Source organism: Camarhynchus parvulus, chromosome 1A, assembly GCF_901933205.1.
Source record: "Camarhynchus parvulus chromosome 1A, STF_HiC, whole genome shotgun sequence".
Lineage (NCBI taxonomy): Eukaryota > Metazoa > Chordata > Aves > Passeriformes > Thraupidae > Camarhynchus > Camarhynchus parvulus.
The window spans coordinates 8,848,500-8,992,678 of NC_044586.1; the positions used below are offsets into that span (position 1 = coordinate 8,848,500).

The following is a 144,179-nucleotide window of genomic DNA, read 5'->3' on the forward strand; positions in this document are numbered from 1 at the left end:
AAAACCCAACAAGTAGACAAAAAATCCCAGCCAGAGATAGAGGCCTGTGTTACAAAGATCTAAATTGTGTGGAAGAGATGTTGAAATGGATTTTTGGACAAACTAAATATAATCATACACAAAAAAACCCTTAATATTTGAATCCTTTTTTGGAACAGTTCTAGTATGGTAGGCACACTTTACTCTTGTGCTCCTGGTATATAAATTAAGGATAGAAGATAAAAAATTAATGCAGCTTCAGTGGAAAATCAAAAGAAAAGTGCTTTCATTTTTCTCATCTACAAAATTCTGACATGGAAAAAAAAAGTAAAAGAAATCTGGTATTGGTCATAAAAAGATTAACTAAAATCAGGAATAATAATAATAATAATAATAGTAACAAGGAATACATTTACTTCTACTAAACTTCAAAATGGAGAAAAAAAGCTAATTAGAGGATTCCACATTTTGAGGGGACACTTTTCTTTTGATAAGAAGAAAAGTGTAAAGTTATGTGTACTAAATAATAATATTCAAAACCCAAAAGACACAGCTGTGCTTTAAAGACAGAGTGAAATTGTAATTATCTAATTTGGCTTGGTAAGAGCTACGTTTTCTTGGCTTTTTGCCCAGAATACATTTATCCCTTCTTCAAAAAACAGTATAGCAAATTCTAAAACAGTAAAGGAACATGCTACAGAGATGCAATACAAGAACACGTTGATGATAAATGTAACATACTTATGGATTTCTGCCTTCAGTGATCCAAATTGACATTAATCTGTACAAAGAGAATAATATCTTGATAGTAAAAAAAGGTGAAATCTTCAATTTATTGACAAAACAGGAGCAGGCACCCCAGGCCTCAGAGTAGGTTTGAACACCACCCTGGAAAGAACCTCCTGAAATCCTGAGAATCTAAACGTTCACTTTTAGCACTACAGAAACCAACCAAATAACTACTGAATAAAACTTTAAAAAACCTATTGAATGCACCAACATTAATATAGAATATTGAGAAGATGTTTTCAGGGTGACTTTTTCCCCTTTACATCCAAGAAGAAATTCTACCATCTGACTGACTGATATAATGGTCTTTAGCTGGGATAACACTGCAGTAGAGGATTAACTAATGGAGAAAACAAGCCCTCAATTGCTGCTTTTGTCTGTTGATTATGAATGTTTCAGAAACTTCTATCAAACTGTAAAATTTTATAATGCTCAGCACACAGGCACAAGCTTTTTTTCCCCATGGTGTATCTTAGAAGAAGACTGATAAAGTCGTGTGCAATTTACCCCTCCAAAAAATCATGTCCTATAGCTACCTTCAAGAACACTACAGTCAGGTATAATGGGACACAAAACCTACACCATAATATCTCTTCATTTCAGTAATATTTTGGTGAGGCCCTGGCACAGGTTGCCCAGAGAAGCTCTGGCTGTCCTGTCCCTGGAAATGTCCAAGGCCAGGTTGGACAGGGCTTGGAGCAGTCTGGGGTAGTGGAAAGGTGTCCCTTCCCATTTGGAAGCCAAACCAGTCTTTAATTCTGTGATTTTATGTTTCTTCATGTAGCATGGAACAGGAAACTGTGGCAAGGTAGTGCTCCAGTGGCATAATGTTAAATCTTTTTCATTCTCTGACTTTTAATGTACTGTTCATTAAGTATCTTTCTACTGATACTTCTTCTACTGATACTGACACAGTTCTGTTCACAAAAGAGGTTTGTAGTGAAATTAACGAATTGTTTTCCCAGTTCATCGCAATGTGTCATTCACAGCTCAGCTGCCTGCCCTTACTTTGGCCTCTTTATGCCACGTCCTCTCATAGAATGGCACAAAGGCTTATCTCCTCCTGCCCAGCCTAGGGCTGGCATGATCCTCACTGTCCTGTCAGTTCCTGATTCATTTCCATGCTTCTCAGCACAAGAAAGACAAGGAGAAGGGCCACAAAGGTGATGAGTGATGAGCAGGTCTCTGGTGAGGAGAGACTGTGGGAGCTGGGGCTGTTTATTCTGGAGAAGAGAGGACTGAGAGGGGACCTCATTAACGCAGATAAGTATCTCAAAGGAGTGCCAAGAGCAGGGACCAAACTCTTTGCAGTAGTACCCACTGACTGTATGAGGAGCAAAGTCCATAAACTAAAACACGAGAAGTTTAATTATAATATGATGAAGAACTTCTTCCCATTGAGGGTGGCAGAGCACTGGGACAGCTGCCCAGGGAGGGTGTGGATACTCCCACTCTGGAGACATTCCAAACCCACCTCTGTGCCACCTGCTCTGCGTGACCCTGTCCTGGCACAGAGGTTGGACTGGATGATCTCCAGATGTTCCTTCCAACCCTCAGGGTCCTGTGATTCTGGGACGACGCTGAAGAGACACCGCTGACGCTCTGCCACTCACCGAACCTACGGTCGGGCTGGGTGAGCAAACACGGACCGGGACCCAAAGGGCAAGGGGCAGAGGCTCCATCGAGGGCCGGGGGTGATGGCGTGGGCGATTAGAGCCGTGATTCCAGCCAGCTGTGATTCCAGCCGTGCTTGTAGCGCTGCCCGGCAGGATCACTGAGCGGCGGGGGCGGCCCCGAGCCCGGCCGGGATGAGCAGCAGCGCCCGGCGCTGCGGGGGCTGTTCCCGACTTCAGGAGCTCCCAAAACACAAACAGAGCAGTCTAGAGAGTTTACAGAATGAATACTGTTTATTCTCCAAAGGGCGCACAGTGGGGCTTTCCACAAACCACGCTCAGGTGGTAATAACTCACAATCTTTTGTAAAGCAAAACTCACATGGATCCGCCTATCTAATCCACGCTCTCCGCCTACCTAATGCATATTTATCCGGTGATGCAATCTTACGCAATGCTACAAACACAAGGTTGTTTCCTTCATTAAGCAACTCGTATTGTAGAAGTTATCTGACGCCATCAGTTGCGTTTACACAAGGTGAGACAGCCCAGCCTGGGGACAGACAATTCAGCTCGGAGGCATCCAGGTGACCTCGGCCGCGGGGAGCGGGGGGGGCGGCCGGATCCACATCCGGGTGAGGCCGCGCCGGCGGCGAGCGGGGACGGGCCGGGGCAGGCCGGCAGGAGCGGGGGCTGGTCCCGGCTGGGAACGAGCCCTGCCAGCCCGGATCACAGCCCTGCCAGCCCCGGTCACAGCCCTGCCAGCCCGGGTCACAGCCAGGAGCTGCGCTGGCCGAGCGGGCGGCAGAGCCCGGCCGCAGCGTGGCTGCAGGGATGGGCCCTTTGAGGTCCGGCTCACACCTGCCGCCATTCTCCTGCCTCCAGCTGCTTGCAGCTTCATCTGTTTCCTCCTGCCTCTACCTGCTTCCATCTGTCTTCACGTGGCCTCACCTGTCTCCTCCTGCCAGCACTTGCCTTCTCCTGCCCTTTCCTGCCTTTTCCTGCTTGCACCTGCCTTCACTTTCCTTCATTTGCCCCCTCACCTGCCTGCCCTGTCGAGCCCTCTCTGTGCCGCAGCACTGGCACCCGTGTGTGGCGCTGGTGATGCCCTTAATGATGGGGCATGTGAAAAACGCCAATCACTTGTTTTTAAAATTTCAAAAGTTTAATAGTAATAAAATGGTTATAAAAATAGTAATACAATTAGAGTAATAATAATTTGGACAACTTGAATTAGGACAATGTGAGACAATAGAGACAAAAGAGTTACGGACGCCTGGGTACCTTTTTCTGGGCAGCACAAGCCCGAAAAAGGACACCCGTTAACAAAGGATTAACCCTTAAAAACAATAGCCTGTTGCATATTCATACATTTCATATATGATGCATAAATTCTATTCAAATACAGGTTTCTGTCTGGTTGATAACTTCTTCCTCTGAATCCTAACAGCACCTTCAAGGCAGGATGAAGTTCGTTTCTTCTGATAAGAGGGCAATAAATTCTTTTTCTCTGAAAGATTTAGGTGTCCTGTGGCTGCTAGCTCGCTGTGAGTCCTTTCTTTAAAAAAAGTATTCTTCATAGCATAGTTTCTATTTTAACATTTTTTATAACCTAAAACTATATTTAACACAGTACTTAAGAGAAGTAATACAGCATTACTTTCTAACATAACACGTACAATATTGATTTTAATATTTGCTAAAAGCCAGTTATAAAATACATGCATTTTTCACAGGGCATAAGGATCGCTACAAAAGGGGATTTTAGAATTAGTTCAGAGGAGTAGCAGGGGCCTGCCTTCCTTCCCTGCATTTTCTTTCTCTGCACCAGAAAATTGGTGTCCTTGTCAACCCTTGGAGTAGTTCTCTAGCCCAGAGGTTTGGAAATCCTGGCTATGAGTTCTTTGTTCATCTGCTTCCAAGGCCAAGCTGCACATGGCCAAGTTTTCAAACATTGTCCAGAATCTTTCAGTTGTGAAATATCCTGTGTGATTTTTCAGAGGGGCGTGGGCGCCTAGTATCTGTTACTGTAAATGGAGTTAGGTGTTGAAGTATTCCTGAAAACCTCTCAGAATCTTCAGGCATCTAAACCGCTTTCTGTAAATTTGGTCTTTAAATATTTTAGGAGTTTTGAGGCTTCTGATCTGTGTAACAGGGTTTATTGTGTCCTCTTGATACCTCAGTGCCTGAGCCCACCCTTCTGCTCTGGGATATTGTCAATGCTGAGCTCTGCCTGCAGCTTTGGTTCTTGTCAGTAGACTCTAGTTTATTTCATAAGCAGTTTTTCTTTTCTCTCCTAGCAATTCTTTTTGCCAGTCAATTGCACACTGTGAATGCATCTTTTGTCACCTTGCTGCAGCGTTTTAGTGGATTTACGGGTAGTGTTTGTCACAGTGCTTGAACACCTGTTTCAGTAGACCTGCTTAGTAGTTTTTGTTCTCAGCACTTCCTGGCTGTTTGCCTTTCTGTTCTTCAGATTTTGCTCTTCCACATATATTTTTTGAATATATGACCATGGTCTGAGCGCCTCCACATCCATGGCTTGACTGCCTAAAGTAAATATTGATGCAAGTGTTGGAATTACTTCCTTGTTTTTCCTTCAAGGGCTATCAGTTTCTCACTCCCTAATACTGGAAGCAGACTGCTGACTATCCTCAAACACAGACTGCAGGGCAGAGAGTGTCTGTTGAGTGCAGTGGTGACCCTCATGCTGGTAGGATCTGAAAGAAGAAAATCACAGTAGCGTTCAAACAGCAGGTGATGCTTGGAAGCTCAATGAAGGGTAGATAATCCCAGAGCCTTTTTTCAGAGCCTCTTAAAGAGATTGTTAATCGTATTTTGAAAGCAAGACAATTAAAAACAGGAGATAAGTTTATGTGCTCTGTGCCTCAAGGTGTCTGTGTGAATTGTTCCACCAGTAACACTTTCTGCTGTTTTTCTGGGACACTGAAGCTGAGATGGTGTTTTAGCTCAGCTGAGGGGGTGGGTGGGTCATGTGCACACCAGATTGAGGCAATTGGCATTGAAATAGGGTCTGTTGCCTTTGGATTTGTTCTCATCCAAATCTTTATCTGACCATTGTTATAATTAAGTTTAAGGCTTCCTACCAGTTTGATTCTACCTGGAGTGGTTGAAAACTGAGCATACCAGATGACACATTTGCTTCTGTCATGTTCACTCAGAAACCTCCATGAGGATTTGGAGACAAAGTGATCAGACTGTGCCTCACTAGAACTCCCAGTGCAGTTTTAGTCCTTTTGCAATTGATTAGGAGTTCCTTGACTGTTTTCTGCATGTCTTTGAAGACAACCATGGGCTGTTGGGGCAGCTCCTTCACATTTCTTTCCAAGGGACACAGCTACTGCCAGAGCTTGGTGAAGAGTATCTGCTGTCTAGGTACTGTTAGCTGCTTCTGTGGTGTCAGGCTGATGACAACCACACAGATTTAGAGATGCCAAAATGCAGTTATGCTATGAAGCATATTTCTGCTCCAGAGGAACAGTTGGATTGCAATCTTAAGGGCAATAACTCCCCAAATCTTTACAGAACTGCTGAGACAGATACCTAAGCGTGGTGTCTCTCTGAGGGCTTGGCTGGAAACCCAGCTTCCAGGAAAGCTTGCAACACCAAATGGGAAAAGATTTGTGGTATGATGGAAACACACTTTCTGTGAGTCCTTAAATGTAAAGTTCACGGTGCCTTCCTGCCCATGTTCAGGTACTTGAGGTTTGGTTTGTGTGTGCAGGGCCCCATATCCTCATGTGTGGTGGAATCTGCTGCTGTCCATCTGTGCAGTGCTTCATGCTCAAGTGCCCTTACAGGGAAGTTCTTTTTGCTCAATGAGATCTAATTTGGGTATAATAATGAAAGACAAAAATTCTTGTTAAACCAATCTTGATGCTCAGAACTTTTGCAGCTGGGTTTTGTTTGTTTGCTTGCTTGCTTTTTGTGTAGGGTTTTCCCCTGAGTACACTCCAAGTCTCAGGCTACAGACTCTAAATTTTAAGTCATGTGGACTAAATCTACTTTTAAGTGCAGTGTAAGTGGCAGATCATCTGAAAAGTGTTTCAAGGTGACTTTCAGGCACCGTATTTTAACATCTGTTACATTTCATTACTTTGTTACTTTGATATATGTAAATGTAAGAATACATCAGAAGTTCAAAATGCAGGACTTGTTTTTCTTTTTTCTACCTCATACTTCTGAAGACTTAAGACTTATGTGGAAATAACCTCTGCTGGTGTTAGTAAAAATAAATACCTTAAATTTGAAGGTTGGATTTATCTTTTCTGATAAGGCTTCTTGCAACCCTAATCTTCCCTCATTACTTTGTATCCTTTAAGCAAAGGTATCTGCTCTCTAGACCTGAGTCTTCAGAAGTAGTAATATTTTTGCACATAAAAATCAAGTGCTTTGTAATTTTCTTAATGTGGAATTATATTATCTAAACTTTCTTGGTATACAGTAGGATCTATATTACTTTATCCTGAAGTGTTGGGATTGACCAGTGTGAAGAATTTTGCTTTTCTGACATGGCAGGCTTTTTTTCCTTCTCATTGTTCAGTTGGCAGATTTATTTTAGGTGTGACTGAAATGAATTCTGGGGGTTCTGTCCACTCTTTTAATTAAACCATTAAAAATGTAAATTCCATTATAGGGAGTGGTTGGAGAAACAGAATTTTGTACCCATAAATTTCTTTCTAAGTAATCACAGAGGACTTTCTGAATTAAGAAAAAAGTGAATTAAGTTTTTTTACTTGCACATACAAGTTGCAATGGATGTTCCTCAAGTGGTTTTCAGGGATGTAATTTTTATAGGGTTTTTCTGCAGTTTCCCATCAGATTTATTTTTTCCCATCACATCTGTGTCTGCCTTAAGTTTGTTGGTGTTCATGAGGCTGAAATTTCCTGTGATCACCTTGTTACAGACACTGCCGAGTAAACGTTCCCATCCTTTGAATCACAGCTAGAGGCATGGGCATAATATTTATAAAGTTATTTTGGATCCTCAGAAAGAGAAATAGCTATCATACCTATGTAATGCCCATCAGAGAAAAGCAGGTTTTTGTATTTGTCATCGGAATGATAAAAATTCATTCATTTGTATGTCTTTCAGAGAAGAATTGGAAATGGATTTAGCTTAAAAATATGTCTTGTGTTATATTTGCAAAAGTCCTAAGTTTTAGTTTTAAGAAAATCAAGCATGTGTAAACTATAGAGCTAATGTAGTACAAAAAAACCCCAAACAAACAAAAAACAAACAAACAAAACCAAAGAAACAAACAAAACCAAAAAAACCAAACCTAAAATCTCAGGCAGTTTGTAGAACTCTGAGGTCTTTAAAAACCTTCCACTCAGTGAAAATGATACAGGGCTAAATCCTGATTTTTAGGGCTCCCATGAACAACTGAGGTAAGTTTTAGAATGTAGAGTTTTCACCTATTCAGTATTTTCCTTGATTAAAGAATCAAATTTGAACCTCTTTATCTGATAACATAGGGCATAATAATACTCAAATATTACATAGGCAAATATTCACTTGCAGTGAAACATAAGTCAGGTTCAGACCCATTCAGACCCGTTCTTCCATAGACTCCAGGAATATTCCTCTCCTTTTAGTGCAGTCCTGGAAAAGATGGCAAATTTTTGTGCGTGTACACAAATTGATTTTAGGCGCCTGTGCAACAGTAATGGCTGGGGCTGTTTGTTTCCTTTGAGAAAAAGTAATTAAAATATTTAATGCTGATAGCAGAGGTGGTTCCAAATTGAGACTCTGGCTTCTCTTCGTCTTTCCTCTGGCTGTAGCAGATCAATCAAAGCAATCTCTGCTGGAGGGTAGGTTGCTTGCAGGAATACAGTTGGAATCTGGCACTAAGGGCCGACAGTATTTAAAACTTGGTATCTTTGGAATGAAGCATTTAGGGTGTGCAAGCACATTTTGAAGTGCAAAACATCCTAACTCATTCCAGTGTGAAAACTAGTAATTTCAAGGCTGTAGCCTAGGATCTGTTACTAGAGCTGTTGCTTTTCCTTCAACAAAGGACTTAAAAAGGGATTTAATGTGTGTTACTTATAGAAAAGCTCACAGGGCCATTGCTATCAGTGTTTGAGTGTGCTGGCTGATTGGGTTTTGTTTCTGTACATACTGGAGAATTGCACTCTGGTATGAACCATGGCATTCATGAGAGCTCTCAGCACAGCCACACCAAAGCACTGCGTCTCTTGATTGGAGTAGAAGATGAAAAATTCACAAATGGCAATCATCTCTTTCAAGTGACTGCGAGTGTGTATGAAAATGGAGTGGAAATTCCATACTTCAGTATGGATATGATAGAAGGCATGTCCTGTGAGGAGCAGCCAAGGACTTTGGGTCTGTCCAGTTTGGAGAGAGGGAGGCTGAGGAGTGCCCTCCATGAGGGTGGCCAGGCAGGGCAGAGGCTCCCAGGTCGGTGCCCCAGGCGTGTCCATGTCTCGGAGGCACTTGGACAATGCCCTTCCTAATGTGCTCTGACTCTTGGTGAGGGCTCAGGCTGTTGGACCACATGGTTGTTGTAGGTCTGTTGTAGCTGGAACTATTCTGTTCTGTGAACACTCTGGGGAGGGGATGCAGCTGTGGGAGAGGATATTGAATAAATATGAGCTGAAAGGGGTGACAGATGCTTGCCCTAAGCTGTGGACATTTCAAGAAAATCACTGCTGTAGACATCCTTGCTGGTGCACATGTGCTGGGCACATCAGCTGGAGGCAGAAGAAATCTGGAAGAAAGTGAACAGGTTTAGAGGTGCTTCATCAGTTAATAACCATGCTCACAAAAAGAGAATATAATCTCCTGCAGCAAAACAGGAGCTAACCTAGTCGTGGAAGTAGTTTAACGTTTAAAAACCCAGCTGAACAAACCCCCCTTCGTCTGGGAAGCAGAAACTAACAATCCATTACATCAATTCATAAGCAATTTGATCTCAATATACAAGATTATGAAAGGATTCTTTGTAGTAGCCTTATAAGCCTTAAAATTAGAAGCTCATAAGTAATTTTGTTGTCTCCATTGCAGGTGTTTATATTCAAGTGAAATGATTCCACATAAAATTTAAATATTAGCAATACAAAACTTCCAAAGGTTTAGAAATTATTTTGTTATCTAAACTTCCGTTAGATTGTAAACAAATAAATGTACTAAATATTATGAGTTCATTCTTTGTTTCCTTAATGTTTATTTTGTGTCTCCTTAAGGTTTGTGAATAAAGTCAATGCAGGTAAAAGCTATCCAATATTCTGTGTATTGTTGTGAAAACTTTGTCTTGTAGTTTTTTATTCCTAAATACTTTGCCAGAACCCACTGCTAGAATTTTTTTATCTTGAGGTGGGTTTACAGAAAGATGGAATTGCTTTAATTTGAATTTGTTTTAATATCCTTTTATATTAAATACCTATGTTTTCTCCTGTTTATTGCAGAACACCGTGATGTTTGGGATTTTTTAAAAATTTCTGAGGAAGAGAGGCCTACAGTCAAGTTCTTTGTGCTAGGCTTACTTTTTTCAAGATTTTAACAACACATTACTGTGTTACCGTTCTTGAGCTTAGTGTGTGTGTATAGAGAGAAATAAAGTGGAAATCCTGTCTCTGAGGATTGGAATTTAGTGTAGATTTAGATGGAAACCAAAATATTTTAGCATGCATTTGCCAGTTAAGCTTTTAAAAGGACTTTCCGTGGGGTGCAGCTTCTGAAATAGTGTGAGTTGCTGAAGAGGTTTCCACATGATGCACATGCCACAGTCAGCTTGCTTTTTTAGTTCACAAACTGCCACAGTGAAAAATCAGTATCTTGGCCTGATCCACTACAGACTGAAGAAAAGTTGTACTGAGTTTGAAATCATGGAATTGTTAAGGTTGGAAAAGACCTTCAAGATGGTTGGGTCCAACTGCCAAGTTCACCACTAACCTGTGTCCCCAGGTGCCACATCCACATCTTTCAAATGCCTCCATGGCTGGTGGCTCCACCACTGCCCTGGGCAGCGTTTTCCAATGCTTGACCACCTTTTGTGGAAGGTTTTTTCCCCCAGTATCCCATCTTAACATCTCCTGGCGCAGCTTGAGGCTCTTTCCCCTTTTCCTGTCCCTTGTTCCCTGGGAGCAGAGCCTGACCCCCATCTGGCTGCACTCTCCTGAGTTGTGGAGAGCTAGAATGTCCCCCCCAAGCATCCTTTTCTCCATTCCCAGCTCCCTCAGCCACTCTGTTCACAATTCTCTGGCCCTGTTCTCCCAGCCTTTTATTTTACCCAGCAAAGAGTGCACAAGTTCAAGCCAGGAGCAGCCAGTTTCTCCACGTGAAGACATTGGAAAAAGATAAGTTCTACTAAAGTCCAGGTAAAAAAATTCAAAGCCTTTCCCTCATCCAAAACGTGGGTTACCTTGTCACAGGAGATCAGGTCAGATCCTCCTTCCCTCTCTGTTTGTCTGTTTGTAGGTGGGAGGATTACTTCCTAATGTCCAACCAACTGGGACCTGCCTAAATAGCCAGGACTGCTGGTGCACGGTTGGAAGTGGCTCTGTGGCTCTCTCAGCAGCTTGCTCAGCACCCTCAGGTGGATCCCAGCCAGCCCTGTGGATCTGTGTGTGTGTGAGAGGCACAGCAGCATCATTTTCTGGAATGTGGGGGTTCATTCTGCTCCCTCTCCCTCTCTTGCAGCTCAGGGCTGGCTGCCCTGGGGACACCTGGTCTTGCTACAGAAGACTGAGGCCAAGACAGCACTAAGTACCTCAGCCTTTTCCTCGTTCTTTCTCACTATTATTTTCCACTGCATCCAGTGAGGGTGGAGATTCAGCCCTCCTTTTCTTGTTGTTGTATTTATAAAATCCTTTTTGTATTGTCTTTTATGGTGGTAGCAGGAGGTTTAATTGGCCTATGTCTCCATCCTGGTTGGGTGGGCTGTAACACACTCCCACTGGGATTTCTGCCTCAGTCACATTTCCCATGATTTTTACCCAAAATTTCTGCCCCCTTTCCCCTTTTTTCTTTTTTTTCTTTTCCTCTGGACAAGTTCCTGCACATTTGTTTAGCGCTGATGGACAGTAGCATTGTAAACTGACTCTGGAAGGGGCATCAGAAACTGAGAACTTTAAAACCACTTTTGTCTAATCCACTTGAAAATTATTCTTACAGAAATTTAGGGTTAATTACAGTGTGATGAATGATAAAATGAGATCCTGATACTCCAAGACCAGATGAAATTTATTAGTAGGAGCTAAAAAATAGGTTCTGCTTTAGGACTTTCATAAATACTTTTTCTAATTAAAGAGAGCTCAAAAAGTGTGTGATACAGCTATTTAACTTCCATCAATATTGAATGTACCTGGGATTTAGTTAAATTATCCTTACAAATGCACTTATGAACTGCCTTTAATGTTTATAAAGAGGCCTGACTTGCCCTCTTGTTGGGGTTGAAACAACAATATTGGTTTAAGAATCTTTAAGTGGAGAAGAGACAAGAACTAATATGCTTGAAAATTTCAAATACTGAATGAAATTATACTTATGTTTGGAAGCTATTTCATTTAAATTGACTGTGTGCCCTGAAGACTATGCATAGATCCTTTTGTTTCACTATCTGAAAATAAGTGTGTTCTTTGTCTTTCTCTTTATATAAATATATATATATATATATATATTATATACACAGATATATATATATATACACATATATACCTATATCTAGGTACACACACCTGTTTTTCCCCAGTGGTATTTTCATGGTTGAGCAAAGTTAGTAGTTGTTTCTTTGGGTTTTGTTTTGTATTTGTTTATTTTTCTTTTTTTATTATAGCAAGCTGAAATAGTGTAGTGTAAATCCCTAGTACTTTCAGAGCATACCTTTAGAAGTTAACCACCTTTGGAATTCGTTTATGGGGGACCAAGATTATACTGTTAAAAAATGAACTTATCAGTAAAAGGTTTCAAAATGTTTTTACAAGACACTGGCTTTCTAAATTGCCTTGATGTATTCCAGAGTGTGTTAAGGAAAAATGGAAGAGGTTAATTTATTGAGTTATTGTGATGTGAACTTTAATAAAGACATGTTTTTAGTGAAACAGATGAATACTGAGTTGCAAGAGTACTCAAAAATAGTTACAAAAATGTAAATCACTTTTTACAAGTTACGAACTAGATGTAGTATATGTAAAACACACTCGGAAATGAAGTAACTCTCCTTCTAACATACTTGAATTTAAAAAAAAAAAAAAAAAGGAAAAAAGTTAACAAGATTGGTGCAAAAACAGAATACATTTGATTTTAAATGGTTGTCTTCCAGTAACATCTATGCTAAAATGTTTCCAATTTCCTCATGGTGTAAAATACACCATAATCTGATTAGAGTCTCTAGGTAATAAATAAGGGTTTTGTGGAGGTTTTTAAAAATTTTTTTTTATGTTACATTTTATGTCAACATTGAATCCCATGAAAAATTTTTGTATTTAAAAAAATATGTGTATTTAACCTACATGACTCTACATGACTGCAGAACATGTGAAGTTGGTAAAGCTAACAAAGGATGGAACACTGACAGTGTCTTTGGTACAGCAGGGGCTAATGATTAGGTTTTGCTTATTAATCCAGTCCAGGTTCCTCCAGAAGGTTTGAATTATAAACCCACACACCAAATAAAAAAGAGAGGGAAGGCTGAAAGGAGACCAGCAGTCTCAGAGCTGAGTTTAGTTCTAGTCTTAGGCAGACTAGAACTGGTAGGCTCCTGGTCAGAATTCTGGTGCCAGCCAGCCAGGCTCCCTCTTGAGCAGCTGCTCTCATGGAATGCACTGGGTTTGAGTTTCTTAAAATTATTTTGGCATTTAAAAGGATTTTTCTCTTTGTTCCTATTTAGTGAAATGCTTTACAATATTAATCTTCTGTGTAAGTTGTGCAATATTTGTCCTGGAGATAGTAGTCATTTGATGATAGGAATAACCTATTAATTGTGAGAGATAGTTGTGAGTTTTTCAGTTGATTTTTTTTACAATCATATATTTTAGAAGATGGCTGGATTAGCTTGACGTTGGCCATTCACATACATTTCTTTGTCAAAGCCTCTACAGAAAATTATAGTTATCACCTGAAACTTTAAGTTGCTAAATGTGGTTTTTTTTTTAATTACTATTGAGTGTAAGTGTAGGGCATTAATGGTTATTGTTGTGATATTCAAGTTTTTTCTTGCTGACTTTAGTCAAGCAGAACTTGTTTTCATTGGGAATTTTGCTGACTGAAGACTATGTAATTGCTCAGTAATTAACATAGTTAAAAGATATCACTCTACATGTAGTGTGTAGTTTGCACTTTGGAACCCAAACGTTCTGTAGGGTTTCTCAGCATTGCCAGAAGGGATACTTTTGCATAGTAATTTGAATAAATTTCTGTAGTTCTCTTTAAATAGTGCTGGTATCAAAAGCTATTAGGCTCTGTGAATATATAAGGCCCTTGTTACCTTAAATAATTCCATGAATTCTCAAGTATATTATTTCTAATTTCACTATGTGCTTGTATAAATAACTGTCCACTACAACTTGTTACTGTTTTGTTCTTGCACATGTATTCTACATGCCTGGAACTTTTATACTTTAGGATGAATATCTGTTAGGCATGCATTTACTTCCAGTTTAGCAAAAGTCTTAGAGGGCTTACAAAATTGTGGTTTAAAATAAATTAGCTGGGAGAACCAATTGTTCAATTGGTTTCTTTTAAACCGGGAAGATGTGGAGCATTTGGGAAAATCAAGTTAATCTGCTTAACATGTGAACAAAAGTCATCAAGTCTTCTTTTTAAGTATTAATAAAGGGAGCAAAAGGTGCAGTGATGATACATTCTTCTTTCTGTGTGGGAGGGAGAGTAATATCTGGCCTTTATCTGCTTCTAACAGTATATCTAGAGTTTGCAAATAAAGGACTAAAAGGGGTTTTTAAATGACCAGTTGTGTTGTATTTCAGTTTTTGCATTAAACTTCCATAAAATCTGAATTTCTAATTGGTGATTGGGATGAAATGAATATTATTAGCGTTATTTAAGGTTTTCTTTTTCAAGACCAGCAACTGAGTGATATAAAATCAGAAGGACTTGAAATTCTGAGACATAATGTCATGTCAGAGAAATAGATTAGTATTTTTTTTCTTGCCTGAAATGAGTACCTTTCCCTGTGAGAGGTGCTGTACTTTCAGGGTTTGGAGGAAGCTGAAGGGAATTGTTTTATTAATTGGAAAAGTGAGTCTTCCAGTCCATTAGGAGACATAGAGGAATGAAAAAAGAATGCTGTGTATTTCTACTTAGGACAATCCTATCTTAAATAATGTATTTAGTTAGTATAATCCTATCTTACCATGTGCTGCTGATTTTGTGGGATTTTTTGGTTCTTTGGGTTCTTTTGGTTTGGTTTTGTTTTTTTTTTTATGTATCAATGGTCATATGTCAGCTTTTCTGACAGAAGATTAGAATGATAACCTGTATGCGCTGACATTGCACAGATTTTGTGATCTGTCTATATGTAGGTTAAAGAGTATCTTTTTTCATAATATTTAACTATCAGTTGTACTGATTATCCTTTATATTTAGACCTTTACTATCTTGTTTTACTTTTAATTAAGAGAAAAAAAGCCTTGTTTTTAAGTGCATAACAAAATGATCTACAGAATTTTTAAAGGTTTTTTTTTTTTTTACTTTAAAGATTCTTCTTCTCATGAAGGAGTGTTAGTTTTTAGAATAAGTGATTCACTCAGCACCAGATTTTCCTAGGCAGTGCATCATGCCAAAACCTGGTATTACCCTGAGTTTGGTTTTGTTTAGTTGTTTTTTTCTACTTTTTATTTTCCTGTGAAGCATATATTCCTTTTTAATGTGAAAGGTCTTGAGCACTCTTTTCATAACATTAATGACATTTATTAGTGCAAGTTACCACACATCCATATAAGCATGCATTCAAAGACCTAGATTTTTGTTTGACATGTTGTTATATTAAATTGTGTTGCTGTGATGCTCTTACTGTTACTAAGATTGTGTCAAACCTTCTATTTTCACATACCTGTTCTGTGACAAAGTTCCCTTGAGGCATAACTTGGTGCCTTTTACTCTTGGAAAGCTTCTCCATTGTGCAGGCACTTCTTTTTAAGTTCTGTTGAAGCACACTACTGTGATTTGCAGGTAAAAATGATTGATTGCATTTGCTAATGCTGCTTATTAACAGTAACATGGAGAAGCATGAGAATTTCAGTTGTCAGTCTGAGTTCTTGAAGCTCAATAATATTTTGTGTGGGAATGCATTTGAAACATGTGACCCTTTCTTTTTGCTTTTAAACCCTCCATTTCTTAAGTTTATCAGACATGAACTGTAGAAGAAAGGCCATGGTTTGTTCTGGCATTCCCAAACTCTTAACAGGAGGTGTTTCTGTACTCTCTATTTGCTTCTAAGTAAAAAGATTGTGTTCCCAAATCACAGTAGAAAAATCAAGCATATAGTTGGAGTGACTGGTTGCATGAAATTCTTGGAACTGATATCAGCTCTTCTCTTGAGAGGGAAGCCCTGAATTGCAAAGCACTGTGTCTGTTCAAAGGCTGAGAGGAAGATAAAGGCTGAGACTACTGAACCTGGCTCAGAGAGCCATTGATTCATTATGAAGTGTTAGACTTTTCTTTTTGGGAAAAAGAGTTGTTATTTGTAATTGTCTTGCCATGTTCATGATGAAATTGTACCATTTAACGATCCCTAGGAAAGGTTTTGAATAAATTAATGAATTTACAAAGTAATTTATTACTTCCAAAGAAGAAGCATCCCCATGCAGTTTTGCTTTCTTGTCAGGATATTTTTTCCTTAATGCCAAAAATTCACCCAGCCTTTTTTAGGAAACAGTTCTGTTGAGTACAAAGATTTATGTAAGACATTTTTTCTTTGAACTCATGATGAAAATATTTCTTAGAAACATAAAATCATAGAATGGTTTGGGTTGGAAGTGATGTCAAAGCTCATTCATTTCCAACCCCTGCCTTGGGTAGGGCTACCTTCCACTATCCCAGGTTGCTCAGAGCCCCATCCAACCTGGCCTTGGGCACTTCCAGGGATGGGGCAGCCACAGCTTCTCTGGGCACCCTGTGCCAGGGCCTCAGCACCCTCACAGGGAAGAATTTTTTCCTGATATCCCGTCTAAACCTTCTCTCTGTCAGTGTGAAGCCATTTGCCTTTGTCCTGTCACTCGAGGCCCTTGTCAATAGTCTGTCTCCACCTTCCCTGTGGGCTCCCTGCTGTAGGAGGAATAAAAGGCTTTCACTCCTTTTATTCCTCCTACAGCTTTGAAGATTCTAGGGCTACTCTTTCCCTTTCATGCTCCTCTCTTGAGGTTGGTTCTTCTGTTATCAGCAAACCCAGTCATAAACGGTCTTGGACAGATGTTGGTAGTTATGAGTAGAGTTCAGCTGAAGAACAATGTCAAAAGTGGATTCACTTTTTCTTTTAATGGTACTGTTGTGGATTAAACTGAATACATTGCAACATAGACCATCTACGGAAGGTAGATGGAAGTTTTCTAAGCGAAACCACTGTATAAGGCAGATCTGGTTAGAACAGGTGGGTCAGGGCCATGTCCAGTCAAATTCTTTGTGATTATCCTCAGGAATAATTCTTTGTGGTAGGGTAATTCTTCAGGGTAATTCCTTGTGATTGTCCTCAGGTCCAACATGTTTGTGGGCAGCCTGTTGCAATATCTGGTCACAATTTTCACTGTTCCAACTTCTTTCCTAAGGGTTTTGTCCTAATCCCAGTGCAGCTCTGAGAACAGCCTGGCTCTGTCTTTTAGAGGTCTGTGTTCAATATATGGGTTCCAGTAAAATTAGAATACTTTAAGTAAGAGAGTTTTTAGTCTACCATGGTCACTTTTTCTCAAGCATTTGTGGGACTCATGGTGTCTGATCTTTGTGACCTAATTAGCACATGACAAGTCAGGCTTTTCTCACCTTTCTCTTTGTTGTTGTTGTTGTTGTTGTTGTTGTTGTAGAATACAAACTAAATTCCAGACCTTCTGATTATCATCAGTCTGAATCAGGTTTCAGAGATTATTGTTCTGGACTTGATGTTGATTAATTATACATATTGCCTGGCTGTACTTAACACAAATGTTTAATTCCAGTTTAATTCAAGCTGTTTTCTGAGATTTTTTTGGAGGTGGGTGGGGAGAAGGCTTGGCTAAAGGAAAGGGATTTCCTCCAAAGCACAGTATGTTTGAATTATATCCACTTTGCCAGAATTCTCACAGAAGTTTATGTGCATTTTGTAAAAATGTGTGGCTTTTGAAGTAAAAGGATATTTGTGATAGGGAAAGCTTAGAGATGGCCAATAGCGAAATGTGAAAAATGGTTAACTGTGGGATTTCTTATTTTTATAAAGCAAAAAGTAGCATTTCCATGTTCTGGTCACAAGAAACCAATTACAGAGAAGACTGAAGATCTAAGAAGGTGAAGACTGAAGCTCTAACCCTTGAGTTCCTGAAATTGTTAGAATTAAGTCTTGGGAAAGATAGGTTCTGCAGGTTTAAAAAAGCCAAAAGCTATACGCTGAAGAATAGTGCCCTCAAATTCTAAACCACAAATTTTTGTGGAATTGATTCTGTAGATCATCTTAATAGCCGTTTTTGTGGAGTTTCTGAGGTTTTTTTCTGATACAAATTCAGCATCTTGAAGATGAGAATATTATTTCTAATGATTATTCAAGTTTCTTTAATAAAAGCTATATGAAGCTAAGGTGTTTATTTATACAATGTGGTTCTTTTTCCTTCTAAAAAGGCTTTTAACATTGGGAAAGGCAGTTATGGAAGTCTTATAAATTGTGTAAGATGGCCTTGCTACATGAAGCTGATACAAATGCTACAGCTTTTTCTGTACCTGTTTTGTTACTTGTAGCATTGGCATGTGAAAGTAGAGTTATTTCAAAATTATTGGTGATGCTAGGTGTGGAACATCACATCATAGGATATGGAATCTTACATGCTTTTTGCAAGATCTTTCACTTCAGGGGATCTCCTGACAAAAGGACTATGTGGTAAAAAAACTTCCTTCCTTCCTTCCTTCCTTCCTTCCTTCCTTCCTTCCTTCCTTCCTTCCTTCCTTCCTTCCTTCCTTCCTTCCTTCCTTCCTTCCTTCCTTCCTTCCTTCCTTCCTTCCTTCCTTCCTTCCTTCCTTCCTTCCTTCCTTCCTTCCTTCCTTCCTTCCTTCCTTCCTTCCTTCCTTCCTTCCTTCCTTCCTTCCTTCCTTCCTTCCTTCCTTCCTTCCTTCCTTCCTTCCTTCCTTCCTTCCTTCCTTCCTTCCTTCCTTCCTTCCTTCCTTCCTTCCTTCCTTCCTTCCTTCCTTCCTTCCTTCCTTCCTTCCTTCCTTCCTTCCTTCCACTTCCTTCCTTCCGCCACTTCCTTCCTTCCTTCCCACTTCCTTCCTTCCTTCCTCCACTTCCTTCCTTCCTTCCTTCCTTCCTTCCACTTCCTTCCTTCCTTCCTTCCTTCCTTCCTTCCTTCCGTCACTTCCTTCCTTCCTTCCTTCCTTCCTTCCTTCCTTCCTTCCTTCCTTCCTTCCTTCCTTCCTTCCTTCCTTCCTTCCTTCCTTCCTTCCTTCCTTCCTTCCTTCCTTCCTTCCTTCCTTCCTTCCTTCCTTCCTTCCTTCCTTCCTTCCTTCCTTCCTTCCTTCCTTCCTTCCTTCCTTCCTTCCTTCCTTCCTTCCGCCACTTCCTTCCGCCACTTCCTTCCTTCCTTCCTTCCGCCACTTCCTTCCGCCACTTCCTTCCTTCCTTCCTTCCTTCCACTTCCTTCCTTCCTTCCTTCCGCCACTTCCTTCCTTCCTTCCTTCCTTCCTTCCTTCCTTCCTTCCTTCCTTCCTTCCTTCCTTCCTTCCTTCCCTCCCTCCTTCCCCTCCCTCCCTCCCTCCCTCCTTCCTTCCTTCCTTCCTTCCTTCCTTCCTTCCTTCCTTCCTTCCTCCTTCCTTCCTTCCTTCCTTCCTTCCTTCCTTCCTTCCTTCCTTCCTTCCTTCCTTCCTTCCTTCCTTCCTTCCTTCCTTCCTTCCTTCCTTCCTTCCTTCCTTCCTTCCTTCCTTCCTTCCTTCCTTCCTTCCTTCCTTCCTTCCTTCCTTCCTTCCTTCCTTCCTTCCTTCCTTCCTTCCTTCCTTCCTTCCTTCCTTCCTTCCTTCCTTCCTTCCTTCCTTCCTTCCTTCCTTCCTTCCTTCCCTCCCTCCCTCCCTCCCTCCCTCCCTCCTTCCTTCCTTCCCTCCTTCCTTCCTTCCTTCCTTCCTTCCTTCCTTCCTTCCTTCCTTCCTTCCTTCCTTCCTTCCTTCCTTCCTTCCTTCCTTCCTTCCTTCCTTCCTTCCTTCCTTCCTTCCTTCCTTCCTTCCTTCCTTCGATGGAAGAATTTTAGGTACTGTCATTTAATTTATAAATTCTCTTTTGTCTAAATTGATCCTTGACTTTTATTGCCTCATTCCTTAATGCACTGTTCTCATCTCTAAGCATTGAAACCTTCTGGAAACTCCTCAGAATAAATGGATCAATGGGTAGACCTGAAAGGTGAATAGGAAGAGAAAATTCTCTGGGTGTTTTCTCCAGTGCTTGACAGCTGCTGCTTCTTAGACCAAAGTCTCAGTCCTTGCAGATATTCTGAACTTGACTCTGTGTGGCTTTAGGCAGTGCCAGAGCTGGCCTTGCTTTCAGGTTGGGTTTCATCAGTTGTCCTGAGAGGCTTTGCAAACTAAATTGTGATTACTTTAATGTTGAGCTGCTTTATTTGGGCTGTGAAAGAAAATTCATTGCAATGGGCCAGGCTTTAATTTTTTCTTAAAAATACCATAAATTATATATTACATATATTAAAATTTGAATGGAATTAATTGTAATATAAGCAACTACTACTGCAAAATAGGTGGGTGTGCAGCTGCTGGCTTTTTTTTGTTTTTGGTTTTTTTTCTATTAGAAGAGTTTTAACATTACTTAATGTACTAAGTGTTTATTGAGTCAGGACTGGAAGTGAACTCAGAGAATAATTTAGGCTAGAAAAGACCTCTAGGATCATGGAGTCCAACCATTAACCTCCCACTGCCAAGTGCACCCCTGAACCACATCCCCAAGTGCCACATCTACATGTCTTTTAAACACCTCCAGGGACTGTGATTTAACCACAGCCCTGGACAGCCTGTTCCAATGCTTGACAACATTTTTGGTGAAGAAATTTTCCCTGATACCCAATCTAAACCTCCACTGGCACAACTTGAGGTCGTCTCCTCTTCTCCTATCACTTTCTACACCCTCCTTTAAGGGAGTGGTAAGGACTGATAATATTCCCTTGAGGCTCTTTTTCTCCAGGTTACATGAACCAGCCTCAGTTCCCAGGGAAAAACTGCTGTTACACATTCTGTGTTGTCTTCTTTTTCCCCATAACCTTGAGTTATTCCATGTGTGGGTGGGCAGGCTCCTGTCAACACCCTGTTAAAATGAAGGTGCTAACAGCCCTGTCACTGTGCCTTTCACTCTGGGAGGTGACCAGCACTCTGCTTCCTGGCAGGGCAAGTTTCCCACATGTCCCTTTTTTATGATGGGATCCACCCTGGAACATGATGGAGAACACTGGTGTTTTGGTGTTGCCTGGTTTTCACTGTCTTACAATGGGGGAGGACACACGGCATGCAGAATTGTTAGGGTGGTTTTTCCTCTGTAGGAAATTTTACAAATGCTCTAAATGTATTTTAGTTTCTATTATGCTTTGTATTAACATTCTGCTCTTTCTTGAGCTAGGTATCCTTTGGGATATGTGTATTCCGTAATTAAATTTTACCAATTAACGGCTTAGTAGCTATTATAAGTTCTTAAGATGCCAAATGCTTATCCTGCAGCTGTAATTGGTATAGAGCAGGAGGAAAGCCTGTATCAGCCAGGTAAAAAGAAGGAAGTTTGTTCCTGAATTTTAAAATTTGTAGGTGGTACTTGGAGTTCTGGTGAAAGCCATGGTGAAGAGTGCATGTGAGTTAGTTAGATCTTGGTGATACAGAAATTTATCATCTGCCCTGCTCTTTATCACAAAGGTATTGCCACTGTACATGCTTTCTAATATGTCTTTTTAGTTTTGTTTTATTGGGTCTTTTTTTTGTTCTCTTTTTGTTTTCTTTTTTTTCTTTTTTTTTTTTTTTTTTTTTACATCTCATACTTTTCCTGAGTAGACTTTTTGGAACCTGCAGTTTCAAAGATTTATTCTTTAAGTGCTGTGGTCTATGTTATGTCCAGTCAAGGGACAGCTAATAACTGTCCTGGACTGAACACATTGGATGAGGCATTTGGGAGACATAAGAATGAAAATAAAACTGATAGGTTGTCACAGATAGGGAGTTACCCTGGGGTTTGCCAGAAATACAAATGCAGCAGCCCCACCCTCAGGCAGCTCCACACACACCATTCTGACAAAACAAAGAGCAGTATATTCTGTCAGTTGTTCCATTAAAATGTACAAAATTCGACCTCAAACTCAAACTTCCAGGCCAGGTTATACAGAAGTCACTTGATTGTACCTGGCAGAATCAGATCTCTACCACCTAGACAAATTTAGATTATCAAGACTTGAGTAATTTGAATTCTCACTAACCAGAGGTGGATGTGAGTGAGAAATTCTTCTTAATTCACCATTTGGACTTTCCACCACTTTTGCCTTTTGGATATGAAGAATACCAGAATTTCTGGTGGGATTACATGTTCTTTCTCCCCCTAACTGTTGGAATGGGAAAGAGGGGCTTTTCTTTTCCCGGCTTACATTTTTCTGCCTTATTTCTTGGGAATGGTTCTTGTTCTTCCTGTGTGTAAAAACATGCTTTTGGTGTGTCTGTTAGGTAAGCACATTTCACAAAGTTCTCATTACCTATTATAAGCTGCTGGCCAGGCTTTGGTGACTGGATTTGGCACAGGAAATCTTGTGAGCTTCTCAGGGATGCACATCAATCTGAATAAATCCATCACGCAGCCTTACCAGCCACGCAGGAGAAAGCCTTGAGCAACCTCCTCTGAAGTGCAGTGTTGACCCCGCTTTGAGCAGGAGCTTGGGTTGGATGACCTGCTGGTCTGAATTTTGGCAGAATTCACTGTTCCATTTGGTGGATTCAAACTGGTTGATAAAACCTTCTCAAAATTCAGTGGCTTGCATATTCGTTGTCCATGGAAAGTTTCCTTCCTTTCACGGCATGTGACTGGAGAGCTTCTCAAGCCTTTTAGGACATGACTGTCTGAGAACTGCAATGTTTTGGAAATGACCTGGTCTGGATGACCTACTGTGTCTTTTCCAACCATAATTTCTATGACTCTGTAATTTTGAGGTTGACTTCTTGTTGCCCAATTTTACAGTTACTTAATCCCAGTATCGGGCATATTTCAAGAGACCACATTTAGTCATGGTAAGACTGTGTGGGTTGTTTTGTCTTTTTCTGTTATTTTCCAAATCCTGGAGATTGTCAGCACTTAATGTATTCTTTCCTATTCTGGTACCACAAATAATTTCCTACCCAGTGAGGAAAGAAAAGTCTGATTCCCCATTTTGGAATAAATGGTTGATTTAAAGGACTTGCTCCCAGATTTTTTGCAGTTCTAAGGAGAGGTGTTAGGCTACTTCTGTTATTTATTTGTACCAGAAATGCATTTCCATCATGAGAACAAGGGACAGAATTGAGAAATTTTGTATTTGGTCAAATTTTCAGAATTGTTATCAATCAAATTTATAATGCATTATTAATACATTTTTAGAGCTAAATGCACATGTACTTTGAGGACTGTGAATGTCTCCTGTTCCTTTTTCTAAACATTTCCTATAACATTGATGTGGCCCTTTTCACTGCAGAAGGCTCCCTTTTTGTGCAAGAAGAGATCATATTTTGGGAAATGCATTGCCTAATAAGAACTCTTGCACCAGCACTCTCTGAAGAGTACCTCAGCCTTTGAGTTTTTGAAGTGCTTTATATCAGCATCCCTCAGGATTTATTCCCTGCTTTCTATCCTAATCCACTGCCTGCATATTTATGACACATGTTGAGTTTGCCAGTTTCTGGTATTTTTCGATTTTTTTTTTGTCCACAGCAATCAAAGCATGGAAACAAATCAGGATTTCCTTTTAAAACAGAGGTACATGTACATGTATGAATATACATTATACACACCCAAAGAGCAAACAGACCTAGAATTCTCTCACCTGGGGGAGAATCACTTTGCCTGGAATTCCTGTGGGGTTTCTGAAGAACTGGAAATTGGAGGATTAGCATCTAGGTGTGAAAACACCATTGGTACTACAGAGACTTGCTGGGGGTTTGTTTATCTTTTGTTCCATTGGAGTGATATGTGGAATAATTCATAAATTAATCACGCTGTTACAGCCACGAAAAGTCTGTGTTTAAAACTTGTGGGGTAAAGGTAATCTTAGGTCAGAGTAGTCCTGGGATTGTTACCAGGCTTAAAAAACTGTATATGAAATGCAGTAAAAAAGATGATGGATTCAATAACAGGTTGCTCTCCAGTTTTTCTCTGCCCTACATTCCTTTTCTCTATCAAAAGTTCCGTTTTATTTATGCATAGTTTCTTATAAATGTTCTTGAAGGAGAAATGGAAATCCTCACATGTTTTCCTTACAGGGCCTTCTGTCTTTACTGCCTCAGGTCAGTGTTGTATTTGAAGAGAAATCAAAGTAGTTAATCACTTCTTAGAACATGATTTTACATATTTTCTATTTTTGTTTGCCTTTTATTTTTTTAAGAGACTCTCCATTTTAGCATGCCTTTCCAGAATTGCTTTAATTCTTGTTGAACTCCTCTGAACTTGTTCCAGTTTGTGTTTTTTAAAATACAGTGCTGAGTGTAATTTCCCTGGTTGAGACAGAGCCAGTTCTGAGATGATGGGAATAATGTCTCATGCACTTTGTGGAGAAAATCTGCTTTGAAGGAACTTTGTGTAGAGCCTGCAAGACCTGTTGATGTGATACAGAATGTATCACAGATAAAATAGATAGAATACCTGTTTGTCTTTCTAAAGGCTCACTTTCTCCAGCTGGCTGCTCTTCCTGGTGCCTGAACACTGGGTTGTGCAGTGATTGTGTCAATCACCAGTCTGGTTTGGGTTGTTTTTCCCAGGATGTGGCATGAATACAGTGACATTCTCAGTCTGTGCTGTCTCCATCTGCAGTCCTGTGCTGTCCACACGATCTCCATCCATCATTTGTGCACACACGTGCTGCATTCTTGAGCTCTGTGTTAAAGCTCTGGATGTTGATAGACTGCATGAATGTTTGAGCAATTAACCTTAACACTGATTGGAAAAATACTCAATTACCTTCTTTTTCTCTTGGAAAATGAGCCAGCACAAAACCCAACTGACACAAAGCCAACAAAACACCTCCTAGTTCCTAGAAAGATACTTGGTTCTATACCACATGAGACTATTGAATAATACTTCAATTTAGACAAATATTTCTAGTTGCACTGTGATAGTGATGATTTATCATTGAATCACAGAGTGGTTTGAGTTGGAAGGGACCTTAAAGATCACCCAGTCCCATGGCAAGGGCACCTTCACCAGAACAGGTTGCTCCAAGCCCCATCCAGTTTGTCCTTGGGCACTTCCAGGGATGGGGCAGCCACAGCTTCTGTGGGCAGCTCTGCCAGGGCCTTCCCATCATCACAGGGAAGAATTTCTTCCTGACATCCAATCTGAACCTACTCTCTTGTAAACAGTGCCTTTCCATCTTTTCTGCAGAAATGAAAGTTTATCCAGCCTATAGACTGTTTTAACTGAAGTCATTTAGCTTTATAAACATTTTAACTTCCTATAAAAGACCATATAGGTTTTTTGGATCATCCTTCATTTACCTCTCAGAATTACAGATGTATATATATATTTTATTAATACATAATACCTTTCTTTCAACAGCTTTGTATATCTTGAGTTAGTTTCATTAGCTGAGTAACTTAGCCTGCTTTTTTTAAAAAGGAACTGCAATTTAACTATAAATATATCCAAATGCCACAGAATTCAGGGCTGCAAGTCAAAAATGCTGATCAGTTTGTAAAATCTTAATCAGTCCCTCCATGAAACCTAGGGACGGACCTCTGTGGTAGCAGAAAAATTTCCAGAAATTCACCACAGCCTTTTTCCAAGCTGCAGTTTGTTCTGATGTTGCCAGACAGCTAAGAAGATATGGGAAAAGCAGGAAATCTTTTTGGATTTAATCACAGTGCTGATTTGGAAAAGCAACTTAGCAATGGAAAATATTTTTTATGCTTTAAATCATAAACACAAAACTATACGAGGTCCGTGGTAGATCACGACTGCATTAAGACAGATTGTTTTCCTTATGAGTAAAGATAACCCTGCAATTTGGAATCTGGTGGTCAGAAATCCTATTTCCTAGACATATTTATGTATTTATTTGTTTATTTTGTATATATATATATATCCAGACTAGATTATTTGATGGTTCTAGTAACGTTTGTTGAGGTACTGGCGACCTGTTTGCTATACCTGAAATATTTAGGTATAACATTTAGGTGACATCTTCCTATTTTCCTCTATGAGGAAGCTTTTCCTGCATTTTTGCTTTCAAAAGATGTTAGACTATGTTGATGGGCAGTGCTTATGTTTTCCCCTGAAGTTATTCAAGTTCTGTTGTAAAACACCCAGTGCTTTGTATTTAACTCGATCAATAAAAAAGCGCTTCTTAAGTGAGATCTTGCAGTTCTTGGCCTTGCATCCTCTCTGTGAGAAAGTTCTTATTTAGGCCCCTTGATCTGTTTTAGGACTCGCGAATGATGGAGACTTCAGGTGGGCTGTGGAGATGAGACTGGAGGGAAGGACTGAGTGCTCATTTCTGAGCAAGCGGGGGATGAGGTTATGAAAATGTTTTAAAATCAAGATTTCTTTTGTGTTCTAGTGCCTGCTGAAAGATGGATGATGATGACTTTGGAGGATTTGAGGTATGCTGTTTGGATAACTTTGCTTTGAAATTTAACAATTTTCAACTATTTTATGGACATTTATAGCATTTTGTAAAATATGTAACAGGTTCTTCTTGTTTCTAGGCAGCAGAGAGTTATGAGTTTGGAAATGGTGAAAAGCAGACCACATCTCCTGCTATTGCTTGGGCAGCATTTCCTACAGGTATTGACAGAATTACTGTAAAAAATCTTAATATTCTATTCCCGTCCTTATGTACTCACTGTAAAAATCAGGGGTTAGAAGGGTGTATACAATAAAATAATGGACAATAAAAGAATAGCCAGCAGTCAAAACTTGAGCATAAGAATGTTCCTGAGCAATATTTTGGGAAGGTGCACTTCTCAAAGTTAAACTTTATCGAGGAATGAAAGAGAAATTCAGTTTATCCAGTAGAAAAGAAATGAAAGATCTTCATTCAAAGGATATTCTTTTCTATTGAGTGTGGAAGATCTGTTGCAAATTGTGGGAAAACAGAAATTAAAAATGAGATTGTGATGAAGTCTTTTACTTGCTTTGGGGAAGAGAATGATCGTTTTTACTTGAGCCATTTATATAGTTGAAAAATATATTACATATTCTTTATCTCAAGCAGAAGCAGAAACATTAGGGAACTGTTGTATTAATTTATACAAGTGCCTGGTGCCTGTCTGCATTTTAGGAAATTGATAAAAGTTTAGTGATAAATGTATATTATCAGTAGAACAAAAAATATTATGGAGGTCTTACTGATTTTGTTGTGGTCTAGATTTCAACCTTTTCACAAAACAAAACAGCACTTTTGGTGCACCAGGAACAAATGACCAACAACTCACATTGTATTGTTATGAAGAATAAATGATACAAAATAAGGCAGGGATTTTTCTTAACATGAGCTCTCTATAAATCATGTTCTTAAAATGTTTTTATTAATTTATTTCTGGCTTTTATCTCTTTCAGAATAATTAGTTTTATTTGTCATTGAAACAGAGGAAAACAAATACTAAGGAAACAATATTTTTCCAAATAACTTTACTATTCATCTTGTCATTTTGACTGATATTTAAAATTACTGCTGAAATTCAGTAGCATGTTTTAATGTGTTTAATAAATTAAATCCAATAGAGCTGTACAGTGTCTGTCAGTGAAGTCCAATTCAAATCCTGTAAAGTGTGTAGAATTGAAATGATTTGTACGTAACACAGAAGTTTTTTGTATGATTTTAAGTGACTCAGAAGTCCTAGGATAAGTTATACCAAGGTATTTTAAGCATTTCAAAATGAAAAGAAAACTCCTGTATTCTGGATATTTTGTTACTGTAAAATCTTTATGTGACTTTTTCATGCAAGTATTGCTGTGAATAGATTAGTTTATTGCAATAGGCAAGGCTTTAATTGTATTGGCCAAGTGCTTCTTGGGCATTGACTGTTAGGTGGATGTTTTTAGTAACAGAAATAACTGAATTGTCTGCTCAATGTTATCTATATATAAACATGTTCCTGTCTTACCCTAGAAATTTCTTAGTAAGCCTTGCTGAAAAATTCAAATGTATTATGGTGCTATTGGGGTGATTTTGATAAATTTGGGGGGTGATAACATTGCATACACCCAAGATTTGATAAACTTTCCAGAGGAGGAGTTACTCATCTTGTGAATTTCCTACATCTGCTGTTTGGAAGTTATAAAACGAAACACTGAAGCTTGTGTCTGTATTTTTCAGTGTGCAGGCAGAATTCAGAAATTATTTCTAAGGCCTCAATGGTGACGTCATTGCAATTTTGCCCTCGAAATTGTTCTTGGGCTTCTTACTATTTTTTGGTAGTATGGACCACATGGCTGTAGATTTAAAATGTTAGTATAGTAGATGTAATTACTTTTCTTCTAGAATAATTTGGCTTTGGAGGAATAAAATGCGGGGAAGAGCTTTGTGCTGTGAGTTACCAGAAATCATCTTGAGGGTGCATCAGAGTGGTTTTTCCTACTGTGGACACAAAACCAGTTTTAAACTCAAACTTTCTACCTGGATGTTACTTTTAATGAAAATGTTCAGGGATTGAATTTTCAGTGTATGCAATATAACTGAAAGTGTCCTTGAATTGTAATATCAAGAAAGGGGAGTTGAGGAAGGAAATTTAATTTTGTTTCTGGTTTTTTAAATTTATTTTTATTTTTAACAGCTGAAACCTGCATGTAGGCGAACTGTGCTACAAGTAGTTTGTAACATTCTACAAAAATATCTCAAATAATTTTTATATGGTCTTTTCTCAGAGCCCTGCTGTCATATTACTTCTTAATTGCTAGATATTAGTAACATCCAATTAGTAAGTATTACCCATGTGATACATTTGATATTTGATGTCTTCATTCTGAAGCTCAGTACGAAGGATAAGACTCAATTGGAATGTTGATTTAACAGTTCATCTTCATCCATTTGGTTTTGTTTTCAGAATTTCTGATCCTCCAGGGAATTTTAGTAATTGTTTAAGCTTCATTACCAGCATAAAGACACAGAATTTTCCTTGCATTAGCAAGATTGCAGGCTGTCCCTGATCTCTGCTGCTATTAACAAACTGCATGGTTCTGGCAGTTCTTACTTACAAACTTCTGACAGAATATTCTTAATATTGGGAAGCCTGGTCTTCAGAAATTATTAGATACTTTTAAAGTAGAATTCTGGCAATGAATTATATCTGCATCTTCTTTCAGCCTTTTTAGGTGTATGACTTTTGGTATACCTGTGACTGAGTGAATGCTTCTTTTCTCTATAGTGCTGCAGCTCTGATCATTGAACAATAAATTTATTTGAAAATTCATCAGACTTAGCCTGTTGAAGTCAGGTCAAGTAGTTCCAACAGAGGCAAGTTTTTGTTTCAGGGGTTGTGAAACTGTTCCATTATGGTAACTAAAGGCATGGTAAGCAGGAATGATTTAGGATTTCCCTTATAAGCGAATTTTGAGCTGAATTAAATGCAATTTCACCAGTATATACACAAGAGGAATGAATTAAGAAAGCTTGAATTACAGACATGGCACATGTAGTTCTAGGAATGTCTAATTTATGAATCTTTAGCATTGCTGAAAAGTGAAAAGAAGGTTTTGTAAAAAAAGATGTTTGAATGATACCTTGGAGAGTTGCCACCTTTTCTTGTCTTCTGCAAGGTCATGTGTTTAGTTGAAAGCTTTAAACCAAAATGTTCAGAAGTGCTCACCAGTGGTTGCTCCTCATTTCCTAGGTTTCATTTTGACAACTTAAGGAGTGGGGATTTTGTTTCTGGTTTGGTTTTTTCTCCCCTTCAAGATGTGAGGCATTCATTACTATAATTAAACTACTGAAAGCTCCACCTGATTGTAGAAGATTCCGCATAAAACTCTACTACCTGAAAAATGAAGTTTTATCTCTAGGATTGGACACCACAAAATATGTGAATACCTAAAGCTCTAATCTCAGCAAGTCTACTCTCCTCATGGGTGCCCAGTCTCCGTGGCTGTTTTTACTTTTCTGATAAATTATTTATATGTGAACTATGCCTGTGCTATGGTAATCTTCACCAAAGGTTGAGCACTCTCATCACAAGGATCACGGTCAGAAATTGGCTGGTACATTATTTTAGCTGTTTTTCCATCAGATGGGAATGGATTTTAAACTGAGACTCAGGCCATTAAGTGATAGCATAAAGCTGAGACTTTAAGGTTTGTTTAGATGCAAAAAGATCATCTTCTATGTCATTTCACTGCCACTTGAACTAACAGAGTAGGTAATTGTTATTGGAAGCTGCCTTTAAAAGGAGACATTTGGAATGGGAAGGGAATTTTATCTTTAGGTACTTAAAAGAAAGCAAAAAAAGTTCAGTTTCCAATTCTGGAGAAGAGTTAACTATTAAACGCAGTTACCTAAACTGGTTCCTGTTCTGTTTGCTGAAATAGTCTCTGGAATTGACCGTGTCAAAGTTTGCAGGACTTTGCTGTTAAATTAAAAATGTGTGCAAAACTTTCTATTTTTCTTTCTTTTTATTTAGTTTTTAGTTTATGTCTTTTTTAAAACCAAGATTTTCTGTTGTGCTGGGTTGGTAATGCTGATCCACTGCTGAAGGTTTTTATGGCATAACTGTAATTTAGTATAGAAGAGCTCTCAGTCCAGAGTTGATTCCACTTCAAGTTTATTAGCTAGAGAGTTATGTACTTTGTTGTCTTTTTGTCTCTTAAAAATATAAAGCTATTTTATTGTGTGTCTTGGCAAACTGTTTGTATGTGGCTTCTAAGACAGTAGTGGATTTTTTTAACTTAAAAATGTATATAACTTGGGAAATTATGAGTATAGTTTTCCTATTGACTGAAACTGATTACAGATCATGCTGAAGCTGTAAGGCTGTGTGAATCAAAAGACACAGAGTTAAAACTGATCCTTTTGAGAGCTGTTGTCTTGTAAAACCTCTGTGTAAATTAAAAGTCTAAATTTATTGTGACTGATTTTGGTTGTCCTTAAGTCAATACTACTGAAAAACACAGGCACTTTCAGTGGAATTACTTTTCAGTGCAATTGAATTATAAGAGGTACAGAAGCTTACGTTGGTATGACTAGACTTGGGTTTTTCAAGGAATTAGCTCCAAACAAAGCTTATTTTTGGATGTTTCTCCATATTGTGTGTGTTTTCTGTTTCTAGTACCTGAAGTCCATAGATCTCGTGATGTTCTCCTGGAGCACTCTGTGCCTTCTTCCTGCCTGCTTCCTTCTGACCCTTTCATTTTATCAAGTGATAATGTGGCAACAGTTATTCAAACAGGCAAGGGTGTGATAAATCCAGCTGTTCCTGAAGAACAGGTAAATTTTTAATCTTCAGTGTGAGAACTAAATGTGTTAAATATCACTGCTGCATCTTTTCTGTGCACATTTAGGTTGAAATGCTTTTTAAGAGCGAAAGGTCCTTGGGTTTCTGTGGTGCAGACTTTGAAGTAAAATTATTTTTAGATTGTTTATGAAACCTGTAACTGATAGGAACCATACTACTTTGATCTGAACTGAGAAAAGAGATAACAGTATTGGAGTTACTAAATGTTAAAGGCATGGTGTTGGGCATGCATGAAGGAAATTTCAGTAGAAAGGTTCTCTCAAATGAACTGGCTACTGTTAAAGCTTGTCATACTTCTATGTTTTCTCAACTAGGTTTTTAGGATTTTCAAGGATGGGGCTCTGAGCAACCTGGTCTAGTGAAAGGCATCCCATCCCTGCCCATGCCAGGCACTGGAACAAGATGATCTTCAAGGTCCCTTCTAATCCAAACCATTCTATGATTAAAGAATTAATGTTTAATCATTACCTCATTATAATTATATTAATTTTAGGGGGGTTAAATTGCTTTACTATGTTTCTTCTCCATTACTTTTAAAGTTGATTTTTCTTTTGGTGGTCTAGTTGTGGGTTCTTAATCTCTCAGGTACATGCAATGCTGCTGAGAACTGAGCTTTGTTTTTTTCTGGGATGTGAAAATGTTTCGTTTTTAACTAAACAACTAGGTGAGCAAGGAAGGAGAAAGCCTTTCTGCCTGGAAATCATCATAAGAATTCTAATAGAATCACAAGAGCTGCTGCAGATGAGACTTAAATAGATTAACCCTTATGAGTTTTTTACTGCCATTAATTGCAGTGACCCCCATTTGGACATGTTAATTCACTGTAAACTTCCTTGTTTCAGGATGTGAGGTAGTACATACTTCAATTAGAAAAGGCTCTTGCCTCACTGTGAAGCAATCAGTGTTTTAGGCTATTTGTCAGTCCTCCTGTTTTTGGCACTTCCTTGGTTTTTCTTCTTCAGGTACACTTATCAAGTCTTAAGGCTGCTCCTGGTGAAAGCTGAATTTCATTATTAAGTCATATTTTCATTTTCTGATCATTTAAATGCATTCCTTTAGAGCTATTTAAACAAAATTTACAAAATACAGGTTTTGGTTTAACTGAGCCTTATCTTTCCCCTTTGAGGGGCATCTGTACGTTCACACTTCTAGAAAGACTGTGGCACAAATTGTGAATTAATTAATTAATAAGTTACCATTTTGTTTTTGTACCCAGGCTAATGTACTGTGGAAAGCCTATAAAAAGTGAAGAAGAGATGTGCCCAGATGCAAATGATATCAAAGAAATGTATAAATCCAAAAGTTATGGGTTTTTTTCCTTGAGAGGAAGGAGTGTTTGTTTTCTTTTTTGACTGATGCCAGCCACGGTAATTTTCTGTGTTGAAGGCTCTTCATCTGGCTCTTTGACAAAGTTTTGATAAATAAATTTCTTTTACTGGAAGCATGATCAAAAAGTGATTTTCTTCAGACACCACAGATCCTGCCTTTTAAAATTTTGGCTAACAGTGAATAACCTTCAACCTTTCTTGTCTGAGCTAGGCCAGCAATTTTAGCTTTTGTGTTCTCTGGAAAGAGCACTTGGGTCATTCCAGAACACTAAGGCTTAGGGGTATTTTTTAAAACTATAAAGTCATTTAGTTAGGTAATCTTACAGAAAAATAAAAAATACACTTTGTTACTTCAGACTAAGTGTGTGTGCAAATTCTAGTTGTAGTTCATGTTTTAGTTTTTCATATCTTGTTCTGTTCAGCTACTGGGAGACCCATCATTCTATAAATTCTCTGTAATGCAGGAAATAGTCCAAATTAAAAAAACTTTGTTAGCAAGTCCTGCTGAAGGGAGTTGAGAGCAGGTCCTTTAACATTATTTTGAGATGGAGATGACTTTGCACTAAGGAGTAAACAAAAGGAAAATGGTGGGCAGAAAACGAAAATAAAATATTCTTATACCTATTAGAGGGTGGTGTTAGTAGAACTGTATTCTTTTATAATTCTATCTCCAGAGCCTCTTGAGGTTTCAGGTCAAAAAATCCTTCCCTGCTACAGGTTCCATACTCACAGTTTTTGGTGGTGCCAGACTCTAATCTTGAGTAATACTCAGAAATTGAATTGGCACATGTGGCTTCTCTTTGCTGCTTACAGGAGAATTCAGAGCACAAACTACAATTTTCTCTCTGTTTTGTCTGCTGTATTTTATATATTCATGTGCAGTCAAGACCTTAGCTTTGTTTGTTACTTTATTTGAATAATTTGAGAGATATTTATGGGAAAGACCATGTGTTATCTAAATGTATGTTTGAAATAAAAGGTGCTAGGGGGTGGATGAGGTCAGATCAGTCAAACAGCTCTTTAATAAAGACACTGAGATGTTCCTTTCACCACCCAAATCTCAAGCATGCTTGGCTTTCAGGTTGTTGAAAAAATGGCGGCTGAATTAATGTACCAGTTTTTTCCTTGGAGTTCTTTTGTGGCAAAAAGAACAAGTTTTTGCTCCTTCTTTTTTTAAAGGGGAGAAATAAAGCTTTGAATTTTGTTTTCTATACCACAAAATGTTTTAGGCATCTTAAACAACTTTATTTTTCTGAAAGTGTGGGCTTACCATCAGTGCTTCACCTGTTTTCTGTACTTCCACAGTTTACTGAAACAGCAGTCACTAAATATTTAGAAATGTCTGGATTACTTTTATTCTGTTAGTCTAGCCTAAGGATGAGATATTTATTTTAGCAAAAATCCTTTGTATTCCCTCTCTGTGACCACTGATTGCAGTGTGCACTTGGTACAAACGTGGAATGACTAATCCAAGGAGAGTTTGTTTCCCTGAGGCATTGAGAGAGATGATTCAGTTCCACTTTTCTCCTCTGAACTAGGCTGAAGCACATATTCCAGTTGCCTCTTCAAATGCAATTGAAGACAAGACTTTAGCTGATGTTGAGACAAAGAGAACAAATGAACCCAAGAGCTGCCTTCAACAAGCTGTTGCAAACCTTGAAATCAAGCTCTGCAGTGCTGAAGAAGAAAAACTAAAAATCAAAAAGGTATGAATAGTCATTTTGAAGGAAAACATTTGGCATTTATATAGGAATTAAGTATAGGTGGAGCTGGCAGAAGTTTAAAATTCATTTGAAATTCATTTTTTTCATAGAAATTAGCCAAATTCCAGAGAAACTGGTGAAATTTAGAATCATAGACTTCCAAGACTTCTAAGACTATCAAGTTCAACCTGTGCCAGATCCCCACCTTGTCACCAGCACAGAGCACCGAGTGCCACATCCAGGCATTCCCTGGACACTTCCAGGGGTGGGGACTCCACCACCTCCCTGGGCATCCCCTGCCAGTACCTTTCTCGTTTTCCACGGAAAATTCTTCTTGATGTCCAACCTGAACCTCCCGTGGCACAGCTTGAGGCCATTTCATCTTGTCTTGTCCCTTTTTCCTGGGAGCAGAGCCTGACCCCCACCTGGCTACAGGGGATAAGGTCCCCTTGAGTCTTTGTTTTTCCTCAGCCTCTTCTCATCAGATTTGTGCTCCAAACCCTTCCTCATCTTCATTGTCCTTTTCTGGATGCTCTCTAGAGACTAGCCAGAACTGGGCACACCACTCAATTTAGCTGAAATACTTTTTTTTTAGGTCTGGTGTCTATTTTAGCCGAGTTTTTGTAAACTGTCAGGAAAAAAATACTTTTTTTAGCCTAACTGATAAAAAAAAGGGACAAAAAAAAGAAGATAAAAGCTTTCTCAGCATGAGCTTTGTTTTGAGGTTTTTTTGGGGTGGGAGTTCTGGTAGCTAAATTCTTCATATTCCTTCTGACCTGAATACAACATGAGCACCGAGCAGGGCTGTGCCTGCAGTTACACATCAGAGTTAGCAAAAGGTCACTGAGGCATGGGAGAGTGAGTTTAACTTCTGTTATTCTTAATACTGTTTCTTGGGAGGCCTCAAGCTGTGCTGGGGAAGGAGAAATCAGCTTTTTGGAAAGGAAAATGAGGGTGAATAACTGGAGCCAAGCGTGAGGAAGTCTGCAGTGGGCTGGTTTTGCTAAGTGGGTGAAGGAAAGGTTGAAGGGAAGCAGGAATACAGACTGGAAGAGGAGACTGGTTAAGAGAGAGGCTTTAGATTGGTGCTCCACTGTTTCTGTCTCACCAGTGAAGTCTCTCAAACTGTTTTGACTATTTTGTCCAAAAGCAGGGTTGAACTAAGAAGAGCTGCTCTTTCTGTCCTCCTCATGACCCTCCCAGTCGTGCCTTTGTTTGAATAGCTGTGCAGTGACCTGGCAGGTCATTTGTTTCTATACTGGCTTCCTGCATGGCTTGGAGAAATAATTGCTCCTGAGCAACTGAAAGGGTGCCAGCAGCTTATGTAGAACAGCAATGGCTGCATTAAGGAAAAAAAAAAAATCTTTAGCTCTTTGTACACCAAATAATTTTGTCAGTGGTGTTATTCTCCTTCCTCTCTATAGGTTCATGTTGGGCGGGCTTCCAGAGTGGCTCTCTGCAAGATCCCAGAATATTTTAAGATTTTATTAATTTTGGAGATGTAGATAGAGATCATTGCATACATGCTTAAATGTCATAGGATTCCTGCCCTTTTAGTGAAAACATTTTCTGACAGTACATTTAATATGCTGCTTTTCAAGTGCAGAAAGGCAGAGCAAGATCCTAAAAATACGAAAATAATTGAAACAGAATAGAATAGTTCCAGTTGGAAGGGACCTGTAACAACAGGTCCTGCTGCCTGAACCCTTCAGGGTTCAGAAGAAGTTAGAGGATGTTATTAAGGGCACCTTGGCCACTTCACATAGGTCATTCCTTATACATGAGACATGCCTTGGGTTTTAAATACCTCACACTTGAAAATACTGTGCCAATTTAAACACTGCAGTCAGAATTTTCTTGCACAACCCTTTATCTCTGTGATAATTATTAGAGCAAATATCACAGTTATCAGAAATTAAATTAGTTTGAATGGTTTCATGAACCTGTATTTTCACAATTTGCAAATGTTTGTAATTTCAAGTGTTTTATCTTACAAACTTTACAGGAATTGGAATATTTGCTGGAAAAACATAGTGCGCTAGAAATGGATTTTTTGAAGGAAAAAAAAGAAAAAGCACTTCCACATCAAGATCATTACAAGACACTCCAGGTAATTTCTTTCTTGTAGTATCTTTGTTTTTCAGGAGGGTTTTTTATAGAGTATATTTATGTCCAGCAAATATTCTTTTCGCCATCTGTGGGCCTGCTCCAATGCATTTTGAATTTAAAGAATTTCTAAGGTTTTTAGATCAGAACCTGATTTTTTACATTAGCAGGAATGTAAGTTTAATATCCCACATGCATAACTACATTTTTGTAACTCAGAACACTCTTCCTTGTTAGGAACCTATTTCATAAAACAGGTGAAAAGGAAACCACTTTGCTGTGTTGTGTTGTGTAGTGTTGTGTTGTGTTTAACAGCATGACTTAGCATGTTCTAGAGTGCTATGGCCAGCTCTTTGTGCTGTTTTACCTAACTTCACTGTGGAATAATTCATGTTGCACAATAAAAATCTGCTATGTGCGATTAGATGATCGACAGTGGAATTAGAATTGTTTCCATTGTAAAAGTTAACATCTTCCATTAAATACATGTGTAAAGTTTCACATTCCAGACAAAATTTTCATTGAAGTTTTCAGTCATCTTCCAGTGTTAGAGCAAAGCAAACTGTTTTCAGGATTTTAGAAGCTTGTGTCTGTAACTCAGCTTCACTTAATTTTTTTGCTGCTGTGGATGGTCTTAATTAGCTACTGCATTGTTTCTCATTTTTTATTTAAAGGGCTGCTGTAGTAATTTGTTTTGAATTCCTTATAGGAGTACCTTCTGGAATTTATAGTAATATAATAATCTAATACTGTTTTTTTTTCCTTTTTTGTGTGTAACACTTTACTCAATGAAAGAAATGTTGCTTAACCATGATATAAAAGGAAGTTTAACTTAAAACCCTCATGATTTATGGAGTACCACAGTGGTTAAAGTTATTGGTTATCCTAAACAATAGAATGGGTCACTAATCTAATTTTTTTTGCATCTTTTCCTATTGGTTTCTGCCTCAGTCAAGGGTGATGGTTATGTTACCACAGTTTTGTTCTCACAAAATTGCATCAATTAAATATGTTTTAGGTTTTTTTTATATAGAAAAAAATAACTTTGAAAGACAAGACAGGAACATAAGAATATTTTCTCTAAGCTGGGTTACCATTCTAATGAAGCAAGTTTTGTTCTGGACTAGTCACAAACTTTCTTCATCATAGGTGTGCAAAAAAGCCCTAAACTGAATTTGGTAGTTCTGAAAAATTGAAGAATTGAAGGCTAGTGATAATCACTATTCCTAAGCATGGGAGGCAGACTTCCAAATCTTTGCTGTAGTGTTAACATTTAACCAATGAATGACAATAGAGTTATCATACCACATTTATCATTGTATAAAACCAAAAAGTAAAAAGTTCTGTGTTTCATCTAAATAAAATTAGCTTTGAAAATATCAAGATTGAACAGACCATGTAGTATTTTCACATTCTTAACATTATTTCCATATGTAACTGCAACAACCAGAGACAGTAAAGGGGCAGCAGTGGGTTCATAAACAGAATAAATAAATTGCTATTAACTGGTATTATAGAGTTGCTTGGATATTTAATGCAATGGTCTCTTTGAGATGTTGAATTCATATTAGCTAATAAAATTAGAGTTATGATTCCCACATTCCTGCTTCAGTGTTTGTACTATTTAAGAGGCAGAACAACATAGCATATTTCTAACTTCTTTACTTGCAAATTTGAACTGAGTTCATATTGCTGTGGGAAGTGTAATTTTAGGGCTTTTGACTTGTGTGCAGTGTTGCAACCATAAAGTTGCAGTCTTCGCCTTATAATTCCTTGCTTATTTTAGGCGGCAGAGAAACAGGTGCAAATGTATGTCTGATTTTTATATTTTCTTGGTTGGTAGGTCAGTTTTGTATTTCTCCCTTTTTTTGATAAGAGTTTATATATTCATCTCAACTTTTAACTTCAGCTCTTCCTTAGGTGTGAGTTGCTACATATTTTTAAGCAATTTGGGGCTAGTAAGTCATACAAGGTTTTGGAGGTAATGCGGATTTAGTGGTCACTTAATCTTAGAAATCTAAAATTTTGCTGTAGCCGCATTACAATAAATTATAGAGATAAGCAAAGGCTGCATTTTAAAACTACCAAACTCCAATTTGCAATACAGTGAAAACTATCAATAGCAAAATTAACATTCCTGTTCAGTAGGTGATGTTCTCTTGTTCACAAATCACTGAGGGAGCACTTAATTTGAGAAGGGAAAGTAGTGCCTGGTTTCCACTGCTCTGCCCAGGAACTTAATTTTTGGGACAGATTGTTTAGCTGATAAGGCCCCTGATGTTTGGTCTGTCTACAGACAACTGGTTTTGATGATTCACTGAGAACTGGATCATACTTTTCACTGCTATTTGTTTGATTTACCACACACTCACATTTGAAGTGCTGCATTGCTACTGGAAAATTCTCGTTGCGGTTTTACACATTTTTTCCCATCATCATCCCTTTCTGGAAATTAAGTAGGCTGTTTTTCTAAAGAACAATATAGTTGCTGTGGTGTGACCTTTCTTTTTGAAATAAACTTCTTTTTTATCTTTTGACAACAGACTTCTGTTCTTCCAACTTATTAAACCTGTAGTTGTTATGAAAACATCAACAGTGTTCTTTTCTTTTGGAAACCATTGTTTCTGTTCCATCTTTCTTTAGGGAACATCTTAGACATTTTTATTCTAAAAGGGATTTTAATATGCTTATTTTATGTAGCAGTATTACTGTTATTGCAAAGAATCGTGATTGGAAATGAATTGGTTGCCAGTGACTTCACTTTATGTAACATTTTTGTGTGTAAGAAAGCAGGTCAGATAGACTCCTTGTATGAGTGATTTTTTAGAAGGGCAGGAGAGGAAGATTATCCCAAGGAAAACATTGACAGAATAGTACAGAATGATCCAAAGGAGGTTCACTAGGTCATGCAGTAACACCTAGGTGGGATTAAAGGTAGCAATAACCTAAGTTCAATCATTGCAGGTGTTAGGTGTTGTTTCATTTATGTATTTCTGTGGCTGTTGATGTTTTGGGAGATTTTTCATTTGAGTACCTGTACAAATGTCACATTTAAATTATACAGCTTCAAATTATGAGGAACAGTCTTTAAACACAGTTATACAAAGATAGAAAATGGTAGACGTGAGATTTTGGGCCAGTTTGTTCCCTCTTAACTCTGAAGGATGACTTTATTTTTATTTTGATTAATTAATATTTGTTGTTTTGGAGGTTTTTATATATTAGACCCATATATCACACAAATTCACATGAACCAGGATGCATATTTGATGGTGTCTGTCTCCTTGTTTTTGAAGTTAGTGCTTCCACTTCCCTTTTATGTTAGAGTTTAGTGATGTTCACCCATGCAGGCCTCCTGCTGCCTGTGCTTGACTTCTAGCTTGTCCCTATGGACCATTCTAGGGTTTGGAGGAGATAATCCCTGAGCAGGAACCAGCTCCTTTGGAGCTTTCTCTTTAGGGTGGTGTCCCATGTCCCAGACAGATCCCAAAGAGGCCAAAGCCTTCTTCCCTCCAGTCCAGTGTTGTGATCCATGAACTCACCATCTGCAGTCAGGGCAGATCTTCACATCCTCAGAGTCCTCCCATGTTTTTAAGGCTCAGGTCAAGCAGAGTGCCTCGTGGATTGTTCCTCAGCTGCCTGTGTTCCAGGGTTTGTTATCTGCGTGCCCCAGGATTGCTGCCTTGTCCCACTGGCAGATTCTGGGGTTGTAAAAATGCGAGTGGTAGAATGGTAGGTGTTGCTGCCTATTTCTTGTCCCCAGCAAACCTCTCCTGGTGAAAAACAAGCTGAGTTAACATTCAGGCAATGCAGTCAGACCTCCACTCAATGCTCACTGCTGCTGGATCAGCCATAGAGGCAAGAAAGGCTCTTTTGCAAGGTTTTATTCCAGCAGGGTCTCATGCAGCTGAAGGCAAACCCGGGGAGAAAGAGGAGGAACCACGTGGAGCAGGCAGCTGAAGAAGGGGAAGGAATGTGTATTTGTTTTGGTTTAGGGCAAATTTGGGAGACAACAGCCGGTGGCTTAGGGTCACTGATTTAGCTACAGCCTGGCTAGCTGGGTTGTTGGCTGCAGCCTGAGTGAGTGGGGTAGCTGCTAATTTATCACCCTGCCCCCTGCCTCTATCTGCCGCCCACAAGTCTTAAAGGTGCAAAACTTATTATTCAGCATAAACAGAACAGATGACTGGGGATAAAACCATCATATAGTTAACTTAGGACAGGGTGGGAGGCAGAGCTAAGGGCTGGGCAGAGGGGACTGGCCTCCAGGGGAAGGGGAGCAGCCACCAGGGATGCTAAGCCAGTGAGGAGACAGGGAAAGGAGAAACTAGGGGAAGTTGTGACACAGAAGTCCATTGGGGAGTCTGTTTTTCCCCCCAGGAGGGCTAACTCTATGGTGAGTAGTTACTGCTACTTCCAGGGCTGAGGGCTTGGGAATTGGCCAAGGCAGGAGAGTTCATGGGATGCTACAGGGTTGGACACATTCCTTGTGAGGAATCACATGAGGCTCCCTCCTGTTGTCTGGAGAAGGTCTCACCTGCCCTCATCCTTCTGGAGACTGTCTGGCACAGCAATTCCCACTTCGCTGGCCCTGCCTGCTAATCCTCACCCCCAAATCCTTCACTGATCCCCTAAACCAAGACAGAGCTCCACACATTGCAGCTCCTCCCTTGCACACCCTGTCATCGCCTTCCTGGCCTTTCCTTCCAGGAGAGTGCATTTATGGTTCTGGAAAAGGTGTTCTGCAGGAGGCTGGAAACAGGTCTTGGAGGTAGGTGGTTTTTATGGCTGGAGTACTAGAAAATGTATGTTTTCTTACAAAACTAATATATGACTTACATCCTGTTAAACACTATCTTCTAAGAAAATATTTAGGTTGGTTTTAGGTGCAGACATAGAGGAGACAGAATGTTTATAACAAAAAAAAGAAGGTGTGAAAAAAAAGTTTATGTACTGTACCTGCAAACAAATTTATAAATGAGATTCCAGGAAATTTCATGGGTCACAGCAGGGTTTAAAATTATGGAATATGGAAAAAAGGGGGAATTTCAGAAAAGACACTTTAACAGATAGCAGTGCATCTTTTTGCTGAACTGCTAAAGGTATTTATGGATATGGCAACAATCCCTTGCCCACCTCTTTTTCAAGTGAGTGCCAGATACCTCACGTTTATTTATTCACCTTTAATTTTTTTTAATGTTACTCTCTGTACTCTTCTTTCAGACACTCATTTTTATTCAAAGTCTTTATTTATTAATAATTTCAGAGCTGTTTACATTTTGGCCTGTTTCACCCCTGCCTTCACTGCCCCCCTCTCTCCTCCCAGTTTTGATGTCTTTTTTCCTCTAAATTATTTTTCCATTCATGTGGAAAAATAACTTTTTATTTGTATTACAGAAAGATTCTGCTCTTTTGCCATATGTTTTCCTTTTAAACTTCAATTCTTTTATAAATTGTTTTGTTGTCTTGTTTCTGGATTATGAATTAGAAGAGTGGATGTAAGACTAAGCGCTCTAATTTTGTTTTAAATATATAACTCTCTTATGCTGTTGTACTGTTATTTAACAGCTTTGAGATGCCCAACTTGCCTTATAATCTGATATTCAGTCATAGGGCATGACAAGCATTTTTTTACACTTATATGCTTCCTTTTCCTCCCTGATTTTAAAAGTAATCAAAAAAATTGTGCTTAAATAATGTTCATTTTCTTAGTGTGCAAGTAGGTGCTGGCAAAACAGGTTTTTTTTTAAACCAAGTTTTGTGTCCTGATTGCTTTGTATGTGTCCTGATCTGCTTTTTGCCAGTGCATCCTGGATTTGAGTGCATTTACTGATTTATGTTCAGTGTGTTAAAGTCTGTGACAGCTGCTGCACATCTTCATTTGCATATTCCCACAGAGAGTTCATTCAGAGGGATTAATCTTTTACTTTTTCTCCTACTTGATATGGAAATTCTACTTAAGAAGGTTGTGAAATACCCAGATATATTTAACACTGTTTGGTTGGGGTTCTTTACCACCAGTCTTGTCTCATCAAGATTTTTCTTTTGTAATAGGAGTAGTATCTTGTTGGATTTTTGAGGGAATAATGAAAATCTGCAAAATTTATCTAAAAAGAAACCTGTCTAGAAAGGAATTTGGGTAGCTGTATTGCTAAGACAATACTCAAGGCCAGTTATTTGTTACATGAATAAAATTTAATAGAGATGGAAAAAGTTTAAAGGTGTAGCAGGTTAATGAGCTATAAAATGTTCAGCAATCTGCAGCCTCTCATAGCTTATTAATGAACTGTGAACCAGACAAGCTGATTTAGCAGTTAAAGGGAAGTGTTGCAATGCTTGCAGGACGGTTACCTGTTTCTTGGTGTGAACCTCCTTAAAAAATGTGGGAAATTGTGCCAAAGCATCTCCATGTCTCTGGGTCCACTCCAGTCCTGTTTGTGTTCAGTGTGAGGCATCTGAGACAGGTTAATTATTGTGACTACCTGAGCACAACTCACAAAATAGTAAATCCTAGCCAATGTTAGCCAGAATTACTCAATGTTTTAAAAGAATTTGTACTTCCTGTTTATACACGTGGAGGCATAAGGTGCACAGTAAATGTCAAGATGATGTTTTGGGGAGAAATTTGAAGGATTATCCCTTCATTGTCCTTTACCTGTTAAATCATCTTATTTGGTTTATAAATCATTAATAAACTATGAATGACTGCAGAATGCAGCTTAATACATTACTGAAACTTCTATTGCTAAATTAGCCTGGTACACCTTTAAATTTACTTTTTCAATCTCTATTAAATTTTATTCATCTATAATATACACTTGGTGTTGAAACACAGTTTACTTGTGTTTCTAAACCCAGCTGAAATGTATAATTTGCCATGTATAAAGCAAATTTATTTGTATAAATGTGTTCTAATCTAACTAATTCACACGCTGGAAGTTATAGCCAAGAAACTCATGTGATTTACATATCAAAGTTGAATTTATTCATCCCTTCTAAGTTCCCTTGGAAACTTCCTTCTTAATTATGGCTATACATTTTTTTTATTTGAGTGAACTGCCGAAATGTTAATATGTAGGCAAAGTGTCAACAAATAACTGCTATTTTAAACTACTACTAAAGGTATGTAGCGGGTCACTTGTATATAATTCCTGATATTGAGAAAGCAGTTCCAGAGATAAAGTATTGGTTACTTTATTGTTGCTGCTCTTAAATAAATAAATAACATTTTGCTGCTGAGACTTGCATAAGGTTTTTTTCCTCACTAAAGACTTAAAAGGTCCAGAAGGGCATGTGACATTTAAAATAATCATGTACTTAAACTACTGAGAACTTTTTTACTATTCTTGGCAAAACTTTTATCACTGAAAGAAAGCTGATATTAATGAAAACCAGAACATATGTTTTTAAACCTGGAGGATATTGAGATAAAACAGATTTCCCCAGTTCTTTGCAATTCCTTAAAAATAAACCTACCTTACTTGAAGGTATTTTTAAACACAATGCAGTGTTTTGGTTATGGATATGCATTACAAATTAAACCATTCTCAGGCACATAATTGGTTAGGATGATCAGCATTAATTTCCAGAAGTGAGTACCATAATGACAAAATGAAATTATGAAAATGAAGGTCTGAATAATGCTTAAAAAATAATCTAAGGTATTGCAATGAAGGACTGAGAGAAATTCTGAATTTTGTCAGTTATTATATTTTTTAAATATATTTTAAGAGTATTTTCAGCCGGTAAGTCTGTGCTTAATGTACTTGCTGTTTATGTAGGGAGAATGTAAAGTTTCTGTGCTAGGTTTTCAGAGGGCTGAGTTTGTCTGGCTTTCGAGATAAGTAAGAAGTGAGTGTGTCATTGAAAAGCAAATTTCCATTGACTTGCCAAGTCTTGATGACTTCAGGGAAGCTCAGAAGGAAAACACCTATTGAGCTCATAAGCAATGAAGAATGTAAAATGTCCTGAAGCTCCCTTATATTCAAACTTCATAACTGGAAAGGTACTTTTTATGCTTGAAGAGCCTTCTTGTTAGTGATAAGCAGAAGAAGAGATCCATTTCCATCTTTTTAAGCTAAAACCTAATTCCAGACAATGTGCGATGCCTGCTTTTGTGAAAATACTTTGTGAAATACTTTTGTGAAGTGCTTTGTTTAAAAGAGTAAATAAAACAAAGAAAAAAAAACAAAAACAGAGAAGAGTCAGTAGAGGGAACAATTCTGGATTTTCATATGGAGTGTGATTACATCTGGCCCTTGGGAGTTCCATTACCTGCACAGAATCCCCAGTGGGAAAACAGCTGCATTCAGCTGGGCTGCTGGGGAGTTCCCTGAGTCCCTGGGACTTGGACTCACTGCTTATAAAGACACATTTCAACTCTGTGTCACTCTAACACGTTCAGTGGTGTTTTAAGATAGATTAGTCTTAAGATATCCTATGCTGTTATTTTCTATAAATGTGGTGACAGTTGTCAGCTGAGGAAAATTATTCAGGGCTTTATGGAATTCAGCCAGAAATGCAGTGGACATCTCCCATGCCAGAAGAAAGGGGATATTGTAGCTAACAAAGACTACAGGAATAGTTTAAAAAGATCTCATATTTCGCATAATATTTTCATTAGAGAGTTCTCTCATGAATGGGGGTCTAGTGGCACTTGCCATCCTGTTTATATCATATTTGTCTGTCTTTACTTTCACATTTTTGAGAAATGATTATTTGTTAAACAAAAACAGCAGCTCTTTGAAGCATTTTGCAACTCTTGTGACAATATTTTATCAACTTTCAGCACAGTCCCATTCTGTCACCAATTAAATTACCTTATCCAGTACCAATCACTGACATGGCTGATGAATCTTCCATTGCACAACAGAAACACAGTAGTATTTTCTAAGGAAGAATAAAATTTTTATAAATTTTTATTATATTTTGTATTTTTAACTGGTGCTGCATTACTTTACATTTTTAAATGTGGCCCCAGTCCTTTAAATACCTTTACATATGCTTAATAAATCTGCATACATCCAGTTGAGAAGGCTGTATTACAGCAGGATTTGCTTTCCCTTTTTGCAAACACTTTTAGCCAAGAGCCTTACTGTAAGCAATGTTTGTGCCCCTCTGAAGAGGGGAGCTGCTCAGAACAAGAACGTGTCTTAATCGTGATTTTTCTCATCTGGGTAAGCCAATTTGTGGGAGGTCTGACGTAGTGTAAAATACCAAGAAGTTTCGAACCAAGCTAAAACACAGCTCAAGATTTCTATCAAATTCAGTCCTAATGCTACAGCCTTTTTAAAATGTATGTACATTTTAATTTCTCATGTACAACAAAGGAAGAGTGAGCTTGTTTTTGCCTCTTTGCCAGTTGGCTTGGAGAAAGGAATGGAGGGACTTCGAAAGGGGCAGCGTTTTTATGGTCTGGGTTTGTAGAGTTAGAGGAAACAATATTTGTGTCCAAATTAGAATCCCTCTGCTTCTCCCTCTTGTTCTTTCAGCAGCAACAGAGTTCTCATTGGGGAGGGAAAGTTTTGGCTGCTGTGGGATATTTGGGGGGGTTTTTTGGTTTTGGGGTTTTTTTAAGGGGGGAAAGGGGGAGATTGCCTTTTTGTTCTTAACTGCAGCATATTGAATAGATTAAAGAGGGAGCTGTGGAATTACTGTCATTCAAAATAAAAAATTCAAATATGAGAATCGTGGTTTTAACATCGTTGGAGGGAAAGAGAGTGAGGGGTGGAAGAAACTGAGGGGTGTTCTAGAAACAGGGGAAAGGCAACAGGGAAAAGATCTGGAGAGTGAATGACTGTCCAATACAGTAATGGGAAAGTCAGTCCCTGCCTCATATTTATGCACTTATCAAAGAATATTTCTTTCAGTTTTGTTTGTGTTAATATCATCACGATGAAGAAGTAAATGAAGTGTATAAAAATGTCAATAACCTTGAGTTATATTACTCTTAGACTATATTTTGAAAAGCACAGGTATATGTCTATTTTTTTAAATTCCACTGTACCTTTAGAATTCTGAATATTTATCTGTATGAATCCATTTGCTTTTTGTGGTCAATAGTAATGCATATTAAAATTGATTAGTTGACATAGCTTAATGATCTGTAATTTTTAAAATTTAATAGGTCTGTGTTTTTAAAACACAGTTTAATTAAAAAAAACCCCAAACACCAAAAACCAATTAAAACCCAACATAGCTTTTAGGTACCTCTAAGAAACTTAATGTGGCGTCGATCACTGCTGACTCTTTCCGAATGTTCCATCTGATGTTTTCTGGCTTAATTTACAAAATAAAAATTGATTCTGACTTTGGTTTAGTGATTTTAGTGAGACTGCTTTGCTTTGAGGAAGAGATTAGGTTAAATTTATCTTTTTTTTAAGAGATTGATTAGATTTACTACCCACCCCACATCCTCAGACATAACTTTTCTCCTCTGAAGTAACTGGTTTTGTGGTTAGTTCAGTACCGTCAGCGTTTCACAGTAATTAAAATTGAGACATTAATAAATGTATGGTATAGTTTTCGCCTGGGGTTGGTTGCTCTTTAGATGCCCAGGTTTATATCTAGGCTCCAAAGTATAAGGGGGTTTTGTGGGAGATGTTGGGGTGTTGTTTGTTTGTTTGTTTGTTACAAATCCTTTAGAATTGGGACTTCATTGATGTCAGGCAATTTGATGATGTCAGGATGTTGTCATCATCTTTACTAATCAAGCCCAAGTTCTTTAACACATTCTTGAAGATTAAATACTGTCATCTTGGTTTGTCCATCTTATGTGTTGCTTGTAAAAGAGCAAAGCAAGGCTTTCTTTCTCTTCCCACGTGTGAATTTGGCATCTATTTGTAAGTGGGGGTTTAATCACCTCAGAGGTGGGAGGTGGTGAAAGAAATAACCCAAAACAGGCTCTCAAACTTCAAGCAGCACAATTGACTGGATTCCGGGGACCCATGCCAAACGTACACACACAAATACACGGTGTCTGTGAAGCAAGCAGAACCTGAGCTTCACCAGCTCAGCAAAAGGGAATGGGAGAGAAGACGTATTGTTTGTAAAAACGAGCAGCTTCAGCCCACAGAGCTCAGGAGTGATGAGAGAGTTGGCTGTGAGAGAGTTCTGCATCCACTCAGAGACTGGAGAAGCTGCTGGTTGTTGGAAAGAGACAGGAAGGATGATGGATGGATGGATCCAGGCCTCTTTGGGAATATCATGGTGTAGGTGCTCTTGGCAGCCATTCCCAGGCACATGAACAAGGTGATTGGAAACCGCCAACATGGATTTACCAAAAGACAAATTATGCCTGATTGCCTTCTGTGAAGAAACTCCTAGATTTTGGATGAGAGGATTGAGGTTTACACGGACTCAGTCTGGAGAAGAGAAGGCTTAGAGGAAACCCAATAGCAGACAGTCAATACCTACAAAGTTGTCAGAAATATGGAGCCAGGCACGTTCTGCAGATGTGTGTTGGAGGAAATTGTGATAGATTGAAGCATGGGAAGTTGCAACTTGTTATAAGGAAAAAAGTATTTTATGATGAAGATAAGTATTAGGATGTCTTAGCCAGTGATGTTGTGAAATCCCCATCTTCCTAGTTTTTCAAGATCTCACTGGACAGGGATCTGAACAATCTGGTTTGAATTCAGTGTTGATCTTGCTTTCAGCAGGAGGTTAAGCTAAGTGACCTCCAGAGGTTCCTTCCAACCTGAATGATTGTGTGAGTTTGTGATTTAATACTTTGCTCACAAACTGAGAAAAATAAATAGCCTACTCCCAGTCACTAAAGTTATAAGTCCAGTCCAGGGGATATTCCCCAGGCTGAATTATTTGGAATATTTTACTCCAATCTGGCCTACCTCATTGCCAATTAAGGGAGGGTCAGGAATGCCTGAACCAAAAATCTGATTAATGCAGTATTTGAAATGGTAAACTAGTCAAAATATCAGTTACTGTAAACTTAAATAATTGTTGTATGGAATATAACATTTTTGGTGGTTTTCAGTGTATCTGCCATGTAAGAATAGGAGCTTGTACTATGAAACCTATCCATGTTCAGTGTGAGGTTTTACAGGAAGCAAAATAGAGTTGTTCAGCTGCATTACAAGTTCCCTAAGATACACTGGAAGTGTTCTTGTAAAATCTCTGTATCTGTGATTTGGATACCTTTTTCTAGACTGTGGGAGATCCTTCCTTCCAGCTGAAATTTTTCTGAGGTTAGGCAAAAATCCCTTTCTTGCAGAATTCATACCAGTATCTTAAAATAAGTGAGCAGTAGTTCGTTTTCCCCTTTTCTTTATGTATTTCTTTGTTTTCTCTGGTAAAGGTGTAACTTCTCTTTGGATTTTTTTTCCCACCTTCATGCTAAGACTATTTTTTACTTTTTCAGGAAGTACAACAAACAACCAACAAGTTAATCTTGAAGTTTACAGCTTGATAGCAATTCTTGAAGTTTACAGCTTGACAACAATTCTCTGATGGAGGAATTTTGGGAGTTCAGTTGCAGATGATATTTGCATTCTGGTTTGGACAATATGGTCTAATTGACAAGCATCTGATTTTATTTCATATTCATCCTTTCTCTAAAACAGCACAGTCAAGAGAAGCTTTTCATGCAGATCTTCAGCTAAGAAACAATTTGTCATCTTCAGTGCCTGTATTTCTTGGTATTTGCTTTATCCCAAACTCTTTGATTTGATGCTCTATTTCCCAAGCTGATGGTTATTTTATTTTTTGATCTAAATTCTTGTCAATTTTCTTATGAAACAAATACAGCAAGTTGACACAAAAATGGATACTTGTGTCTCTGGTTGTCCAGTGAATTCTCTGAGTTTTGTTCAACTTGCACATCATCACTTGTCTTCTGGAAAGCAACAAACAAAAATGTGTTTGTAGCCCGGAAGGAGCATGGCAACAATTTGTGTTGACGGTGCTTTGCTTGCACTTTGATGGGAAAATAGCTGTGGATCAGCTAGTTTTCATATAGCATGTCTGCTTTGGAATGCTTTTAGTGTTCCAAAATATATTTTCAAATCAGAAAAGTAATTAAGATTAAAAGAAAAGTACATCACCATTGTTTGCTCCCAGAGCTTTAATTAAAGAGGCAGACAAAGAAAATAGTTCACATACTGAAAATGAAAAGGAAATTCAAATGTAAAGATGTAACTTACCTTTCTACTGATTTTGTGCTAAGTATGATTGTTTATGTTATAATGAAACTTATTTTCTATACTTCAAAAACAAGGAAGAAAACAATTAGGTTTTTTATTACATTGGAAAAATTTCAAAGATATGGCGATCTTACAGCTTGACATAAAATTATTAGAGTATTTATTTATAATGATGCTAGAGTTAGTTTTTTATATCTTCTAAAAGTAAATCTTGGAAAGTTTTTATTCCTGCTGAAGTGAAATTTATTCCTGCATGCTTTTGAAGCTACTTGACTGAGTGTCAAGTTTCTTTGTAGTTGTTTTGGGTTTTTAAACATCCATGAAAAGACTGAAGGTATCCTCTAGGAATGTGCTGTGAACATCATTATGTGTTATGAATAGTACAGCTCTATGAAAATTCAATGTACATTCTTTCAATTAGTTATATTCCTAAAGCATATGTTAGTTACTTCTCAAAGGTTAACAGAGCTGCAGATGGAACTGTTACCAATTTTTGGTGCATAAGGTATCTCTAGTTAAAGTTTTGTCGATATAAATTGTGGGTTTGATTACTATTAGTTTTGACATTTGACATTTCATATGTTTGAAACTGGTAATAAAAGATTGTATCCAGAATAAATATTGGGAAACAACATGTGTACTGCAGTGGGTTGTATGCAGTGGGTCCTTTGGAAGGGCTCACCTGTGATAAATATGCAGCACTCCACTGTTTGTGCTTTTTGTGGAAGAGTTTTGAGAAAAACCAAATAGCCTCAGAATTCATACTCAGTATATTTGGACATCGTGAAAACAATTACAGAGTCAGCTAAGTTGGCAAAGACCTTGGAGATCATCAAGTCCAGCCTGTGACCTAACAGCACCTTATCAACTAAACTGAGTGCCACATCCAGTCTTCCTTCAAACACCTCCAGGGACAGTGATTCCACCACCTCCCTGGACAGCCCATTCCAGAGCCTGACTCTGCTCTTTTTCTATCATCCCTTCAGGTATTTATATACATTGGTAAAACCCCCCTGAGCCTTCTCCAGACTTAAATCTTGGCTCTCTCAGTCGCTCTTTATGTGAAGGATGATCCAGACCCATCATCATCTTTGTGTCCCTTTGCTGGTCTCTCTCCAGTATGCCCATGTAGTTTTTTCTACTGGAGAGCCCAGAGCTGGACACAGGAATGGCCCTAACAGTTCTGAGTGGAGGGGTGGGATCACCTCTTGTGACCTGGGACAATGTTTAGCCTAATGCAGTCCAGGATTGATGGCCTCATGTTCAGCTTCTTGTCCCCTGGGACACCTTTGGGGTGTGGCAGTTCAGCCAGTTTTCAATCCACTTCTCTTTCAGCTTCTCCTGACCACACTTCGGCAGCTTCTCCATGAGGATTTTAGAGAAGTGTCAAAAGCCAGCAGTAACTAAAATACCCATGAGTCATGGATACTTTTTCCAGCACAAATCCAAAATGTAACCCCCTCCTGTGAAAAACTTCCCTCTGTCACAGGAAAAACTGGCACAACTACCTTCCCAGGGCCTGAGTTGGGACTGCCTAGTCTGTAGCTCCTTGTGGTTTCTTATAATTTCTTGAAGGCAGGGATGACATTATCCAGTTCTCAGACACTTCTCCAGTCATTGTGATCAGCCCACAGGCATTGAGTGGAGCCTCACAATTACATCTGCCAGCTCCCTCAGTACTTGTGGGGTCATCCTGTCAGGCATCACAGACTTAATTATGTCCTACTTGCTTAAGTATTTCCTAACATGATCCTCTTTCCCTAAGCTGCCCTTTTTCCAGCCCCTTGCAATGTTCAGGACAGTCTCCTGTCTATAGAAAGAAGAAAAACTCTCCCTAGTGTAGTTTTTTCATACATATCTATCTGCATCATGAAAGATGCAGTAAAGAAATACTGATATACTGATATACTACAGTAAAGAAATACTGATATATTATGATCAGTAATTAATTATAGTTATTTAGTTATAATTAAAATGATAATATTATAATACAGTAAATAAATACAGATAGATTTTTAAATACATGCACTACGTAAAGTTGTGTTGGGTGTTACAACTGGCTTCAGTATGAGTAGCCATTGATGACAGCTGGCAACCTTTTCCAAATTAATATTTTGTTCTTTATGGACAATGGTGGAATTTAATTTGATCTGAACACTGATGCTTTTGAGACAAAAGACATAAAAATATCCTAATGAAGCTCAGAATTCCTTTTATGCTTACTGTGTTGTTTAGTGGAAATGTTCTCTTCTTGTCAGCATCCCTGGCATTGCTGTCCTGTTCACTCCTCGTTCCTTTCTTCCTCTTGCTATCCTGTCCCACCATTTAGATTATGTGGGGAAGTAGGAAAGTATCCAGAACATAAGTTGCCCTTGCACATTTGTAGCTTCATCCCAAAGAACTATTTGTATAATATTTTAAGAACCTCAAGGCAGCCAGAGAAGGCTTCCTGGGCCAAGTGTAAGTGCTTGATATTGATATTTACCATATCATGCAGTTTTGGTAGTAAAATGTGCTTTCATACTAACAACACTTTAGCTTTAGCACTTCTTTTTATGGTTTAATGTCCTCTTCAGTGGAGGGTCTCTGTATGCACATCCTGTAGGGAAGAAGAAAGAGCAGATATAAACTATAATTGTTCTTCACAAAATATTGATGTCTTAAATGTGATCCTTGTTATACCCCTCAAATACTCAGAGAGTGGTGTGGGAGCTGTAATTATGTTTCCGTGTGGGGCATGTGCAGGCTCTTCCATACTATTTCCTTTGCATAGTTTTTCACATTTAATCAGTCACAATATTCCCAGCAGGCTGCTCTGTTCACGCTCACTCAACTCTGGCTCAACTCATTTCTAACTCAGCAGGAAATGTCCTCACCACCACGATGTTAGGCAGTTGCTTGTGAAAGTTTATTTGCTACCTCACTTCATTTTTCACCTCAGAGTCTTCCATTGTTATGCTTCAGGTACAAATTGTGTTTACTTGTATGAAATAAATCAGTGTCTCCTTGCTTCCTGCGGTGAGCTTAAGGTTGTGCATAATGTGGGGGTTTTGGTTATCTTGGGATATCTGAAATCTTTCTCTCCTTCCTAAATTTTTCCTTATGTTTAGGTTCTTAACTGCATCTTTCACTAGGATGTTGATGATAGGACCAATGTGGAAATACTTGCTTTGCTAGAGACCTGGAGATGCTCCCTTGTCTCAGTTCTGGAGAGCTCACTTTCTTATTTCACATGAACAGAAATAGTGACCAATCTCTATTTTATACACAATAGCACACTCTAGTGTGTATATTAATTAGCCATTATGGACTGATTCTCATCATGTTTACCTCAATTTCTCATTGATTCTCATCATGTTTACCTCAATTTCTCCTTTGCATTTAGTATTACTATGATTTTTTCTCTGTACTTGGGTGAACTGAAGGAAATATTTATATCTTCAAATAAGAACTTAACAGAATCATTATGATGCTAAATGTTATTTGTAATGTTTTTAAATGATGATCTTAAAGAAGAGTTGATTTTATGGAGACAAAAATCTCGGTGCAATGGACTCCACTATGATGACTTTTAATGATGTAATTGTGTAAAGCAAAGCTGCCTAAGATGGATTTGAAGTTTGTCTTCCACTTAGTTACCTGCAGGGAGCTGCAGCTTTCCTTCTTGCACGAGTACAGAAATGAGGAGGGGAGAGAGTGCATTACTTTGTGAGATACTGGCTCAGCCTGGCAGCCACCCCTGAGGGTATCACAGCCTGACAGAGGGCAGGCAGTCAGCAGCAGCCCAGACACCTGCCCTGAACATTCCCTGCAGGAATAGGAGGCTCTTTACAGGTGTTACAGGAATGCCTTGGTGTCAACACTTCAACTTGTGTTACCAGCTCACATTTAGGACATGACCTTGAACAAGTCACTGGTTCTAAAAACTTGAGGAATTGATTGTAAGGGGACAAATGTCTTTTTTTGTTCTGTGTTTTGCTTTGCCTGGTATTGTGAGTGCAATACCTGTACGTGTGCTTTCTAGCAGAATGGGATATCTTACTTCCTCAGTCAAAACAATTGGGGTTTTTAACCTGCATAATATCAGAATTTCAATGATTTGTGTTGTCAGTGATACATTATTGCATCACAGTGGGATTAAAATGATGTAACCACATGTTGTGTGTTGTTGTCTGATGTAGTATTTAATGTGAACAGCAAAATATTTCCATCTTTAATTCTTCTACTTAGCAGTTGTTCTTGCTGGGCTTCACAAAAGCCCACAGTTTTATTAAAGAAAATCCAAATGTCTCATTAGATTTGGGCCAGAGGTAAGAGGATTGTGTAACTGTAGTTTCCTAGTTTTTGCTAAGAATGACCCTTTCAGGAGAAAGGAATTGAGTGACAGAGCAGAAATCTTTAGTTAAATACAGTTACAGTCCAATTAATTAATTTTTATTGGTCTTACATACTTTGTTAGAAACTAGGTTTTTCTTATTCCAAACACACCAGTCTTAGGAAGCATAGAATTGTATTTATTAATTTCAACTTTTTTATGACCCAAAAAGCAAAAAATTATATAGTGTAAGTTGTGTATGGTTTTGTCCTGTGATCACTGCAAAGTAACATTTGTGATTAATGTGTTTCTGCTTTCTGCACCAAGAAAATCCAATCATTTAAATCCAAGGTGATTTAAAGCAACTGCATCTTGCCATATGAGCTGATACAAGAACAGACTCTAAAGCAAAGAACAAGGAGGGAGGGAATGTTTTTCATCTTCTTACTAATTGGTGATTGGAAAAAGTGGTGCTGCTCATTGATAAGGGGGAAATGCTGGTGAAAATGAGGTGTTCACATTGCAGCCTTAGCAAACTATTGGGTAAAGGAAAAAATGCTAGGATGTTTCTCTCCAGGTTCCTTTTACATAACTGTGCAGAAAATAAAAGGTGAACAATGTAGCTTCTTTTGAAAAATCTATTTAGGATTTCTTTTGCAAGAAGACTTTCCCAGGAATCTTGAGAATAAAACAAATGATAAAAGAGGAGCCATATAATAAGTAGGAGAAAATGTGCATTTCTGAGGAAACTCAATTTGATACTACTTAATCTCAACATTTTTATTGGTAGAGGCAGTAAATAACATTTATGAAGAAGGTGATTTGGAAGTCCTGCCATCCACAGATATACCAAAAAACAAAGAAAGTTCTGGAAAAAAAAACCCCAAAACTTGGAGAACCGTTTAGAACCATCTGTGGTCTATAAAGTAAAATTAAGAAATAAAAATAAGTTTAATACTGGAACCTACTGGAATTTAGCATATATATATATACACACACATATATAGTCATATACATTATATATATAATATCTAAAGGATCAAGCTGTGTGCATTTCATCGTGAAAATGCCAAAACAGGAAAATAATTGGTATTTATTTATTTATTTATTTATTTATTTATTTATTCTCCTGAATTAAAATAGTTATGTCATGTGCCTAATGTTTTCTGTATTTTTGTGCAGGAAAAGCATAAGCAGGAATTAGAAGACATGAGAAAAGCTGGACATGAAGCCTTAACTATTATTGTTGAAGAATTCAAGGTAAATGAGTTGCCAAGCTAACACAATTTCCAAATGGTGTTATTGTAGTAGTGAACAGGATGACTGCCTGCAGTGCACAGTTATTAGTATTTCTTGTGCTGATTGCTCGACCTCTCTCACTGTCTTTTCTGTTGCTTTCAATTTAGATTGTTTGGTCTGAAATTTTGCATGGCATGTTTTCCCAGTCTGCACTTTGGAAAACTTCTGATAGAGTTGGTTAGCCATTTTCAGTAAGGAAACTTAAAACCAGAACAAACCCCAAATTCTCAGGCAGTTGTGGTAAACTTTGGGGTTGGATTGTTTATCACAAATCCACGTTTTGGACCTCTTCAGTCTCCAGAGCTGCACTTGCAGGAAGGCAGCATCACAAAGCAGTTCAGCAGGTTTTGATCCACACAGCACTAAGGGAGGGAGTTATGGATGAAATCAAGCTGAATCTGTAGTTCTTCTCTCATGTTGTTTTAGTTCCTGACAGCTTGTAAAATGAAAGAACTGGATGTTGCCATGGAGCATAAATCTGTGTCTTTTGTTTTGTTATGGAAACTATTGGGTAGGAAACTCACAAAGGACAAAAGCTGAATCAAGTTAGGAGGAGAAGGTAAAGCTAAGAATTCTAATTAGACTTAAAACTGGTAATAGGAAACAGAAATTAAGGCTGGTTTTGAAAATGAAAAGGGAAACTTAAGACCTGGTAGGCAACTGTGAGCTGAGAACACAAATTTGACAATGTAGTTAGTGAAGGGGAATTTCAGATTTTAGCTATTTGGTAGCAGTAATCTGTAACCAAAGAATGATCTGGCATGGAGGGCAGGAAGATGTAGTGGTGGGCTTGGCAGTGCTGGGTTAGGGATTGGACTTGGTGATTTTAGCAATCATTTCCAATATTATTGATTTTATGATAATAAGAAAGCCTTTAGATAATCTTCCTAGTGTTAGTAGTGTTCTAACTAATATTGAAATTGACTCTCTGTACAAATATGTCTGTCTCCATCAATATGACTTATACTAATTTCATTCTGAACCTATCCAAAAAAAGGTTTCAAAAGTTTCCATTCCTGAGAGAACAAAAACATGGCCACTGGTGGTGTCCCACTTCTCCATGCCTCCCTCATTTCACTTCTGGGGGAGATTTTGGCTCCTCTTTCCTTAATTCTTTGAGGACCCCTTTGCCTTAGAAGTTCTCAAAAGGGAATTTTATTTGGAGGGTGCACCTTTGGATGTGCCACTGAACATCTTCAATTGCAGCTTTTCTAGTTTCTGTTTTGTTCTAGATACATGTAAAATGTCTGTCTGTTCCTGTGTGGACTTATATTTGAAAAAGCTTGTGAGCTTTTGGTAATTGCTGCACTTAAGTTTCCTTCTTTTTAGTTCTGAAAATATAGGCAAATTGTGAAATCCAACAATTTTATGGTATTGAATGAAAGTTTTGAATGTTTTCGAGGTGTAATTTTTCACCATTTTAATGGATTTGTGTGTGAACTAAAGGAGAGCTCTGCATGGGTTATATTGGCCCTTTAAAAGAATAATTTCTTCCTGTGTAGTTGGGTAAAGGGATACATTTATGTGCCATAATAATTTTTGAAAGCTGTTTTACCAGTCAGCAGCAGCTGGGTAGATCTGACATGCCCTCTGGAAAATAAGATTTATGTTTATCAGTTTCAGTGATTTGGCACAAAATATTCGGGAGTTAATTGAACCCTGTGTTTCTAAACACTGTTTATATTTAGTGTATTATTTCTCATAGAATGTTTATATTCAAGTTACATAAAGTCACTCTTTAATACCATGGAACCATGACATGAATATGCCTCATACAAGCCTTCCTGTTGCCTCCTGTGGTTAGTTGAACACTCTGATAAGAAATAATATCAGATATGCCAAGCTCTGAGTAAATTACTGCAATCAGCCCTGTCTGCAAACATGAGGTGACTTATTCATCAGGGTTTTTAAAAAAACCCAAGCATTTTTTGGTTGGTTGTTTAATACCTTTCTTGTAATCCTTTGCCATGTACTTTAAATAAAAAAGTAACACTGTATCATCAGTGGAGACAAAATCTGTAGTTGTGTTTGAGAACATTATCTCATGGATTCTTTTAAAATGTTAATTCAATGTTAACATTTCAATATGAAACAGGGCTAAGATTTATTTTTTCTTAAGTAAGCAAGTCAAATGTGGTTTTATAATTATAAAAGTAGTATCTTGCATTCTTGGGGCTTTTTAACTGCTCAGATCCTTAGGAGTTTATTCTGTTTTTCAGATATGGTGGCAATTAGACAACCAAAAAAGGGTTCCTAATGTAGCATTTTTTTAGGAATGTAAATTAAATATGATTACTCCTTTTAGTGTAAGACAGAATTGTGAGATTCATTAACTCTTTTAATTTACTCATGATTAACCAGACTTAATTTTGTGCTGAAATATGTCTTCTTTAGAATTTAGACTGTGTTACTCTAATACATATTGTTTATATGCAGAAGTAACTTCCATTTTCAGTAGGTTTTTTGTAAGTACTATCTAAGTAATCCCCATGTTACCTTTAGTGTGGAAATTCACCTAAACAAGTCTATGGGTCATTTAAAAAGGCATGAGAAGGAAAATCGTGTTTGTGATGAAAACAGGCTTATTTTGCATTCCTGGGGATTTAATAAGGTGAACTGAGGGGGTATTCCAATCAGGGGATTGCTCAGGCCCTAATTAGGTTGTGTTGCAGTCAGGAGTGTTGGAATTCTGATTACTCCTCTCTGAAACCAATTATAATTCTGTGCTGCTCCAAGCAGAGCCACAGCACAACTTACAATGCCCAACATGGCTTGTTTAAGGATAGCTTGTGAAAATATTGTTTATCACAATATATATGTGAAAACATGAGCAGTTCATCCTTAGCCCCAGGAAATAATCCCCAGAATGCCTCAAACCCCAGATCCTGTAACTCTGGTATTGAAACCTTGAGTGGAACAGCAGTGGAAGAAAGTTGACTGACTTGTCTTTTCTGTGTTCCTGGCATAGGTAAGTGTTATTGTTGGTGGATTTGTGAACGTGCCTTCCTTTTGGTTTACAAAGGAAAAGAGAGTTGCCATTTTGTAGCTTCTGTGTCCAATGCTGCCAAGCTGGTAACCAGAAAAACAGAGTTTTCTTTCATTCAGAGCTAAGTCCACTCCTTCCAGATGTCCTGCTGCAGACCTCTGTTGTTGTTGATGTATCTTCCTGTACTTCCAAATGGCTTACACTTCCTTCTAGTCCCTTTCCTGTATTTTGGGGACTTATTTGTTGTGAAAGGGACAGTATTTCTCCACATGGGTCTTTCACTAGTGTGGTGTCCCTGGGCAGACCAGGTACTCAAGTGTGAGGACAAACCCCCTCAATTCCTACTCCTGACTGGTCCTTAATATGGCAGCAGTGCTGAAAATGCAACTTACACAAGAAGCCAAATATTGAATGACCTATTTTCAATTTTCAAGGACCTGGATATACCAAAGCCCTTAGAATTAAACTCAGTTATCTTTGGAATGTTCGCTTGTTGAATGTGTTTGGAAATCCATTAATAGAGACCATTAGATGCTTTGTAGAACAAACCCTCAAAAGCCTTGGCCATTGTTAAGCATCTCACGTTCTAATCTTCCTTACAACAAATAAACCATCCACAACACAGTCACGAAATTTGTATTAAAAACCACAGGAAAGCAAATTAAAAATTAACTCAGTGTTCTGTGTAGGCCAAGTTTCCCCTTCTCATGTTTACCTAATTTTGTTTAATTTCAGTCTTTCATGTCATTGTTGTTTTAAACTTTTATCCCTGGTAATTAACCACGGTAAAGAAAAGTAAATGTAGATCTTGGAAGTTTTGCTTGTGGGATCACATCACATCTGAAGATATTTACCACAAGCAACATAAGAATTTCTCCTGTGCTCGTTTAGTCAAGCTTTTGTTCCAAAATTGTCACAGTTCTGTAAATAGATGAGTTAATAGTTTTAATCTGTTTTATTTCTCATCCTTTGAACTATCCTCTAATGTAAGCTTTAAAGAATATGAGGTTACAGGCAGGTGTATTTATTGGATGGGATTATTTCCTTAGATTATTTTATGCAATTAATAGTTTTCTGAAAGACAACCTGCATGAATCAGATGTGTGTTCCCTTTATAGAAATGAACTTCAAGGTGCAAAGTTCTTCCCAGCCCTTGCTGCAGTAGGAGTTTTGTCCACCAGTTTTCAGTTTAAGGTGATGGGTTTTTTTCAGATTTTCAGAATGTAAGAACAGAGAGATTTTCCAAGCGTGGAGTATGTGGGGGCCATCAGATTTTCTTTCAAAAATATTTGTGCCAATAATACACCTCTGAACTGAAAGGCTACCCTCTAATAAACAAAGGAAATTTTAAAGGATTTCATTACAAAAGAAGTTAATCTAGAATCAGGATATCTTTTTTTAGACATAGTTTATCCCTAGTGAGGGAAAGCTCTGAAATGTGGCCAGTTCTCAGCTCTTTTAAACATCAGCTTAGCTTATTAAGTTTCCAAGTTGACATCCTGGCTCAGAAAGGCCTGACACATGAATAAAAGGACAAATCCAAAATTGTTGCAAGGGCTTGTATTTCACTTCCAACTTCTATGCTTGTTCATGTGCAAGTCACACTAGAATTCAAGTGAGCCTAGAATATAAAACAACATTGTTTTTTCTCATGGAGAGTATTTTCTCATTTTTCTATGGTGGCTGGAAAAGGAGAGATTCCTTGGGATTTTAGAGTATGAGTACTTCTGTACAACAGTGATGCTACCATGGAAGTCTCTCTACAGAATTCCAGTAAAAGCAAGGTGCAATCAAGTCTCATACTTTCAGATATCTGGCTAGCAAAAATATTTTATCATTGATTAAATGACCTTTACATTTTGAAAGCAATTATAAAAATTGCAAGGAATCTGTCCCTCCCCTTCTAGTAAGGATGAATTCTATATGTGCTGACTATAGAATAATAAATAGAATGTTAAATATTATAAAAATTTGAAGGTTAATAGAAGATTAGGAGTGAGTTTGCAGTTTGTTTCTGGCAGGAGTCTGTGAGAACATTGTTTTGTGGAAAATAAATCCTTTGCCCTCACATACCAATAAAACTGAGCTATCTAGATAAACCCAGCATAGTATTCAAACTAAGTTGGTGATCCTTACTGGTATGGATCAACACAGTTTCAACCACAAGCAGTTGAATATGCTTGTGGACACTCAACAAATATCCACAAATATTCAACAAATAAAAAATTAAATTTTTTATATCGCTGCAAAAAATACTTCTTCTAAATAGTTTTATTTGTATAATCTCTGTTTTAGCTAATGCCTGAATTAAAACCCAACTAGTCAAATACTGCATTTTATTGAGTTAATGCATCTTTTCCACAGGTTAGGAAAGAATTTGCATTGTGTCCTCTGCTCTGTTTTATCATTCAGCAATTGGTTAATTGTATTTCACCCTTAAATTAAGTAGCAGCAAGTTATTAATGGTGGAGACAGGATGCTGAATTAGATGAATCATTGTCTAATGCTATAAAGCATAAAAATTCCAAAGTACTTTTGCTGTATTTAATGCAATTTGCATGTTTGAAGCAGTGTGGTAACTTCCCATTAGTAACTTTTATTTTTAAAGATGACTTGTTTTGGTCATCCTGACTCTGCAATTTTGAAGTAAAGAAGTGGTTTTATGTACTGACTTCCATTTAGCTAGTTAAACAAGCCAATGATGCTTGAGCAGGGTATTCTTTTGGGTTGACTTTGGCTTTTGATACAGAGCTTTTAAGGAACATTCTAAAACATAACCCAGCAACGTGTACAACATTATTTGTATTTCATAGTGATGTTACATGTGAGTAGGTTTAACATTTTCACACAATGCTGTATGTCTGGGAAGCGTGTGTTTTGCATGGTCAGAATTGCTTTTAATTTTTTTTTCCAAAAGAGATAGGAGAGGATAATGACCTTAGCTTTGTTTTTCCTGTTGCCTTTATTCTGACTAGCTTTTTCCTGTAGTAAAAAGAGCTGAAAGAAAGGGGTTTGGTAATTTGTTACTCTTAGGGAATTCGGGAAGAACTGGGATAATGGTCCTATTTTGGCTATTTAATTCAAGAGGGTTTCTCATAAATTCTAGCTTCTGGCCTTACAATAAATTCTGCCTGGGCAAGTAGCTGTGGTTTCTATTGCCAGTGGAATGAACACATTATGCACTAGGGCTGTGCAAGTAGGTTTGTATTAAAAATAGGCTGGGATGTCCACTTTTGGCAAAACTGTAGTTAATAGTGTGTCTGCACTTTTGCCTTTTTACGTATGAGGAGAAATTTTAGAGATTATCTGGTACTCAGTACATAACACACTGGAAATACGGGATGAAGTGATGTTATCATTTGGGTGTTTAAACTTCTTATATTGGGCACAGTGCAGTTTTTCAGTTGCTGGTGTGTGTGCAGGAATGCTGTTCTCCAGGATTCCCACCACGCAGGTGGTGTGCTGTCAGTTCCAGGACTAAATACTCTGACCAGTGATCATGGATCTTACGACATTTGAATTTACTTTCAGCTCAAGGTCTTCTAAAATTATTTCAATGTATGAAACTTAAAGCTAAGGTTTGTTCTTTACCTGAGCTCAAACAAGGGGTTCAGACTAATTTGCTTATTTTACCTAATTTAATTTTAGAATGTTTTGTTCAGTCATTTAGATGTGTGAAGATTTTTATAATGGTTTGAGGAAATAATGTTTTTTCTGTGATTTTTATAATGCATCACATATCAAACTAAAATGAAGGCTATAGAGAATTTAAGAACTTAACTATTTGTTCTGTCAGAAGCCACCATGACATTTTGGTATTGAAGAAAAAGCAGTATCAATTCTCTGACAGTTTTTTTTTGGATTAGTAGAGAGGTCAGAAAGTGGGGAAGAAGCCAAGGTTGAGTGGGTCTCTGGGCTACCTGATCTGGTGGAAGGTGTCCCTGCCTATTGCAGGGAGTTGGAGCTACGTGATCTTTAAAGTCCCTCCCAACCCTTAAAATCCTGTGATCCTGTGATTCTGTGATGATCCTTCCCAACCAGTGTCTAGGAAGTTCATTGCACAATATATAGAAAGAAAAATTAATTAACAGGAACACTCATATTGAAATCCTACCCTTGACTTCATGCAACAGGTGCCATTGGCTACATTCTGCTATAACCTTACTTGAAATGATTCCATTAAAAGGAAACTGTTTCTAGAATGCCAACTTGGTATTGGGTCACTGGCTGTAGATTTATGGAATGTCAGCCCAGCAGCATAATTAATAACTCCTCCCTAACTAATTAAGGAAGAAAGTGGTGTTTCAGCAGTGATAAGAGTATTTGCCAAGGATAGCAATTAATCAAAAGACTTCTAATGTCATTGTTGTTGTAATTATAAGATTAGAGATACTGATCATCAAGCAGCCAAATGTGTGTTTCAGTTTAGAAAATGATCTAATTAGTAAATGACTTTTTTTTTAACTATTAAATTTGTGTAGTTGATTATCTTGAAATTTGCCAGATATTTGGGTGGGTATCACACATCTGTGTGTATTTCCTACTGAGAAACCTATAGTATTGTGCTATATAGGGAGATTTTTCTCTCTTTCACTTGGCCAACTAGTGGAACAGTCAGATACAGCATCAACCCTGTAGTACTATTTAAACTGTGTTAATAGTGAGTATGACAGAAAAGGAAGTTTTTTGTTTCTAAATGTGGAATTTTATGTATTTTCCAAAGAAAAATAGTAATAATAGGTTAATTTAAAAATTTTAACAGCCTCTACATGCCATCCAATGAATAATATTTATTTCATTGGAAACTGAAAGTTCTTTATACCATTTTAATAGGATTTCAGCAGTTGCCAGTGAAGGCTGCACAGCAAAGTGCATAAGGTGACTCAACCCTTGGCATGTGCAAGATCTGTCTGAGAAATGCCATGGCAGTCTGATGACCGTTCTCTAACTGTGTTCCCTAAGAACAGAATTATTTTGTTTTCTTTTGTACTGGTTACATGAAACATTCCTTGCTACAATAATTTAGGCAAAAGAAAGAACCCCAAGGTCCAGGCTTAATTTTTGCCAGTGATATGTGGCTATTCTGATTCAGGCAGAGTATAAAGATTCATGTACAGAGGTTACACTTCTTTGAGAGTTCAGTTTTTCTGAGTGCTCAAATTTCTATGAATGAAAGAATTTAATTTAGTAAGAGATAAATTGGCTTTTTTGAAAGTAAACTTACAGTTTGCTAAATACCTTGCAAACACCAGTAAATGTATTCTTATACTTTGATTAAGCACAAATTTTAACATTTTTAAACACCGAGCTTGTGCTGAGAACTGCTACCATGGTACAACATTACTGAAGAACAGAGATTTTAGCATAAGAGGATAGTTAGAGAAAAATTTGGAAAGGTAATTGAAAAATTGTCAGAAGATTTTATCTTTTTTATACATTCTTGGGGTTTTTTTTAAGTATTCAAAATTTTATTTGATGTGTATTTTATGTTCCATGAAGGAAATGTATCTCTAAAATAAAGACTGTTTGAAAGATGGGGATTTTTTTCTTTGTCTGCATTTGGGCCAAAGGTCTGTTTTCTGTAAAAGTCATGTCTGTTTTAACTTACGCAGTCATTTTGACTACTTCAGTATATTGATTACTAGTTAAGAATAGTTTGGTACCCTGCGTATAAATAGCCCGATGAATATTTGGAAAGTGGCCAAAAGACTTTATACTACCAGGGAAAGAGTCTTAAATCACATGAGCCAGGTAAATGTTTAGGGAAACCTGAGCGTGATTCTCCAAATGATAATTTGGTTTCTTCATGTATTTTTGTTTCTATTGGTGCATTCATATGGTGGAGGTTTTGCAGGACTCAGCCGCGCGTGTGTGGGTTCAGGTGTGTGCACAAACACGTGCTCGCACACTCACAGCTCCTGCTCCCATCAGCTGCTTCTTACTGCCTTGGTGCTTTGACTTTCCACACTTCGACTTCCACTGCTTCGCATTCAAGTGTGAACATCCTGGGGGGGCATTCTTTCATGTTTTATGTTACTCAGAATTTCCATCTGCTTCTACTTGACTTGTGGTTGTGAAGATCATGCTTGGCCCATGGGATCTTACACAGTGCCGAGAGGATGTGGAGTTTTGTCAGCCAGGGAAATATGTCTGGCTTTTTCTTTTTTTTCTTTTTTTTTTTTTTTTCTTCTCTTCAGCAGCTTTCATATGCTCCTCTTCTTGTGTGGTCCCACTAAACTGAGTATATTTAACAGAAATACTCTCCCTCTCTCTCTCTATCTTCTGTGTGCTGCTGTCTTTTAGGCAGACTGTATAAGAAATCTGAGATACAAAAAATGTTAGTCATGACTAAAAACAAGGTAGTGTTACACAGAAGGATACTTTAATCATTGCACATTCCAAATTTATAACAGCATTCCACATTCTGGTTGTCGATGAGTTTTAGTGGATCTGCAGTTACCAATAAACATCCCAGTTATATCTTTGTTGAGTATTTTGTGCCTTTTTTTTTGCAGGCACTGCTACAATCTACAGTTCAGCAGCAAGAAGCAGCTATTGAAAAGCAGTATATACTAACCATTGAAAAGCATTCTCACAAATGTCAAGAGCTCCTTGATGCTCAGGTATGGAGGTGCACATGCAAGAATTTCCATGATTTTCTTCTAGTGTCAACTCTTTCCTGTTTGAAAAAAAATATTAACACGTATGATTCCCAAAAAATTGATCCGTCCCTCACCTTGTTTCCTCAGCATGCCACTAAACACAAGCATTTAAAAATGCTCTATAAATAGAGACTCTTCATCTGTTGGGATCAAAAATGTTCTATAGCACTGGAGCCTGCTTGGAACAGATTCAAGGAGAGTGTAGCACTGAGAAAAAGTCTCAGAGCAACTTAATACTTCTTAACAGCTGCCATTTTATGTGGTCTTGGAAAAACCATTCAATTATTTTTCATTTATGTAGATAAATGAAGGATTTGATTGTGTGGGATTTGCATGAATTTTTGATGCAAATTTTGAGATGGTTCTTAGATGGTAGACAAAAACATATGTTGTCCACACCTACTTTTATTTAATAGAAATCTTACCTAAAAATATAAAGCTATGAGAAGTTATATAATATCCAGAAATATATATATGCATTAATGCCCTAAATTGGCTCATTTAGCATGACTTGAGTAAGAGCACACTGCACAGCAAGTATTTGAGATCAGAGCAATTAGAGATGAGTCTCTGAACAATGTCGACCTGGTTGGTTATCAATAAGATCTTGGTTTGACTGAAGTGCAGGTCTTGAATCAAAATAATAATGACCATGAGCATGGAAGTTTAAAAACCAAGAAGTCAATTTGTTAGTAGCCCCCTGGAGTCGTTTATATTGCAACAAAGTTACCTTTAAGTACTGTTAGCAACAATTCTGCAAAAAATACCAAGGATAATTTTTTTAAAATTTTCTTGGAGTATCTTAGTCCTGAATACATCACAAGTCCTTTTGAAGGACTCCACTATTTCCAGAAGTGTTTTATGACCATTTGACTGTTCTAACCTTATCAATTAACACCTAGTGCAAATGTATGTTAAATATATAAACATTTGTGTAAACAGTATGAAGGAAAGATTTCATAATGTGGAGAAATTGTTTGTATCATGAGTGAGGCTATTGCACAGAATTGCAGTTATTTAATGCTTGCTATAACGCTCTAAGAACAAGTAAAAATGAATTTTTTAAAAAAATGTTTTGTGTTTTTGAAATGAACACATCGTTTGCTAACTTGATATCACTTTCTGAATGTTAAAAAGGAATGAACCTCATGAAATACAGAAAATTTCACAGGAAGATTTTTTGAGATTGTTACAGACTGAACAATAACTTGCCCCTGTGATCAGTCAGATTTGCATCAAAACCCCAAAAATGCGACAGAAGTGTGGAAACATGTTGAAGAGGTTTAGATTTACCTGGGGAGAACCCAACAGTGTAAAAAGCTGGTTTTGGTCATAGGGCAGGGAGTGGTTATGACAAAACACAGTGCCCAGTTCACATCATGTCTGCATTTAACACCCCTTTGGATCCCAGAAAAAGTGTAAATTTTGTTCACTAACTTCCAAGTCATTTCTCATTCAATACAATCGAGGTTTTTCGCCTCTCATTGTAATGTAACACTGGGATTTTGAAGCCTAATCCAATAGACAAGTGTGGGTGCTTGTGGTTGAGCCATCAGGTTTAATTAAATATGATTTATACTGGCAGATTTTATGCGCTCATAAAACTCCATTGAAAGATCTGAGAAATGGGTGGTATGTTTTTTTATTCTTTTTGAACACATCTATTCTTAAATGTATGTTTTAATGTTTATTTTCACACTCCTTTTTCTTCAAATGATTTTGTTATGTGCTAACATAACAAAAGTTGAGTTTGATGAAATTACTGCTGATATTTATACACAGACTTCATTGCTGTTTTATGTTATGGGATTGTGCATGCATAGCCACCTTTACAGGGTGATCTATGAGTGTTTGTATCACTGTAAAGAATTTTTTTGATGCAGCAGTAATCACATAGTGCAAGTATACACTCAACACAAAAATTGCTTTCTTTTTTTGTTCCCTTCTAATATTTGTGCCTTACAAGCAATATTTTGCCTTCAAAGTTTTAAGCCTGTGTAAAACTGTCAAACCACATAGTTTTTTGTGCTCATTTGCCATTCCTTTTAAATTTTCTGCTGTTTTATTTCTACTTCCACACAAACAAGATTATCTCATGATAACTCCTTTGTCATGCCTTCTACTTACTCTCATTTCCCCCCTAAATTCCCATGCCCCTCCCTCACAAAAGTCTCTTTGAGATGGAAGAAAGGCTGTTTTTCTCCGTTTGTCTTTAACCTTTTGTTAAAGTTTATTGAAATTTCTGATTTTGAGGCTTAATTATATCAGGTGGAGTTGCAGATTTAAATCCTGTCCAGAGAGGTGCTGTCCTGCTGGTAATGTTCAATGTACAAGGTTGTGTTTTCTGGGATGGGGAAAGAAGTGAAAGACCTCATTGCATGGGCCCATCCCAGTTTCCAACTGGAAAAATACCTGCAGTTGATATTTGATCATTATGTGTCAGGCTTGTCAGCAAACTGGCTCTCTGTAGGTAGCATCCTGGATGATTACCTATGCTATGCTTGTCAGTTTTACTTTTCCAGAGTTTGACGATATCAGAAAATACCATATCCGTTCTTTACAAGTTGGAAAACCACAAATTTCATCCTCATCTTTTTCTGACTGAAACCTTTGATGCCTTCTGGAAATGAACATCAGCTGTGATCTTGTGGTTTTACTCATGTGCTGTGTGAAAACACATGGTGAAAAACATAACCAACAAATTTTTGACTAGATTTTTTTTTAAATACTCAGAAACTTGCCATACTATTCAATCAAAGCAGATGGTGTTAAAATGTGTCTATAGCGAGGTACATTTTTTTATTCTTCTTAAAACAGTCAGTGATCTGTGTATCAAAATAAAATCTTAAATACCTACAGCAGTTATTTTTCATGATGATTTTATGTGTCTGAAACATCTCATAATTTTAAATGCAGCAGCATTTAAGACAACTAGAGTTATCCCCATGTCTTTAATGCCTTTTCCAATGCTTTATCATGATATTGGCTGTCCTTTTTATGATAAATAGTAGTTCAAAATCTCTTGCATGAAATGTTTTGTCTCTTTGAGACTCGCTCAGAGAAGTACTGGTTTATCTTTAATATGAAAATGACTGCTGAAAAGTCAGAATAAAAATTCCACTGGCTGGAGCTCATCTTTTAAAGTGTATGATGCTTTCAGGAGCAACCTGTGGACAAGCAGGAAACTGGTGTGACAATAGCCACAAACTGCTGGAATGTGATGGGTATCTTACCTTCTCTAGTGTTTGGATAATTCATTTTGATGTGTTTTGCATAACCTTTTGTGAAAAGTACCACTGTGTCTCCCAACAACTCCTAGAATGTAGAATGTAGGGAGTACAATTCTTTTACAGCAATTGTTTGTATGCCAGGGAAAATGGTTGCTTCCATTGGAAACTCAGTTTCACAGGAGATATAATTTTCTTTGATTCCAAATAATTGCTTTTATAACTACTCAAAATGTGCCTCATGTTTCTCTAATAGTGCTTATTTTATGAACTTTGATTATGTTTTTCTTGTCTTGAAAGAGGCTTTGTGTTTTTCCCATCTGATGGTAGTAATTGTGAATTTTTTTTTAATGCCTGATCTGGAAGGGGCCATATGCAAACTAGATTCTGAGAGTCTTGTGCATATTTGCATTTTTAGGAGACATTGGCCAAATTTTTGCAGTGAGAGTAGTAATGCTAAAGACTTGCAGACTGAAAATACTAACACTGCGGTGGGCATAACCTTTCTAGTTCAATAATTCCAACTATGATAGGTTTGGAAATTATTTAGAGTATTTACCATGTCCCCTTCTTTGAGCATTTCCTCTCAATTCCCAGAAATCTTGTCATTTGCTGCTGTAGAAATATTTGTTTATTCATTCCCTTCAAAACCAAGTACTTCCAATCAGTCCTTCCTGTTACGTTTTCATGTAATTCACCTTCACATAATTCATCTAGTTGTGTGTTTTCAGGCCTGCTGCTCTTTTGCCAAGAGTGAAGTTACACTTTCTCAGAACTTAAAGGAGCAAAAAACAAGGATTGATTAAAATCCTGTGGCAAATTTGAGAAATGTATTCCAGAATTCCTGATACCTCCTTGATTTCCAACTATATAGAGAGAATCAAAATGAAAAGATCGAGAGTCAGCTTTTCCTGTGCTGGGATGACTTTTTGTTTGTTTCCTTGCTTGTTTTTTCCTAATTCTGAATGTTTTTCAGGATTTCTCCTGCTTGAGCAGGGAAGTGGGACCAGATGACCCACTGTGCTCCCTTCCAGCTTGACCCATTCTGAGATTCTGTCCTTCCATAAAAACAAAAAACAAACTGGTAACAGGCAGAACTGTTTGGTAGCTTTTTTTAAAATATACACCCTTACCAGAGTTTACTGACCCAAATTCAATATACCCACTCTCACCTGCTAGTTGGAGGTTGATTTTGCAGTCCCTTTGCACTGTTAATTCAGCCAGGATACTTTTAGAGTCTCCACCAAAAATCTTATTTGGAAATTATATTTGCTTCCTTAAATTTATCAAGTGGCACTTGAAAGTAGCTCTTTAGAGTGATTTTTTTTCTTTCTTTCTTCCTCTCTTTTGCTTATATAACTTGTTGTCTTCAAACATTCACTACTTGTTAGGAATTTACACCCTCAACTCTTGTTGATACTCTGAACAGCTAAGCAATACAGAATGATTTTTCTCCTCAGTAATTTTTCTGTCAGCTGTAGTTGAAAAAAAAATTTGGTTTGTTCTTTTTTGCTGTCTTTCATTATTGAATATTTCGCTGTTTACATTGGTCATATTTTAGGAGTTCATTTCCTTTATTTCGTACTGATAAATGGAGCAATTTGTGGAGAGCTCATATGGGAAATGAATTAGATCACAAAATTGAAGAAGTCATTGATACTTTTTTATTATTGTCACATTTTTATGAAGTTGCTTATCTCTGTATCCCCAGGAGCTTGAAGTGTGTTGGGTTTTTAATGATCTCTATTACTATGTATGCTTTCCAAGAAAAGTATTTTCATTATTAGATGTCTTTACATATCTTCCTATGTTATTTATAAAAACTATGAAGTACTTATGCAGCAAAATGTTTTAAACCTAATTTCATCCTCTGATGTGGCTCAAATGATACAGTTTGTGCACTCACTGTATACTGCTGAGGGGAACCCTGAGTAGAAGCCTATCTTAGTTATTTTATTACCTCTATTACACTTTTTCTTTATATTTACATGGTTTTAGCTTTTCTCACATAATGATGTTTTGCTGTTTCCTGAGCTGTCTCTTGGAAAAGCTCTGCTGCTTTGGTAGACACTTGGACCTCAAACTGGCAAAAAGAGACAGTTCAACCATGCAGTAATAAGTTATAATTTGAGGAAGTGGAAATATGTACCAGATGTTGGAATTCTGCAGACAGATTTTCCACCTTGCACTGCCAAACGCTTGAGATGCCACAGATAGTGAGGACAGTGTAAGAAACCAGTTACAATTACCAGTCCTTGTCATTTGACTTAGGCAGAGCTTAGCAGTGCTGAAGAAAAGGTGCAGTGTAGAAGAAAATGCTGTTAAATGTAGACAGCCTTGTTTAAAGGAGCAGAAAACCATTACTAGTATTTTAATAAGGTTGCCTTTTTCCTCAGGATAATATTTTGAATAGGGTGTAGAAATGGGAATATTTTGATAACATTACAAAATAATGATGTGTTTTTGGTTACATCACCTTCCTCTCACATAGATAATAATGTTTCCCATGACCTGTGTTATTTCTTCCTACTGTTAGATCCTTTCATGAGAGACAGAAATCAAAGTAGAACTTAGTGAGTTAAGGTTTCTTTTAAAATAGGTGAACAGATTTGAAGTGTTGAATTCTTAAAAAGCCTCATCCAGTGTTTTATTTTCCGTGCTGGTGAATGAAGTGCTGAAGCATTTACTAAATATTCCTGAAAATAATTTTCCCCAAGTCTTAAGGGAGGAGGATGGTTCTATGTCCATATATTATGAAGGTACAAAAAAGCCCCAGTATTGCAGGTGACATTATTTTGTTTTTCTCTATTAAACAATTAACTACAATGCAGTTTCATTAGATAAAAAAATGCAGTAGATACTTGTTAAAAGGTCTTTCACTGAGGGTGAATTAGACATATGAATGCCTCAAACTGGTTTTGGTAATGATGGCATTAAAATAACTTTCCAAGTGTCATTTCTTTAGTGTATGACAATTGTTTCCTCAGGGGAAAGATCAAAGATCTGTGGAAGGGCGAAACACCAATAACTTGTTATAGTGATACACCAATTAATGCAAGGATTCTTTTTCCTGTTTAGTTTTAGGATGGTCATATTGACTTTGGTTGCTCTGTGATGTTCTTTGCTGTTTTATTTGTGGATTATTATGTAACTGTCTACTTTTACATAAGCTATGAATAGCAGCTGACAAAATTAATTAATCCCCGCAAAATTTGGTGATTCTTGCATAATGATTTAGTGAATATTAAGAAGGAACCCATCTGCAGAAACATAAATTGGATGTCCATTACTATAGCAAAAAACCCCATTTTTATTTATGGATTAAATCCTGAACACATTTAATTTTAAATGAAACAGTACAGGACTCAGAAAGAAACTATTTTTTTAAAAAGCACTCCAGTTCATGCAAAACATCGATTTTTTTTTTTTACTTTAAATTTTGAGTTTATGATTAATAGCAATATGCAAGGAATTATGCACTAAGTTAGAATTAGTTATTGATAGCTTTAATGCATCATTTTAGCTGTAAAGGAGCTTATCTCATGGATTATTTCATTCACCCCATAAGTTAGTGTAATATATTCTGTGTAATCCTTCAAATTATGCTTACCTGGAAGAAAAATTTCATGATTCTTCAGAAATAAATTTAATATATAAAAATAACAAAAAAGACAGACTAGTTGCTATTGTGATTAAATCTGTTTACAATGTCTTCTCTGACTCACATTCCAGGAAAAAAAAAGAAAGCTTTTTTTGATTTCTCTTTTACAGGAATCAAGAAAAACCACAGGACCTCTGTATTTATATTTGAATCTACATCAAACGATTTTCATTTGGAACCATTGCCTAGAGAACTTCTTGCAGGGAGGAAAACATTATAACCTATTTTTGAATGCCTTTTGTTTTAAGCTGATTTTCACAAGACTCTTCTTGACCCTCTCATGCTACTTTCCAGAGGGTAGGGTAGAAATACTAGTATTGCTCTCCACTGTGGAATACCACGTCTTAGAAAAGTTTGGGGGTTTTCTTCTATTTTTTTTTTTGGAAATCTTTTTCCTGGGTTTTACTGGGCCATCATGTCGTGAGACAATTTGCTCTTCAGAATTTTTACAACTCAGAATTTTGCACTTTTATCCCTAAACTCCCTGTCTAAGGAATAAAAGAAGGTAAACTATAGCTCTGTTGGAAAGAAGTGAGAGTGCTGGGCAATGGAAACCAGGTAAAGTGATGGATTGAAGAGCTGAATTATTTGTTGTACCTCAGCTGAAGGTTTTTTACATCTCTCTGGGTATATCTATGTAGTGTTCAATTCTCTGCTGTGCTTTATAGATAACACACACAGTGTGAGTGTGCAGCCTAGGAAACTTTGAAAACTGGGTGAAAACTTCCCTGGTGCACCGAAGTGCAGCTTTCACTGACACTTATTTTTGTCTCTCACTGATTCATGCACCATATTTCCAATTCTGTAGCCATCACTTTTTATAAGTTTCCATCTTTGCTCTTCATTCCAGAAACTCAGTAAGGTATATTTGTTTATTAACAGTTGGATTCAAAGTTCCAACATCTTAGATTGGTTTTTTACCTTTTTTCTGCTTCTGAGGTTGTTGATTATTAAAAGAAACCATCACCTCAACTTCTGCTTAAACACTTCATGGACCTTTGCAGGGGTTAATTGCTTTTTTCCAAATTTAAGGCTTCCTTTGTAAATCACCATTCTAACTTTCACAGGAAACCTGGAAGACACTTGGTTACTTTTCACAGGACTATTAAGGTCTGATGAACTCATTATCGTACTTACAGGAGACAGATCACTCTGCCTTGAAAGCTTTTATTAGGTTTACTGTTTGAAGCATGGGCAGTGTGCTCTTGACAGGTACAATTACCAGGAGAAAGTGGCCTCTCCATTGCTTGGGAATTAAGAGTTCAGGGTATAAATAGCTCAGAGTGGTACCTGAAGTCTCAAAGCTCTTCCATTTTTCCTTTTTATTCTAAGAGAGAGAGGAATGTGTTGATAATTCTTACCTGTGGAAACTGCAAATACTGAATGTGATTCATTCAACTCCCACCCTTTTTCTGGCTTTAATTCCTGGTGACAAAGGGAGGGTTTGTGAGATAAAGCTGCTTAGCTGTAGCCATTTTACTCAAGAGATCTTTAATTCTGCAGTGGTCTATTGTTCAGAGGCCTTTACCATAGCAGAAAAAGAATCTACAAGCCAAATAAATGAACCTAAAACTTCTTGTAATCTCCTGTTAACACTAAAAATACAAGGACACTTGAAAGCTCTCAAATGTGGAAGTGCTGAAGTGAAACTTACCTTCTGTTTGTTTTTAACCTTCAACCCTCTTTAATAAATTTGTCTGAAAGACCAACTGAGGAAGCACTGATTGTATGTTAAGTTCACTGTGAGCATTTAGTACCAGACTCCAAAGTCATTCTGCATGTCTAGAAATTCAATGTACCAAATGCTTCTCTATAATAATTTCTACTTAAAAGGGTCTATGGATTATTTTAAAATCTGAAATACAAACCTAGCTGCCCAAACTAAAGAATAGTTCCAAAAGGCTTAGAATAGCTTGTGATGCAGATGCATTGAAACTAACAGCTTGGAAGTCTTTTGATACAATTGTTAATAACTTTCTTTGAATTACTGCCTTTTTTGTTTTGTTTGTTTGTTTGTTTTTTTGCCAAAGTCTGTCTGAACACTGTCATTATACAAAAAGAGCTAAAACCTTTTTGTTGACACAAGCCTTTACTATCCATAACTTCCAAGATTTCCTGCTCAAGTGATATGCATAACCAAGATCCCTGAATATGCCTTTGAAAGATCTGTGCTTCTGAAATAAGGAATTCAGATGCATTTGGGTACATTTCTATCTAGAAAATGGATTAATAGTACCACCAATAATTCCACATCATTTAATAAGCACATCTTTCCAGGACATTCCGTGCCTCTGTATGAGGACTAACACTGCTGTGGGGCATAGTACTGTGGAGAAAACCAAGACATTCTTTATTAGTAATTGTATTGCATATTAATTACATGCAGAATGGAAGCTTTCATGTGGTACCCATGCTAATTATGTCGTATGGGTTTTCTGTACTTAAGATCTGTTTGAGGGAGAAGCAGTTCACATAATATTTTATTCTGTTTTTTCCATTTCCATTTCCATTTTTTTTTCCATATAATTTATGTAATGCAATAGCTTAAGGTATGTTTCTCTCTGAAAAACAAGAGTGACAAAATATAGATTCTGAAGCCAAATAAACAGTTCTCCAAGGTATTTCTCTGGGAGTAATACAGGAGAATTTGCTTTACTGGGTTGTATGGACAGCTGTTGCAACATTTGTGATGATAAATGATCTTTTGGAAGTTCAGATATGAAGGTAATCATCTATGGGAGGATTATTCCACATGAATAAGCATTTATATTACAACAGGAAAGGACATACCTAGCTATTCACAAGAGACTTACAGTATTGAAATTATAAATTCTGCATTTCCATGAGAAGTAGTGATACTATTCTATGTAAAATAAGTTGTATTGAATTATGACAGAAGTTATTAGCTTCTATTTTGAAAGCTAATAGGGTTTGTATTTAGGGGTTTTATTTGTAAGGACATTTAGAAAGCATTCTAAATGCCCTTACAAATACTTGCCTCTGGTATCTTGAAAAGTATGAACTAACACGTTTTTATAAACAGATTCAATTCTTCATGAAGTTCTTGCTGAATTTCTGTGAATTCCATAAAACTCCAAATGCAACACTTTATAGATTTTCTAGTCTACCAAGGAAATAGGAGAGCCTAGCTTAAAGTAATCACACTTTAGTCACAGCAGCCTTCAGGCTTTTGGAATTGTTGACTTACTAGGCAACCTTTTTGTAGTTAGTTTTGGTTGTGGTATCTGTGATATTTATATTTATCCTGCAAAAAATTGCAGGATTGCAGGTTCCTGACAGGTTAATGAGAAGTTAACTCTGCATGGAGGTTTAGATTATGTGAAGCACTCTGGTCATCAAACTGTTTCATCATCGGGGGGGCTGACACTGATTTTCTCCACTGGCCATGTCTACATGTTCTATACTGTATTTATGCAAATATCTGCATTCCTGGGCTTCCAGGATGGGCTTCAATGCCTTTTCATACATACATGGAAAACAAAATTTTAAAACTCTTCTGGAGTTTAGACGCTGAAAATTTTGGTCCCATTGAGAATGGTGTGAAATACATCTGGTATTATATACAGCTGGTCTGTTGTGGCAACTTGAAATGTGGATACAAGTAACCCAGAAATCTGGTGGATTCATATAAAACCTGGAAATCAGATGGTCAGAGTCAAGCTGGAATTCACTGCCTGCCAGGTGTAAACTAGAAAGTCTCATCTCACTGAACAAACTGACTTTTATTGCAAATTTTATTGCAGATGTTTTCAAGATAGAGGTGGTTTTCTCTAAGGAACTCTCCTTAGAATCTCCTGTGCCAATTCTCAACAAGCAAAATAAAGATTCAGTATTTTGCTTGGCATGATTATTGAGCTTGGATTTGTGGCATATGTCTGCAAAAATATTTGCATATTTTTGTTTTATATTGTGTCATTGTGAAATAACATATTTGTAACCTGTGCAGTTAGTCAAGTGAGGAGTCATGGAGGGCATTTAACTAATAAATACCATTTATTGTTTCATCTTTGCATTACTGGGAAAATGTAATTTCTGTAAATGCCCTGATAGTTAAAGCTGATGTCTAAAAACACAAGAAAAGTGAGTTACACATCATTAAGTATAAACATGATGTGACTTTTGCTACTCCTTCCACAGGTGTTTTCCATTAGAATATGTCTACCACATTCAGACTTATTTTAAGTAAATTCACAAGGAAATGCCTCTTTATGTGTTTCTCCTGGAAGGGCAGATAGGTGTTTTGCTTTATAGAGCAGTCTAAAAGTTTTCTATTCTTCAAATGAAAAAATATTTTTCAGAGCATAGTATTGCAGTTTGGTAATGTATTTCTAGCTGCCATTAGAGACACTTGAAATTAAAACATAATAAAATTTGTGAAACAGAAATTACAGTTTCTTAGAAAGAAGGGGGCATTTTCCTGCTTAACTGTATGTGTAAAACATTTTTGTTTGCTATATACACTTATACTAATAAAAAACTCCCCTGTAACTTTCCTCTTGGTGATCTTGTAAAATGTTATTGCATTGATACTGTACTTTCAGGTTATAATAGATCATCTCTTACATAACTTCTAAAAAATTGTAATGACTTGCTAGCAATTATATCATGACAAATATGTAGCATCAATAATTTCCAGCAATAATTTTTGGTTTTGGGAAACAGCTTAGCTCTTAGAGACAAAACCCACATCCTGCAAATTCTTTACTTGATACAGAGAAAAAAAATTGATGTGATTATCAACAGTTCTATGTCTGCATATAGAATATGTGGTCACTTCAGAGTTCATTTTCTGCCTGAAAAAAATGTTTAGGATGACAAAAAAAATGACAAAAAAGCAGAATTCTCATTTGTTCACGTTTCCTGGCTCTCCAGGGTTATGATATCACAAATGGTTGAAAGAAATGCATTTGCCTTCTCCTCTCTGTACATACAACTGAGGTAGTGCAAGACTAAATTAAATTCTGCAACTGTTTAAATGAAATAAAGTGTGATGCTGCTTAAACCATCTTTATCAATTGTGTAAGTGTTGCTTTTAGATAGTGATTCATTTTTCTACTTCTTTCACAATACTTTTTAGACTGAAAGGAAATATTAATTATTCAGGAAACTAAATATTTTTTACCATTGGAATTTTTCCATGACATGAAATCAGTTAAAGGAGTGCTGTGAATGTAATTTAACTGAATCTACATTTGAAGTAATTTTGTCAGTAACTGACAAGTCTGAGTGTCTTGGATGAATTATTTTTGTCTGTTTTACTCACTGGCCATATTTAGTAAAATATGAATGTTTTCTCCCTTTAGCACCAGCGACTTCTTGACATTTTGGAAGCAGAAAAGGAGGTGTTATCAAAAAAGATAGAAGAAGCTATGGTGCAGCAGTCACAAAAGCACAAGGTACTGCTTTTGTTTACCAAAAAATAAGAGACCAGCATCATGGAGTTCATTGGGAATGATCCTGTCACAGTTGCTGACAGGAAGAGGAAGCTTTCTTAAGCACTTTGACTGTTTGAAATTATCTTTAGCCACTCCTTTATTGTCTATTGCAGTTTAATTTTTCATAACTTTTGCAGGAAGTGCTGGACAAGTGTTTGGATGAAGAAAGACAGAGAAGCAAGGAGGCTCTGGCAGCTGCTGCAAAGGTATCTCTCATCAGTTAATGGACATGCCATGTGGATTCCATGTGTGTCATTAGAAATGCCAAGCTCAGACACTCACTTTTGTTTCATAACTACATTTGTCAAGCTCTGTGTTCTCATCTGTGCTTAGAAGAAGCTGGTTCCACTGAAGATGAACATGTCTGCTATATCCCATGCCTTGATGCAGAGATGCAACTCTTCTCTTGGACAATAGCCTCTGAATTGTTTTTAACAAGAAGTCACAAAATTGCAGTTCAGTTGCTGCTGTTACCTAAATATTTGTTTTTGTGGTCCTTTGACATCAGTGCATCTTGATTTGAAGAGTTAGGTCTCGGGGTCAACTGATGATCTTAATTAAACAATCGTGTTATTTTACTTTCATTGAATATGGTCATCTTCAATGAGGAGAGAACTATTATTAAAGTCATATACAAACAGGGATAGTTTAACAGGTTTTTAATTATTTTATATAAGCTGATGTTTGGCTAAAAGTGACTATTCAGTTTTGAAATATGCTTTCTCCTGTCTATTTCATCATTAAGTGCATTGGTGTTAGGACAATAATTTTGTAAATTTTAAGCTGGAATTAATTTCTAATACTGGAGCAGAATCCAGTACAATAGTTTGGTTGCATGTAATGATGTGGGAAAGCTAGTTGTGTGTATTACCTGGAACAGTTCATCAGGCTATATTATAATTTTCTGTATGTCTTTCTTGTGTAGTATATGAACACTGGCTGAGCACCTCACTGAATACCATTCAGTAGTACCACAAACATTTCTTATGTGGTTGATATCTACAGGAAAATCTGTGTATAATTAAACATCCCAATTTGATTGTTGTATTTTTATATCTAAGTAGAAAATCAACTCCCAATGAATTGAAAGAAACAGCTTTAGTTGGAAGTGTAGGTATCTCATGAATACAGTATTTTTAAGCTGAGGGATTTGTGATTAAGTTTTGTTAGCCCATGTTTGCTTATTTTGAATTTCAGTTTGTCATTTTTTATTTGTAGATATTATGCAGTGGTTATATTGCTGATAAATATATTAGTGTGGCTACGCATGTGTGCAGCTGTTGGCTTCAAATTCTCAGTGATTTCAGATAATGGTTGAATATAATGACTGGGGAGAAAACAGTATAAAATTCTGTAACCACACAAGTCATTGCCCAGAGGTAATACCTGCTTGGTAGCACTGTAAGATAAATTGAACCTCATAGTCCAGAAGTGAAAATGTTCACATCCCGTATCTTGTGAAGATGATAAATAGGAGTCCTTCAGGTTGTGTGTGTTGCTCATCTAATTGTGCCTGGTCTGTTTCAAAGGCTGAAAAAGAAGTAGTGCAGGAAGCTGTTCTGAAAGCAGTAGAGGAGGAGAGGAGAAATATGGAGAAGATTCATGCAGAAGAGAGAAAACTGTGGGAAGCAGAACGTGATAGTCACAGAGAGAAGATTGCCCAGGCTGTTTCAGAAGCCATGCAAGAGCAAAGAAAGCAGAATCAGGTTAGTATGTTTCACCCTTCCATGCACCTGCTTTGTGTGTTTTTGGTTTTACTTTTGTATGTCTTCTGTTGTTGTGGTAGATTTTCCTGTGACATCTGTCACTGAGTTGATATTTGCAATGCACAGCAAGCAGCTCATGTTCACCTAGGCTGTGTGTATGGAGAGAGGCTGGCACATACAGAACAAAGTTCCTGTGACCTTTAAAGCTACATATATTGAAATGATGTAAATCATGCCTGGTTTTGTTCCTCTGACTTCAAAAGGAGCCCAGGATGAGCAGCTCAGAGAGTGCCATTTATGCTGTAAACAGTTCAGATGACTTCCATACCTGTGGGAGACTAAAGATGTTACATTTGTTCTTTATAGAACAGGTATAAAATAAAGAGAGAATAATAAAAACTGGAAACATAAACCAGTAATGAACCAGAAATCTAATCATTGGAGAGGTGCTTCTATAACAATAAATGTATGTCACTTAACACAAATGGAGAGAGACATTCCCAACAGTGCTTTTAACATTCCTACAAATTGCAAATTAAATATGTTAAAATTGCAAGTAAATTAACTCTTCCAAAAGTTGCATTTTGTGGTCTGTGATGCTGGAAATATTTGGAGGGGCAGCCTATGAATTCACTGATTTCTTGATATTTGAATGTTATAGTCTTCAGAAATTTAAGGAGTATTTATTTCATTGATGTGTTGTAATTTGATATTGCTGTATTTTTTTATGTGCTGCATAAGGGAAAAAAGTAAGAATTTGAAGTAAAATAAAAGTACTCTTCGGAAACAGTCACCATTTCCCTCTCCAGCCTTGAACAAAATTAATAACCTCATATACCAAATCAGCTAAAAAAAAAAAAGTTTTGATGCTGTACCATTATCGTACTCTGTATTGCCTAAATTCCTAATGTAAAGAGAATGATTTTATTTTTTGTATCTTCTTTACTTCTTTCAAACGTGAAGCTTCAAATGGTGAAATGTAACTTTTCAAGACTTTCAGCGAGCCTTGAGGCAGTCAAACTCTTCTTCAGAACAGAAGGACTAACAGCTGAGTTCAAAGCTGAATTCAAGCTGAGAACAATTGCTTGGGCTTTAGTTAGATACAAACCATTCAGACTGTCCAGAAGGAGAACTGGTGCCAGTGGTGTAGAGTCTGTCCCTGGAAAGGAGAGTGGTAAAGTGTTCATTTACTGGAGTAAAGACAGCAATGCTTGGTATTAAAAGAAATGGAATGAATGGTAGCTTGTGGAACATGAAGAGATTGGGAGGAGGAGGACTATGGTAACGAAGAAGGACTATGGTAACGAAGTTTGGGAAGGGTTTTGATGGATTCTGAGGATTTTGGGTGGAAGATTCCCATGGCTGGGTGCTGGAGTTCAGCCAGGGTTCTGTGTTCATGGATTTGGGGGCACTGGGTGTCCTGGTGTGGGAGAGATGTGGGCTGAGCTGGGCCAGTGACTTGAGGCAGGTTTGCCCTCACTCTGCAGGGTGCTGCAGACTCTCTCATGGTTGATGTTGCCTTTGAAGTTGCCACAAGACAGGATGACATTAGAAGTAGTTTAATTTGGATGGATATATTCTTTGATAAAGTCCTAAATCCACTGCCATGTCTGCATTTCCCTGAGGAAGCAATTCAGGCCTCTCCAAGGGACAGGTTTTTTCACTCAAACTCCTTTTAGATCAAGTAGTTCCTAGTGTGGAAGTACCTAGTGATGTACTTGTTGGGATGGTGAGCAGCACTGAGGTGTTGGACGCCCTTGAGATTAATTCTCTTGTAAATATCCTTTAGTAGTGTCATTAGTTAATTCCACTTCTTTTAATACCAAACAGCTCTGACAACTTTCGTTGTAACAGGAATAATCTCTCTTATCTGGTTATAACATGATTATTTCACTTTCATGTCTGGTTCATTTTTCAAATACCTGATCTATTTTTAAGTAATGAAAAATGCAGATTTTTCTTGAGATTTCCAAAGTTCTATCACATATATCTATAGATATATGAAGTTACACTCGTTAATCTCTAATTAATGAGTACAAATTCCCTGGGGAGGATGGACTTTCATGGAGAAATTGGTTTCTTGGAGAAATTTTCCCTTCTTCCTATGCCAAGAACTTGTATATGTCCTTTAGGCTGTTGCAATTATAAGCATACACAATGTACAGAAATTTTCTGTCAGCAAAAGTTCTGCAGAGCTGATGTGCCAAATGATAACTTATATGTGGTGTCAGATACAGCTTTGGTTTAACAATGAAAAACACTTGAGCCTACAAGGCACTTAGTGTGTGGGCAGTAGTTTTTTCTGTGTAGAGCCTTCCACACAGAGTTGTTTTTTATTTATGTTTTGTTTTCTGTAAGATTTGTCTTACAAAACCTATAACTGCAGTCTTGACTCTCTTGTGGTTATTGGTTAGGCTATATATTAAGTCAGCTCTGTAAAGGCCAAAATGCAAACACAGAGTCTAACATTTTAGACAATGAAATATAAAAAATCCTAGAATAAAATTTTATTTTGCTGTAAATTATTTGAAAGAGATTTGCTGTATTGATTTGAACTAAAAAAGAAATTCAGCATAGTGTTAAAGGAAAGGAGTTTTCCTTCACTGATGCAGTAAAAATCTGTGAAATTGGAAGATCACAAAGGGTCAGTTTGGTCTTCTGCAAATAGGTGAGGCAGAATGGCTTGCAAAGTGCCCACAAATAACTCTAGGAATAATTAGTGGAAACATTCAAAAACATTGAATATTTTGTTATTTTCTTCAAGATGCAAACCCATAGAGAAAAAGTCATTTTCATCTGCATGGTGCAAGAGTTTATAAAAGTATGTATTTTTAAAAACTGTAGCACCACTGGGTATCTGTAAAACATTTAGATTATGAAGGTGAGGGAAAATAAATTTCCATGTAAAAGTGGAATAAATTTGTTGGCTTCTCCTTTACCCTCTAGACCAGAGAAACATGATTAGGAGTTTTGATTCGTTGGTTTAAAAGAGTAATTTGCCATCCATTAATTTTCTTTATTAAAATAAAATACGTTGGTTTTTTCCACCAGTTTTTAAACACATGCATTAGAAGTTATATGACTATATATAAGAAAGCAAATGGAAAAAACCATTAAAGTGTGGGTTGTTTACACTTCATTGGTTAGGCAGTTTTAGCAGAAAAGAACAATAAAGGTTTGAAGATCACACTTGTGCTGAATTAGGCAGTGAAATTTTCCTTTATCACTTAAATAATTTGTTTAAAAGAAGAAAAGATGGGTGTTTTAGACTTTTTTGGGGGTGTTGTTGCAGAGTGGCCAGGAAGGAAACCCAAAGGGGATCCAAATCTGGAAGGTTTATGCAGATGCCTTCTACTTGTGAGAAATTCATGCTTGACAAAACTTTGTCCTAAAAAAAAGGTTTGTCCTTGGTCAAATTGTTGTCAAGCCTGCAGATAAGGAAATACTACTTCCATTTAAAATTTATTATACTAATTTAACATTGCCAGAGAAAAATCAGGAGACTTAGAGACAGTTTAATAAATAGATCATATTTAAAATCAAATATTTTGTTGCCAAATATGAAACAGCCGAGTAAAGATAAACTTAGAGTGAAAGTAGGAACTAAAACATACTGAGTTAATATTTCAACTTGATGGAGCAACCTTGACATACCACCTTCTTTGCTTTTTCTTTAAGAAATTAAAGGATTACAGTAACATCAATATTGTTTTGGGGTTTTTTTTTATGAACGTTTTTAATGAAAACTTTGGCTGTTCCAATGACTTGGGGTCTTTACTTAGAGACATGGTATTTGTACTTACAGTGAAGGTATTATTTTTTTAAGCCTTAGAACTCTAAAGGGATAAATGAGATATTTTACATCACCAGGGAAATGGAAAAATGTTTTTTAGAGCATGCTTTTAAGGTTGTGAAGTAGTAAAAGTCCAGATGACATCCATTTCAGTTGAGACTGGCGGCATCTTCAGATTTTATAATTGTGTTTTTCAGGTGCTTCATGATTTTATAATAAGAGTTTTTTGTAGTTTTTTGGTTGTTACTTTTTTACTTTAGAAGAGCATTCTCAGTTTGGGGGAAGAGCAGGCTTGCATTTAAAATCAGGAAGAACAAGCTCTCCTTGAAAAGAACTAGTAGCCTTTTGATTAAAGATAATGTTCATTTGCACAGGAACCTCGTGATCCTCTTTCAACACATTGAAAAGTCATCATTGATTGGGAACTCATCTGTTTAACAGACTAGATGTAGCTTGGCATGTCTCCAGTATTTTCTTTTCTATTTTTTCTGGTGTTTTTTACAGTGGCATTTTCCCTGCAAGGAGAGTTTAATGTCTGGTAGTTGTCAGTGTTGAGAGTGGTGAAATGCCTCCACTAGAAATTTTTCTTTCTAGAACACCTATTTAAGTAAAAAGTGAGCATCCTCTAGATAAGGAGAAAATATAAGAGGTTGTTTGGCTGAGGCAGAAGGTTTTTACCCCAGAATCCAAAACTGCAGTGAAGCCCCTGGGGTACAACTCTAAACACAAAAAACAATGGGCAATTCTCTCTATCCTTCTTTACATTTATTTTTACTCATTGAAAAAACTGAAGTCCAAAAATTCTTTGGGGATATAGGATGGTGATATTCATACAATTCTGAATAAAGGCTGCTGTGTTAAGTTAATAATTAATGGGCAATGAAGAGTAGCTCCCAGAGCTATAATGCACAGAGCTCTCTGCATGGCAGTTGTTATCATTTTACAGAGCCAAACACTCAGCTACACAAAGGAGGTGAAATCCATGGCGGTGTGGAAGAGAATTAACAAAAGAAACTGAAGAGAATTTATGCACCACTGTTTTTGTTTTAAAATAACTTCATTAAAAGTAAAAGGAAAGCCAGCAGCTGCAGGGTGAGCCCTGGAAATTTAAGTCCATCTCATAGCTTGAAATAAATAATTCTGCTAAGGCATTTGAAGCAAAAAATCACCTTTTGTCATTTCCTGAAGGCTTAAATTTAAAATACTGTATATATTCTAGTGTAGTTTACCCTAATTCTCCAGGGGAAAAGAGCCTGAGTTCATCTCTGCCATAATCCACACAGCAGACCCATTAGAGACTCAAGTGCTCAAGTGTTCTGAAAGCTGAAAATATTTAGGAAAGAAAAGAAAAAAAAAAACCCTTTAATTTATTAAAAGAACTAACATAAACTCTGCTTCCTCTTGGACATGAGGAAAAGCAGTAAGGCAAAATTATCTTACCAATGGGAAAGTGTTTCAGGAAAACTGAGGCTGTGGTGTCTCATTCAGCCAAGCCACAACTGAGATATACTGAGATATACAAAGAAAAAATATTTTTGCAAGAGAAGCTAACTGAAACACTTAGGAAAAAAAAAAAAAGAAAAAAAGGAACTTTTCAGTGGTCTTTGCTGAGTAAGTCTTTAAGAATTAAAGACAATTGAGTATGTTCACATTTCTGAAGGTTCATGTTGTGGTGTTCTTTGCAGAGCAATAAATTTGTAATCTATGGTCTTAGAAAGCATTAATACAATTTTACTGGCAAACATCTAGATAGTTGAACAAGAATTTATTATTATTTAAATGGTTTTTAATGAATTTATGGATTTATGAATATCAGCATATGCCATTGCTTAGAAGGTATAATAAAAATGTATGGATCACCTAAATCCTAAGGAATGAGTGGCTCCTCACCTTCTACATTATCAAAACTTTTTTTGGTTCTCATCTACTTGAGGGAGTGCTTTTGCTGGTATTTAGGCAAGCCTGAAGGAACTTGGTATTGAAATTCTCAAAGATTTCCGTACCCAGTGATGTGTAAGGGAATAAAATATTTCTAATAAAAAACTTGAAGCTATTGCCCTTGTTCCTAAGGATCTGGCTTTTGTTTCTTTTCTACAAGTACTAAAACTAGCTGTTAAATTCTTGTTGAAAATTACTGTTTGTGTAAATATTTTTCCCCACTGCCCTGTATTTGAAAAGGTTGTAAGGACTAAGAAGGAAAAAAGGTTTTCTAAAAGGTTATTTCCCACTCTAGCTTTCAGTCAGATTTATTAGCTATTAGATGGCCCTTTCTTAGCCCTGCAATCTGTAAAAAACCAATTCACTTTTTCTCATGCATCAAATGAGCAGGTATTGAAGGAATTTTTTGGTGGACATTTTAAGGGGAAAAGAGGAAATATATATGGGATTATACATCTGTCTTGTCTTTTCATTGTCCCATAAATTTGTCCTTTGCAAGATTGCCTCTTTGTTCATATCAAATTTGGAAGCCTAACTGACTTTGTCCTCCATTGGCCCCTTGTGAGCTATTTCTGTATACAATGAAAACCCTGATAAATCTCTGTGATGTCTCTTTATAAATGCACCACTATCACTCTAAGGTTTCTTAGTCTTTCTTTTTTCCTTTCCCACTTCCCAAATATTTTTTGCAACCTCAAGACCAACCCTGTTGCTTGTTGCTCTGAACTGTATAATGGTTTTCTTTCAGATCTAATTGTAAATATAATTTTCTGTTTACAGCATGCATTTGGCATCTTATCTGTAAGAGATAAAATATCATATCTAAAAAGAAAGGTACAATCTTCAAACAAGGTTCACTGTTCAAAGCTCCCACTTTTATTTTTATTAATGCATTTTTTCCTCTCCTTTGTATATACTGCTATAATTACTGTTGCAACTTTCCAGCCCTTTACTCCATCACACTTTCTCTGTTAAACAGGCTATAAACTGCTTTTTTGCCTCTGTTTCAGGGTTTGCTGTTGTCTCTTTTTCCTCTTTAATCACTCTGTTTATAGTATTTGTTACCAGAAGATCAACTTTTACCTATATTGGCATTGCTTGCCCTTCTTCTATGATTTTTTTTTTTTACTAGGGAGGGCTTTAACATGATGCAATAATAATTTAACTTCCTTGAAGTTTAATTTCTTTATCCTCAAAGCTCTTTGTGTTTATGATATACAGAGCTTTGAGTGCATTGTCAGTTAAGGGAATACAAACTATTACGTTTATCAATCTCTCTTTGTCCACTTGTTATTTTTTTCATCTTTTACACGGGTTGCAGAGTCCTGTGAAGGAGTCAGAATCTGAAATATTCCCTCTATTCTGTTTCTGAAGTACTTAGCAAAGTGGCATATTTTTTAATGTAATTTCAGAAACAACTTTTTATGACCCCATAGGATTTTGATTGGGTGGGTCAGTGCTAATCTTTGGAAGACAAAATGGTTTTTCAGTAACAGGCTTGGACTGTGGTAACACTGCTCTTTATGTTCAGTATTTTGTGGACTCCTACAAGAACTTGTTGGGGTTTTTTCCTCTATATCCCAATTCCTAACTGAATAGTCTATTGATAACATGGTATCACACAACGTGCTGGAGAAGAACTTGCTCTTCAAACGACCTCTTCTCCTATTCCTCTTGCCTTTATTGCTCAGCTTTCAGTGGGAGTGTGTGTTTACATTTCTCTCAAGAAGGTAGCAAACCATTTATTTCAGTTTTCCTTTCTTCTTGTTTTTCCACCATCTTGCAGAAACATTAATGTGGCCAGTGTTTGTAGAGACACATTAGAAGAAAATTCTGTGTAATCTTGAATGTGTGAGGAAGGACACAGCTCAGTGGGGCTGAGTGGAAAGAGATCCCTGCCATTCGATGAGTTTATTTTTAATACGCTTGCAAAGTCTGGAAAAGGAATAGTTCACAGCACAGAGACCTTAACCATGTCTGAGTTCAGAAGTAGATTGTAGTAGTTTGTAACCACAGACATTATAATTTGAGGGTTACTATTTTCTGAAAAACCACTTACATTGCAGTCTGTGGTTGCATTTCCTAGATAAAGTTTAGTGCTGCCACCTGATCCTTGTGTGGAAACAAAAGAATTTTCCTATAAAATTGCAAAGCAACATATGGCTTGTTTTATTTTTTAAATACTGTCGGGAGTTCTCTGGTGTATCAAGTACACTGCTTTTTCTTTCTGTCTTCACACAGATTTATATGTTGTGATTGTGTGGTTGTCATTTCTAATACATGGTTGGCTGTGATTTGTCAATTGAGTATTTGAATATCTGTATTTTATTTTTGATTAGGTATTCTTAATCTTCTAACTGGTGTCATGTCAAGCATATGTATAGAGGGTCACGTAACGAAGCCAACTTTGTGACTATAATTTAGTACTCCAGCCATTGATCAAATATGTAAAAAAAATAAAGGGAGGAGAGAGAGGAATTGCACCTCAAGTGCCATTTTGGGGAGTGTTCTTCCTTACCTTCTTACAGGAAACTGTGTTTTTCCATTTTCTTGAGTCTATTAAAACAGCACTAAGAGGCTCAAATAACGCTCTACCCTTTCTAGTTAGAGATGAAATAAGGGCCAATTCTTACCTTTGTAACCAAAATCTAAGTTAGGATAGAATCTAAAGGTAGATATAGCATTAGAGGAAAGAGTAAAGAGATGAAGGAAAAGTAGGCACATGCTGAGAGAATGTACCTGCAGCTAAGGCTTTGTTCAACAGTAATAGGTAATAGCTGGATTTAAATACCTTTATATTAGTTGATCATTTACTCTAATGACAGAAATAGAGCAAAGACAGATAATGACTGAGTACCTAGAGGAGAACACTTAGTGGAAGGTTGTATAAAAGAAGTGAGGATTCTCATCACAGAAGGAAAAACTAATATCAATGATTAAAATCAAAAGGATGTGACTGAGTTGACTAGGGAACTATTGTGCAGTGTTTGCTCTTTGAAGACTTCTGAACCGAGTGAAAGGGATGAAAGAGTTTTCTTTCCATTTATTGATATCACAGCAAAGCTGTCTTTTGATAGTCACAAAAGAGTGTCATTGTTTCACAGGACTCTATGTTTGTCCATTTTGAACTGCAGGTATGGGACAGTGCAAACCACATCAGGAGTTCAGGAGCATTGTCAGAGGTTTTAGGGTTATGTTTTTTAAGACATAACCTGTGAAGAAAGCTGTGTGTTTTATGGAACTGTTTCATTTCTCCTGAATCCAGTCAGCAGGGTGACATTTCAGCTCAGATGAGAAACAGATATTGAGATCTCAGAGAAACAGATCTGTATGATTCATCCTGTGAATAATCACAGAAAAATCCCAACAAATCAAAAGTGTTGTGGACAGCTGCCAGCAGTCTGGTGAATCCAAACGTTGGGATGAAGCCCCCTAAAGCAGGAGTCTTTTTGTGCAGTCACATGAGATTGGCCTGTCCTGTCTGGTGGCCACAGGATCTCTCTGGTGACAGTCGCTGTTTTTTTTCAGGTGGTAACAGGAGGTGATCAGTGTCTGAAACAGAGAATTGTTTATAAATTGGGAAAATGCATCAGCACTTAATTTGGTTAAGGAGAGTGTGGTAGATGAATCACAGAATCACTTAGGCCGGAAAAGACCCTTAAGATCATTTGAGTCCCTCTGTTAACCTCGCACTGCCAAGGCCACCACTAACTCATGTCCCCAAGTGCCACACCTACACATTTTTCAAATTCTTCCAGGGAAGAATGGTGTTTTAACCACAGCCCTGGGGACTTGTGCCAATACCAGTAGAAATGAAAAAGAATTCTTTCCAATTTTACTTTTTCTGTTTTAATATCAGTGTAATGAACTAGGGTTCCATAAGGGTATTGCTAGTGGTTTCTGTTTTCTTGTATTTTATTAATAGACTTATAGAATTTAATTATGTTTTTATTTGGACTTCATAGTCCAAATATTTATTTGGACTATGTAGTGTTTCAAGTATCATATTAAGGATACTTAACATACTTCAATTGATTGCAAGTATTTTATGGGTGTAAAATTTTCTCGATATTAAGATGCAGCAGTTTATCAGTTCTGTAATTTGCTTTGAAGAATTTAATGGGATAGGTTATGGGATTTTTTCCCATTCTAACACAAGACAGTATTTTTGGGACCTTTTGACAAATTAAACTGTCATGAGAATATAATTAAAAGAACAGCATATTTGTGTAATATGTAATTTTCTGCTACTTTTTCTGTTAGTCTTGCCAGAGTTTTGTAGAGAAAGAAACCTTTTTCTCAGGATTTTTCTTTGGTAAACTGAATTAAAATTAAAAAAAAATCATAATCACTTTTCACAACTGATTTTCATGTGTACTGCATTCCAGAACAGTGAGGACTACATAGTTACACATTTTAAATTTGGGGGTTTTAGACTTTTTCTGCTATAAAAATAGCAAAAGTGTAGTTTTGCAGAAACTATTCCATTTTGGCTGAAATAGAACAAACAACTAAAGGTAAGAAATAGAGCCTTCTTTTTCAGTTGAATAACTTCCACTGAAGGGACTTTAAAAAAAAAATTAGTTTGATCCAATTCAATGGATTATTCATTTTGTACACTAATAGCTTATTGTAAAATGCCACTCTTAAATATACAGATGAATTATGCAACTTCATAAATATCTTGTATTTCCAAAACCTGAGGACTCCACCTGTCCTCCAGCCAACCTTCCCCACTCCCCCAAATCCAAGTTGTAAATATGCATCATAAAATGTCTGTATTGCTCTGCAGTCAAGCAAGCCTGTAAACAAATCTGTGGGTAGTGCCATGTTATGTCTAACCAGTGAAGAGTAATAAGGAATCCATTTATATTTACCTTTGATTTTCTAAAAGTTTTGATTAAAAAAAAAATCATAAATCATGTATATGAATAAATACACTAGAAGTCATGTTGCGTTCCTGGTTGAACCACTGATGTTTTTTCCATTTCCTGCTGAATTCTTCAGGTGCACCGCTAGTGCTTCTGTTTCTTCCAAATTGGAATGTCTAGAACAAAGGCATAGGAATTGCCAATTTCTCCCTGATTTCTGAGGCACTCTCCATCATCCTCTTGATCTCCCTGAAAAATCATTTAAGATCATGTGATTACTTTTACCAGGTGCCTTTTTTTTGCTTTCTGAAAATGTTACATTTTCAGGATTTATAGGAATCTGAGTCTTGTCATTTTGTTCTCCTGAATCTTGGAAACAGAACACTTGGATTAATAACGTCACTGCTTATTCCATGAGCGGCTTTGGGAAGCTGGGACTTCTGTTTTGGGACAGTTTTGTGACTTTAGCTGAGCAATTTGTTTCCTTAAACAAATACTGCATGTGATAGGGATGTTTTAAGAAGGGGTTCTTGGCTTTCTCTGCTGTAATGCATTTGATGTAGGGTAATGCTAATTTAAGGAGTGGGGAGTTGGGTATCTTTTGCTGCTTTTTACTGCTGGGTACAGATTGTCCCTGGCAATTCCTGAAGTTTGGAAGCAAATTAAAGATTTTGATAAGTTTTTGTATGAGTTTAGACAAAGCTTTGATAATTTCTATCACAGGTTAGAAACCGACTTCGGTGTTGTGGCAGTGGCTCAAAACTGCACCAGGGGAGGCTCAGACTGGACATTGTGAAGCTCTTCTTTAGGAGAGGGTGGTCAGACACTGGGAGAGGCTTCCAGAAAGCTGGTCATGCCCCAGGACTGTCAGTGTTTCCGAGGCTTTTGTATTTCTATTAATATAGCTTTAAAGTGGTTATTTTTCTTTTTTTTCTCTCTCTTATTTACCCTTTAGTACTGAATTTATCGATTTTTATAAATACATGTAGGATAACTATAACTGGGAAAAGAGCGTAGAGGCAATAAAAATTTAGCAGGAGGAAAAGCGATGGATGAACTTTTATCACATTTGTGGCTTTTATTTTTTTTTCATATACACTTACATGCTTTTTCTTTTGGAAAGGAAATTGTCAAGGAAGCATTAATGGAGGAGCAGAAACGAAGTGAAAAGGCAATTGAAGAAGCAGTAAAAAGGACAACAGAGGAACTGATGGAATATATGAAAGAGCAGAGGAGGGTGAGTTACCAGTGGATGATGGGTTTCATCATGAACTGAGAAGTTGATAAAATTTGCTAAACCTCAGACCTCTCTTAAAATTCACAGGAAAACAGAATCAGGAGTTGGGTCTTCAGATCTTTCACTCATCTTTTGCAAACAATTTGTTATTATGATACCTTTCTTCATATGTATTTGCAGACTTTTAAGTCCATCACAAGCTGAAGAGCAGACATTGCTATTTTATGTTCACAAATGAACTTTATTATGCAGTTTTTATGCACACAAAGGCCATTAATTTTTTCCTCTCAACCCATATGATCTGAGAACCTGAAAATATATTGGTATTCTATTAAGTGTGATTTATAGTCAGTGCATTGGTCTTGTTGTGAAATGTTGCAATGTCCTGAAAGTTGTTTTCAGATGTTCTATTCATGCTATATCCTGGCAGTTTAATGCTTGTGTATAAACAGAAAAATGTAGCTCAAGGGACTTTGATTTGCTTTCAGTAGGAGGATAAAAAAATAACACACTTCTCCCCTTTGAAGCTCTTTATAAAAACATAAGCAAAAAATAATTTTTAAAAACCTCTTTCATATGGCAGTAGCAGCCTGAGATCAAATTTCAGTATTCTCAATAAACAAAATCACTCAGATTGAGTCTAATGGGGAATGCTGTCCTGAGAAGGAAGTAGAAATAATGAGTTTGGCCTCTGCTTCTATATTCTCTGCTTTTATAGGTTAAATAATACTATGGGAAATAGGATTTACCTTCAGAAGTTTCACTCTGCTACTAGTTAGGATTGCTGTTGGGTGAGTTCCTTCCATTATGCTGTGTGTGGAGACATTTCCTTTTAGCAGGATTTGTTTGATTTGGAAAGACAATTTAAGCAGAATCCAGTGCAAAACATGATCCATAAGGATGTTGGAGCATATCTGAAGTCAGTTGTTTATGAAGGATAAGCTGTGGGGAAGGTGATAGTAGGTCTGCTATTAAAGTAAACTTATCATAACTTATCATAAGTGTCATAAATGAGTGGGTCAGTAAGGCCTCCAGTGCAGATATACATGAAAATATCACCTTCACAGAAACAAAATCTTTGATTTATATGGTAGAGCATAAATTTCTTTCATTTCATAGAGCATATTCAAATTTTTCAGCCAACCTTTTTCTCTTTCTGATCAGTTGACACATATCCATTCATTTTTAAAAAATCATACATAAGGAGAACTAAATTTTTCTGACATAAGATTTATAAAGACTGCCTGTATTCAGGTTGGAAGTGAAAGACTTGTTTAACTCCAAATCATGTAGCATCATAGCTTTTATGTAATTACATAAGAGGCAGAGGAAATGGTCAAAACTCATACACCTGTAAGAGGATAAATATACTTTATGGACTGTGCTAAGAAGTAGCAGCTTATGTAAGAAATTCCTGGAAAGAGCTCAGGGAAAATGCCTTGTCTAGGATGTGGAGAGATTTTTTGGGTTTTTTTAATTGACAGGGGCATCCCAGGTACAAACTTGCAAAGGTAGTGGGCACTCTGTGTCATGATTGTTTTGAAAATCTGTTTGTAGAGCCCTTCAAACCATAGGCACAGCAGTATTTGTACTTGGTTACCAGGGGATTAATTTGGATTAGTAGAAAGTTGCTTAACAAAAAGCAACAATAGCATCATACTAAAATGCTGACAAGAATAAATGTAACTTCCTCTGTATTGAAGGCAAAAAAAATCACCAAAACTAGGGGAGAATTTGTTGGCATGTCTTTCCACCTTCAAAAAAGAACAATAAAGCTAAAAACAAAAAGGAAAAAAAAAAGAAAAAACCCACCTGTGATTGAAACAGGTATTTTCATACAATAAATGATGATGTGGCATGCATTGTAATTATGCCATATGAACTCACCCAGGTTTTTATAGATATATTGCACTATGTTGGCAGCAGTTCTAATTATATGCTGTAGTCTTAGTTTTATGTTCTCTGTTCTATAATAAATGAAGATTTTTATAGTAGAAAAATGTGGGGGTTTTTTTAATGTTGCCACAGCTAACACCTTAAGAATGGGGATATCTAAGATGTGAAGGAAATTTCAGTCAGGAATTGAAGTCTTTGTTATGTCATGATTATCTCATAGCCACCACCATTCCAAAGCAGGTGTCAAAGCTGAACTGGAGTCAGGCTGTCCTGTCTGTTCAAGACATTTTTCATAGCTACCAAACTTGTAGAGATTTATTTCGACATTTTAACACCTTGAGTCAAATTCAAATGCACATGTTAGCCAGAATTGTATTCCCAGCAAAGGTCCATCCACACTATGTCCAGAAAGTTATCTTTATTAACTGCCTGAGGGTATATTTGACTGTGTAGTCTTGCTTTGCCTTCATCTGCAATAAATATCGGGAAGGCAAAACAATGCTTCAACTTATTGCTGGTGGGGTGGACACTGAGGGGACAGAGGTGAAGGGTAGCACACAGATAAAAAGGCACTTGTCTTGGTTTAGGAAGACAGGTGTCTGCTAAGGAAGGCAGGAGCCTCTCCTCAAATGAAAAATGTAAACCCCCTCCCTCCTAATTGTTATAAACTTTAAATTAAGGGTCTCTCAGGCGAAAATATGGGAGCAGAAATAACAGTTCTTTATTAGGGAAGAAAATGAAAAGATAAAATAAACAATGCAGTAAACTAAAACAACACTGACAGAGTCAGAACACAACCTGCCAGCCTGTTGGTCAGGGTGCTGGTAGCAGTCCAATTGGAATTGTGGCTGCAGCCCTCCTGGAGCGTCAGGTGTGGTTCTGTTGGGGCAGGGATCCTGTAGAAAGGTGTAATCTTCCTCTGAAGATCCAGTGGAAAAGGAGGCAGCTATTCCTCTGGGAAATCCAGTGGAAAACTCTGCTGGTGTTCTAGAATCTTCAGACTATATCCAGGTAGGAATGTTTGGCTCCTCCCCCTGGGCGGAGCATCTCCCCATGGGATGCTGTAATTCTTATCAGTGACATTCAATAGCCTGTTATCAGCAGGTGTTTCCTCGGAGGGAGGAGTGGTTGTGGAAGAGATAAGGAAAACTGCCCAATTAACAGAGGACAACTGCCATACAGATAGCAAATAGAACAATTTGCTTGGCAATCCAGGACAGCACTCAAGTGGGCCTAAGTGGCAAGCCACTTCCTTCACTTCTGTCATACAAATAAATGTTATTTTTGGTTTGGATTCAGTGCATATCATGTGCCATAGAGCTCTGTCTGACACAGATGTAGAGGGAAGCAAAATTTTTCAGTTTGGTTAGAATTGAGTGAAGAAGCACTTGTCCTTGAGTATCCAAAGTCCATCTGTTTTGATGTAAGCTCAAGCTTCACAGACCTATTTATCAGTATTGTCTTTTGTTGCCTGATGTTCACCATGCTGTAACCTCTGGCTCTGCATTGTGGTTTCTGATCACCCAAGTGCTCTGGAAGCACCCAGCCCTGTGAGGAGCCCCAGCACATTAATTGCCGCAAGATGCACTAATTGGCACATTCCAGCCCCTCAGGCTGTGCCTTAGCGAGTGCAGGATGTGTTTGCCAGCTTTTTGCATTAATTGTTAACTATTAATCCTTAAAAAAACCCCAGAGCTGAGCTACCTCATATAAGGAAATACCTCCACAAGCATTCGGTATAAAAACAAACACTAGAATTTTTAAAGGATAATAGTTTTATTTTGCTCAAACATCTTGCTGATGTGGTGGAATATATCTACATGTCTGTACATATACAGGCTCTCAAGTTTAGGTGTGTATAGCCATGTTTGTGTTTGTTACCTGGGCATCAGAGCAAGGAGTAGAGCCTAATGTCCTGTAAATTCTGGTTTAGGATTAGAGCTCCCAAACCCTGATCCCTGGGCTACACAACAGAAGCATAGCAGTGCCCTTCCCTGACCTGTACAACTGCATTGCTTCTGCAATATTTTTGGTTAAAATCTGATTAACGGGTACATGCTGCTCTGTTAGGAGTAAAATGACAGGCTGGGCCTATCCCTGCTCCACTTTTTATGGATTTCACATGGGGCTTTGGCCCATTTACTAAAACAGTTTGCTTCAGTTGGCTGATGCTGAAGTAAGTGGATATAAACAAAGCTTTTTCCCAAATTGCAATTTGTAAGAGCTCCAAGGAGCTTTCACATTTGTTGTTTGCAGTTCCAAGGTCGACTTAAATTTTGGAGGTGTGTTGCAAGCATTCCAGATATGTGAGCAAAGGAGAAGAGTGATAATTCCCTGTGTAAAGTGGGGTCCAGATCACAGCTTTTCCCTCGGCCTCTGGTTGCACTTTGTCTCCTCTCCCTGGTCCAGGATGTGAAGGAGGTGCTGCCTGCACCTGATGGCCCAGGGAGATGAAGAGTGAAAGACAAGAATTGCTTTAAGGTTGTAAGGTGAATTTTCAGAATCCACTGGTCTGAAAGAAGCCAAGCCAGCTGACTTAAGAGAGTAATGCTTCCTCTCTGAACTGAAAATAAGCTTGAAAATAAATATTAAAATAGCAGATAAGCAGTATCTGAATAGAATAATATCAGTATTGCAGTATATTAATGTCCCTGCTTCTTAATCTTATTTTGAAATTGTGTGCTGGCCTTTTATTTGCGTTCATGCTGTGAACCTACAGATGTGGTGCAGTTTTCTGTAACTCCTACTGTTCCATGAAGACAAGTCCTGAAATATATTTACATTTTATATGATTGGCTGAGATTATTTTTTTAAATTGATTTGCAGATAAGAAGTAAAAGACACAAACTTTATACATTTTTTTTTAAATAACGTAATGAAAATATTGGAAGCTTTGTAATACTGACTTAAGCAAATATTTCTGTTTGTCAGGGGGCATCTACACAGACCAGAATGTCACCCAGAGAATTCTGGTGGAGCTTTATATTTCCAGGTGTCTCAAAAATTCTTATGATCAAGGCAATTGATTGATCACTACTGTACTTCAAACTAAGATCTGCATCCAATTATTTGTTGTTAGAAAGGTCAGGAAATTCTGTGCTCTGCTTCTTATTTTTCCATGCTTGGACAGTGTTCTGGCTTCTTGAACATAATCTGCAAATGTTAAAAACTTTCAACAAAACCTTTTATTAAAAACTAAGCCTTGTTAATTCTAAAATCACACAAATGTTAGGAAGCCTTGTAGAATATTATAACAGAATCCTTACAAAAGTATTCTGTTATAATATTCAGGTATTTTGCCTGTGGTACAGGTTGCAAGTTGTTTGTAAATGTCATAGTTCAGTAATTTACTGCCTATTCACTCCAATTGAATGCTTAAAAATATTAATTCAATATGTTTTATTTATTTATTATGTATTTATAGCAGACAAAAAAAGTGATCTAGTATTATTGTGCCTAATTATTTTTTGTGACTATTAGCTGTATAGAGATAAAAAATAATTCTTGAAGTTGGGAGAGTAAGTTACAAGAGGAAAATTTTCTACCAAATAAATCTTGCGCTGAATAGGTTATTTAAAGAACTTCTCTAAATCACAAAGATTCACTTCATGAGGTGAGTAGCTAGCCAACAAGCAAATTTTAATTTTTTCCTATTTACATTGACATTCATCTCCCCTCAGGAAAATCTACTGCTTGTTTTCTGACAGCAAAGCTGAGGACATTAATCAGTCACCTTTTGTCTGCTAATTGTACACAGCTCTTGCTGGCTTTAAAGGACATATTTTGGCCTGTCAGGAAAAAACTACGTGTTGGGGCTTGAGTAATCACTGGAATGACAGATCTGTTTTTAATGCAGCCCCTGTTTCCCTGAAGGTCAGACACTTGCCATAAATGCACTCCCATCCTGATTTAAGGGTCGGATTCTGAGAGCAGGGATGTCACCATTATAACAAAACTCTCTGTACTGCTGTGTGCTCCCATATGATTTGTGCAGCTGTGCCTCATAACCTTTAGAAGAAAACAGAGCTAAACATTTTTCTGACTAATGTTTACCAAAATACTGCGGAATTGAGAATAGCCAAAGAGATACTTTTGGGGGTTTTGTGTTTAATAGATAATTTTTTCTGATACTACAGAAAATCAGGGCCTATTTCAACCACAGAATTTATATTTAAGAATCACTGGCAAGATGATATAAGCCGTGTCTGTCTCACAGGAAAGCAAAAAAAAAATCCAACAAGTTTCTCTTCTGATTTTTCATAGAAGAATTACCCCTTTAGTTTGGTAATAATACAGGTGCTTTTATAAAACAGAATTCCAGGCTCATCCCAGGGATGTGTGGGATGTGCCAGGACAGGCAGCTTGGCTCTTTGCCACATAACCAGAAGAACCAGGGTTATTTTTGCTCTTTTCTGAAAAAGACTTGGAATATTTGGAAAATACTGTTTTACCCTGATAAAACACCTTTATAGAAGGTCAGCTCATTCCAGGCAAGAGCAAGCCATACCTTTCCCCACTTTCAGTGGGATTATTCTGCAGTGCAACAAGTATTTACCCCTTGAAAGGGGAACTGTGCATTTCACTCTGTGCACAGATGCAGTGTAGTCACAATGCTTTTGAAGGGAAGAAAAATAGTGATCAAGTTATGTCCAAGACAGAAGGACATCTCTGACATAATCTGACAGTAAATCAGATTAAAACTGCTCATTTCCTCCATGCTTATCCTTGTTTTTCAGTGTTATTTCTAATGCCATACTGTTTTTATGGAGTGTATTTTGTATGCTTGTTTTGTCTGAAAGAAACAAGTCAACATTTGTTTCCACCTTTTGAGTAGGCTTCTAACTGATACACTGACTTTTGGGGTTGGTTATGGTACAAAATCCCATTTCAGGGGTTTTTTAAATGACATGTGCTATGTTTCATAACTAAATAGATTCATACAGATCTGACTTATCATGAATGCACTTTTAGAACTTCTTGGGGGTTTTATGTTTGATTTTGTCATTTAGCAGCAAAGCCTATATAAATCTATTGTGAAAGCACCTTTACCAGTACAGATTGTGGAAGGTGATCTATTTTACAATTACTATAACCCCTGTTATCTATGTCGGGTTTTTTTTCCTTAAAATGTGAAGTATTTTCTGTGCAATTTCCTCATTCTTTGGTGTTTTAAGATAAGATTTTATGATGAAAACTAATGTCTTACATTTAGTTCTTTAAGGTAAAGACTGAAAAAGAATGCATGAAACTCAAGTTTAATTAGATTTATCCACCTTGTAGAGGAGAGGCTGCTGCAAATTCATTTGGGTTTTCAAATTGTCTGAGGAATTGTCTGTAATTCACTCCTGAAATCTGACCTTATGAGAAGATATGTGCACCTCTGCATAGTTACTCTGTTATTCATCCATCACAGAAAATGGTCAATTTTCTTAAGTTTTTCTTAAACAAACCTGACTAAAAGTTCTCCCTTTACATTTCAAGTGTTGCAGTTGAAATAACATTTTAGTTCTTTAAAATATTGGCATAAATGCCTTAGTTATCATATAGGTCATATTGTCATTATAAAGACCTTGTAATTTATAACCCTTTTTGTAGTAAGAATTAGATCAAGCTAAAGAGGAAGGTCAGTACAGCAGAAGAGAAATAAGATGTCTGTCTGGTGGCTGAAACTGGCTATGATTGTAAAAGAGGATTTGAAAACAATATTACTACCAGAAAACAACTTCAAACATGAATTTAATTGGAAATAACCGTGGCTTATTGGCCCCTCTTATCAGACAGAAAAAAACCCCATGTTTTTTCTTGCTACTGATTTTTAATTTCTTACTTTCAAAGGTGAATTTTTGTTGTAGAAAAATCTCTTCATGTAATTGGTGTTTCTGCCACTGAGGAAGGGTCAGGAGGCTGGATCCATTTTCATCTTACCCATACACCAATCTTCATGCTTATTGTCCTAACTGCAATCAAAGCAAAATTTTAAAATTAAAAAGTGGTTTAAAAAGCAGTTTGGCTTTCTGTCCAACTAAGAATTGACATAGAGTTCAACTACTGGTTATCTATATTTTGTCTTTCCTGAAATTATTGAATTGGATGCTTTCTAGACTTTCATTTTATGGGTGACATCTCTCTTTAGATGAGAGGTCCTTGAACCTTCTGTTGTTGACTGGACCTTTGCTTTCCTCTCTGTTCTTCCATGCATGATGGTAACTCCTTTCAGGATACATCTACTGGCAGTAACCATTGCAACTCCACAAAATCTCCTCTTGAAAAGTGAATCCTAATGTAGCTTTAAACCCAATAGCTCAGATTCTTCGGGTGCTAATCTCATTGGGATTAGAAATTACTGCTTTTGCTTTACTTAAATTGTCTAATTTTTTTCAACTGCACATCCAGTATTTATTTTCTTTTAAGTAAATTTGCTCAATTATTTTATTTCTAATAAAGTAGATAGTTACACAACTGACATGATGATGAATGGAAATAAAATAAGAAACCCCTATACCTGCCTTTCAGAAAAGTACTCCATGTGAAAGTGAAACTATTGCTTTGAAAGGCTTCTAAATTACTTACAAATGTCCTGAACAGAAAAAAACTGTTCCCATATAGTACTACATTAACTTCAGTAACTAGACTGGTATTGTAGTTACTGCAGGTTATTACATCTAATATTCAGTTTTTTAAAATTTATGGTTGACTTTATGGTTCCAGCAGGAGTGCTGATGTGATTCCTATTGAGCACTGATGTGCTTGCATGGTTAAAATGTGTCTGCTGCAACCATTTTTGGCTCTAGCTTAGAACAATAATAAGGATCCAGCACTCTGCCCTCTTTCTAATTCCTTATTCCAGGGAAAGCATGACAAACGCACAAATCTGCTGCTTTCAGACCTGAATCATGGAATCACAATGGGTTGGTTTGGAAGGGACCTGGAAGGTCATGTTGGGCTCCAATCCCCCCACCATGGGCAGGGACATCTCTCATTGGAGGACCCAGAGCACCATCTAACCCTGCCTTGAGCACTTCCAGGCATGGAGCATCCACAAATTCTCTGGGCAACCTGCTCCAGTGTCTCACCACCCTCTGATTAAAGAAATCCATTCAGTCTGCAAATAACAGTGCTGTTGGTTAGGTCATGAATTGACACCTGCTTGGTCTCGCTTTGTTATTCACATTGAGGGGCTGATTTTAGATAAAGCTTGGAATTCACTCCATTTATTGGGTAGCAGGCTGTTGTATCTTATAGCAGTATGTTGTATCTTAAATTGTTCAAGTTAACATTGTGTGTTAGTGGTGGAGCAAGTCCCTGTACCAATTCCTGGTGCACCCTTTCCTCTGTGTAGTTGGTAAATTGGCAGCTTCTTCAAATTCCCCACCCATGACAGGTAAATTATTGTTAATCCCTGGTCTGAGTCATGAGTACAGTCTGCTTTCTGAGTCAGATCAATTTTCAACCCAGATTCACATCAGGGATTGAATGTCTTAGAGCAGTGTTTATATTAGAAGCTCCATATATTCTCTTGTAGATCCAGACTGCAATTTTTCCCACATAGGGGATAGTTCCTATGCATCATGAGACATCATGGGAGCTGGGATTAGGATGGGCAGGGCTGACTATTCCTTTCTCAGGCAAGAGATCCCAATCCTGTATTTTACATTGCATCCCTTACTTGAGATCCATCTATGTGGAGAGATTGCAGAAGGCTGGAGATTTGAGAGAGAGAGAGAGAGAGAAACTAATTGCTGGAGCCACACACTCTTAACTTTAACACAGTATTTAGGAAAAGAATGTGGGAATACAAGAGATAACTTAAAGAGATGCTGGTAGGAGGGGTTTCAGTAACAGAGTTCTGATATTAGTATGTCATATCTCTGTGAATAGGAGGGATCCCACCTGAGAAACTTATGTTACAAATTAGTGACTTCCATTTATTGATCCATTCCTGTTTAGTCACTTGCAAAATCGTGCATGAAAACCAGGGAATTTAGTTTTGAACTCTTGTAGGTAAAGCTTATGCCCTTAGGCAGTTTTTATCAGAACTTTGATATGTGTTACTGTTTTGCAAGTGTGCTTGATTTCAAGAGTCAAGCACAGCTTTCTTCTGAAGGTTTATTATTTGAAGACAAGTGCAAGTGAGAGAAGTTATGAAAATCAGTTTCTCTTATGTTATTTATCTCAAATGAGTGATTTTTTTGCCTTTTTTTTTTATATAATACTTGCTATATTTTAATGTGCCTTAGAACAAAATAGGGTGTCATTACCATTCTTGTTGCTGAATGTTTGGCTTGGCATTTGATGCAAGGCCTCAATTGCAGGCTGACGTGCCAGCAGCTGAAGCTGAAAACAAGACTGCGGTGGGCAAACTCAAGATTTAATTTCAGAAAGAGTGTTTATATTTTCCCTGGGGCCCCATTAATGGGAGTCCAAACCCTAAACGTTACCACCAACACATTTTAACAGACCAGTTTCCCAGTTTTTAAAGTGTGTTGTCACCTTGAGTATTTTTCTTTCAACTTTTCCCCCTTCTTCTGACTTTTAAAGAAAAGCTTTAAAAAGTTGTATCATTTTGGGCTGAATTCAGTGTTGTGTTTGGGGAACATAAATTTCTGTGTGAAGCAACAAGAATTCAAAAATATTTAGTCCTATCTTCTGTTTGTGCATCAGCTATTTTAATAACTCAGCTGTTGCAAGGTACCAGTGCAAAACTTTGTGTTACTACAGAGCTCACCCCCATCCAGCGTGTCCTAGGGGTCCCCACGGTGATGTCCTGAATCCACCTGATGTCAGGACATCTGTGCCATGCCCAGGCTGAACTTGTGACCAACAGGTCAGTGCCAAGAGGGACTCCAGTGATGGGGTCACTGAGAGTTCCTCAGCTCAGTTTCCTGCTCCTTCAGCTGGGCCTGTTTTGTGGCTTTAATAGGATTAAAGAAACATTTACATTGATGTTTTAGGAGCATTTTCACACTGCTCCTTTACCCAGCTCAAAGAGCAGTATAAATCCAAAGGATTAAGCCTGGGATTTATGGGATGTTGTAGTGTAAGATGAGTTTGGTGCACCTGGCTCTCCTTTTCTCCTCTGTGGATAAGGATCCTGAAGCAGTGTGATGCATCTGCAGGGGATACAGAAGTGAGCCTGGCATTTCTTCCTGAACTTTTAGGTCTCTATAAGCTTTGAAATTATTCTTTCCAAATATTAAAAGGAAATTATAGTCTCCTGTGGAGGAATGTAGTATTTCTATCAATTGATATTAAAAGGAAATTATAGTCTCCTGTGGAGGAATGCAGTATTTCTATCGATTGAACCTATCAGGCATTTTTCTTCAGAGGACATTTTGGCATTTTTCTGCCACTTTTCAATAGCAAAACATCATGCATTCAAGAAAATGTTTATTTTCCTGGAAATTATAGTGCTCTGGTTTTAACAAATGGGAAGGGGGAAAAATTACAATTCTCTGCCACTTAGTTTCATTGAAATACAAAGAAAATTGTTAAATAACCAAAATTATAATTTCCAAACTCTTTGAGTGATCATTTATGCTGATGAAAGCGATTTAGTTGAAACTACATACATAGCCTATTGTAGGGTTTTCTGCAATTACTTCAGTGTAAAATTGCCAGAGTTTGAAATTCTTTACTTAAGTTAAAACTGTTTCATATATCCTTTTGTGCCACAGTGTATTAATCTACAAAGGCTGAGATTATGCCTGTACTCTTTAGTCAGGCGAGATTCCAGCTGAAACTGAAATCAAGTGGTGTTATTACTGAGAAAATATTGTGCTATCAAAGCCAAAAAGGGAAAAAAATAACAGGATGAATTATAATGTTCAGCCATGAGATGACTGGATACTCCACTATTTCAAAGCTACTCTTGTGATTGAGATGTATTGTGTTTTTAATCCAATGTGTATCATCTTAATTACTGTAAGAGTAACTTTGGATTTGCTCTGCAAACACAAAATTATTCAGCTGGCTCTGTGGATGTAGAGTATTCACAGGAATAAAGACTTGCAGCGCGCACTGTGCTAATGTCACCCAGATCTGTCTGTCAGTGGAGAGTGGTGTGGTTTTCTCATCATCAGGTGATTGGGCACCACCTGAGGTCCAGGGAAAGGCAAGATCTGACATCCAGGGTCCCTCTGTTCTGCAAGTATTTGATAAGAAGGCAGAGGAGGCTCCCAAATGTCTCTGTTGTCCATTAGGAAGGCTCTGTGTGTGACAGGAGGATGTGAGGCATCCTTACACACCTCTGGCCCCCTGCAAGTGAGGCTCTCCTGTGTTACTCCTGATTCATCCCTCAGTGTTAGAATTTCATGGTGTACTTCTGGAAATGTGAGAATTGTAACCAGATCATCTGTCTGAAGATCAGTTGTTTTGTGTTCTGTATGGCTTTCTCAAAATATGTTTTGCTATGGAGTAGAGAAAAAAATTCAAAGTTGTTGATTAGGTGTGTGTGGGATTAACCATTTTTAGTGCAACTTGTGACTCTTGCCCATGGGCATTTTCAAGTGACATTTTGATTAACCAAGAGTAGGTAATCTAAAGGAAAAAAAAAAAAAAAGAACAAGAACAACAAACCCCAGAAAAATCTATGCATCCATGTATGCAAATGTACATGAATACTCTTATCTTGCCATCCTAGTGAGAAAGTAAGGTCAGCTGAATTTTGAAGCTTAAACATTTAATATTCTATTAGACTGAGTAAGCGAATGTTTTGAGGAGGAGGACTTTGGGGATTTTTTTGTCATTCCTATGAAAATAAAACCTTAATTATTTGCTGTCTTTGTCTTTCAAATTCAGCCACATGCTTGTAACTGTATTTGTTTTTCACTGTCATTTCTTGATTCGGAATTTATGAGAATGTACAACTACGTATTTTTGTAACATAACAGCAGTTATAAATTTGATCTTTAAGTTGGTGTAATTTTTTTTACATTGCTTTGTACTAGATGGAAAGTTTAATCATTTCAATATGATCACTTGGATTAATTAAAGCTAAGAATATCATCTGCAGTTTTATTTTCTTAGTCATAGGTCAACTTCTTGGCTTTTTCCAAGTCCCTGCTGTACCATTCTTTTAGCACCAAGGGGATCCTAAAGAGTCTTAGAAAGTTAATGATGGCCGTGCTCAGCAAAGGCTTTTTGGCATGCACCTGCAAGGCTGTCACACTGCAAAAGAGAAGAGGCAATTGTTCCACTCTGATTGATTTTATTATGAGTTCCCAGTGCAGAGATCAGAAGGTGGGTCACTGTCTCTTCCATCCCCAGATTTTTTGTGATACCATTTTAATTACACTGGAATTGAGGCCCAAAGAGGCAAAGACAGAAGACAGAAGCCCCTTTGCTCCATTGTTTCCATGACATGCAGGGGCAGTTTTGTGGTCTCTGTGTTTGTGTTGCACAGTTCCAGAAATCAGAGTCATTTTAATGAGGTGCTCTGTGGAATTTCTCTGTCCATGTACCAGGATAGGATAAGCCCAGAGTCCTTGCACAACCACCACAAAGTCGCATTACTTGGCAGATTGTCTTGGCTGTAGAGTTTTGAGGGTAAATTTTTTTTTTCTCTTGTTCACTGCACAAGTAAAATGAGTAGATAACTTTGTGTATAAGGATGGTTTATTCTGTTCTGAGCTGTGTTTGCCTACAGCTGAGGAATATTCGTAGTTCAGGGTTTATACGGGGTTTTTGTGCTGCTTCTTATTTACATCCAGGTCCTTTTATGTGGAGATACTTGAATCTCAGTAGTTTTATCTGCTTACTCCTTTAGCTGGGGAATTATTTGAGACTTTTCATAGTTGGTTATATGCAGGAAAATTCAGAGTATTTTTGCCCCAAATTTTGCAGCTTCTTTGCTCTTTTTTTCTAGTTATGTCTTTTGCTGTTTTTATCCTTCTGCTGAACTCAGATTTTTAAAAATTAAATGGGCAAGTTGGCCTTACTATATGTGTTTTGATGAATTTTTCCTATAATTATTTCCTGCAATTGGATTCCTGCAGCAAAGCCAGTGGGATCAAAATTTGAGACTTAATCGAGTTGTCTATGAAGCTAGAGAAACGTGTAAAGAAATAAATTTTCTTACCTACAGCAATAGCAAGATTAGATCGGTGAAGCAAAGGGATGTGGTTTCCTGTTTACTTTTTGCATTCAAATATTTACCTGTGTGTTAGAAATTCAGCAAGATGCTTCAATGACTTATAGGTAATAAGTATAAATGTTATTTTTCTGCTTTGGCTGCAGGCTACTGACTCATATAATTTGGTCAAGTATATTTTTCTCTCCCTTGTCCTTTCCCTCCACCCCACCCTGCTAAGCAACAGTTCCTTCTGTTTTTTGTTTTTTTTTTTTTTTTTTACTAATGTGAAACAAGGTATTGCTGATGTGAAAAACTGCTGTTCTCTTTTCAGTTGTATGTGGAAGAGGTTTTACAGCAATTTCTGTGAGCTAGAGAGAAGTTTGATAAGAGGATCCACGTTTATCACTGAAAGAATTTTCTACCAAGGTTATTGACATAGAAAGAAAGAAGGACAAATAAGAGAAACCTGCAGCTGTCTATTCCAATAAGCACTTTGTTAGTCTTTCCTGACCAATGAGTAAAGTGTAAACTTAGGAGTTTTGTAGGAATGTATAAAAAGCATGCATGCTATAATAAAACAGGGTTTGAAGCCTTCTGAAAATGGAGTGTTGCTTTGTATTGTGACCATCTCAACTACAGCCATTGTATATGTTCTGGGTGTAATTTCTCAGCAAAGCCTTGACAGCAATTTGCATCTGGAAAAGCAGCAGAATAGCCAGGCAGGTACCCAGAGGAAACTGCTTTAGGGAATGCCCTCTATCCCTGCTGTCGAGGAGTCTCCACTGGCTGGCAGTTGCAGGAAGGATTTGGAATAGCATGGAGCAGAAAACCTGCAGATTATTGTGTCCTGCTGGTTATTTCTCCCTCCTCCTTTAGAATCCTCCTGCCTGTGGTGTTGTAAGTGATGACGTGCTGAGAGCTGTGGGTACTCAATCTGTGTTTGTTTTGAAACAAGGAGGTCTGGCCTTTGATGACAGTGTTGCAGCTGCAGCTTTATGAACTGTTTTGCCAGCAGTTGCCCTGAATTTTGCTGCAGTAGCTTGGCTTCAAACTCCAAACTGAGTTTTCCAGTAAAATGTTACTGTCAGTAAAAAACATTGTGTTCAATCTTCTCAATCCTGAAGAAGTCCAGTAGTAAATGTGAGCTCAAAAATTTCTGTCTGAATAGTAGGACATTATTTTGTATTCCCTGAACCTTAATGTATAATTGCTTGTCCTAATGCATGTATATTGCCACAGATTTAATGCTAAATTTATCACAGATTTGCTACAGGCTGTTTTTCCTCATTTAATTTCTTTGTGTGAATCCATCAACTGTAACTTACAATGATAATTTTAGAAAGATACCTGTATTTCATGTGATAACACCTTTGCCCATGACTTCTAGAATGTCCTGTTTCATCCTGCCACATCTTAAAGCTTCATTAAAATGAAAACCTGGCTGTTAAATCAAGTGTTCCTCAAAACCAAGAGACGGGATTTTTCTCCTGCTGCTTCTATTTACCAAACTCCAGTGTGTTGTTAGGGGACACTTTGCTTTAGGGGTTGTGGCTGATAGTGTCACAATTTCACAGGAACCTTCAGATAATCATGATGCAACTGCAGTCTCCTTGATATCTAAGCGGATTAATTACAGCCTGACTCATTATGCTATTTGTAGCTTCAGCTTTCCATATAACTCAGTTTTTTCACCTCCCAGCCTAAAGCAGTGATTCTCTGCCATGTGTGTTATCAACCACCTGTTACCCTTCTTAGAGGCAAAGAAGTTGTGCTCCTGCTGAGCCTTCTGTTCATGAAGGATTATATTAGATAAAGATGTTTAGAAAGCACCCATGGCAATGGAGTAGAAATTATGTACAACTGTGGTTTCACAGTCATGCACATTATTAGGGTATTTTTTTCCAATTTGGATGCGCTGCAAACACTTATGATACAATGATTATTTCTATTTTATATGCTTATTCACAGATAATGCAAAATACATATTCACAGTAAGAAAAAATATTGTTCTGATTAATGCTTGCATTTGCTGTTTGCTTTTCAGTTAGGCTTAATTAATCCAGTGCTGTAGATATCATCTGGGTACTGTAAGGCAATTCTGTGAGCATGACTCAACAGAGCCCATCAGATAACATTTTTTTATTTGGCTGGATAACAATAGCAATTTTTATGTGTAGGAAGATTGTTGCTGCTTTTAACCAAGCGTGGTTGCTGTGGATTAATTTGGAACATGTTTGCATACTGACAAATGAAACAGATCTTGGATACGAGATCAATCACCCAGCCCTGCAGTCAGGGCTTTTCAGGAAGCAAAGTCTGATAGTTTTCAGGCATTTTCCTGGAAAGGTGGCAATTTGGGTTTATGAAGCTCCACAGAAGCCCTGTGTAATCTCTGCCAAGTCATTTGTAGCTGTATTAAATCAGGATGTGATAGTGCCCAAGACTGATTTGGTTACTTAAAACAGTTGGAGATTAGGAGAAAACTATTAAGGACTTCTACACTCTGCGAGCATTCAGGCTCTGACAAGTCTGGATAGAAATCAGTCTGAGTCACCTATAAATCCTTTCTTTAGGTGCTGTTGTAAAGTTCTAGTTCTCTTTTTTCACATCAGAGGAAGTGATCTGATAAATTTGGCCACATTGTGGTTAGTCTTCTGCTCGTGCCTGCCTTGTGGAGACTGTAATCCATTGTGTTTCAGAAGCTGTGTAGGCACCTGCCAGGGCCAAACATTAAGTATTTGTCAGTCAGAGATTTTGAAGACACTGTTTGCATGTGTTTCTGTATGTTTGTTTTAAGAATCTTGAATCTGTGACTTAAAACCACAACAATCAGATTGCTGGACCAATCAGCAGTTATAGTAGCAATTATAGTAACTCCTATTTTTAGTGTATGGCAATAGTCTCTAAATAATTTTTAGGAAAGAACAAACCCCATGTTTGTAACCTATTAAGTAGGTAGGTCATTACAGAGATGTCTCATGTGCTAATGCACATAAATATTCATTATTACTTTTATGGGCTTAGAAAATGCCTATTTTTCACCTTCTACAGTAGTCTGAGCAGATGCTGCAATGGTTTTTAGTTCTTTTTGCACTTGATCTAATTTCCTTGATTGAAAGCAAATTTCTTTCTTGTATTTATGTGAAGAAAAGTTAGTATTTTCTTACATTCCTGGGTCCATCTGGGAGACAGTGGAGATTCTGAGAGGTTTGACAGGCTGTTTTCCCACCACCTTCAACAAACTAGGCAAATCTGTTTTAAAGATGTGTCCAACATATGGTATTATTTTAATGATCAAATTCCAAGCATAAAATCCTTAAGGTTTAGAAGGTGCAGCATTATTTATTTAAGGGGGAAAAAACCCAAACATTTTCACATGGCAATATAATTTATTAAACATCACTCTTTCCTAGAGGTTGTCTTGAACACTGATGACTTTCTAATGTGTAGGAGATACTGTATAAATTACAGCCATGAAGAAGCTTGTTTTTATATACTTAGTAAGTGTTATCAATAGTAGAAATTCACAGGTGGACAGACAAAAATGTCCTGTCCTGGGATTAACTCTAAAATAAGCTCTGCTGCACATATGTACCATATGGATCTGTTTTCCTTCTCATCCATTATAGAAATGAGAGGAAGTAGTTCATTGTTTCCTCATCCAGCTCTCAGATTTGCAGGTTCCTCAAGGTAATAATTTTTCTATATGGTCTGTTTAATGTGCTAGGGAATTTTTGTAAAGCCTTCTGTTCAGTCTGTGGGAAGAAGTTCATGTTAGTGCACCGAGAAAGAGTTCTGAACCTATAGTTTTACTAGAAAATATTAGCATGTGGCTGAATTTCTACAGCTACAGAACCTTTCAGGATCGTGTCAGGCTCATTCACTGGAGTGGGTTAGTTGTGGTGGGGAGAAGAACCCAAACAAAACCCGTTTATACATCATAAAAATTGTACAAAGCAAAGCCCTTGTCTTTGAATTTTCCTCAAAGAGGAGCATTGACCAATCATGCAGTGAAAAGACACTGATGAGTGTTTAATTACACTGCAAGGGTCTGTTGGACTGTGTTTGTTGGCCAATATCCAGTACAGTGCAATCATAGCACTAAGGTGCTATAGTGCTTTTCACCATCCATTGGGCCAGCAGGAGCCTGCTAAAGTTAAGGTTTTGATCATACATGAAAAGCCATTATTTTTCCAAAAATACTTTGTCTCTAAAAATATTCAGAAAGTATCACATATTTAAAATGCAACCATCTATTCACTTAGAATTGAAGTTCAGACCATTGTTCAGAAAGACCATAACTGTAATTCATAGCTCAGACTGATGCCAAAATCAATTTAAAATAATTACCTATTGTTAGGTAATTACTGTTAGGTACAGATGTACAGGTGATTAGGAGAAACAGAAATACCTGAAGGCAAATTCAGTTGCAACATCCATGGTTGACTCCAAGCAAGAAGTTGTGTTGCATCTGGATTCCCTGCTCCAGGAGCAGGGAATTTTTAACATGCTGCTGTTGTCAAGCAAGTCTCTGCACAGAGGAGTAAGTGCCACTGACAACATTTTTTAGTAAATTATTTATATACGTGAACAAATCAAGCATCACTATAATTTCTGCCTTATACTTAAGTAATGTATATTCCTGATTCCACTGATTTCAAAGGAACTTAAATTTGTTCCTCTAGTCCTTAATAAGTAAGTATAGAAGTATTCAGGAAAGTAATCTGTCATCATCAGCACTTTTTACTGGTGGTCTGCTCTCCATGGATACATCCATCTAAGTTAATCAAACAGTGCTAAGTCAGAACTATAGAATAAAGTGAAAAATTATTCCAGAATCTTTTCAAGTAAAAATAGGAATTGGTAGTTTAGTCTTATATTAATTTTCTTCCAAAAAGATATTTAACTAAATTATAAAAAAATGTAGTCTGAAGTATGCCTGTCATCATTCTTCAATTTCTTTCTTTTAGAGAAAAAAATTTTTAATTAGTAAATTTATATAATACAAAACCATACAGACTAATAGCAAATGGAAATCAGTTTGTTTGCAGACAGCAAAGAGACAAAGCTTTAGTATATTTATCAGCAATAAAAATACCTAGAGAAATTAGGACTAAATTAACTAGGGCAAACTACTTTACCAATAATTAAAACAAAGCTTCAATTGTTTTACCTCCCATGTCAAAATGTCCCCTTTCTATTGAACATACATCTGAGAGGGGACAGGAAATATATAAGAATGCTTATACTGCAAGTTCTTTGGAAAAAATGAAATTATGCCAGACTGATGTCTATGAATGAATTTATTACCTGCGGCTAATGAATATTTAACTTCAAAGAAATGCCTTGGTGATTAATCCTATTCAAGAGCCAACCAGCAGCTACTTGTAAACACTAAATAAACGGAAATCTTAATTATCAGTCCCTTAAATCCACCTTCAGAACCCATTCTCTTCACACACCCATCTCTATGTTTTCAAGTCTCCAAAACATTCATTTTGCATTTGAAATTTTCCTGTCTTTGCATGAACAGGATTTTCTTTGAGTAACAAGGATACTTGTGAGGATTTTATGTCTTCCCCCACTGCCCCTTCCTCCTGTATGGATGAATATAAGTCTAAATATCACTGCTGGAATAATTTCTTTATGAACTTCTTTGCATTTTTCCTGGAAAAATAACAGGACTCAAAAACTTATTTTTGATTTTATGGTCCTAGGGAAATTGTTCTGCTTCATGACAATATAATGGCATTGCTTTTTATTTATTTTGTGTGTCGTTAACTACAAAAACACCGGTAATAAAAGTACATTTAAAAGCTTTCTTCCTCAACTTCTTTGCTCTTTTTTTTTTTAATCTTTGGTCATTGTATTTGTTGAATTTAATGACAAAAAGAAGATTGCAGCTTTTACTCATGTTAGTATCACAGACCCAGTTTAGTGAGCTACTCCTACTGAATACATTAATCCTCTAATTATCATTTGAAGTACAGATAATTTTTTCAATATGTATTTGAATAAATTCCGACAGCTGAAAATACATTTGATATTGGGAAGTTGTTTTATCTGAGAGATAATTTTGAAAAATACACTTTTTTAAATATTCATATTTATACAGACAGGAAAACTGAAGAGCCATATTTAACATTAATTTTGTTTTCTTCACTTTTCTGGGTGAACTTCAGGCCATAGTGAGATTAATAATAAAATATACCTTTACTGTGGTGAGATCAGGATTTCATCTCATATCTTTCAGTGCTTAACCTAAAATTATATTTTCCATGTGCTATTTTGTTAGTCACTAGAAAGGGAGAGTACAATTCTGACATACAGCAATTATTTATAGAGTTCTGACTGGGTTTCTCTTCTAGTAATTTGAAATGTTTAAAAAAGTTGGTGAGTATTTAATAGAGGAAGGTAAGGATGAAAACAAACCTATTTGCAAGTAGGGGAAGGGATGAAGGATGTGCATGCTCAGTTGTTTGTGTAAGAAACTAATTTCTACTTTAGGCATTACACACGTAGACTTTTTTCCTGTTTCACAGAGAATTTGAAAGGTAAGATAAATCTAGGAAAATGTAGAGCTGAGAATGGTGGTTAACTTTGGTTTGGTTTGAGCTATGGGTGGCTGAAGAGATGCAGGGGAACTTAAAGTGATGGGTTGGCTTAAAGTGAAATAGAGCAGGCTGGGGTAGAAGCATTCTCCTGGTGGTAATACAGTGCCTTTTATTCTTTCTTTTTTTCCATTTCCCAAGTCCAGTTCTTGCATTGGCTCAGGAGTTCTGCTGGGGCTTGTGCCTTCAGGTCATGCCTTGCATGGCCCCAAGGCACATCATCCTGGCTGGCCTGTGGATGTGGCTGGGGTGAGACCCCACATCTGAGGGTGTCTCATCCAGGCACCTTTGGCCAGAAGCAGTGTGGAAGTGCACTTAGATCTGAAAAGTGGGCTGAGGCTTTAAAAAGAGGGGAACAAATAGCACTGAGTGTGTTGGATGGTCCTGCAAGACTCTGGTCATTTTTGGTAAATGAAATGTCTGAAGGGTAGTGGGTATTTGAGGAGTGGAATTCAAGAAGTGTTTTTTTCCAAATCCACTTTTTTAGCAGGATCCATACTAGTGCCTAGAGAGACAACCTCTAGTTCTTAAGGAAAAAAACAATCTCTACAGAATTAAAATATACTGTTGGGTAACTTAAAATGATGAAGTTCTGGAACATTGAGCAAACATAAAGCTTTGAGCAAATTAAAGCTCCATCAACTAGACACAGTCTAAATAATTTGGGAACTTTGAACTAATAGATTTCATAGAGTGAGAGAGAAATATTGACTAGCAATGACAATAATGGCAGTATGGTGTAGGAAATTGCCCTTTCTTGGCAGATCTGAACCAACTTGATGCATAGAATCAGAACAGTTGGGTTGCTTTGGTTGTGTGAATGTTCCAGCCCAAATATGTTATTTATACCAATTACATTTGCATAAAAGTCACATTAGAATTTGCCAGATGTCTGTTTATACTTATTTAAATCATGAGGTCATTCCATGAAAGGAGCAGGACCTAAAAATACAGAGAGAAGACTGTTTGGAAAAGTGAGATTTAAAATATCTTATAAATTTTCCCATTTTGTGGCATTATGCAAGCAGGAGCACAGCAATGTGGAGGCACTCTTCAAGAAAGCTGTGTCCATTGCTAACAGTTCATTAAACAATATAAGAAAGCTTCATTTGTTTCTATTTCCCAGCCAAGCCAATTTTCCCATTAACAAGCATGTTCTCTTTCTAAATATGTTCCAATGTACCATTTTCAAAGACAGCATCATTGCTTCTCTTTTTGTGTTATGTGAAGATCCCAAGTCTTTCTGGATTGTTTTGTCTTTACTGTAGCATTGAAGATTTTTAGAATGCCCTGCTCAAGGCAATGCATATTCATAAACTGAGCAAACAAGGCAGAACTGAATTCTCAAGATTTATGTTATTGCATTTACATAAATGTTTAACAAGCAATAAACTTTTCTTATGCACAAATGGAAACTACCAACTAACCACTTGAGCTCAACAAAGGCTCCTCAAATGTGTACTTAATTCATTTGAGACTTTTAAAATCTTGCTCAAGCCTGAAGAAATTCTGGTTTGTTTATGCTGTAGCCAATCACTACACACATTAAACATTTACTTTAGTACTTGGTGAAATAAACTTAATCCTATACAATTTGAGATTGCAGCCTTGGTAAAGAAATTGAACAGCAGTATATCGGAACACACATCTGGTGAGCTACTTTGGTCCCTTTAAAGCAGAATTTGCAAGGAAAGGCTGCATGAAAAGAAAATGGAGAGTTTAGCCAAAGCTCATGGTCAAAGCTCAATAAAGAATTGTCTAGGAGTGTAATGATATAACATGCAATAAAAGGAAACCATGAAAATTCAATTTCATGCTGAGCTTCTCCAATTGATACACCTGCCAGAAGCAAGAGAATCTGATGACATAATGTGAGAAATATATTAATTAGAGAAAGAGGTATCTTGTGTTCTTTCTTAACATGCAACAGTTGATATTATGTGCTGTATCTGTCCATTCATTCCCCAAAGAAATTTGGATCACAAGCACAAAAAAAAATCTGCAAGCTTCCCCAGGCAAAATGGTTTCGTCCAGAAGATACAAAGGAAGGCAAGATACTTTTCAAATCAGAGAAAATGCACCAGCACAGCAGAGTGGGGGTTTTTTGTTCCATTGTTCCACACTCTTCCAGATACAGCTTCTTTAGAGATTGGTTTGCTGTTTCTTCCATTTTCTTGTCAGTAGCAGCTGTTAGTTGAATATATGAAGAACAGATTTTTTTTTTACATTTATTTGAACTGGATCTGCTTTAAAATCTGCTGTAAATCAGTGGGCCGGGTTCTCATCAGGCTGTGTATGGAGCCCTCATGCCTGCTCTTGCAGACAGATGCAAAATTTTGAACGGCAGAAGTAGAAACACAGGCAGACTGGGTGGGATGGGGCTCTGAGCAACCTGGTCCAGTGGGAGGTGCCCCTGGGATTGGAGCTGGATCATCTTTAAAGTCCCTTCCAACCCAAACCATCCTGTGAATCAGTGCTTCTATTACTGAAGGAGAGTTTTATTATTGTGTGGTGTTTAGAAAATACGTGTGTTTGCTGCTGGTGGCTAGATTTGATACATTCATCTCTGTTGAAACAAATTGCCAGAATATCCTAACTAGCCAGTTTTGCATAAATTAGAGGAACTTGTGGAGCAGAAAAGCACAGGGTCATATAAATGTTTCCCTTTGTGTATTAAATCACAGCGCTGCAACTTCTTCCTGAGTGCATTTTCAAAGTGAAGTGGGAAGAAGTTGCTATCCTTGTCTTGCATTCTGTGTCTATATTTTTAAGAAAAGGCTATCTGTTATAAACAAAATGGGCATTCAGGTGACTGTTAGAGCAATTAACTGGGCTGCTGATTGATAAACAGATCAGTTTTTGTTGAAAGCTGTAATTAAAGCTGTGAGTCCGAAATATATGAGTCAGGATACATTTTTTGAAAAACCTTCTATTTTCCATTGCATATGAACCTGTGCAAAATAATCTGGAAGAAGTGCTGACTTCTTCAAAATTCCATTACTTCCTTTCCCTTGAGGGACATAATTTTTATGCCATATTAGCCTTGTACCACTACTTTTCAGTCTCACCCTGTGTTGTCATTATATGGGTATTTAGTTGAATTTGGGCTGATTAAAGAATAGTCAGATTGAAATCGTCTCTCAGTTGTGATAATATTTGTTTGACATCTGAACTTCAACATTCAACTGGAAGGAATTTTGCAGTGCGTTTTATTTATTTTTTAATGTTTAAAAAATTCAAATGCTTTTCAGTAAACCATCTATTTGTCATTTATTTGATAAACCCTGCCAAATCTTGCTATGGTGTTCTTATCTTTTTTGGTGGGGAAGATTGTCTATAAAGCAAGGATATATTTTTTATATATATATATAGTTCCCATTGTTTGACAATAGGGGATAAAACATAGGAACAAGCAAAGTAAATAGTAAATATTTTGAATTTTTCCTCTGGGAACTACTTTAATATGCTGCTATTTAAATTACAAGTAGGCTTTGAAATTTTGAATGTGTAGTCATATGTAGTGATCACTTTAAACCCAAAGCAGTGTTTTTATAAAAGCAACAGCTGCAATTTCCATGGGGATTGACCTAGCATGGCAGTTAGGCTGTTTAGCGTTCTCAAATAGATTGTGTAGAATTTGACAGCTTTAAAGTTACTTTTAGCCTTGTGTACATTTTGTTTTGAAGAAGATCAAATAATCAATTGAAAAGTTGTTATTAAATGATACACATTGAAGTTACTTAGGTTCTTTAGTTGTTGAAATTTGTTGTTTAATATGGTTGTTTTTTTGCTGACAAACCCTAGCATTTGTTTCAGGTTTTCTTATAGTTGATTGATCTTTTTTTTTTCTCTTTTTTTTCAATAGCTTGATGAAGTTGTCCGTCAGAGAAATCTGCACAGTTTGGAACTTTTCCTTTCATGTGCACAGAAACAGTTAAATGTTTTATTAAAGGAAGAGCCAACCCCAGCAGAAAACAGAGACTGACATTCTCAGCGCTGATGATACAGTGTGATTTGTGAAGCTGCAAATCTCCATCTAGCAAATGATGAATATATTCCAATCTTTTTGGATTGTATCATTGAGTCAAGATTGATCTGAAATTCTCAATAGAAATGTTTGTGGATGATGTTCTTCTATTTATTTATTTATTTTACTACTATTATCAGATAGCAAATATGAGAGGGAAAAGATCATTGGAAAAAAATTGGTTTATTTAGGATTTGTTTATTTAGGATTTTGCTTTCATTATTTTTTCTAGTAGCCCATGTCAAAAGTTTCCGTGTTATGTCTGAAATTTTAACATTTCCCTGTTATGTCTGTTTTAAATTTGGCACCATGTGTTGATGTGATTCACCGTTATTTTTGATATTTTAAAAAATGGAGAGAAACATTTAGTTGATTATAGGTACAAATCCATCTCTATTTCCAAAATATCTACCCAAGTCCATTGCCTCAGGTGAACCTGAGTAGCTTATTATTTCTTACTGCTTTTGATGCAGAACAGAAGAATCAGTACTGAAACATAAGAGTGTTGTCAGGCATTTTTTAAGTCATTTATAAACAAATCCAGCTCTAGGAACAGAAAAATTTAAAAACTAAACAGTACATCTGTTTAGGGTAGCATAAAACATTGCCATGACCAATGTATAGTATGTATTTTATTTCTGTTTCACAGAGTTAGTTCAATTCCAAAAGTCATTTTCTCATGAAATTACGATTAATGTGACTGACCTCAGTTTCAGGAAGAAGATGTATGTAATTATGTGGAGACTGATACTGCACTGCCTCAGTGGAATTTCTGACAGAACAAGGAGTGCAGCCTGCTGACCTCACATGCCCTTTCTAAGTGCATCCAAGGAAGTAGAAAAATTCCACACTGACATTACTGGACTTTGGATCACTCACAGGACTTTCTAGTCTTGCTAACAGCAGATGGAATGGAATTTCTGTGCCTACACTCTATTGATTGTAGAATTGGGGCCTTTGCTGTAAAAGAGCTCTGAATGAAGTAAGGGAAAATAAGTGTTCATGCTTAGGTATTAAATAAAGAATGATCTCTCTTACGGTGAGCTTATGGACATTTTTTAAGTGTGGTTCTTCTTATTTGGAGGTGTTTTGGGTTTTTTTGTTAAGCTGATTTTTTTTCATCAGCACTTTTCATAAATTGCTTTCTTGTAGTAATAAGGAACACCAAATGGTTGCACAGGTATTAGCAGTATGAAATATGTATTGCAGAAAGTTAAGGTTTTTAATGAAATCTTTTTCTGTGCTTCATTTTTGTAATCAAACCCAAAGGTTTTGTCTTTGGTATACACAAAAGTTCACTGAAGAAGTAAACAGTGCTGGTTTTACTAGATGATGACCTTACCCTGCAAATGGATTAAAATCCAGTCTTCTATTTGATACTTGATTGATCAGTTTGCATTTTTTCTGGCTAACAAGAAAATCCTGTAGTGTTAACAAGTTGCCTACTCATTTTCTGTTCCTAAACCAGTGAAATTTTTGTCTCTGTGACTGCACCAAAGATGACATAGATGTCCCCATGCAATTTTTTGCATGTTGAGGTACTGTAAAAGGAAATTGATTGACTAGTGCTTTCTCCCAATGTGTGTTTAGTTGTGGAAATGTGGTATGAACAGATTCCTAAATGAACAACTTGGTTTTGCTCTAGGCCTGTACGTGAAACAATATTCCTTTTTTACTAAAGACATCCAAGTGTTCCCCTTCAAAGCCAGAACCTGTTAATCAGCCTTTTCCTAATTAGGAGAGATTTGTATTCTGACTTGCAACACTTTGTAAAAGCACTTTTTGAAGAAGCTTATGATTGGAGTCAGTAAGATTTCACTGGCAGCTGTGGTGCATCTTTCCCGTTAGATCATGTGTTATTTAATTTCAGCTCTTGAATATTGTGATGGTCACACAGAACTGTACGTTTTTTCCTTATCTCAGTTCTAGTCCTTTTATCTTCCTCTCTATCCTGCAAGCAAAGTTACAGACTAGACCACAGACGTGCAAGGCCAGATTGGGAACTGGAATTACATTCAAACCTCCAAGTCTCAGAGAGCAAATTTACTTAACCAGCAAAACCAGACCTATTCAGTAGGTGAGCTTTGCAGCATACAATAACTTCCACCTTCTCCATACCTCATCCAAAGCTTTAAAGCTTATGGATATTTTTCATTATTTCTATCTTACCATAAGAGAGTGCAATTTGTAGAAATTTGGGGGAAGGGAATCAGAATCACAGAATGGCCTGGATTGGAAGAGGCCTTAAAGATTATTGAGTTCCAACCCCCTGCCATGGGCAGGGACACCTTCTGCTATCCCAGATTGTTCCAAGCCTCACCACCCTCACAGAAAGGAATTATTTCCTAATATCCAATGTGAACCTGCTCTCTTTCAGTTTAAAGCCAGGAACAAGTTTGCAAAATCCTTTTTTTTTTTTCTAATTCTTTCTTTATTCCTACATACAGACTGGAAAATGGCATAAAAGAGAAAATACCATGTTGTATGTCTGTGGGGTAGAACTTTATCTGCCTCTGAGGCCTGGCTGGTAGTATTAAATATTGGCAAGACTGTACTGGGAGGAACAAGAAACCCTGGAACTAATCCTCAGAATCAAAATGCAAGAACTAGAACATCAACAAAGCTCAAATAAAAAACACTTTCTCTTTATGGTCATATGCTTCATATTAGAAATAAACAATATAAACAATAAATATTGTTATATAAAGGCATGTGTTGGACAGTGTGTGTTAGAAGTGACTTAAAGAGCAGGGCAACAGTAGGTCCAGTGTTTAGAATGCTGTGTTTCCTTGGTGTTAGTCAAGGTCTCTCTATTTTAACACTTTTACTCCATGGTCTAGAACTGAGCAGTTCTAGACTTTGTGATTTGTGTGATTTGTAACCAATAGTTTACACAGAGTTAATACTGAACATTGTGGCATCATACAGTCCAACACATTTTTGTGTTATATTTCTGTTGGCTCCTTATCTGCTTCCACTACAGGATTCTAGATTGGCTCTGAGACCATGTGTGTGCAAGTCATGCACAAAAGGGAATAATGGGCAACATTTTGTACACTGTCAGTACAGGAATATTTGAATTTTTGCCTCGCTGTAAGAATCTCATTGACAAATTACCCTTGAATTCCTTGAAGCATTGAATTCCTTCACTTCCATCATTAGGTGGCAGAACAAAGAAGAAGCAGTAGTCATTCCAGAGGCTGAGATCACTTTAGTATTTTGAATTTTTTGTGCATCTTTACATTGGCTTCTGATCAGAAGTGTGTCATGTCCTGCTAGCTCAGTAAATGGTGAGGTTTATTCCTGACTGTCTGGAATCATCCATGCAGACATGACCTTAGAGAGCCTAATTCCTTTTCACACCAAAACTCCCTTACAGCACTCAAGACCCTGCTCTTCCTCTACTTCCTGTGCCCACGTTTGAGCTTACAGATTTTTCTCCACCTCTTTGAAGAAGGGAATATGAGTAAGATTTTGTCTTATTTCCTGGAAGGACTTAGCCACCAATTTAAATTGTTTATCAGGGAGACTCATGTAATTTATGCTCACTTTCAGGTCACATACAGTGTCATTGCAGTTATCAAATGGACTTAGTTTAGGTACTGGAAACACCATTGCAGGAGTGACATAATGTGTGGATGATATTGTCTTAAATGTCTTACTTTTTTTTATGTGGACATCCTGAATACTGTATAGAAAGATTTCATAACATCTGTGGCATTCTTTTTTCATCAATGGTCCATAAATGTGCCAAAGAAATACTGGAAAACACTTTTTACATGGGTACAATTTATGCCTTGCATTCAATTTAATGTTTTTGTGGGAATTGACAAAAAAAAAAATGTTTTCTTTTCTGTGCTCTGTCCAAGAATATTGTTCTTTTGAGGCTTCAAGAAGATTCATCTGCTACCATTGTTTTCATTGTCTATTAATTTTAAAGCCCACATAAAGCTAATAGTCCTGCTGCTGAATTTGAGTCATATTTGAATAGTGGAACATCACAGGAAAACCACCCAAGTTGCACTATCAAGGTTTGTGTTTGCTGAGTTGCTCAAGTTTTGCATTTGTTTCACCATTCAGTGGTACATCATTCTTCTGATAATAATTATAATTATAGTTATTATCCTATGATAGTAGCAATAATAGCAACAATATTTTCTGTAGTAGATGTGATATTTATATTTTATCCATGTCTTAAATGCCGTGTAATTGTAACCATTTTAATATGCATCAAAGATTCACACTAGCTTATATTGCCTGTAACTCTTCACATTTCAAACTTGCACAACCAGCATTTTTCAGATGCTTTCCATTATCTGGAATGAATAATACAATGCACAAACTATTACAAACTATTCTTTTTTTTTCAGATGACAATTTTAAACAGTGCAGCAGTGAACACTAGTAAAACAATGAGGTATTTATAAATACACATATCCTAAAAATATGATTCCCAACAAAATGCTAGAAATTAATCTTGTTTTTTTCAGATTTGATAATGCATCTGTAGTAATAGGTATAGAACACTGTCAGAAGTCAAATCATTGGCATTTGGTCTCTTCATGTTAAAATATTTTGTCTTCTCTCAAAAGCCAAAGCACATGGCATTCTTTTTTCAGCAATGGTCCATTGATGGTCATCAAATGCCTCTCTGCATTTAAAAAGAAACTTGTCCTAACTGACCCCCTCTACACAATGCTGTAGGAGGCTCTTTAACCCAGGGAGAAACAGAACTGTTTTTGCTGAATGAACTTTGAAAGATATTCCAGTTCTTGTGCTGCTACCAAATTAGGGCACTGGTTAAGTGTTCACGTCAATGTTGCTGCATAAATTTTCCAGAAGATGGCTGGTCATGGTGATATATGGCCAGTCTCTATTTTTGAGGCAATAATTTTAAATATTCCATTACTTGAACATCCCAGTCTTTTATTATGATCATAGATTACATATTTAGAGCATGATTGGGAAGCACTGGCTCCCAAGAAGTCAGCAGGAATTCTGCTGGTGGTTATTTACAGCTCAAAATATCTTCCACAATTCTTGCAATTGTGACCTTGATGAATATAATACATACAGCTCTGTCTTTGTATGGTTCTGGAAATATACCAAGAAATTAAGAGCAGATTTTGTGATCAGTTCTCTGAAGAAAATGTCAGCACTTCTTCTGTTGATGGTGTTGGCTGGAGATGTTGGTGAGGGAAAAACTTGTGTGTCATTATTACTACACTACTGGTCATAAAAAAATATGACATGAGAATCTGTACTTCAAAATTATATCCAAAATCCCAAAATAAAATAAAAATAAAAATAATTTAAATAAAATCAATTTTAAAAATGGAAGTTTATGCTTTTTAAAACTTGGAAGCATTGCAAGGTTGACGCTCAAATACATTAGTCTGACAAATGTCAATGTTTTCCTGAGCATCCTGAGAAGAATGTTTTAGGAGCTTCTATGGAGCTTGCTGGGGATACCACTGAATCAGGATGATGAGCATATTCTTGCTTGATTGCCACACTAGTATTAAAAACAAAGTTATATACACAATGGAGAAGTCTTTACATGTCTGGCAAATAAAATGGAAGAGGATCTAGATGTTTTGTCATAAGATAATGTATCATCTAATCATCTTCTTGGGAATCAGAAATATGTTTGCTTCTCAGATTAAGTAATATTTCACTTGCACAGATTGGAACAAAAATTCCTGTAAGCTCCAAACAGCAAGTGCAGAAGATCTACAAAGGACTGCTGGTTGCACAGGAATGACAAAACTACTCAGAAGAATAGGGATTATCACAAGCAGGGGGAGTATCAAGTTTCACTCAATTTGGCTATATCAATATGTAATATAAATGTCATAGTCACAATGTGTGTGCGCATTTTCAACACGATTTTCCTTCAACAAATTTTTCAAAGAACAGGTGAGTTGAAGGCAGGGATGACACAGTCATTCTCCTCAACATTTAAGAAATATTCAAAAAGGTGATTAGTTGATTGATTGATTGGCTGATTGTATGCTGGGACCAAATATTGATATTTATTTTGAATTATAAGCATCCAGAATTTCAGCTGGTTTTTACAGAGGAATCGCGTAACTCAGTTGTCTGTAGCAATTATATATTTTGATCAAATTTTTCCTCTTGGTTAAACAGCTAAGTGGATTAAAGTCTTTTATATCCCTTGTATACTCTTGGTACTATGCAAAATTTACTCACTACCATTTCCAGGACAAAGCTTAGAAAAGTCAGTTAACAACTTTAAAAAAGTTTTTCTTTGTTATAGCAAGAGTTGATCCACACTTTGTAGGCTTCCTGTTGTTGAGCTCCATGAAATGAACGCATTTTTCCTTTAAAGAAGGCAAAACTGGAGTGGCAACTGGTTTGGTTTTATTAATCAAGAAAGCCTGTTGGTCAGTTGTGTTTCTCAGAGTGCTCTGAAAAGAATACATACTGTTATGAAAGTATCCAGAAATCGACCAGAACAGATGTGTGTGCTGACTTTACAAGTCAAAGTTTGCTAGCGGATTTTACTCCTGCTGTTAAATACCAAGGCCGGGATTTTGCTCATTGTTTCTAGCTAATGTTTTGCCTTCTTCACAATGGAGCTTTGAGGGAAAGTCAGCTATACCACCCTCAGAAAGGAGTCTCTGATGAAGAAAACCACTGAAAAGTATTGCAGCCTAGAGTCCAGTTGGGAATGTGGTGCTTCCATCTCCAAAGACACAATTCTGTCAACTTCTCTAGCCAAATCTGTCATTGTACTCCAAATTTGCAGGGGGAACTCCCTCCCTTTACATAGGTTATGGTGTTCTGAGTCTCAGAGGAAGAGTTTTAGCACAATTGCACAGTGAGGATACATCTGGTACACAGCAGTGCTTCCTGAGATGCTATGCTACTGTCTTGGCCTTTTAATGTTGAATTTTCTGTAGCTGCCTCTTGTGAATTGTGTTAAACTCACTTCAGATAGTATACTGAAAGAAAACTTGGAAAACTCTTGAACTTTCTGTTATTTTTATTAGTGAAAATTTCTGATATGTTTTTGCGCAGAGAAGGAGGAGGTTGTCAGTACTGCAAGACTTCTGTCATTCTTCTAGTGACAGGTATGGTGTGGATCTTACTGCACATCTTCAAACACAAGTCCTTTGTCCTTAATGCTTAAAATTGGCTGATGGGACAGAATGCTTCCTCCTCAGTCTAGGAATTTGTGATTTTTTGCAGAAATGGTATCACATATCATTCAACTTTACGTTCAGATTTGGTAGCAATGTGGTGTATTAGTGGAGTTCCTTTCACAGATTTGAGGAATTTATCACTTTCTACCCTTGTGTTTTCCTCTCATTAAATGGCCTGTAAACTAGAGCCCCAATATATATATGCTTGACAATGCTACAAAATCCCAGTCAAACATTATCATGAAATATGTCAAGATCTTAATGTATTTTTTAAAAGTCACAGAGTGGCTTTAGTCATTTTGATAATAAATAATCTTGCTTTTTGTTGTGCTTTGTGGTTTTAAACTCCTTAACATTCAAGCTTTCCACTGGAAATGCAAGTGCTGTAAAGTCTTTTTCCCCCTTAATGGGATCTGAGATGTCCAGGATTGCAAGAGGTGAGGTATTAAAGAAAACATCAAATATTATAAATTCTGTGATAAAATCACCAGGTGAGTAGCCATGGCTGGAATGTGGCTCCCCTGAAGGAAGCTGTCACACTTCTGTCCTGCTTCTCCTGTCCTTCAGTGATGTGGCCATAACTCCACTTGCCCCTCAGGCTGAGGGCTTGGGGCTAATTTGCACAGTGGCTTTCCGCTAACGACATCTTCATTTCAGATCTTGCAGTCTTCTGCTACTAATGAGACAACACAAGCAATGTTCCATTCTGTCAAGTTGTTCTACATCTTACAACCTCAAAACTGCGGGCAAACATTTTTTTACTAAGATTATGCAGAAGAAAATGTCACAAATATCACTGCTGTAGGATGAACTAGAAAACAGAGGGACTTAACTTTGTGTAAAAAATTATCCGGTTGCTTCTGCTGCAGCTCCTGGAGCAGCAGCCTTTGTGTTTGGAGTGTGGAGTCCTCACTAGTATCAGCTGATGGTCGGCCACAAATGTGAATAAAATCATGCAGACCCTGAATTAATCCCTCCCATGTTGTCTAGCTCATTCCATACAGATCTGACAGGCTGCTAGGCAGCTTGGATGCAGATAAAGCAAAAATGTGGGAACTGACATGTGCTCCATGTGTCAGATGTCTGTCAATGGTCCTGTTAAGGGAAGGTTTCTACACAGTAGAAATTCCAAGTCTTACCTCATTCCAGTACACAATAAAACAAGATAAAATATGCAGAGATAAAGTGGTCAAAACATAAGGATCTATGACTTAAATCTCAGCAATTGTGTTTCAAATATGATTGGCAATGAATAGAAGGAAAGCTTGGTACTGCTAAGGAAAAGTAGTAATCCTTTTCCCTGTTGGTCACCCTAAGGATATCTAAACTAAGGTTAAAAAAAAGAACATAAATAAAATTGGCTAATCACAGGTTCTCAGCAGACATAGACAGAAATTTTCAAAGCTTTTTGTGTCCTCCTAAAGTTCATTAAGGCAAAGACAATGCAATGGACTTTTGACTCATTAGAGCACCCAGAGCATGCAGTTCACATCCTAAATTCACTAGAAAAGTAGTAGAAAATTACTGGTTCTCATTGTACAAGTCAATATCAAAAGGCAGCTTGTGTCTTTCAATGGAAAAAAAAGGAAAAATTGAGGAAGAATAATGATCCATCAGCAGTGTAAGAAGACTTAATTTAGTACTGTAAGTAAATAATGATTTAATACTGGACTAAGACCGAGTTAATAATGTGAAAAGTGAATATTCTTTTTTCCAATGCTGCAATATTTGACATGTAAGATAATGGAAAACATGAATAAATGGCCATGCTGGAAAGTCATTCTTCTTGTCCTTTGAAGTAGGTCTGCTGTTATGCATTTCCCAAGGACAGCAGCACTGCAGGGAGCAAAGGGAAGGTGGAGCAAATGGCTCATCATCATTAGCTTGGAGGAAAATTAAAAAACAACTAGGTAAACTTGCTCAGGGTAGTCAGGGTTTTAGTGTTCCCTGGGAAAGGTGTTTTCACCAGTTCCAGATCAGACCATGGATTGCTGTGATAATTCTGAGCCATGTGGATTCTACTCGTGTATGAGGTTCACTCTTTTCAAAGTGAATTCAGTATCTGAGAGTTACCTGTCAAGCACAGAAAAAAAACTCCAATTATTGCAAAAAGTGGTTTTTGGTTATCAACATACAGGGCCTATGAATTTTCAGGGCTAGTTTAAACTGTTTATTTCCCTAAAGAAAGTAGTATCACACACTAAAGAGAAATGATGAGCATCTGAGGAAAATTTGCCTAAACATAAAGACAGTCCAAGGCCAAGAAATGGCACAGGTGAGAACTGCATTAAGCATGAAATTAAAATAACAAAGCTACACATTTATAACCAAAATAAGAAACATGCTGCTAGTCTTTGAAAATAAACAAATTTACTAATTTACAGTTATATAAATTCTCCTCAGCCTTTTCAACAATATGCAGAGGCATAGATCAGTGAATCCACCTCCAGAAGTTAGACCTGATTCAGAACAAAAGGTGAACTTCTAGATGCTGGAACCTGGAGCTCTATAATAACAAAATAATAAAATAGTAAAATACATACTGTACTGGGTGTTAGTGTCAAAGTTTTGGTGAAGGGGAATTGTAGAGGCTGCCTTGTGTCAGACACAGCCTGCGTGTCTCTGCAGGGGAATTCGAACCCAAGGGAGAAAAACAGGCCAGGGAGAGAAGATTTTTAAATTTGTTTCTCACCATCCAATTCAATTTTAATTGCCATCAAATTAAATTCATTTTCCCTAAGATGAACCTGATTTGTTGACAGTAAGATGAGCTTCCTGTACCTTGACCCATGAGCTTTTTCTTCTTGTTTTTCTCCCTCTGTTCTGCTGAGGAAGGACAGTGAACAAGCAGCTGGGTGGGCATCCAGGGCCAGCCAAGGACAACCCACCAGACATTCACTGACACTGGAGCCTCAGTGACAGCTCCTTTAAGTGGATCCCCACTCCAGTGGTGCCAACAGGGCTGGAAAACCAATGTGAGTCTCCCACAGCTCTTTCATCATCTCACATTGTTGTTCTATTGCCATCAGATGCTGGTAGAATTAAAACAGGAGAAGCAGGGAGAAAGGACATAGTCTAGAGGAAGAGGCTGGCATGTGGTGCCAGTGCCAGTGCCAGAGGAAAGACTGCTCCTTCTTCCCAAGTCCTTCCTTCCTCAACACACATTTCCTGATGAGGGTCCCAGCAGCATGGGAGAACAACAAACAAAAAGTTGGGTGAGCTCAGCCAGCATTGAGCTATTCCATCCTGAAGGTCGGAAGATGGGGTGAGAAAAGACAAAATAAGGAACAGCAAAGCAGCTCATAAGAAAGGAGCACACAGCACTGGGAGCTGGCACCAGGGAAATCAGCAAAGCTGGGAGTGGAACCAAGACAAGAGTGCAAGGGTGAGGTACTGAAGATCACAGAAACCTTGGAGTGAACAATACCAAAAAGAATGAAAATGGTGGTTGCGGAGAGAAAGGCTTGACAAGGCTGATCAGAAGGAAGAAACAAATAGTGATGCAGAACTCGGGTTGGGGTGGAGACAGAGAGGAGGAGACCGTGATGAACTTCTGTGTCATGTTTGCTTCCACTCACACACTATTACAGTTGGAGAGTGGTGCTGAAAGGGATTTAAATAGAGTTGATTTCCTGAGCTTGTAATGAGTCCATGCACTTTGGGTTTGGCTGAATTATTTTCCATTTTTGTTCCTTTTTTTTTTTTCCACAGGAAGAAGTAATAATATTTTCAAACCAACTATAGTTCTGGTCCAAATCAGTTTTAAGATTCTAGTTTGGGAATGACAGGATCAAATTCTCACAAGCCTTCTCAGGAGATTATGGCCCAGCAAAGATTAAGATATTTCTGCTGTCTTGATCTGGATCCAGAAATTCTTTCCACTTCTGAGTCTGCTTTCCGCTGAGTGTTGCTAAGGTGTATTTGAATCAGAAAAGTCAACTCCGAGCAGTTGTTTTTCTCTCTCCTTTGTCCTCTTCTCTCCTCCCATGTCCTAACCCCCAACACTCATGAAAGTTTCACTCCCTTTTGTTTCTACCTGGTTGCCAAAAAAAAAAAAAAAGCAAAACAGAAATTCACAGCTCACCCTTCTGTTTTTTAACAAGATCAGATCTTGAGGCTTTGGTTTTGTCTCATGTCTATATGAGGTAAAAACCACTTAGCTTTTTTGTTTTTTCTCCAGCCTTAAAACCTGATGTTGCTTTGGTTTGTGGTAAAAAGGAGATTAATGCCCTTGTGTATTCTCAACAACTATTCTCTTTTCTTTTGCATTCAGTTTTTTGCATTCATTCTGTACAATCACATGATCTACTGGACTGGATTGATAGCCAGTCTTAAGCCAATATGGTTTTTTTTCCTATGCTGTTAAGTGTCCCTGCTGACTTCTGTTTTCTGATGTGTTTTTGGCCTGCCGTGGTATGATGCTGTCAAGATAAATAGACTTGTCTCTTCAATTTTTTTTTTTTAAATACTGTCAAAATACTGCACAAGGTGGTCCTCGACTTTCCAGGCAGGAAGCACCAATATCCACACACACACAGATCCACACTTACCCATCACAGATGTTGTCACAGTGAGCTAATCATGCAGGCTTCTTTAAGAAGCTGTAGTTGAAGGCAGAGGAGGAGTTCTGCAAATCAAAGCTTGACTCCAGAGTTGCTTGAGCAGTGACTCACTGTAAATAAATTAATTTGTACCTCAGTTTACTGCACTGTAAAAACTAAGTGTCATTAAAGTGTCTAGAGGCTGAAATGCTATTCTGAGAACATGCTGAGGTGCTTTCTAATTCAGGTGACCATTGGTAAGTGATGTCCTGACTGTGTCTCCCCTGAGAAAGAAACAATTTTGTACTTGGAAAGCTGCCATTCCCAGCAGCCATGCGCTCAGAACATTCCTCCTTCTCCACTTTCTCACTTTGTTTGTAAGGGACTCTTCAGTTGTTTTCTTTACACTGGAAAATGTGAAATGCAAAATAAGCATGGAACAAAAAAATTGCTAATGAGGTCTAAGGAAGGTAAAACTTTTGGGATTTTTTTTTAGTAACTATTTCCTCCATAAAAAAATCTGTGCCTTCGTTTTATGGGAGGAGGTAAAAAGCAAGGAGCTGGGAGTGAGGGTGGGGGGAAGGTTGCATGTGGCTCTAATGATTAAATGTCAGCTTTGCTCCTATTTTTTTTGCCTGCTAGGAGCTGTGTACCATGGTGATACATAAACAAGAAGTGACCAATTATTCATGTGAAAAGAGGCTTCATGAATCACAGGGAAGCAGTAAATTATGTGGAAAAGCACATTTGACACTCTTTTCGGGATCTAATTGTGACAACATGGAATCCAGATAATAACCATGCACGTTCCTTTTAGTAAGACATGGAGGTGGGTAGGAGAAGGGGTTCTGATAGTAAACGAAGCCCTGGCCAGACTGGAGAAGGTCAAGGCCTGAGGAGTGTGTTGTTTGTTAGCAGAACACCAAGGAGAAGGTGTGTGCAGTGCCACCAGTGAGCTGGAGGTGAAATAACTATTTTAGCAATGCAGCATCTCTGTCCACTGGCCTGCAGTTTTGCTTCTTTGGTGGCACACTGAAAGGGAGGAGTTTTTCCAAACACTCTCCTCCTGTAGGCAGCTTGCACTGCATGGGTTGCTCCTTGCTCAAGGGACTGGAGTTCCAGCCTCCCACACCAAGATTCCAGGGGCACACAAACCCTGCCATACTGATGGTCTGATCTTGCAATCAGCTCTACCTGAGTGGTGCGGAGTCCCTTTGGCTTCACTCAGTCTCTGGGATGGCACTTTTATCCACCGGCCCTAGACAAGGCCGTGCAGCAGGGGACCTAATGCTGGAAAATAGCTTTTAGGTAGCCAGTAACTGTTTTTCCTTTTGTCTCTAATGAAATCACATCACTCAAAGTCCATCCCTGTGACCATGTTCACAGGGGTCCGAGGATGAGGGAAAAGACAACGATCTGACTCCATGTTTCAGAAGGTTTGATTTATTATTTTATGATATATATTATATTAAAACTATACAAAAAGAATAGAAGAAAGGATTTCATCAGAAAGCTAGCTAAGAATAGAAAAAGCAAGAATGATAACAAAAGCTTCTGTCTTGGACAGAGAGTCCAAGCCAGCTGACTGTGACTGGCCATTAATTAGAAACAACTGCATGAGACCAATTGCAGATCCACCTGTTGCATTCTACAGCAGCAGATAACCATTGTTTACATTTTGTTCTTGAGGCCTCTCAGCTTCTCAGGAGGAAAAAATCCTTAAAAAAGGGGTTTTTCATAAAAGATGTCTGTGACACATCCCTGCCTTCACTGCCTGGGGCTGCTTAGCTTCATGACCAGCTCCAGAAATCCATCACCTGTTCCATTCTGTGTCTGCATCTGGCAGCCTCACCAAAGAGCACCGCAACTCCAGCAGGGTCAGAGCTGTTTGGTTCTCAGGTGCTTTGCTGGTGTAGGGCTCTGCTAGCAAACACAGAGATTGCCATGCCTGCACAAGACCCTTTGTCACGCAAAGTAATAGGAGCCTTCTTGAGCCAGGTCTCATAAGCTCTTGGAGGTCTATTTCCCACCCAAGATAGCTCAGCTACATTTGGAGATATAAAACCAGCAAGATGGCTTCTGTTGCAGTGTTGGAAACAAAAAGGTTTTAATAAAAGGCAAAATAACAAACTTCTTACAGAGAAAACCCAAGCCAGGTGCAAGAGGTTCTTGCTCTTGGTAAAACACCTCACAAAAGCGATTAGTTTCTTTGTTCTCTTCCTTTCCTAGTAAATTGCCCAATTGAGACTTTTTGGCTCCAGTCCAATTAGTTATCCTTAAGTTTGAGGTGACGTCCCCCAAGCCTATGAAATGTCTTTTTCACCTAATCGAGGAGAGAAACTTCTGGGCTTCTTTCCTTTTTGAGGGGACAAGGGATAGTTCTGTCACTCTGTCAACAAGGGGCACATTCCTATAATGGAATGCAGTGTCTGAGGAGCATTTGCCACTTGGAAAAGCAGGCAGCAAATCTAACATGACAGAGCTTGTGGTTCTGAAAGGTCACTCCACTGACTTGCTGAGAAAAAACAGACACCCCTTAGCAAGGGCCTTAATAGCACCTTTCCATTAGCACCTAGAATCCAAAGAATGAGGTCAGAGTGGACATGGAGTATGTCTGGAACCCCATAACGTGACTTAAAGTGGTAAAGAAAAAGTTTTAAGGTGAAAATTATTTTAACCTTAGAATGCCAAGAGTTAGTAACAGACAGTTTGTGGACACGGGAGCCTCTCACATTGAAAAATTCATGTGCAGAGGTGCAGGCATAGAGAACTACATGTAGGCAGGATAATCAGAAAGGGGGCAAAGTACACAGGTGCTACTTTCAACCTGTGTTCAGAGACTGCACTTCTCCCTCACCCTCTGTGCATGGGATGGCCAGTCATGGTTTGGAACAGCAGGGGTATAGCTCCTGCTCTCAAAGGACATTAACTGAGAGCTCACACTGATTTTTTTTTAGTGGCTTTGCCAGCAACGAAATGATTGCACAGTGTGACAGTGACAGCACTAGACAGTCAGTCCTGTGACATGCTTTGAGCTTAGCGTGGCTGATGAGAAGGAATGAGAGGAGGAGCTGATTTATGGTGCAGGGGAAGAGTTCTGCTGCTGAAGCACTCCTCACATCAGAGGTGTGGGCAAGTATGCCATGCCACAAGTAGGGTAAAAAAAAGCCAAGGTGCTCACAGTCCCTACTTTACTTTTTGTTCTTTATCACCATTCATCAGGTGCTATGTCACATTTAATATTTTCCATTTGCTTTTGGCCAGTATGGTCTGGTACTGCTAAACAGCAGAAACCTGTTGATTCTGGACTGCTAACTACTACTGGCTGGCACACTGAACTGTAGGGTGACTGAACTGTGGTGGAAGACAGACAGAATTGTTTCCAATGTACACCTAAGGAGGCCCTCAGTAAAGCAAACATTGATTTTGGAGAAGGAAATTTTTTTTTTTTAACCTATCTGCTGCCAGGAGGCTGTAAATAGGATCCCTATATTTTTCCCTGTTGATACTAACCCACACAGGAGCTCATCAGCAGCCTGCAAGGCAGTGGGAGCTGCTGAGCCCTGCTAGAAGCCACACACACCTCGGAGCAGATGAGCTCTGTCCTGGCTGTCATGGACTGGGTACAAAGAGCTAAGGCAGCCTTGCAGCCCATGGGTGGCCTGTGACTGCTGGTTCATTGGGTTCATCCTGCCTGCATGGCCCAGCTCCTGCTGCTATAAATCATATAGGTACGAGTTTGTTCCTGGAGCAACTTGTTTGCTGTATTTATTTGGAAAATTTCAGTAACTGCGCTCACCACAGCCTCTCTTTCTGCTGCTGAATTTGCCTTAACTGGGGCTCACTCAAGAATGCTCTGTCTTAACAGTGTGTGATTTCCCCTCATGACTTCTGAACCACATTCTGAATAGATGTGCTGGTAAAGTGTGGTAAATACATTTCCAGATAAAGTGATAGTATCTCAGAAATAGCCCACTTCTCTAGAGACAGAATGCCACGGATTTGAGGCACCCTCAGACTAAAAAAGAGTTGGACATCCTGTCCCCTTTCCCTCCTCCCCCAGTTTTAGGATCAGTGAAACTTTTAGAACAGAAACCAATTTATTTTTAGTACAATCACATAGTCACTTCTGGTTTTGTTTATATTTAAATTAAAACCAGGTTTTAGCTCTTCAGCTAACCCAGAATGCTAATGTTATTTAAGAAAGAGGGGGGAAAAAAGAAAAGAAACAAAATAAGAAAAAGTTTAAAATAACTAAATAATTAGTTTGTACCTGGCATCCCACACAGAGAGGAAACAACAGCACCCTGTGGTGGCTACAGGCTTTGGAAGGTTGGTGGGAAAGCTAGTCAGATGTGCTGTGCCTGTGTAGAAGGGCGTGGGTTACAGGAGATACGTGCATGCTGTGTGGCAGAGAAATAGTTAAAACACTCCTTGGGCTGAGTCAAATGCCCAGTGGTGCCTGTTTGGAACATTTTCCTTTGAGTCATTTTGTTTGAAATGTAATAAATGGCTGGTCAATCTGTTGTTAGAGCCTCTGTAGTTGTTGCCTGGAATGTTATTCCAAAATGTTTACTCCACAGAGGTGTCTCATGAGCGGTACCTCTTACTCACATCTGTCACTTTTTTTGGGAGGGGTAACTTGAGCTTTTTTTTCCTTTTTTCTCCCATCTCACAGATGTTCAGACCAGCACGGCTGTTTTCTTCAGTCACCCTGTCACTGCATATGCGCTTCCAAGGGGAATTCAGGGGCAGATTTAAAAGTGATTGAAATGAGCACAAAGACAACTTTAAGGCAAGTATATTCATAATTTAAAAATATTTCCAGTACAACCAAAGTGCTCAGGAAAATGTGAAAAGATTGTTTTTCTGATTATGGGGAGGTTTCAGTGAGAGATCCAGATCCTGAGATGTTGTGGGAGTCAGTGAGTGAAGAGAATTAACATAATAATCCCCAATACTCCTAAAATCCCAAATTCATGATGTGTGAGTGTGTTTTAGTGGATTTTTTTAAAAGCCTGGTATGTGTGTGAGACAAAGGAAGCTCTATGTGGTTTATCTTCATGCAGCTATCCACTGTGGTCCATAAACAGCTGAAGTACTCCTGCCACAAACTCCACACAGCCTGGAACCAAAGGGGAGCTGCAAGGAATGTGGGAATGGTGTGTTTGACCTAAAACTTCAGGCTGTGCACCCTGCCAAGTCCTTTTGGTGGGGAACTGTGAGCTGGGGCTCGTGCTGGTGCACGGTACTGGTTTGAACTGGGAAGAGCTTCAGCAGCACGGCAGGCACCAAACCATGGGATGTGCTTTGGCGCACACAGAGGTGAGGATTGTAGTGAGTTCACAGAATCAGAGCTGTAGATTGGCCTGTGCTGGAAGGCACAGACAGGCATCATCCTATCCAGCCTCTGGCCCTGCACAGACACCCCGACAATCGCTGCACAGACACCCAACAATCCCTGCACAGACACCCCAACAATCCCTGCACAGACACCCCAACAATCCCTGCACAGACACCCCAACAATCCCACCCTGTGCATCCCTGAGAGCGCTGTCCAAACGCTCCCGGAGCTCTGGCAGCCTTGGGGCCGTGACCATTCCCTGGGGAGCCTGGGCAGTGCCCGACACCCTCTGGGGGAAGAACCTTTCCCTGATCCCCAGTCTGACCCTCCCCTGACCCAGCTCCAGCCGTTCCCTGGCTCCTGTCCCTGGTCCCAGAGAGCAGAGCTCAGGGCCTGCCCCTCCTGTTCCCCTCAGGAGGAAGCTGCAGAACAGTTGTGAGCTCTGATCTCAGTCTCCTCCATCTGAACAAGCCAGGTGACCTCAGGTACTCCTCATATTGCTTCTCCTCTAGCCCTTCACCATCTTCATAAGCCTCCTTTGGGTGCTGGAATTAGCTGGCAGATTCTGAGTCTGACTCTGCCTGTGAGAACTAACATACACTCCTCACAGCTGCTGCAATCCCTCCAGGTCTCCCTCCTCTCTGCCCTCAGTGAGGTTGGATTCATCATGTCCTCTTCAATTCATAGACTTGGGTATGATAGCTGTTTTGGGAAAAAGGTGAATTGTCTGCAAAGGTGTGCACAGGACCCTGAAGGAAAGTACTCCATTGCTATCTCTCATGGCATAAATACCACTTTAGTCTTTTGATTTCTTGAAAGCTCCTCAGCTTCATTCTTGCAGAGACCACTGTTGTGGCAGGAGTGAAGAACAATGCCACCTAAGCTTTCCTGCTCAGAGACACGTGCCGAGCAATGAAGTTTTTTCAAGATTACATACTCTCCAAAAAGACTGAATAGAAACCCTTCTGTCTTCACTACAGCATCACACAAAATCTCATCTGGATGAATTGACTGCAACCAGCTGGTCACCCAACTAATTTGTACTATGTCCATTCACTTGCTGTCTTAAGCCATTTTCATTGAGAATTTGTTTTGCATATGGAATCAATCTGGTAAATGTTGCTTCAGAGAAGCTTTGATTTGCACTTTATGCCAGGAGCTGTGTCTGATTAACTGTCTTTTTCAGGTTGTAAAGTACTGGGGGAAAACTTTCCCTTTCCCAGCGAATAGAATGTAGTTTGCTGAGGAATTAATTTTTCTTGTGTTTTTAAAAACACTCTTTTTTTCATGCTGTCAACCAGGGTCCCGTCTTGATGTCTCAGACATTTTAAAGCACTGTGTCAGCCTGTGCAGATGTAGTGGATGCCAACATCACACTTCACCTGGTCTGTCAGGGTCCTAGAGTGGGTGTGACAGGGGATATCATCTGGTTCAGCTGGCAGATGTTCCCACAGCCTTCACTCCCAGGCCTGGGAGAGTTATGGGCTGCCTGTAGCACAGGGGATCAAGAGTTAGTGTTAGTTTATGCAGGGACTCTGGGGAATAAACAGAAGGTCCTCACATGAACAGACCATGGAAGGTATGAGTGGGAAAGTGCTGGGATGTGTCCTGACGCCCACCTTGAGAGTGATGGGGTGCTACAGTCTTGCTGGGATGGGGAGAAGTGAGTTCCTTGGAAGCATCCCAGGGTCACATCAACAGGCCATACTTGCAGCACAGGACTGTGAACTTTCTCTGGTACTTTAGGCAAAAATTGGGCATTATAGAGAAGTCTGATTCTGGGCGAGGAGCTTGTGTGAGGTGTGAAGCCTGTGCTGTGGCAAGCAGTGATAAAGCAGCCTGACATCCTGAAAGATGCACACCTAGAGTGAGACAGCTGTTTGCTTGGAACTAGGAATGGCTGAAATCTTCCTGTATTGGGAAAAAGGGGAGAGAAAGCGATGCATTTGACTCTATCAGAAGGTTAATTACTTACTTTATTATACTGTATTATTCTGTACTATATTACACTACCTTTAAACGGAATTTTTACAAGCATTCAACTCAACTCCTCAGAATTTTGTGACTGTCAGCCGACAGTCCTGACACACACACATGGATTCTATTGGTCAGTGAATCAAAACACTTACACTAGAATCTAATTACTAACTCTCTTCAGGTAAACAATTTTCTACAATGCATTCTACTTGTGAACAACGCAGGAGCAGTAAATGAGATAAGAACTGTTTTTTCTTTCTCTGAGGTTCAGAGAGTGTGAATCCCAGAAATATTCTTGGGAAGTTGTGTCTTGCTTTCGTCTGTGAAGAGAAATGTGGCTACATTCCTGGGCTGCAAGGACTGCTGAGAGGATGAACATTTCCCAACCTCTTAACCAGTGTCCCATGGCTTCTCATCCCCCCAAAACCTTCCTTTTACCTAAAGCAATCAAGCAAACAACAGAAAGCGCGTCTGCTGTCAGTTCTGAGTTTTAGGAAAATGTCTAGCAACTGACAGGAAGCAGTTTGTGACCTCATCTGGCAACAAATAAAAGCCAGCTCTAAAAACAGCATTTAAAACAGTGACGTTTAATTGATATCTGCCAGAAAAGGACACACACAAACTTTGTTTAAGTATAACCTGATTGTCAGCATGAAGGAATTTGGAGATGTTTTGACATATGTGACATTATGTAATGAAAGTGTTGAATGTGAAGTGAAAAGACACATTTTTTTGGGAAAAATTCCCTATTTTTGTTTAAATAACCAGACAAAATTTAACACTACAGTAATGTCCTCCTCCTCTTTTCCTTTCCATAGTTTTGTTCCACACCTCTGTTTACATTCCCGTCAATTTGAGTGAGCTTATGGCTGAAGTCATTACCTGAGTGTCCTTTTTTGTGTAAGAAGGAGCAATGTAATTGTCAATTATGGATTTGTTAATGAAACATCTGAAACTTCCATGAGTCATTAGGAGTCAGGATGGACAGATGTGTATCCTTAGGGGAAAAAGTCAGAAAATGTGGCCAGCATCATTGAAAGCATAAATGTGACATTCTGGAAGAATATTTAATGGAGACAACCGCTTGTGGGTTGGCTGAGCTTTCCTCAATGCTGGATTTGGGTTGATAGAGTAGGAAGAACAAGGTTTTCCATCATCATTATGTCCCTCTGGCTTTAACTGGTGCTTACTTGGAGGTAGGAATGAGTTTGGGTGACATTTGTGCAGCTTAAATAAGTGCTTTGTTAAATTATTCTGGCCCAAATTTCCTTTTTAACTGTAGTCTTCTTTGAGGATAACAGAGGGCAAAGCATTTTAAACACACTTGTCTTTCTAGTCTCATCTACTGCTGTCTCCACATGGCTCCGGTTAGGTGGCAGGTTCTGTATTTGGGAAGATCTTAACTTTCCTTAGAACAGCCACTGATCATCTTGTCCCACAATGAAGGACAGTGCAAAGTTCATGTCATTTAGAGAATGCTTCAGGGTCTGATATGCTGAGTTCTAGGGGTAAAGAGTAATAGTAAAACTTACTCATTTTCCCTATTCAGCTGTATCTCACAAAATCTCATAACTCGTTATGATTCTGCAAGAGGCTGTTTTGAGGGCCTGATGAAAATCAGGGCATTCAGCATTCCTCTTCTTCCCGTTGCCCACAGTGTTAGGCCCTATTGTAGAAAGCAATGAAGCTGGGCAGGCAGCACATTCCCTTGGTAAATCCATTCCAGCTCCCTCTCGTTATTTTCTCATCCTCTATGTGTTTAAAAAGTAGCTTCCCAGAACATTTGCTACTGGTTTTCCCAAGGACAGAAGCTATGATGGCCAGCTACAAATACCCTGAATCATTCTTATCCTTTTTTGGGGTCAGTGCAACACCTGCCTTTTGCCAGGCATTAGGAATTTTCCCTCATTGCCAGAACCTGTCAAAGGGGATAGAAATGAGCTCCTCAGTGGCATCAGCCAGCTCCTTTAGCAGGCTGAGATGCCCCTGATGTGTGGTGATGGACCAGCCTCTGTTGGGTGAGAGGATCCCCAGCTCTCTTTCCTGTGGGTACTGGCAGACTGTAATAGGAGGCTCAGAAAGTCAGGAGGCCTGAGGACGAGTCTCACACGTGAAATGTGAGCTGTGAATTACATCTTTTTCCAGTAGTTTGTCACTAGGACCCTGAACCCACTCAGCAATGGATTCACTCGGTCTTTGCCCTTTCTTCTACCAATATATACACAAAACCTTCTGATTCTTACCTTCCTTGATAGCTTCAACTCCATCTGAGCTTTGGCTTTGTCCTGGCTGCATTCCTACTCATGCAATTCACACATGGGTAATCTTACCATTTTTGCCATTCACCTTTTACAGTTTTTGCTGTTTACATTGCCAGTCCTATCAAGCTGTACCAAGTTTACAGAAATAGAACAGAAAAAATCCTACACAACTCAGTCAATTCAGGGATGATTAAATGGCAGTCCATATAAAACTGCAAGTGAGTTTTATTTGGTTTAGCCTTGTCTCCTCTACCTCCAAGAAATGAATCTATGCAGGTTCAAACCACACAGAGGGATTTTCTCTGTATGACTGGTGGTGAGGAATGATGTACAGATCGCAGCTAGTGCTGCAGGAGTGCTTTAACTTACATGAAATACTGTGAAAATCTGCTGCTGTGGCTTTACTGTGCTGGCCCCTGAGGCACCCAGGTAAACTTGAAGTGCAGCTGAGCGTACAGAAGCTGATTATCTTTATCAAAATCCATCCCACACGCTGCATAATCTGGTGTCCTTTGGAGTCTGGTTCAGAGGCAGTCAAACAAAGAGGTTTTCCCTGTTGTGATGGAAATCCTGCTTTGAAACAGCTCAGGAAGGTCTAAGAAAGAGAGAGGGACTGACATGGTCTCCCTTGGAGAGAGTGAGCTGCCTGACGGAACCAGGGACTGGCTTGGAATAGCAGATGAAAGGATATTATGATGTGTCAAGTAAGGCAAAGGAGACCCCAGGCAGATCTGATTTAGGCTCAGCTGTTAATCAAAAATTCTGGGGGAAATCCAAGCCTCCAGAGCTTGAACAGAAATAGAAAGGGCTGTTTCCTATTATACAAGCACATAAAGCTGTGCTGAAGGGGAAATCCAACCAGAAAAGGGCTTTTCTCCCTATCCAGCTCGTAGATGGTGCTGGAGCACTGAGACACAGAGTGCTGGGCCCTTTTCTGGATCAGAGTAGCCCATGGCATGAGTATAGAGACAGAAATACTCCTTGGGTGTTCTGCTTGAAAATCCCTTTCCATGACACTTTCTAAAGGGTTTTTATCAGTCCTGATCAGGCCAGCTGTCACTTTAGTCCCCTTCATACGCATAGGCCTCATCCAAAACCTGTCAAGATAAAGATGCTTGTTGACTTTAATGGGCTTTGAATCAAGCCTATAAAACAACCTGACATCTGCAGCAAATGCTCAGACCTCAATGACTATTTTTCCCTGGGGTTTTGGAACATCATTCCAACATCTGGGAACCTTGCCTTTCCCAGTGTTTCCCATTTGGTAGAGAGTTTTTAGCAGATTAAAAAGCATAAGCTGTAGGCCAATTGGTTCCTCACTTTCTGGGTTAGTTCAGGTGCTGCTGCAAATCAGAATGTCAAGTAATGTTTCCAGCTGTATTGGATATTCCAGAGAGTACAGACAGCAAGGAAGATGACATTGTCACCTGTCAAAGTGTAATTGCAGCTTCTCTCTTTGAGCAAATAATAAAAAGTCTGTGGCTGAGTCAATGGACCTGACACCAACCAAAGGGTTGAGATGCTTTGGATGGCATAAACAGTGCATGTCCTTTTTGGTTTTCATCCTTTTAATTCTGCACTCGAGCAACTCTGGGAATAGGAAACCACTACTTTTGTCCACAAAAGTCTGACCACACATACTCACAGCAGGAATTTTACCAGGTTTGTCTTTCACTGCCTCCTTATGTAACAGCAGTGCTGAAAGGGCAAAGAAAGGACTCTGAACCACTTGGGCAAGCCTGGACAGAACTTCACAGACTGAAAGTGACCACTAAAACATGAAATGTCCACTGGGAGAAGAAGCTGGGAGGCTGAGGGCATTGCCAATAGCAGCTGGGTAGGGAGATGCAAAGAGAAAGAGACTTTCCCCAGCCCAAACCCTGGGGCAGTTAAGGCTGAGGAGAATTGAAAGATAATTATGAAAAAGTTTAAAACTTGGGAAGAGGAGAACACCTATGCAGACCTTTTCTTTATAAATACTGTGGTCTGTGTGCTACAAGCATTTTGGTGAAGTGAGACTGGCTTGTTTTTTGGATTCAGTGGTGCTCACAAGATTTAAAAGGGAAATGGCTTACAGGTTGGAAAATGGGATCGCTATCTTGAAATCATGACCAGCCCCAAAATATTTGGTCCTTCAGTTTCCATTCATGGTCTCTAAGACAGCACTCAGGCCACAGCAAAAAAAAAGATCTGAGCTGTGGCTTACCACAAACACTCCTTGAAATCCCAGCTAGCAGTCTGGCACTTTCTCTATCCCACTTCTCACGTCTCCAAGCCACTCATCTATCTGCTGATCATGTTAGACATGAGCAGCAGCCAGCACTCTCTCCATCTGGATTCTTGCATATGATTTTTAGAAAGGCTCCAACACAGACTCTGTTTCTTTTCTTTGTTTTTGTTTCTGCTTTGTTATTTTTTCCATGTCCAGATTCAGAGCGTGAGTGTTACTGTGGTTGCCTTTCTCACAATGACACTCTCCTAATTAATTGCTATACTTCAGAAGCATCAATGCCTGGTTTAGGGTAAATGAAAACCTCAGATTTAGAACATTTATATGCAAAACTGTGCCTGAAGTTTAAAGAGGCAGCAGAGTAGAAATCCCTGGCCTAAACTTCTCTTTATGCAGGGATTTGCACAGAGTGCCAAACCAGAATCAAATTAGTTTCTTTAAGACTTAGATTTTCCCATGTTTTCTGTTACTCAAAGGTCATGATGTTTTTTAAATGTCTCTGCTGTTCCTGGGTTAGTTTCCTCTTCTGCAGCAACGTGTAGGGAAGTCATAATGTAGTGTTTATGATGACATCCCTTTCGTGCTGTGGAAAGAATTTTAATGTCATGAATTCCACCTTATGACTGGAGAGATGGGCTTGAACTGGAATCTCACAATCACACAATCCGAAACTCAGTGGAATTTGAATCCCCAGCTGACCTTACATTTTAGGAGCCAAAACTCTGTTTTCATCCCTCATCTTCCAGCCTTTGAGACAGTTTAGATCTGTGATTGTCTGGCTCAAATGCCTAATGGTGGCTTCAGTGCCAGAAAAAAAATGGGAAAGAGAAAATGGGAAACATGGAGATAAATAGAATGCTTAAGTGGAGAAAAACTAATTAAAAACTTTATAAAATAGCAATCTACAACGAGAACCTAGTTTTCTATCTGTCCAGCTTGTCCAAGCACCTCCCTCTACAAAGTTCGCTAGTGAAGATTTTGGCTTTTTATGCAGACTGCCATTTTACCTACCCACTTTTGTCTGTCACAGTGGCACAGCTTTCAGCACCTCACCCCATACCATCTTTTAGCCTCAAACAAAATGACAGTAAGATAAGGAAGGGCAGTTGCATCTCACCTTCAAAAGTGGGAAAACCACAGCGTGAAGAATTTAAACAGCAGACCTAAGCTCCCACTTGAAGACTGCGGCAGAGGAGGGACTCACTCTACCGCTCTCTGTTCAAATGTCTATATGATGACACCAACATTTATTGCTAAATGCTTTCCATATGATGTGCCAAGTGACCTAGAATCACTGGGTTGTTTGGTTTTTTGGGGTTTTTTTAAAAGAAAAATATACTTAGAGAGACCCAGAAAAATCATTGAATAATGTACCTACAGTCACACTCGCTCTTCTGTGTACTTGTCTATGTCTCTTCTGCTGAAGTTCATGTTCAAATTCTTTATTCAATCATTGCTCCAGAAAAGTAAATTCTGCAATTATTTGAAATAAATTTTAACACTGTTGGAAGAAAGATGTTGGAAGAAAATCTACTTTCCTCACAGGGAAAGCAGATTTTGCTTCTCATCATAAGAAGCACCGAGCAGTGCCTCCAACCTGGGCCAGTGGTCTCCTCTCAGTGGTTGCCACTCTGACCTCCAAACACAGGTAAGCCCTGAGGAGCAATGTGTGTATTGGGAAGGCAGGACAGACTGGGATGGCCAGGTAGAGAGCACAGATGGAAAATAATATGGGCAAGAAACTGTTTACATCAACTGTCTACACCCTTTTCTCCTCTTCCTCCCTAATTTCCACGTGTCCTTCTTTCCAAATCACCTCAATTTCTCCCTTTCCCAGCTTTTATTTCCTTCACAAAACACCGCATAAATTTGGTACAGACACGAGATGCCCTTCCCCTGCATCCTGTAAAGTGTCCCATTCCCTTAGGCTGTGACCCCTCTGTTTGTGAGGAGGCCTGGAGAGATGCTCTGGGTGATTTTATCCCACTTGGTGTCACTGGAGGATGCTGGGGCTGGCAGGCCCCTGTGCCTGCCCTTGGAGGGGTCAGCCTGAGGCTTCATTTCTCTGAGGAGGTTTGTTTTTTCATTTCTCTGAGGAGGTTTGTGGGGTTCTCCCACTCTGTTCCTCCCTGTGTGTGTACATGAGGAGATGAAGTTCGATCACATTTTAACATATTTTTAGTGCCACCACTCATTTTAATGGCTCTAATTGTCAAAGTGACCCACCAAGGTTCCTGTTCTAACAGTACTGAGCATCTCTCTCATGTTTTAATGTATGTTTTTCTTTTATTCCAGTTAATTCTTTTGCATTGCCAGAATGGGGCACTGGATACCCATTCTTCACATCAAATTTTGCTCTTCCAGTGAGCCTGCTGCTGTAATGTAATTTTCTAATTCCTGGATACTAAAGATTGTTTAAAGAGGGGTTAATTTTCCACCATGTTCACATTTCCATGACTTTCATGTTGCTTTAACTTCAAAATTTTCCCTTCCCTGTTATGTTTTTCTAAAAGATGTAATTCATATAGAACTCAAGTGACCCTTTTTAAAATTTGCTTTTTTATTTTTTTTCTGTAAAATATCACACGCGTTTCTGGTTTACTCAACTGTTTTTAGAAAAGTGATATATTCTGGTGTCCCTGGCATGTTACATAAGTTTCAGATCTGAGCACAAAGACTCCATTTTGCAAAAATAAATGCATTCTCTTTCAACTCACGTCCGTAGGGTATCCCAAATGTACAGCACCTTGTTTACTGTGCCCTGACACAATATGTAGCTGTGCAACCCATGAACATGTGCATTAAATGATTAACACACGTCCTTGATGCATCAATTAGCCTCATTAGGCTTGGCCCCTCGAATGATTGTGAGTGCTTGCTTGTACAGAATGTTCCTTGCCTGCCTTCAGAGAGGGAGGCCAGCCAGAGGAACTGCCTGTTTATTTTTGAACCCGTGTAAAAGTAGACCAGGAGCAGACACTTCCTGCTGCAGGCTAGACCCGACAAAGAGGTCATCTTTGTTGCACATGGCTGAGGAATCACACCCCCTGCTGAAGATCAGGGCTATATTTAGAAATAGGATAGAACTCCTCATTCTTGAAATTGTTTTAATTTCCATCTGAAGAGTCAGACTGCATGGCTAGGGAAAAGAGAAAAAAAAAAAAATTCTGGTAGGCTGCAGGGCCAGTGCGAGCTGCAAGCCTGTGTAAAAAGAAACCTGATGAAATTGCTTCTTGTGGTGCTGACAGAATTTTGTCCTGGCAGCACCAATGTGCTAATCACTATAGGCTGACAAAGAGCCATTGCCCAAGAGCTGCCCATAATGGTCATGTAAATTTTACTTAAGTACATACAATTACAAGAAATTGCCCAGAATTTTAACACACATTGTGCTGCCCTCTTTATAGAACAGTATAGATTTACTGGCTCCATTTCTCTACTGTAAATCAAAAGCCTTAGGGCTTAGAAGGAGGGAAAGGGGGAGGAAAGGAAATGTTTTGGCTTCACAGTATATAACTGCCTACAGAATCATTTTAATGTATATTAAAACCTCATTCAGGTCTGCCACAGATGCAGTGAGTTTAAACAATCCAGTGCGGCATATTCCTCATCAAATTCTTCCCCTTCCCTGGCTCTGCAGAGTGCACTTCGGTGGATGGCCACTTATCTCCTGAAGATAAAAGAATTCTGGTCCTGTTTTCCACAACAAGTAAACAGCATTTCTCAGAGTTCTCAAATGCTGCACAGGAAAATTATAGATTTTACTGACTATTACATAGTACAGGCTACAGCATCTCTCCCAGAAATTTCTGCTTCAAGCCCAGAGTTCAGGCTGACAAAGGCCAAGTGTCCAGGCCTGGGCTGTATTTCAAGCTCTCAGCTGAGAGACAAGCACGATAATCACAATGGCTGAGTTGTCACCCTGTTAAAAAGGCAAATTTCTCGTCTGGATTATGTCTAACTGCAGCTTCCAGTCACTGAATCTTGTTTATGTCCTGTCCTGGATTAGAAAGCTATCTATTACATGAAACTGCTTTCAGGCTGTGGTATTTCTAAAGCAGTATTTGTAATCTCGGGTCATTGTCACAGCTCTTTCTAAACACTTCCAGTTTTTCTACGTTCTTTTGCCAGGGTAGACATCCAACTGGATAGATGACTCCCAAAAACCTCTCCCTGGTGCCAGGTGGAAGAGTAATATTCCATTTATTTTTGTACTCAGTTGTCTGCTCCTTTTGTAACCAAACTTTACATCAGCAAAGACAGTCTCAACACATCACCAGAACTCACAAATAACCATTTTTTAGAACCCTCGTGTTTTCCAGAGCTATTGATTTGGGTATTTTAAAGGCATGATCACCTCTCTTTGTTCACAGGGTTTAGAATGCACCTGTTTTAGTAAGCTCACTCTACTTTGTGATCTCTGTTAATTTGTACCCAGGTTAATATGGCATCACTTGCAGTTCCAACACCTGTTAATGCACATATTTTTTATTTTGCCTGGAGCCTTTGAGAACTCTGATAAAAACACTGAATAGCAGTCAGCCAGGAAAAGGAGCCCATGGGATACCAGCATTAGCAGCAGTGGATGATGATCCTATTTTTCACAAAAACTGATGTAATCTGTTAACTTTTTCTATGTTTGCATGAACTACATTGATGTTCTCTTTTCTAGCAATGTTTATTGATTTTTCAGATATAAAAACAGGTCACACAGGATTACATTTTTTGGGGAGTACTAAAATAATTATGTCTACACAATTACCTCTAACCATCTGCCCTGTAGTCTTGAAAAGAAAGGAAATATTCAGAAAACAATCAAAAGCTTTTTATGGCAGCATAATTTTCATCTTAATGTTACAATTTCTTCATTCCTTTTGGATAGTGTCACATAGCAGCCTCTCTGTGATTTTGGTAAGATCAATGTCAGGCTCATCTTGTCCTGTCACAACTGAATTTTAAAATGTTAACAGTTTCTTATCAAACCTCTAGAGTTTCTTAGTGTCCCACTTTCTCTTAAACACAATGTTAATTAGGCTTCTGAGGTATCCTTGGACAATCATTTAAATACTCTTTAGTGAAAATTATCTATTCCTGCAAGTAAAAATTATGGTTTCCTTCAATCAGCACAGTTTAATATCTGTTATCTGAAGAAAGGATACCTACTTTATTTTCATTGAAAAAGAGGATAAGCCTGTTGCTTTCCTAATGAAGAGAACCCAGGTGCACTCTAAGTGATGTACACATCTGCTTTTTCTTCTGCAGGCTTGATAATTTCCAGTTGAGGATTAGAATGTTTCAGCTTCATCTCCAAGCGACCCACAGTGCTGCAGACAAAACCACTGGGAATTATTTATTCCAAAGTGGGATAGGAAGTGCCTTGCTGCAGTCGTGTCAGAGTGC

General features: G+C 37.9%; 1 protein-coding gene across 2 annotated transcripts; it reads left to right on the forward strand.

Moving 5' to 3' along the window:
* The first annotated feature begins 2,820 nt into the window (after window positions 1–2,820).
* On the forward strand, window positions 2,821–116,432 carry CCDC91 (coiled-coil domain containing 91). 2 transcript variants are annotated; one of them, XM_030959909.1, is made up of 13 exons: window positions 2,821–2,918; window positions 26,318–26,360; window positions 26,466–26,544; window positions 31,020–31,177; window positions 34,072–34,239; window positions 36,242–36,346; window positions 55,000–55,077; window positions 64,618–64,725; window positions 76,977–77,069; window positions 77,246–77,314; window positions 78,638–78,814; window positions 90,540–90,653; window positions 115,096–116,432. In XM_030959909.1, the coding sequence occupies exons 2-13, from the start codon at window positions 26,331–26,333 to the stop codon at window positions 115,213–115,215; spliced, it is 1,299 nt and encodes a 432-aa protein (XP_030815769.1). In that variant the 5' UTR covers window positions 2,821–2,918; window positions 26,318–26,330; the 3' UTR covers window positions 115,216–116,432. The 2 variants fall into 2 exon arrangements, with proteins under 2 accessions (XP_030815769.1, XP_030815770.1); XM_030959910.1 differs by having other exon boundaries at window positions 2,838–2,967.
* The last annotated feature ends 27,747 nt before the right edge of the window (window positions 116,433–144,179 follow it).

Coding starts and splice junctions, on each gene's coding strand:
- CCDC91 (XM_030959909.1), top strand. CDS start 26,331: ATGGATGATGATGACTTTGGAGGATTTGAG. Junction 34,240..36,241: donor AAAAACTAAAAATCAAAAAG/GTATGAATAGTC, acceptor CAAACTTTACAG/GAATTGGAATATTTGCTGGA. Junction 77,070..77,245: donor AGCAGTCACAAAAGCACAAG/GTACTGCTTTTG, acceptor TAACTTTTGCAG/GAAGTGCTGGACAAGTGTTT.